The 144,179-nt window shown below is 41.9% G+C and overlaps 2 protein-coding genes across 6 annotated transcripts; both read left to right on the top strand.

Annotated features, from left to right (window-relative positions):
• Positions 1-32,565: 32,565 nt before the first annotated feature.
• On the top strand, positions 32,566-98,566 carry CPEB4 (cytoplasmic polyadenylation element binding protein 4). 5 transcript variants are annotated; one of them, XM_081297809.1, is made up of 10 exons: positions 32,566-35,099; positions 53,471-53,552; positions 72,905-72,955; positions 82,255-82,278; positions 84,012-84,185; positions 88,474-88,563; positions 88,924-89,042; positions 90,431-90,545; positions 91,639-91,820; positions 94,147-98,566. In XM_081297809.1, the coding sequence occupies exons 1-10, from the start codon at positions 33,975-33,977 to the stop codon at positions 94,372-94,374; spliced, it is 2,190 nt and encodes a 729-aa protein (XP_081153935.1). In that variant the 5' UTR covers positions 32,566-33,974; the 3' UTR covers positions 94,375-98,566. The 5 variants fall into 5 exon arrangements, with proteins under 5 accessions (XP_081153935.1, XP_081153936.1, XP_081153937.1 ...); XM_081297812.1 differs by lacking the exon at positions 32,566-35,099 and adding an exon at positions 35,974-36,170; XM_081297810.1 differs by lacking the exon at positions 82,255-82,278.
• An 18,446-nt stretch (positions 98,567-117,012) lies between these two features.
• LOC308650254 (uncharacterized protein C5orf47) lies at positions 117,013-128,297 on the top strand (the record flags this gene model as incomplete). Its single annotated transcript, XM_081296260.1, has 4 exons — positions 117,013-117,329; positions 121,790-121,875; positions 123,191-123,290; positions 128,233-128,297. Exons 1-4 carry the CDS (start codon positions 117,038-117,040, stop codon positions 128,295-128,297), a joined length of 543 nt encoding a protein of 180 aa, XP_081152386.1. The 5' UTR covers positions 117,013-117,037.
• Between the last annotated feature and the right edge of the window lie 15,882 nt (positions 128,298-144,179).

Here is a 144,179-nt window from a genome sequence, read left to right as displayed (position 1 = left end):
TAATTAGCTGAGATGAGGTCATCCAGGAGCAGGAAGGGCCCTTAATCCAATATGACCAGTGTATCAGAAGAGAGAAGAAACGCAGACCCTTGGACACTCCAGGGAGACTGCCCTGGAACAGCAGAGGCAGAGACTGGACTGTTCTATTTGCTGGCCAAGGGATGCCGGAAGACGGCCAGCCATTGTGAGAAGCCAGCAGGAGGCTAGAGAGCACTTTACCCAAGTTCTGGACAGCCCTGCTGGCCACTGACTGGGCCCTCTGACCTCTGATGCTATGAGGGACCTGGATGATCCCGTTCTCAGCCACCCAGTTTGTGTTCTCTCTCAGGCGCGCGGAGGGACACAGCTTCGTCTTTGAATCTGCAGCTGGCCGAGTCTTTCCAAAGGAAGCAGGTGATTGGTTTCAGCTGGGTGAGGGTGACGGGGACTTTAGAAGCACGCACATGCTCTCAGTGGATTCGAAATGAAGAGTCATTTTGAAGTTAGAACACAGCTCCTCTTTTCTATCCCCAAATAAGTAAATAATAAGTTCTCGGGATAATAGGGGTGGGAAAGATGTCGCCTGTGAGTATCCTGGGCCCCCTCCACTTAGTCCCTGGGTAGCCTTGCCCCGGGTGTCAGTTAGGCTCCTGGAGGAAGTACTGCTCATGCGATGCTCCAGAGGAAGGCCCTGCAGGGAGGGACCACGGCTGGAGGTGCCGGGAGGGTTAGGGAACAAACCAGGATGGTGGAGTTGGCCCGGAGGGCTCAGTGGGCAGAAGGTACCACTCTAGGGCTGAGGGACAAAGGAAATGGTACTACTGGAGTCCCTGAGGAATCAAGGCATTGAGGGATGCAGAGCTGGGCAGCCAGGTGGCATCCAGCCAGGCAGGGTGGGGAGGAGAGAGAAGTCTCTCCTCCCACGGGTGCTTCCCATTGGCTGGTCCCAGCAGGAAGCCCAGAGGGAAAGGGAGCCCAGGAGCAAAGACAGAGGACAGAGGGCAGAGAGAGAAAGACTCTGGGGATTTAAATGGAGAATAACCAGTCCAGCCAGTTAGTCTCCATTCTGATCTTAGTATTTCCCTCTGCTGAATGGGCTTGAGAATACTGACCTGAAAGGCCCGCGAGTCATTAACCGGGGAATGAGTTATTAGGCACTTAGCGCAGTAATTGGCCCAGAAGTCCATTCCCGATAAACATCTGGTGATTAAACAATCGACTGAATTCTTTGATAAGGCATGCACATTAATTTTGTTTTTCTAAAAAAATAAAAATAAAAACCTCCCATGATAGACTTGGATAAATTATGCCTCAATTCTGTGCCATAGAAGGTACAAAGGGAATTGTGCAGCATATTAGAGATAACAAACCCCAAGTTGAATCCGGGATTCCAGAATTCAGGAAGGAGGCTTCGAGTCAATCTTAACCTAAAGAAGCACCAAGGTGTAGGCACAAGGGGAGACTGGAAGCCAGTTGATCCAAGACATTTGGTTCCTTGTAGGATGGGGGCGGTCACATGGAGGCACAGGTGTCGGTGACTGAAACAGCAAGCACCGTCAGTGGTAGATTGGCCAGAGCACACGGGGGCCCACGTCGAGTGGTCCAAAATGGTGCCCATTTCCACGGACTGTTGACTTAAAGGTTACATGGAGGATGGGGCTTTGTTGGGGCAGGTGGGCTTTGAAGGGGAGGTGAGACGGGAGTCATTTTTATCCTTAGGAGCTGTTTGAATCCTCCCCCAGATGCAGGAAGAAAGGGAAGGAATGGATTGAGTACCTCTGATTGGGGGCTGATGGGCTAGAAAGTTCCTGGATGTTGCTTCAGTGAATCCTCATAGCAACCTGCGGGGACAGCCAGGAAAACATGCCCAGGGGTGCACCTTCCCACATGCTCTCTGAACTGGGTGGTCCAAGAGGAACTCAAACCTAGCATGTGATTTTTCCCCTCCCACCATATGAGGCAAACCCATTGGCCACGCTCCCAAGGTATGGTCTTAACAAATGCTACAGAGACCTTAATCACCATACTGGGAGAAAAAAGAAATCAACATGGGAACAGGAAAGGAGGCCTAGATTTGAACTCCAGCCTGCCTCTGCCCCGGGAGTTGGTGCCACCACATACCAGTGACTGATCCATGGTCCCAACAATGGCTTCCCCTCCACACACACACACATTTTAATGTCTCAAGAATCAGAATAGGTTTACAATCGATGGCATGTTAAAGTTTAGTGGATAGTAGTTCTTCTTCCTGAGGGATACATAAAATAAGGGGAGCCCCATCATTGTTGGTGCCTTATGTTTATCGAATACAGTGGATTCTATATCCAAGCGCATCTGTGGCTCCAACCAACTGCACATAGAATATACTTGGGGAAAAAAGAATCACATCTTTCCTGAACATGTACAGACGTTTCTGTCATTACTTCCTAAACAATACAGTGTAACAACTATTTATATATTATTAGATATTATAAATACGTTATTTAAAGTGTAAAGGAAGATGCATTCATTCATTTGTAGGTTATATGCAAAAACTATGCCATTTTATAAAAGAAACTTGAGGACCCACGGATTTGGGGATCTACGGGGGTCCTGGAACTAAGACCTGCAGACACCAAGGAGTGACTGTATATCATTGCTGTTTTTGTTTCTCACAGATGAGTAATTTTGCCTGTTTACAAGCAAGTCCGGGGGACCCTGACCTTGCCTGTCCTGGGACATCTTGTTCTGTCTTCATTCGCCATCTCGTCCCTCCTCTAGGGTCCAGCTTGGTCCATTTGTACTGGCTACTGTTGGATGCTTGGATTCCCTCTCCCTCGCCCTCGTGGCCCACAGAGCCCTGATTGGATAGACATTTCCACCAGCCAGGAGAGGCTCTCCACCCCTATCCCAGTCAGATACCGCCACAGGCGTCGGGGGATGGCATTCCCACCCCTTGGGGTCAGTTGGGGGCTGGACTTGTGAGCCAGTTCCACTGTGAAGGAAAGGGTGCTGGGGACACCAAGAGAAAGCCAGTGTCCCCAGCTTTTAAAGAGGACATGAGAGATTTTCTTCTGTCCCCTTGACACGGTCAGGTCTTGATGTGCCTGGCACTGCAGGGACCTCGAGGGGTACTGGGTTTGGCAGGGGAGTAACATGGAAGGAGCCCGGCTCTGGTGATATGGCTGAGCAGAGCTGCCTCCCCTCTTCCCACCCTTCTGCGGGAGCACTCCCTGCTCCGCGAGATTAAAAGGTGACCTTATCATAGAAGCCACCTTGGGTTTGGCTTCTCTGTCACGTTCAGCTGAAGGCGCCCTTTTCCACACAGCGTGGGTGCTTTCCCTCTATGCTGGCTGGCTCCACTTCGTCCCTCAGGTCCAGCTCAGAGTCACTCCCTGTCACCTCCTTCAGGCCCGTCACTCCTTCATCCCATCCTGCTGCTTCCTGCAGAGCCCCCGGGACTCATTAAATGTCCCTTATTTAGAGAGCAGCCTCCTCCCCACGCTGGAACATAGGCCCCAAGGGAGCAGGGACGAGTCGGTCTTACGCTTTCCCTGTCTCCAGGACTTAGCCTGGTGTCTGGCACGTAGTAGGCTCTCACTGGGTCATTTCTGCAGGAATGAGAAGTGGACAGCTGGCCCATGTTGGCCTTCTTAGCCAGGGCTTCTGTCTTGTTGGACACTTTTAGGATTCTTCATCTGTCTCCTCTTGGATTCAGGCTTCTGGTTTCCCTCACAGCGCCAGCTTCTGAGCTCAGGACGCCGCTTCCAGTGGATGACCAGTGGCTTCCCCTGACCACCAGCAGTCTCCTTTTGCAGATGAACTTTTAGACAACAGACAAGCATTGCGTAGGCATCTTCCGGTCTGCAGTTCCCTTCTATGCTCAGGAATGGATGATGCCATTCTCTAGACACGACCCTGGCACAGAGTTTGGACTTAGCATCCCTCTGGTCACCCCCTGCCTTCTCTGCCAGTAGCCCCACCTCATCTGCTGTTGCAGGAAATGTTATGGTGGAGATCACGTCAGGGACCCCCAAATTCCTCAGAAGATGAATTGAGGCTCGGACAGGAAAGGAATCTGGCACTAGGCAGTGGGCACAAGTCATGGGAAGATCCCAGTTCCTCTCTCTCCACATTCCATGTTCTTTCCAATAACCGGCTACTTCTCTTAGATGGACACAGAGAAAACTGGGATCGAATCCTAAAGTGTTATTAACTCCAGGGTGACCTAGAGCCCATCATTTCAATTCCACGAGCCTCAATCATCCCACCTGCAGATCGGGGTGTTTAGTGAGTTTCCTTCTGGTGTGTGTGTGTGTGTGTGTGTGTGTGCGCACGCACGTGTGTAGTCCTTAGAAGATTGTATTGGTTGATATAAGGATAATAAAACACTAAACAGCTTTTACTCTAAGTCTGTTTTGAAGGCCTACCTACACTGGGATTTTAAGGTTGGACCTTTAGGAATGTGCATTTGCTGCCTTGCCCCCAGCAAGAGGCTTGGTGTGAAGTGGGCACCCTCTGCTTGCCTCCTGCCTGGCCCATTGACCTTCCCCAGCCCCTGGACATCTGGTGCCTGCACTGATCCATTAGCTGCCTTGTCTGCCCCTAGAGAAGAGCAATTCAGGCCACCATGAAATATTTAAGCATCCCTGACAGCCGATCACTTACTGCAACTGGGTTCTGTTAGGATCTTGGGTTGGGTTACAGATGAGAGGCCTGAGGAGCAAAGGCAGAGAAGTCAAAGGCCCTGTACAGGGCTGCCCGCAGAACAGGACGGGGACACTGGAAGACAATGGTAGCTGAGGATGCCGCTTTGTAAAGAAATGCAAACTTGTCAGGCTCACTGCCTTGCAGGTTTCTAAAGAAAAGCCAAGGCCTGGGATTCTGTTCCAGATGGCAGATAATTGCAGGCTTTAGAGTTTGAAAGGTCTGGGTTCCGATCCAGCCTGACCATTCTCCATCTATATGATCTGGCAAGTCACTAAATTGTGCTGAGACTCAGCTTCTCTGTGCAAGGTGGAGAACACCTACCCTGTCGCCCAGATCACAATGAGATTTAAGTGCAATCAGGTGTTTGGAGGTGCCTGGAATATGTCCCCCTTCCACCCTACTGGGGACGTCGTATCTGATTTGGCTTTAGGAGTGAGTCAGGTGTCTCTTGGTACCTGTAGGATGACTGTGCTCAGGGTCACCTGCATGGGAGCTAAGTTCCCTTCATCCAGCCAGGTAAAACATACTCCAGACTCTTAGAATTTCTGTTCTGCTTCTTTCACTCCCCACCCCCACAAAAGGATCTGAGGCTACAGAGCACATTTAACTTTCATTACTGTTATATAAAAAGAGCAGGAGCAATGTTTACTGTTTACTCTATAAACATCATGAGCTCATGTTTATAGAGAGCTCACTACACGCCAGGCCTAGGGTGAGTGCTTTCAAAGATAAGCACAGTGCCCGTCCCAGCAAGCAGCAGAAGCAGAGCTGCTAAGCATCGATGGCCCTGTCTGGCTCTAAAGCCAGAGAAACCCTGACTTCTAGGTCATGGTTCTAAAATAAATGGTTTCAATGGGATCGGAAGAAAGATGGGGGAGGATTGTCCTGGAGAGCTTTAGAGTTACAATAGCAACAATGATTTTTCCTGCAGAAATGTCAAACACTAAAGGTGCTTTTATAGCTGGGGGTTTGTGGCCATAAAACCGAAAACCTAAATGCCGTCAGCTTCTGCTGGTGTTGGATCACATGGCACCTGCCTTATCACTGACAGCTCTGACACAGGTGCAAAGCATCCACCTATTTCCTTATCCTTTATGATCTTTTTCAACCTGAATCATGATAAAGTCTCTACAATCTAGCAAATGTTATAACTTCAAGTCTTTTGGCCTATTGCCCTTGTGGTTGGGGGGTGGGTAACTGTAAATTCAACTGTGTGCCATAAACAATCCATGGAGTTATGTCCAGTTTGCATGATGGACACCCAAAAGCTGATGGCCAAGTGCCCATGGCCTCCGAGCTCCCTGGCAGCCCTTGCCCAAAGACAACCAAGTGGAGTCCGAGCCAGACCTCCCTCACTCCAAGGAGACGGCAGATACTCCAACTGGTTACCTTGGCTTGGTTGCTTGAAGGTGGGGTGCCGTCCTCCTAGGCTTGTGGTGGGACGATTGCCTCTGGCTGTGGTTTCTATAAATGAAACAGGGACTCTGTCTGCCCTATTAGGTGCAAGTCAATGGGATTTGGGGGATCTGGGTTCCCTTCCCCTCACCCCCAGAATATTCCAAACTCCACCCTCATGTCTTCACAGAATCTTGACAGTTCTCTTTTAAGGTGGGCTGTCCACTCCCCATTTGACAGATAAGGAGAAGGAGGCTCAGAGAGGTAAGATGAGCTGTCCAAGGTCACACAGCCAGGAAATGGCAGGGTCTGAACCAGAGCCCAGATCTCCTTCTGAGAGGTACAACAATGTGCCCAACCACACACAGAGAGCAGGAATCCACAGGGGACCAAGCCCAGCACCTACTCCGGTCTATCCCACAGCCTCCTGCAACCATCGAGCTAGTTAAAAAGTATCTGCTACACACCTGCCAGGAGCCAGGGACTACCAGGGGGCTCTTACGCTATGACTGTGAGCAAGATGGGATTTGTGTCCCCAAGGGGCTCATCTTGTAGTGGGAGAGAAGATGACAAATGAGAGAGCTGGTAGGTTGACAGAACCATTCTTCTTGGGACTGGTGTCCATGGCAGAAATATTCAGGACTCTGGCAGGGAAGAAAGGCAGAGGTGTGAAGGCATGTCCAGCAGGGAGATCCAGGGAGGGCTCCCTGGAGAAGGGAACTTTACCTGAGAGCTACGTGACAGACAGGAACCGCCATGGCAGGGAGAACAGGAGGGGCAGGGCCCGAGGTTAGAAGAGCTCCCCTGGGACAGAGGTGGAGACCAGAGTGTGGCCCGGAGGTCATGAATGAAGACCAGAAGGCTCTGGATGCAGCTGGACAGAGGTGGCCCCAGGGTTTGAGCAGGCAGGGGAGGGATGGGCACCCCCAAGAGCAACGCCTGACATGAAGAGCTCATGCAAGAGGTAAGACCACCAGAGGTGCATTTTAGAAAAACGAGTGTGTGTGTGTGTGTGTGTGTGTGTGTGTGTGTGTGTGTATTGGAAAGGGGGTGTGGGGGAGAGGTATACGGGGAGAGGTATATGGGAAGTTAGAGAGATGCTGCTGTAGATGCCCAGGCATGGCCAGATGAGGTTGGTGGTAATGAGATTTGGGACATGTTTAAAAACAGCATCATCTGTATTTGATGCTTTGGGGACGAGCAGCAAGCCCAGGGCTGGGGGCTGTTCAGAATGACTGGCAGGCTCCTGGCTCCGGCACAGCAGGTGAGAAGCAGAGCTCTTCTGAGGGCATTGCAGCAGGATCTAGGGGCAGAGCTGAAGAGCCCCTGATGTGAGGCCACCAAAACCCTCCACCCACAGCACAAAGATAACAATCACCCCTCTGCCCAGAGCCTTCCGGGAACCCTGGCCAGACAGGCCCCGCTGCAGCCAGATTGGGTTCTGTGCTCTCTAGATTGGGTTCCTGGAAGAGCTGTTCCATTATTGATAAGGAGCCCTCCTGACATCATTGCAAGATGATGAGGCGCTCCCCTGGCTGCCCTGCAGATCTGGGTCCTCCAGCTCAGCGGCCAGAATATGAGGGGGAGGGGACAACGCTGAAATGCAGCCAGAAGAAAGCATTCAGCACAGAGAAAAAAGATGTTTTTGTAAGAACTCACACCTCCCAGCCTTTGCTGTGTCAGGCATGCTCTTCCAAGGGAGAGGAGGCCCTATAATTATTCCCACTTCACAGAAGAGAAAACTAGGCAAAGGGAGGTTAAGTAAATTGTCCCAGGTCACCCATCTTGCAAGGGGAAAAGCCAGTTTTAAACCCCCAAATCTGGCTCCAGACTATGGACTATGGATTCCCCATTATTCTGAGTGCAGGTGCTCTTGTGGGGAACTGGAGCTAGAAGCTGAGGAAGCCACTCTGCTTTCCCTTACTTAAAATGAGTGAGTTGGGGCTGGGGGTGTGGCCCAGTAGTAGAGAACTTGCCTATTATGCGTGAGACCCTGTGTTCACCGCAGCATTGCAAACAAACAACAGATGAATTAGCTGGAAGGCCACAGGAAAACATTTAACTAAGCCCCTGTCTGGTGTTTATATAAATCTCTTAGCTTGATTTGCTAATCTCCTTCGAAGGGGGAATCTTGTCATCCCATCCTACAAGATGAGAAAACTAAGGCTGGGCAGCTAGGAAATGATAGACTTGGTAACCCAAGGGGCAATGGCTGCTCCCACCTCACTGCATATGTATGTGAATAACATGTTCACACACCGTGCAAGCTCATTGCCAAGAACATGACTGTTTCCAAAGGAGCACACCTGCTGCATAGTGTGCAACTGCCATCTCAGGGTCTCCATCCCCACCAAAGCCCAGTGGAAGGCCCCTTCATTCTGCGGCTCGGCTCCCACTGCTGCTGTGTTTCTTTCCTCTGATGGCAGACGCCTGCCTTACTTTTGTGATCTGAAGAGAGGAAGTGAGATCCCAGACCCATTTCTCTAATCTTCCACTGATTTACTGCTTGGAAATATTTAATTGCTTCTTTTCATTTTGCTGTCTTAGGAAATGTTTCCCTCTCCCTCTTCCTTCTCCTTCTGTCCTTCCTTTTCTGTTCACCCAACCAAATGTTCCTGAGCAGGGTGCTGTTGCAGAGAGCCCAGAGGACCAAGCAAACAGCCTGTCCCAGTTCTGCCCCTCACCACCTTGTGGCCACGAGCAAGTTCTTCCGTGCCTCACAGTCTCAGCATTACCGTCCACAAAACAGGCTACCCCTGCCACCCGTGACACATGGGTTGCCACAGAGAGGAAACAGCAGCAGCCGAGAAATTCTCCCATGGGACACTTCATACCCAGTGGTGCTCAGTAAATATGTGCGGGGCACCACGACTTCAGTGTGGAAGGAGACAACAGGAACACTTTCCCGTCCCGCCCCACCTGCTCTTGTCAGGAAGATGTTTTTCTAGGCCACATCCAAAGCTGCCCTGAATGCTTAGGAAAACAGGGCAGACAGCGGAGAGATGGAACTAAGGTGATTCTGCCCATGATTGAGGCTGCTGGCTTAGAATCAGCAGAAAGCACCCTAGGGCTGGTCCAATCCTTGAAAGAGGCAACATGCAGGTCTGCCCCAGGTCCTGGCTCTGCCAAACCACAGCTCTGTGACTTAGGGACAAAAGTCCCATCACCCCAGAACCTCGTGATCATTTTCCATAAAGTATCCTCAGATCTGTTATGAAGATAATGCAAGAACTGTGTGCAAGATCAGGGCATATGGAATATGGATAGAAGGATCTTAACTTTTGTTCTTTTTTTGCTAAGTGGGCATGGTGGAGGTGGGACGCTTGTCTAAGACAGATTTTATTGGCCAGTTAGAATTTTGGCAGCTCCTTGAGAGCACCTAAAGGGTGGGCACTTGACAATTTCATAGTCTCACTATTCAACAGAAGAAACTATCAGAAATACGCGTGTTCTGTCAATGGGAGCAAAGGTAAGTATGGCCGAGCCACGTTTCTTGCATCCAGTTTGGAGCTAGCTTCAGGGACAGCAGCCACCTGACTGTGTCTCCTGCTCCCATGGCAGAGTGGGCTCCAGGTAGGCCTTTTGGGGAGACTATGATTACTCCAGTTGTCAGCAACCATCGAAGTGAGACGAGTGGGTGATGCATGGTTAGGTAGAAGGAGTAAATTCCAGGGTTCTACAGCACAGGGAGGTGACTTGTACCTCACAATAGCCTAGTATATGTTTTAATAGTAAGTAGAAGAGAGCAGCTCAAAGGCTCCAAACAGGAAATAATGGGGAGGAAATGGAGATATTAATTCCCTGAATCCATCAGTACACACTCTATCCATGCATTGAAATATCACACTGTATACCCCATAAGTATGTACAACTGTTAATATGTTAAGGAGAACATTTTTAAATGTTAAACAAACAAAAAAAAAGTGGGACAAGCACTGTGAGCAGACCCGCACCCTCCATGATAGGTTCTGAGCTTCACAAAGCACACACAGAGCTTACTGGGACCATTCATGCAGTCAGCTCATGCATATGCATGAAGGCGCTGTTCAGTGACCAATCCAGGGGCAGCTTCTCAGCAAAAAAAGGAAAGGGCATTAGACCAGGGAAGCGGAACTCTATTCAAATCTATGTTTTTGCTTCTTTCTTCTCTCTGAGCCTCAGTTTCCTCATTTGTACAAATGAGGACAATCTAACCAGGGCAGTGGGGAATTTGTAAGAGAAAATTGATATGAGAATTACCAAATGCAGTGATTGGAAATAGTAGGGGCTTAACAAATGCCAGTTAAATGAAAATCTGCTGGGGACTACAGAGTTGTTATGGCTTCATGTATATTTCTTGGTATCCCAGGATATGTCAGCTTGGTGTCAGGCTCTGGGCATATGGAGATGAATAAAACATGCCATTGTGGGGGCTTTGTATTCACGAGGTCCCTACATCTACAGAGTCAACCCAATATCAAAATATTTTTTAAAAAATTTTCCCTTAAACTGAATGTGCACAGACCCCACCCCCTGGCCATCATTATTCCCCAAATAATACAGAAACTATTTACATAGAACTATATTCTATTAGGTATCACAAGTCATCCCGAAATGATTTAAAGTGGGCAGGAAGATGCGCATATGTTATATGCAAGTACTAGGCCATTTTATATACAGGACTCGAGCATGGGTAGGTCTCCTGGGAGCTTGGCATGTATAATTCAAATTAATCCTGAGAACCACTATATATGCTAGATGGCTAGGTCCCAGAGGTTCATGTGAATTGTGTCCACACAGGTCTCCGGGGTTCCTGTTCTCAGATTAGACCTACAAACCATCTTTCCTGAGAACTCTTTTCCTAAGATGGGGGGTGGAGAAGGGGCAGTTTCTGGAACCACCCCCTGCAGATAGCAAAAGATGGCTGTACTTTATTACTTGTGTGTGTGAAACAAACACACACACACACACACACACACACACACAATATCAGGGAAGACTCCACAGAGGTGAATTTTAAACCAGGTTTGGAGAGCATGAAGTACCTGCAATCAAAGTCACTCCTGAGCTTATCAAGTTTTCCAGGTCATTTCTTGCATTCATGAAAATGGCCACAGAGAAAACTTAGGTTCCACACACAATTCAATTTCAATGGGTTGAGCGACCCCACCCCAGTACAGCAGGACAGAAGGCAATGTTCCACTTCCAGCTGGGCTTGCTCCAGTCCAGTCGTGCCTCAGCCACTGTGTGCCACAATTCCATAGACAGTCACTATCGCAGGGTCCCAAATACGACTGTGCCTGCAAATCATCAGCTGCAGGGAAACGATGGCCTCTTTGTCACTCGGGTAGTTCCAAAATCTCCCTTTCGCCTGTGTAGCTCCCCACTTCACTCTCTGCCACCCTGCTTTGTACTCCTAAGGGCTGATCTGGGCTCACAGAATCAATGGTGCCCTTTACCCACGGTACCTGGTTGGGCTCCAACAATGGGGATCCCAGGCCAGAGACTGGGGAATCAGGCAGGAAAATGAAGCAGGGCTTTTCAAATATCTGCTTCTGCCTTGCTGTGTCACCGTGGGTTGGGTGAACCCCTCAATCAAAGACCATAGCTCCTGCTGGGTACCCTCCACATGGTGCTCTCTGTGTCCTATCTCCTCAAACCCAGGAGCAATGAGAACACTGGCTATTACCAATCCCGGGGAAATGTGGAACTGTATCTCGTAGGTCCCCCTCACCTTCGTAAACAGCTCCTTCATTAAACTCTCCTCCAGTCGCCTCATTTGAGCATGCCATCTGTTTCCTCCCAGCCCCCGACTGACACCTCCAGGTTCCTAGACTGCAGCCTGCTTTGCTCCGTGCATGTATTTTTCTGGACCAGTGGAAACTAAGGCTGGAAACTTGGCTGTGACGAGGTTGTCCTTTCAGATCCTCACACACCCTGTGTGCTATTCAGCTGGGGCCCTAAGAGTCACTTTGCCTCCCAGTTAGGAAAAGAGGTTTTCAGGTCTCACATGAAAAAAGGAACCTCAAAGATCTGTGTGGAAAGAATCCACATGGACCATTCATCTACCACACATGGTGGTTCTCAGGATTGATTTAAATTATACATGCCCACCCCCCAGGAGAACATCTGATCTGTCAACCCTGTTTCATCAGACCTGTGGCTTGTCTTTATTCCCTAGTGATTCCCACAGACATTGCTCCAAACATACACTCTGCTCTGTGATTTTGTTCATTATGTGTAGAAAGGTAAGACATATTGTTTTCAAACCCTAGTTTTTACCAGGAACTGCAGACCATACAATAAATGGTAGCCATTGGTGCAGGAAATAGATGACTTATTCCACCTGCTTCCTGCTTTATCCACTTATTGGCTTGTAGCTCCAAACAGTTACTTAACACCCTGCTAACATCTCAGATTCCCCCCATATAAAATGCATATAATAATATCACCTCCCTTTTAGAATTTCTGAGAGGACTAAAGAAGTAACATCTATAAAGCTCTTATATAGGTGGCTTCTGATCACATCCATTATCCATCTAATCCACATAACATAGGTGTATGTGATTGTCTTAACTTTCCAGGCCTGTTTGACTTCTAAGCCTGCACACTGTCACTATGGCCACAGAGAGTATGGCTGGCTGACAGAATTTGAAAGGGGTGTAACAAATATATTAACAATGGCCACTATGTATCAGGTCATTAAAGCACTAGGAACCAGGATAAACGTTTTACACACATTATCCTGATTTCAACTTACAGTGATGCAGTGAGGAACCACCATCAACCTCATTTTCCACGAGAAACTGGGGCACCATCTTAACCAGGGTTAAGTTATGTGCACATGGTCATGCACACCAAGTGGCACCTGTGGGACTGAACCCTGTTCCTTCCACCCTCCTAACCACCAGGAAAAGACAGAGTGTCACACCTGTCAGCCAACAGAACTCAGGCATCTCCAAGAAACCTGTCTGCAGTGTAACTCATCCTAATATAGACCAGGATGGCATCGTGTGCTGCAGAAGCCAGCGGAGCTTCGCGCGGGAGCTGGCTAACGCAGCATCTGATGTCATCTATTCCATTACCCAGTGCGCAGAAGCTCATGTTTAAAAAAAAAAAAAAAAAGTGCTGAAGAAACAGAAGGCAGGAAGGCCCAGAGCCCAGACAACTGAAAAGCAGCAGCTGGCATTACCAACGCTGATCACAGTGGCCACCAAACAGGAAGTGCCAGAGGACCCTAAATACCCAAGTGATCCCTGGTCCCACTCATACAGCAAGGAAGAATGAGGGCGCTCTGACAAGACCGTCCAGCCAGGCTGCCAGAGTCAGGGCAGCCGCACCGAGCAGGATCACTACCCCAGCAGAACCCATATGGGGGACAACAGCTCTAGTACAGTCCACCCTCTGTGCGCTCTGCCATCCCCTGGTGAGACCTCAGCTGGTTGCCCAGTCGCGGCAGAACACTTCCCCATTTCCCCCTCAAACAGGTTCACCGAGGACAAAGGGAAGGACAAAGAGCAGTGGGGAAAACAAGATGTGGCCTCATCCAACACAAGGACAAAGGGTGGGACAAAGGACAATCATGTGTCCAACCCAGGAAGAAAGACACTGGGGACAAAGCTAATGAGTAGGAGCCTCCTGAGAGAGAACGTGACTCGACCCTGCAGGCCCAGGCTGCCGCCATGGTGGAGGCCACCCCTCCAGCTCGGGGTAGCTTGGGGACCACTCTGCATAGGCCCAGCACCGCCTCCAGCCTGCGGGCTCCACGCTGTGGGCGGTCCCCTGGCAACGATGATTGGGCCAGGGGAAGGGTCAGCTGACCCAGATAGGCCAATCAGAATGCCACCGGAAGGGCCTCCCACAAGGGCGGGGCTTTTCCTCTCCCCTTTTGTGCTCCAAGTGCCCAAGGTAAAGGTTCTCTGCATTTGGCCGCCTCTTTCTCTAAACGGCCGAGTCTGACTCAGCCAGTTGGTCTCCTGGGAGCAGGAACAACCAAGGTCCCTTCCAGGTGGAGCTGGGACAGTCCTGTTCTGCAGACTGGAATGAGGAATGCTTAAGAGGGCGGAGACGGAGGATGAGTAAGGGAAGGACAGAGGCAGACCGAGCAGAATAGGCTTCCAGAACAAACACACCCCGGCTGGCTTTCGGTGTTGAAAACCAAGTCATTGCTAATCCGAACAGCAGTCTCCCTGAAATACTGCCCCTAAGGTGGAGGTCCCCGTGAACTCTTGAGGTGTTTTTAGCTGAGTGCACTTGGAAGCACAAGGGGCAGACTACTTTAGTCCTTCCCCAGACACCTCTTAGGATCTTCCTTCTGAAGCAGGAAAGAGGAAGGGGCTGCTCCAGGCCTGGAGCTGACAGCCTGGTTCTCAGTGCTGGCTTCAGGTGGCCCTGCAGCCCGGGGCAGGTGACCTCACCTTGCTGAACTTCAGATTCCTCCTTTGCAAAGTGGTTATTAGGATTGCACCCACCTTCAGGGGTCATTAAAAAAAAATGAAGCACAAGATACTTTGCACATGGTTAGAGGTGGATAAATAGTAACAATGTGTCTGATACATTGAACAAGCAGGACTCTTAGAAGCAACTTTATTTTTGTCTACCATTTCCCTTCAAGAATATTGTGTCATCTGACCCTTGCTCCTGAATGAGAGGATGGACAGATCCATAGGTTTTCTAATCTCTGTTGGCTCACAAAAGGTCCTGTGGTCACTTTAAGATAGAGACAACGAAGGGATTCATCCCTTGTGTCTCCTCCTCCTGCTCGGGCCTGTTGCCAGCAGGAGCCGGTGGATCTGGCTTTTCTGCTCTTTCTCTAGCTTGCTAACCTAGTTTCTGGTCCATCCAAGAATCATGTCAGGATAAGAAAGGCAGGTAAGGAGGACAGGAAAGCTCTTCATTGGTTGGGCCTCTCCAAGGCTGGCTGTGCCCTTACCCCCTCTGGCAGGTGCTTCCAGTTCACAGTGCCCCTCCTGGTGCCCTGTAGATTTTCTGGAGACAGCCTTGCTGTGCCACCTGTGATTCCAGGTACCTGTGCAAACAGAATTTTCATTTGGATCATCCTTCCCCATCACCCCTTTGGCCTCCCCTTCCAGGGCCTTCCTTCTGGACAGGGTCCCTTTCACGATGACCCAAGGCTAAGATTCTTACTATTGTTGTAAAGGTGGCCCCTGCCCTCCTTCGCTCTTACCTCTGACCTGACATTGAAGGTCATGTGCCCACTTTGTCTCAGTTCTCACTGTCTGTTACAGTATTTGTGAGCATGAGCTAAACCCAGGCCCACCACATTGCCCAGTTGCAGGGCACATGAAGCTCCTTCTGAGTGTCTTAGTGGACCAGGACTGAGAGGGACAGCACCAGCACCTTTCCAGAAGAAGTCTCCAGGAACTCTTCCCTGCATGTGAGTGACCTGGTCCTTTCCTACCTCCAGAAGTGAAGGGCTTTGAGGAGCATGCCACGTATGCACTTCATCTTTCGGTTCACAGAAAGTGACCATGTGCATTGTCTCACTTATTCCTCACAGCTACTCTGTTTAGGTAGTAGTTCTGCTGTCTCCATCGTTCAGATGAGGAAACTGAGACACAAGCTAGTCCAAGATCCCACCCTGGGAACTGAAGAGTCAGATTTGCACACACATCTGACTCCTTTCCACTACCACAGACAGCTAAGCTCCCCAAGGAGAGGACATGTCGGAGCTCTGCGACCTTGATCTCTGTGGCCTGGCACTTGACCCTGGATCCAGGGCACTCTGGATCCAGGGGATGTCCCCAAGACCTGCGTGGAGAGGCAGCAGATGCCTCAATACAGAGCCAACACACAGAAGGGAGGCTTTCTTGATGTGGGTAGAGGCGGCCAGTCCTGTGACTGGCAGCTGGGTACAGAGAACTGGCCAAAAAAAAGCCTCGCTTCCTTTGCACATAAAGCCTCCATTCTCAGCTGCACACACTGGCACAGGCACTCAGATCAGAGCTACAGAGGTCAGACAATGACACAGATGCAGGCGAGAGCTAGTTTGCTTTCTCAATGCAAAACCCAGACAACACTTGAGACACATAAGACACACACACACACACACACACACACACACACGCACGTTTCATACGAACTGGCAATTTTATAGGGAAAGCTGAGATTTCTTGTGCCATAATTTGGGGGTCAGATGGCAGGGAGAAGTCTCTATGAAGACAGCTCTATAACCTGTGTCCCAACTGAAAATACAGCCCACTCCCCGCCACAATTTGCATCTGTCCAGCGTCTATTCCTTCTCCACCTCTCCAGTGTTGACACCTTCTAGTGGCCATCCTGGGTCAGCTACTGATGAGAGATAGTCAGAACCCCTCTCCAAGGACTCAGAGTCAGGTAGAGAAGCAAGGAGAGAAAGCCAACAAGAAAATACGGGACCACAGAGGTAAAGTGGAAATGCAGTCCTGGGCCATCTGATGATGCTTCAGTCAACCACAGGTTATGCATACGACAGTGGTCTCAGAAGATGATACTAACACGGAAAAACTCCCAGCTCCTAGAGACGCCAATGTTGTAATGTCTCAGCGCAGCGCATCCCTGGTCATTTAAAGGCATAGCATGTGTGATCATATGCAGTGCCTGGCTCTTGACAATGGTGATAAATGACTGTGGTTCTAATTTATGAACTCACTATACTATGCTTTTTATCACTATTTGAGAGTGTACACCTTCTGCTTACAAAAAGAAAGTTTACTACAAAGCAGCGTGTCGTGCTCACTGGTCGCAGCTTAGATTCACTGCCTCTCTTGGTTGCGTGGAGAGGCTGCATGGAGGACTGACGAGACCGTCTAGGTTTACGTGAGTGCATCTGATGTTCCAATAACAAAACCTCCTGGAGATGCGCTTCTCAAAACCCTGAGGCCGCGCATAAGGCCACAAAGCGGGATGAGATGGGTGGGACTTGTGGTGACTTTCCAGATATTAATGACAATGGAGGGGGAAAGCAAATTGCTGGAACATGGGCCACACCTCTCATCATAATCCTCATGGGCCATGGAGTCCACGTGGGACCGAATCTGATTCCGTGGTGGTGCCCTCAGTGCTCTCTGTTCCCGTGGGCCTCTTGTGGCCAAAGTGTCCAGGTGTAAATGTGATTTCCATCAGGCAAGATTCCTATGCAAACCTAATACTTCATTTGTGGCTCAGTCAAAGCAATAGTGATCTAACTAGTCCAACAACAACGGAAACTGAGCAATCTTACTACACCACGCCCGGTGATAGGCAAGGTAAGACTATTGCCAAGGAAATTTTGACAATGCAGTTTAAGTCATCTTCAGAATGTAATGACCCCAGATAGGTGCCATTGGGCTGAGCACAGTTTCCCATGTTAGGAAAGATCTTTGGTGTGCAGATTAGAGGCCTTGGCTAAGTAGCCATCTTTGGGCCCTTTGTCCTTGGAGTACCTGGGGTCTCCTGATTCTCAGTGACCAAAGCACCCCGATTCTATCCAAAACCCAATATTGGGTTTCCCAGCTATGAAAACAGTAACAATGGAGTAGTCCCCACTCTGTCTGTGGATGTACCTGCAGGTTCTCCCCCATGCTGTTTCTTTAATTAACCTTCCTACCCCAGAAATAAATACTCCAAATCAGAGCTGGGAAGTTCTCTTCAAGACAAGGAGCATCTGAGCTGAGACCTTTCCCTTGACAATCTGAACATCAAAACTCAATCGAGCGTTCATAGTCATTGCTTAGATCCCTATTTCCAAAGTGATCTAGCCCAACAAGCCACTAAAGTCACATCCAAATATTATCTTGCAAAGCAAGCAAGAAAGAAATATAAAAATCAGGCTACTTCATCATTTGTCTCTCATGAACACATTTTATGAATATTTTCTTTAAAAGATTACTCTGCTGAGGACTTGGAAAAAAAACGTATTTGTGTGCATTCATTAAGCCTTCAACTTTGAAGCACATTCTGGGACTAATTATTTTTTAACAAACTAATCAGCATGTTTCATTCATAAATTGGGATTTTTCAGTATAGCACATGAAAGGAGAGAACATATTATTATTTTAATTTGGTTAATATACAAAAATGCGCTGTGTTCCTAATGACCTGCTTTCGCTAAATAGAGGCAGGCTGCAAATAGTAGCGGCTTTTGTTAATGAGGGTGCTGGCTCCCAGCCCCAGCTGCTGCACTAAACACTGGGTTTGCACCCTGACCTATTAGAACATGTGCTCCTCCCTCAAAAACTAAAGGCCTCCTGTTTGTTTTGCCGATAGAGCCAGTGACGCCTGCTTTGTCAGTGTGAGGAGGAGGCCTCCAGGCTGGGCTGGGGGCGCTGTGATCAGGGCTATTCACTTTTGCTGGTTATAATCCACTCACACACTCCCTGAAGCTTGGCAGGCAGAAGACCCTGGGTCTTGTCCCCAACACCAAAAGGAAAAAAAAAAAAAAAAAAGAGTAAGGCCCTGCTTCACAACTGTGAGATGCCACTCTAAGACCCGGTCTTTTCCCGCCCTGGAGTGCCTGCTGTCCAGTGTGCAGCTTGTCTGCCTTGCCCAGAAGTTTCCGACTCTGAGGTCCTCTGATAAAGGGATTTCTTTATCAGCCCAACCCAATTATCCCACTTGCTCCTGTGTCTCCTCCTTGCTTCTGGGCTGCTCCTATACACTTGGATTTAGAGCCACTGAACCAGGAACACAGGGTCACACAGTCTATCAAGGAGCCTGGATTATGTCCTTAGCCCCTCCAAACTTGGAGGCCAGTTTGGAACTGGAATCTTCTGGCCCCCTCTGGCCTACAGAACTGCTCTGGCCTCACCTAAAGTGCAGCTGAGGAGGGGTGGGGGCAGGAATCACCGCTGGCCTTTCTATGACACACTGGAGCAGGGTCCAGTCGCATTCTTTCTGTCCAGCCCTGGAGCCAGCCTGCCGAGGTCTCCACCCGGGACATCCTGATGTGGCACATTCTACAGCCAGGCGGTGCTGTGTGTGTGTGTGTGTGTGTGTGTGTGTGTGCTTTTGTGTGTTTTAAAAGAGAACATTTCCTCTTCTGGTTTCTTTTTTTTTTTTTTTAATTTTCTCTGGAGAAGCTATTTTTAAATTATGAAAGAAATACACATGCTCAATGGAGAAAATTTAGAAAGAGCAGAAAACTGTCCATTAGAAGTTGATCTGCAAGAGACAGCCAGCAGGCAGGACATTTGGAGTGCTGCCCGCCAGCCCCTGCGCCTGTGGCGGAACAGGTGGGCTCAGGCAGGGGGAGCAGCTGGGGCTTCCCCCTAAAGCTCTGGGTGGATCTGAACCAATTCTAAAGCAAGAGGAAAAAATGGTGCTATATTTTAAATGTGTAATACAACAATCAGTCACATGATAAATGGCAAGAGTGCATCTATGATTGTGCATAACTGAATTTAAAATATCTCTCTGCTCTTTGCATAACTGCATTTAGAGATCATGTCAAAAATGTAAATCAATGGACACAAGGCCGGGTCAAATGGCTTTCCCGAATCCCTGCTCTCCCCAGGGTCTTTCATATACACATCACGTTTCTATCATATATCTGAGATTATATCACCTTTGCATTTTTATACTCCTTCTTAATATTATTTTCCTAGCCTTTTCCAAATCTGTAAAAATTCTTCTACAAGATTCAATGGGACCCCAGCATTTCACTTGGTAGACTTACCATGTAGTCTTCACCCGTTAGTAAACTGTTTATATTGTTCTTGCTTTTTTTCCCTTGCCATTATGAATAATACCACATCCAACATATTTCTATGAAAATCATGGTGACTAACTGGGGTTGTTTCCTCTGGATGGATTCCTAAAAGGAAAATTACTAGGTCAAGGGTAGGAACATTTTCATGTTGCTCAATTTGTTCCCAAACAGGTGGCACTGATTTACCCTGAAAGTTAGACACTTTCTTTATTTTAATTAATCTTTAATTGCACAAGAGATTCATAGAGTACATTCTTCTTGAGAAGGAAGGAAGGCCCATGTCTCTTTTCTGTCATTTCTTCCAGTCTCTGAATCCCTTGGAGGTAGCTACGGTTTTCAGTCTGATGGAAGACGCTGGCAAGGCTTTACCTAGTTACCTGAGTTCTTACTTGAAATTATGCAGCTATGAACTAATAAAAACCTACATCTCTCTTAATGATAGAAAACCTGAATTTTTCACACAGGTGGCATCATTGCATATGTACTCTATAACTTTGTTCTTTTAATACGTTTGTCTTAGAGATTGTGTCCTAAATTTCCATACATTTCCACAGGATAGACACAGACCACTCTACCTAGCCATTTCTTCGTGCATACAGATTGGGGTTCATGCCAAATCTTTTCATTTTTACAAAGAGTGCTGCCAAGTCTACCCTTTTACATGAACAAATTATTTGGACAAGTTAAAAAAAAACAAATAAACAAACAAACACTTGTCTCCTTTTCTACTTAAGCTTGTTTTGTTCCACTTCTTCTTCCTTACTTAAAACTAAATAGTTGACTTTCTGGGTCTTGGGCTGTGCACACTAATCTTCATCAATATTGCCAAATTGTGCAGAATGCTTTCCGTTACTTTTGTAGGGATTAGAATGCTTTGGATTTAGGCTTAATTATCAAGGATGTAATCTTGAAGGGTTTTGTCATGTCGGATGTCCCCCAAAGGTCTCTGCATACTTTCATCCATTACTCCACCCATCTCCAACACTGTGGGCCCCCGTGTGGCCTCTGACCTGTGGCACACAGCCAGCTGGGTGGATGTGACACTCTCCCCTTCACCAGCCCCATCCTCTTGAGCCCCGATCAGACACCTGATTCCCTTCGGCACCTGCCAAGCCCCTGCTCATCTTTCCAGATAGCACTCGAGTGTCCCTCCTTGGAAGCCCTCCCTGGAGACCAGGCAGAGCAAGGCAGCCTCATGCCAGTGTCCCCATGGCACCTGTGTTTATTGGCTTTGATACTTGTTGCAGTAGCAATGTAGCCATCCCTCTCCTGTTCGAATGGGTGATCTGGGCCTCTCCATGGGGCACGGCATTTGGCCATGTTGTGAACCTTGGCAATGACAAGCACATTCTTATGGCTGTCTGTCAGCCTTCGAGGGAAAGGGACCCAGCTTATGCAGGTCTCTCCGTAGACGGCTTAACACAGAAAGGCCGTAAGCAAGCAAAAAACAAGAAACATTAGGTGACTAATTATTGGATCTCCATGGTGAGGAGCTTGATAAAAACTAATGAATAATTGGTAACAGATTCCTGTGCTCAAAAATAAGAACCCTTTCCACGTCTCTGGGAAGTATCTATAACATTCCTCACTTCAATATTTCTTCATGAAGTCTACAGGCTTTTTATGCAACTTATCTTTTTTAATGCATCACAGGAAACGATAAACTGAAAAACCTCTTCAAACAGTTGGAATGTGGTATCTTTATTGTCATAAATCTCTGAGTAGGATCTCAACTATGAAAAGAAATGTATGAAAAAAGACTGGAAATAAGTCTATCAAAACTAGAGAAGTCAGGCTAGGAGTGAATTTCTCTTCTTCTTTTTACATTTTTTACATTTTCAGACTCTTTTGCCGTGTATATGAATTTATTTTTAGTCATAGAAACAGAAATAAGGTTTTTCAGTCATTTAATCAGGTTTCTAAGGAGAAAATTGTAAGTGCTCTGTGATGTGCATGCATATGTGACAAGAGAAAATAATTCCAAGAGAACTAACCAAAAATTTCAACCTTCATATTAGATAGTCACTCATTCAGTACCAACCAGGTTCCTAGGATGAGCTGGGGATTATACTGGGGCAGAGTGTATGGTGGTAAATAGTCAGATACAATCCTTGACTGCACAAAGCTTCCAGTCTAGAAAGAGCCAAGAGGGACTGGGGTTGTGGTTCAGCCATAGATCGCTTGCCTTGCACGTGCGAGACCCTGGGTTCCATCCTCAGCACCACATTAAAAAAAAATAAATGAATAAAATAAGATGTTGTGTCCAACTACAACTAAAAAGTAAATATTTAAAAAAAAAAGAAAGAGAGAGAAAGAAAGAGCCAAGAAATACAATACCAAGGTGGCCAGGCATAAAGGAGAAAGGAGTCCAATCCACTAGCAGGCCACCTCACGATTCCCAGAACACCCAAAGACACAGGGAAAGACTACAAATGGGTGCCCACTCTGGTATGTCCAAACACATAGGAAATGGTTCCAAAAAGGGGTTGGATGCTGAAATCTAAGGATGCCCAGAAGTCCCTTTAGTAAATTAGCATACTAATTGTGTAAAACCTATCTCCCTCCTCTCCCTACTTTAAATCAGCTCTAAATGACTTATGATACATAATACAGTGCAGGTACCATGTGAATAGTTGGCATTGTTTACAGATCATGACAAGAAAAAGTCTGTATGTGTTCACTCCAGACACAATTTGTTTTCCAAATATTTTTGATCCATGGTGGGTTAAACCCAGGGATACAGAGGGCCAAGAAATACAATAAGTTTCTATGCTCTATCTATGGTTGTGTGACCTTTGGGGAAGGAAAGAATATTAGTCGTCTATTTACGTGTTGTTTGATCACTGGTTTTGAAAATGATATTCTCTAGTTCTTTAATGTCACTTGATCCCATAAATAAATGATGATAGGGCTCCATGGCTGCATGTATGTTTGAGTTTCATGAGTCCTCTGCTCTCCAGCAGAAATCTAGTTTACGTGGCATCTTCTAGGACTGGGCATGTCCCCATGAGCAGGCGTTTCCACCCTGCTTCTCTGGCCGCCATCTACCTGAGGCAGGTGCTCTCCCTGCACTGTGGGAATGCTGCTGCCCCCAGCTCTGGATGAGCTGCCACTTCCAGAATCTTCTCCATATCCACAGGGCCTACCAGAGTCCATTGTACGCAGACACCTAGTGCACTTTGTTTGTTCTGAACTGAGTTCACTGGCGTTTGGCTCTCTCTGCTCACCTATGTCTCCCTAGTCAAAAATTAATTATGGTAGCTGACATTTCTTGGGCTTAGCCTTCGCACTCTGCTGAGAGCTCTCAGGATCTGACCTCACCTAATCCCCCAACAAGCCGCTCAACCACTTTCATTCTCATTTTCCAGGTGTAGAAACTGAGGCTCAGAGAGTAAAAAGTCCTTGTCATAAGTTACCAGGCTGGCAAGTGGCAGAGGTGGGACTGAATCCATCTTGCCTGAATGGAAAGGTCTCTGAGTACTTTCCTGAATGTCCTCGAGCCAAGAGTACACAGGGGACATCTCTTATGGTGATTACTGGACATCTGTTGGAGCCACTCTGCTTTTATTTCAGAGTGTATTTGGAAAAAAGTAATGATGCATTAACTTTCTGGCATGTCACATTGATTTTTCTATTTATATCAGAGAAACAAAATATTCCTTTTAACTTATTTACTGAAATTCTAAAACACTGAGTCCATTTATAAATAGCGTTCAGTGGATACCAACCAAGATAATACAATAACACAACACAAATTATTTATTTGAATATATAAAAATGACTAGATTCTGAAAAACACTGACTCAGAATGGCATATGGATTTGAAAGAAATATGTGAGCACACAGGCACACAATGAAACTAACTTTTAAATTCTCGCCATGGGCTTTTTTCTTTTTTTAAAGAGAGAGAGAGAGAGAGAGAGAGAGGGAGGGAGGGAGGGAGAGTGTTTTAATATTTATTTTTTAGTTTTTGGCGGACACAACATCTTTGTTTGTATGTGGTGCTGAGGATCCAACCCGGGCCGCACACATGCCAGGCGAGCATGCTACCACTTGAGCCACATCCCCAGCCCCACGCCATGGGCGTATGAATGTGCAGAATGTTGATTTAAAAATCGCATGCCAGGCTGGGCACAGCAAATCCCAGCTGCTCCGGAGGCTGAGGCAGGAGGATCTCAAATTTGAGGCCAGTCTGGGCAACTGTCTCACAATCAAAAAATAAAAAGGGGGTGGGGATTTAGCTCTGCCTTCATTCCCCAGTACCAAATAAATGAATAAAATAAAATGACATCTCAGACCCCACCTAATGAAGACTCTCAGCAGGCTCTACACTTCTAAATTTGAAGCATGTTTATTTCTTTTTCCCCCTCTCTATTTTTGGAACTTAAATAGCTGAATGGATTTTTAAAAAATTGCCTCTAAATAAAAAATGAGCTAGGGGCCTGGAGCTTCCTCTGCCTCATTTCAACTCGGAGCAAATGGTGAATTACAGCACCCCTGGACATAGTGGTTTCTAACTACCAAGCTGCCAGGCTTTTAAATAACAGCAGCACAGAGAAGTGTGGCCATAATGCTACCTATTTCCCTTGCTAAATTATTTATGCATTTATTATATTTTACATGGGCCATTGAACGTGAAGGTACCTCTGTGGGGACTAGGTCATTTCAAGAAGCCCATTACTGAGAATCAACTCAACTATATTAGAAACCGGCACATCCACTTGTACGTGGTAATGCTCATTAATATTAGATAATTACTGCCTCTGCAGTAGTTTTGGGGTGGTGGTAACTTTATGTGTATGTATGTGCACGCAGGCACTATCCAATGACTCCAAGGCAATCCATTTCATTAAGGAGCTGTTTAACATGGAGGGTACATCAATAAAGACGAGCTTAATGCAGTCCTCAAATGTACCTAGGACAGCTCGGCCAAATGAAGCTATTACCCTGCATAATGTGTTTTATGCAAGATTGAAATGGTTTACTGTTTATAAAAATCACTCCAGAATTTACAGTGTCTAGCCTCCCGTAAGAGTCTCCATGTGTAAAAGTTTTATGTCAACGGGAACTTCACACCTGCTATCGGGAAGTTGCTGTGTTCTCCCGAAACACACATAACAACAATCAAATTGAGAGTCCTATTTGTAAAATGGCCCAAAATGTGCTTGTTTCTAAATTCAACCTGATAGGTATTACTATGGACTTACTTGTGACTTGTCTAGAAGAAAGAAAACAAATAATTCAACTTGAAGAAAGTGAACGCTCAGTGAAGGCCTACTGTGTGCGGGGCACAATGCCAGGGACAGGGCACTGAAGGGAGAAAAGAAGAGTCCCCGAGCAGCAGGAGCCTCTCCAGAGGGTGGCATCTAAGAGCCTGGAACGTCATGAAGCTGAGGGTCAACACCAGCTGCAGGGAAGGTACCGCCTCTGCATGGTGGTCACAGCCCCTCAGGGGAAGGACATTTGAAAAGCAGAAAGGCCCACCGTCCTTGAGAGGCCAGCAGGGGAGGCTCTGCTGACCCCTCAAGTGCTCTCCCCTCTCCTTGCTAGAGTATGTGATTCCGTCCATGTTTCAGGTAGGGATCTTTAGGAAGGTGGGCCTGGGTCTGGTCTAGATCAAAACTCATAGCCCAGTCCTGAGCAAGAAGTGTGTGCTGGTGGGCCTTAGGGAAAGACCTGCCCTCCCTGATCAGGACAAGGCTCATGACTAGAAACCCTAGGCTCTTTGTAGTCCTCTGTCCCTCACTTCTGAAGGCCACTGTACAGTGACTAGGATTGGGGCAGCCTGTAAGACCAAGAGCCCCAGAGATTCCCACCAGCTGCCTCTTGCCTTCTTTTCAGGGGCTCTTATCAATGGGATAGATCCCCAGCCCTTTTAATTTTTTTTTATTTTGAGACTTTCTAAGTTGTTTAGGGCCTTGCTAAGCTGCTGAGACTGGCCTTGAACTTGCCATCCTCTGCTGGGATTACAGGAGTGTGCCCTTTCGAGTGCTCTCAATGTGTAAGAGAAACAACCTCAGACAGCGCCCGGTACTGGGGCTCATGCCTTCTGTTATCTGCAGCTAAAGCACCTAGGACTGGCTGGGAGGGGGTTGTGGAAATAAGTTTTCCAGGGTGCTTGGAGCCACGCTCTGGAGACGGCAGAGATGGTGTTGAAATGTCAGGTAGGTGCCAGGTTGACCAGGGCCCAAGGCCATGGCAGAAGAGTCTGGCAATGATTTCCAAACAACAGGTGCTCTCCCAGTGGGGGACATGACCGAGATGACTTCTGGGGCACAGACCAAGCAGTGCATGAGGCTGAAGCACACGGTGGGAAATGCAGTTCCTCCTCGTTCTTAGTCCTTCTCGTCACATGCAGGAGACTTTTCAGATTGGGGCTAGAACATCTTTAATGCTCCTTTCTAAACTCATTAATCTTTCCTTTCAAAAAAAGAGGAAGAAGGTCCCAGATTCAGGGACTTGGTGTAGGTGGAGGGCAACAGCAGTGTTTTGTTTTCATGTTTATGTCTATGTTTGGTTATGAAAAGTGATACTGGATTTTGATTTGGGGTGGGGAATCAAGTTTCTTTGAATGTATGCCTATTCTAAAATGTTTTAAAGAGCAAGCCGGCTTTCAGAAAAAAATGTCAAGTGGCAGGGTAGAAGCTACACCAATGTGACAAGACCTGTAATGCTGAAGTGAAAATCATGAAGTCTGAAGAGCATAATTGAGTCCATCAGGGAGCTACCAGAAGCACTGTTTTCAATGGAGTCATGTAATTAGCCTCCCTGTTAAAAAGACTCAGTGAGCAAGGCCAGGCCTCGCTCAAAGGTGAGTCTTTTTAACAGGGAGGTTAAAAAGGTGGTGTTTGCAAAAAAAAACAAACAAACAAACAAACAAACAAACAAACAAACAAAAACAGATGAGAAACAATTAAACTGGAATCAAGGCAGGAGATGGGGAGGAAAAGGAGAGACTTGGGGACCAACTGTAAGAGGACAGAGAAAGAGAGAAGGTGGAGTTTGGGACAACTCCTAAATTTGGCTTGGGTGATCAAGAGGATGAATCATGGCACCTTTAAATGAGCCGCAGCAGACAGGAGGACTATGGCTGGGAGGGAGGGAGGGAGGGAGGGACAGGGGTGCAGCTGGCCAGGTAGAGCTGATGCACTTTGTTGACCATGGCTCTCGGAGTGCGTTCACCAAATCAGCTGCACCTGGAAACTTGCTCTCAATGCATATTCTTGGTTTGTCCATAGCCTTTTGTTACAGTTTGGATCTTAGTGTCTCCCAAAGGCCCAGGTGCCAAGGGCTTGGTTACCAATTTGTCACACTATTGGGAGTTGTGGGACCTTTAAGAGGTGGAGCCTAGTGGGAGGAGGTTAGGTGACCTGATGGGATATTAAGGGCTTGGCCCCCTTCCTTTGCTTTTTACTTCCCAGCTACCATGAGGTGAGCAGCTCCCCTGCCATATTCTCTCACCCCACATCCTGTGTCACCATAGGCCCAAAGCAACAGGACTAAGCAACCGTGGACTGAATCTTTTGAAACCATGAGTCAAAATAAACCTTTCCATCTTATAAGTTAATTTTCTCAGGTATCTTGTCACAATGATGGAAAGCTGACAACAGTTTAGTGAATCAGAAATTCTAGTCTAGTTTAACTAGTTCTCCAGGTGACTCAGACACATGCTAAGATTCAAGGGTCACTGGACAGGACAAAGAGTTCTGAGGCAAGATATCCAGCCAAACCAGCTGCATTATTTCACACAAGGTCTTTCTCTGGGCCTCAGTTTCCTCAACTGCAAAATGAGGGTGTTGACTTGGCTCTGAGACTCCCTGTAAATCTTTCTGGGTTTCAGTGCCCCATCCCCAAGCATCCATCACCTCCTCCTTTGTTAGTATTAGAATCCCAACTTAGCAGTTGTGAGCCCAGAATAAAGACCAATATCTCATGCCACTAGGTGTAATGGACGTGTGGCCTTTCGTGCAAGGAACATTTTTGTTTTAACCATTCCTATTCCAGTTTTTCTGTGCTACATTTTCATGAGAAACCCTTTTGAGCCTTATAATTTTATGAAACCATACTATGAGAAAAATGCAAAATACCCTCTATCTTGGGGGACAGGGCCTAGGAATCTGAATTTGATGAGTTTCCCTGGGTATAAGGCTCCCTAAAGATTGAGGTTGAGCAGTTAGAAATCACTTCTTCCCATCGTTTCCTAGTAACATACATATTCCAAGAACACAGAGCAAGAGATTTGGACATAAAAGGGAAGAATCATTTTTAGTGGGTTTCTTTTCTTTTTAAAAACATAGAGATGATTTTTTTTTTTTTTTTTTTTTTTTTTTTTTTTTGCTTAATGATTCAAGATGGAAACTTTTTTAGCAGAAACTCTGGCCGTAAGGAAGTCATCCCACAAACGAGCGCCTGTGAGTTCCTAGCTTTGTTGGGGCTACAGTTTTGATCTCCAACCCCCAGCTCTCTGGCCTCTGGACCTGACACCTTCCCTCCATTCTTGGGAAAGCTATTCTTTTCCCATCATTGCAGGTGAAAATCCTCCAGCACAGCTTCAGGGTGTGAGATGGCAGCTGCTTGGTGGCATGGCTGTGGCTTTGATAGAGGAAGTGAAGTGCATCCAGTCAAAACAGCAAAAGGGGTAACCCAGGTCAGCAGCCTGCTCACTTAGGGGGCCGGAGCCGCGGAATGCTCCAAGTCATTCTGTGTGATGCACGTCACAGTTTGGAAGGTCAACCCCCTGGGCCAGCTCACCTAAATCTTTGCCAGGACACAGCCATTTCAAGTGAAGCATGTTCGTGTCCTGGACCTTTCCAAACCAGTTATTCAGTAAAGATGCCTTGGAGGACTGGCTTCACCACTCCCCAGCAAAAGAGCTTGTTAACTTCGGAGTCTATGCAAATGGTAATACCTCAAGTGGGAGGGCAGGAGGAAAACAGTGGTTAAAAGGCAGAGGGCTTGCGCAGGTTGCAAAACAACAAAAGCAGAAAACACAGCCTACAATTAGTTGTTTAAAAAAGGGGTGCTTCCTAAACCCACATGCACACTTTCCAATATTGGAATGGGGTGAAGATGGGAGGTGCAATTTCATAAAACCTGCTTTTAGAACTTGGTTTTGTTTCTGTCCAGCTTGCAGTAATTATGGCAGTAATATTCCAGCTACTCTTGGAAAAGAGTATCTTCCAAAAGTAATTCCATCCTTCTCTCTTCCCCTGCCTTCATGGATCTGCCTTTGAATCTGATGTTTTAGAGTCTACCACTACACCAGAATGCTCATTAATGCTGTTAGGCAAAGTAACTGCTGGGTATTAATCTCTTGGAGACTGGACCATTTACCTGTCTGGATCTGTCTTCTCCCTACAGCTCACTAGCTGAAACCAATACCAAGGACACTGTGTCCTTCAATTCAATTACAGAAAGCTCTGGGCCATAATGCTGAAAGGATCCACTGCTTGAAACATTTCTGCATGCAATGCACATGGGCTCACGCTATTGTGGTGTCTCTTTGTGTCGGGATGCAATGTTTCCTTGTGTCCCTGGGTCATGGAAATGAACCGCAGCAGGGTCGATGCATCGCCTAGCTCCCATGGGCCACATTCGCAGACCAGTCCTTGTGCCTTAGGGAGCTTCACCGTGCATGGCATGGGCAGCCCAGGGTTGTGGCTCAGATTGCCATAGTCATCAGCTAGGCCCTCGTAGCTGGGTGTGGGCCCTTGGGAGAAGGCTGATAGTGTGTGTTCAAGGGCAGTGGAGAGGACATTAGAGCAGAGGTGGAGCAGAGTTCATCCTGTGTGATTACAGGGTGAGGTTTATGTCCTCCACCAGACTTTAAAAGGTCTGGTGGAGAAGGCACTGAGGCTCTGCTTCCGGGGAGGCTCCAGGTTTGGGGCGTGGTTGACCTCAAATCCCAGAGGGGCTGGGAGGCAGCCTACAGGTACAGGCATTTGCCAGCCTACAACTTCTCTGAAGGTGTATTTGTGTACTGGACAGGGAGGGTTTTGTTTTGTTATCTGGTAGCACCCTTAATGTTTGGGCAGAGCTTGCTTTCCCCGTAACCTGAAAGCTTTCTGGTGAGCATGCTCTATGGGAAGGGCTCTCTTCTCCCTGTAGAGTATTCCAGCCAGCACTCATCTGCAACTGGAGATCCCTTTGGAGATCCTAAATGGAGCACTGAATTGTTGTCATGGTTACCATGGGACAGTTTCTGAGGCCAGATAATTTTTCCAAGGAGGGCAGTCCTGGGCTGTGTATCCTGGGTTTCTGAGTGGGCGACAAACCTAAGAGAATTGAATCCCTCTTCCTTCTCTCCTGCCTCCAGTACCAAACAAGGAAACTGACTAATGTTTACAGTGATCTTCCTAGCTGCAGCCTGGCCCTGCCCGAACCTACTGCCTGCTGGATTTAGTCCTAGAAGATCAGGCTGACCTGGAAGCACCTGACTGTGGCTCAGGGTGTGGTTCCTCCTCCTACAGATCAAAGACAGGCTCCCAGATTCTGTAGTGCATGTAACTGCTTCTGTGTGAAAATGCTTGTGAAATAATTCTCTGCACTTAATATGCTGATAGGGAATTGACTTTTTTGAATACCTCGGATCAGCCCAGTACTTCTGTGCCTCTCATATCATTTACAAACCTAGTGAGAGTGGTGGTGGTGGACACACTATCCATGCTTTATGAGGAAGGAAGGTTTGTAGAAGTGATTCCCAGGGCTGCACAATGAGGAAGTAGCAAACCCGAGGTTCAAATTCATGGCTGTTTGGTTCTAAGGTAGTCCCTTTTCCTTTTAAGTCATAGCTGCCACTGTAGCTACTGAGAAGAATTGGTACCTTCAAGAGACCCTCTGCCATCTACTGGGAATCCATCCATTCATTCAATAAACATGTCCGGAGTCTCTCTGTGCCTGATCCACTCCTGGTCACTGGGGCATAAGGACAACTCAGACATAACCTATGCCCTCAAGAAACTAACCTACTGACAACCATCAGTAATATAATTAAAAAAAAAAAAAAGAATCTACAAGATGCTAGAGGGAGGGAAGGAGGGGAAATCATTCTGGAGGAAACACCACCTGGCTGAACCAAGTAGGTCTCAAGGCATGTCCAGTGGTTTTTATTTAAACCAAACCAAACCAAACAAACAAACAAACAAACAAAAAACACCAGAGTAATATCCAATCTCTGTGCTCTAGTAACTCATAGAATTACAAAGACAAGACTCATACTTATGGTACAATGACAGAGAATCTCTGATTAAGGGCCCACACAGGTGAGCTGCATATAGGTGTTGGAGAAATGAAAGACTGAGGCACATAAATTGGGGCCATTGCAGGAAGGATACAGAAATGACAATGAAGGCACTTTTGCTTATAGGATTCTTTTTAAACCGCTATGTCTTTTCCTCATTAATTTTTCCATAGTCATTTCTACGCTGATTCCCCCCCCTCCCCCCTTCCCGCTTTGTTTCTTTTTCATTTCCTGCTAAAGGAAAACAATTCTTCAACATTAAGGCTTGTGCCAAGAGCAGAACTATCTCAGGCCCTGATGGTGACCATATAATGCTGGGAATGTACAAGATGAAAATGACTCTCAGAACTGAGCAGCAAACAACCTACATGATAGAAATTTGAGATGTGAGCCCCAAGTCAAATGGTATAAGGAATGAAATTAATTCAGATTCGAAAATAGAAGCTGTCACTTAGGAAAGACTCCATTGTCGCTGTCCGTCCATTCATGTCTTCAGGATTCATTCACTAATGCCTCCTATCTATAATGCCTAGTCCTCCAAGATCTCATAGTCCAGCACAGGTCTGGGAGACATAGACTATTACTATATAGTGTGATAAGCAAGACTGAGATGTGCATAGGCCTGTGGACACGCAAGAGAGAGAATTTAGAAAGCAGAGTTGGTGGCTTTCGAACTGACCTCTAAAACCAGGAGTTTGGCAAGCAGAGATAAGAGTAAAGGACACATAGAAAGGCACTTAAGAGTATACTCAGAGGGAGATGAGGCATTAAAGATATGCCGCCCACAAGGTGAAAAGGAACCAGACCTAGTCTGGCCTTTATCCTGAGTTAATGTGCAGACATAGAAGAGATATGAGCAGAGGATCATGATTAAATTTTCCTTTAGGAAATGTCCCTCCGCAATGCGTTAGGCTAGACCAGGACCAGCGAGATGACGGCAGCCACGCTGCTTACCGCAGCTACACCTCTAAGACAGCATGGGAGAGTTGGGGGTGGGGGGTGGGAGATGGTGGTGAGGGGAGAATCCATCACAAGGTCCACATTCTGGGCAAGGACCTACGCAGAGCCAGGCACCACACAGCTGCTGGGAAGACGCGCTTCCTTATCGTGATCCCTCTGGGGCGGAGCTCGGGCCAGAGCACGTGACGCCTGGGGCACCACCTTTACTAAGGGCAGTCCTCTCGTTCATCGGCCGTTTGGTAGATCTACACTTCGCTCCCCAACACCTTGACTTTATGCCACAAAATGCGAGAAGCCCATTCTCTCTCAAGTGTCCCTGGATAATCCTCCTTCGGAGCCTGTTTCGGGAAGATAAACATCGAAGGGGCCCTTTGCCCACATAAAAGATGGCGGCTTGCTGCGCCGTCTCTGGGTTGGGGGACAGGTTCTAGGCGCCCGGCCTCACAGGGCGAGGCGCAAACGGAAGGGGCGTCTCTCCAGGCAACTTTTTGACCTTCCTGGGAGGGTCTCCGCGCCCAGGAGGCGGGGCTGGGTCTGCTCGCTAGCAGCGCATTGGTCTTCCGGAAGGTGGGCGGGGCTTAAGCGGCGCCCCACCCCTCCCTCCTCGAACCGGAAGTGTCTCTTGGTCTTTCCAGCTGGTTGTCATTTCACTCGGCTCGGTCCTGAGGAGAAGGACTCAGCCGCGGCTGCTGGACCCGGGCACCGGGAGGCGGCGGCGGCGACAGCAGGGAGGAAGAGGAGGAAGAAGGAAAGAAAAAGAAGAGCCAGGCGGAGTCCGCAACGACGACAGCTGGGACTGCGGGACCGGGGTAGAGCGGCGGCGGCGGCGGCGGCGACAACGACGGCCCAACAACCGTGAGGAGAAACAAAAGCCTTCTAAATTATAGTTTAAAAAAACCCGGGGGAGCCGAGAGAGCGCCGGGGGGGGAGGCCTTTCTCTGTAGTCTACCTGCCGTAGTGGGGTTTTCCTTCCTCCCCGCCCCCCCACCCCTGCGGAGAATCGAACTAGGAGAACTGAACAAACCGCCCCTGGGTCCCATGAGGGAGAAAAACCCCGGAGCCGCAGAGAGGGGAAGAGGCAGCAACCGCAGGACCTGCCCGCTCGCCCCCGTGGTCCGCGCACCCCCGGGCCGCCCGCTCGCCCTGTCCCGCTAACCCCTCCCGATCGCAACCCGAGAGGGGCAGACGCGGGTTTCCAGCCCCTTTCATGGGGGAGAGGAGGCCGGGGGGAGCCCGAGAACAGCGACCGCAGCAAGATCTGCACCCGGAGCCCCGGGAACAGCCCCGGAGGCCAGAACTGCGCCCAGCGAAGGAGCAGAGACAGGACCAGGAACAGCAGAAACCTCCCTGCAATCGTCTTTCCATTAGTCAACGCTGATTTCCTCTCCCGCAACCAAGAATTCACCTCCCGCCCCAGATAACCTAATATAATCTATATATATATAAATATATAATATATAATGTTCTTAAATTATTCCTGATTTTTTTAACCAAGCTGCCAAGAAGAGAAGAACGTATTCTCCCCCTTAGCACTATTCTAATTTTTATGTGAGTGAATCTAAACTGCTGAGGAAGACCATATGTGATTGTTAAATTATATATATATATATACATATATATATACATATATATATTTTTACTCCGAGCAATGCTTATTCTTCTACATCCATAGATGCTTGAGAAGCTGTGTTTTTGTCATTCATGTGTATTTTCCTTTGGAAAAAGAAAGCGCCTATTTTACTAACCAAAGACTTGATTTTTACCCTCTTCGTTTTTATTCCCTCATAGAAATCAGCCCAATTGGATTCATGTCAATATTATAAGAGATTTTTTTTTTTAGTTGCTTTTTTTCTTCTTTCAGAGAGAGACCAGAATTCCAAATCAGAGCTACTTAGGGTGATAAGCTACGATCTTTGAGCTAGCTATAAATAAGATATTTCAAGCAAACAAACAAGCAACTTAAATTGGAGTAGAGGAACAAAAACGGTGTGAGACATCAGGTTGTGTTTTTTTTTTTTTGTGAGATTCTGATCCTAAAAATAATAAATGGGGGATTACGGGTTTGGAGTGCTAGTGCAAAGCAATACTGGGAACAAATCTGCTTTTCCAGTCCGATTCCATCCACATCTGCAACCTCCACACCATCACCAGAATGCCACCCCCAACCCTGCTGCTTTTATAAATAATAACACAGCTGCCAATGGCAGCAGTGCTGGGTCAGCTTGGCTCTTTCCTGCTCCAGCTACCCATAACATTCAGGATGAGATCTTGGGGTCAGAAAAAGCCAAAAGTCAGCAACAGGAACAGCAAGACCCTTTAGAGAAGCAGCAGCTCTCCCCGAGTCCAGGTCAGGAAGCTGGAATACTGCCTGAAACGGAGAAGGCAAAGTCTGAAGAAAACCAAGGGGACAGTTCTTCAGAAAACAGCAATGGGAAGGAGAAAATACGAATTGAATCACCAGTTTTGACAGGGTTTGATTATCAAGAAGCCACAGGGCTAGGTACTTCGACCCAACCCTTGACATCGAGTGCATCCTCTCTTACTGGTTTCAGTAACTGGTCAGCAGCCATAGCGCCTTCTTCATCTACAATAATCAATGAGGATGCAAGTTTCTTTCACCAGGGAGGGGTCCCTGCTGCTTCAGCTAATAACGGTGCTCTGTTGTTTCAAAATTTCCCCCATCATGTCAGCCCTGGCTTTGGAGGCAGCTTCTCCCCTCAGATCGGGCCTCTCTCACAGCACCACCCTCACCATCCTCATTTCCAGCATCATCACAGCCAGCATCAACAGCAGAGGAGGTCTCCTGCCAGCCCCCACCCGCCTCCCTTCACACACAGGAGTGCTCCTTTTAACCAGCTGCCTCATTTGGCGAATAATCTTAACAAACCCCCCTCTCCGTGGAGCAGCTACCAGAGTCCCTCTCCAACCCCGTCATCTTCCTGGAGCCCAGGAGGTGGTGGATACGGAGGCTGGGGAGGCTCCCAGGGCCGAGATCACCGCAGAGGGCTGAATGGTGGAATAACACCCCTGAACTCCATCTCACCTTTGAAGAAAAATTTTGCAAGCAATCACATTCAGCTCCAGAAGTATGCTCGTCCCACCTCTGCCTTTGCTCCAAAATCCTGGATGGAAGATAGCTTGAACAGGGCTGACAATATTTTTCCTTTTCCGGTAAGATTATGTTCCATTAATAGATTAAGATGAATAAGGAAATAGCATGGTGTAATATCTCTGGAACTAAAGAGTTCGAATTGTCCATATTCACCTCAGAGCTCTTCTTAGAAAATGAAGCCGTTTCCAGACTTTATCAGAAGAGTGTAATTTGGAACAAAATGTTCAGCTGATTCTTTGGCAATTTTCTAATTATAGCCTTAATTTTTCCATAGATAATTATGCATACCAGGTAGCTAGTGATGTCATGATTATTAACTATAGTATCTTTCTTGCCTGACAAGAGAAATCAGGGTCAGTTTTCCCTGCTTAGTTAGGTGAGAACAAACAATATATAAATGTAAATGTATTTCATTTTAGAAGCCAATGAATATTTTCTGTCCATATGAAGTAACTGTGTAACTTTAAAAAAAAATTTCTTTTGACACTGTTAAGATAGTGATTCACTGAAAATTGACTATTGAATTCCAGTTTTCTCACTAGGTTGTATTTTAAACCTGGACAGTCTTATTCAGTCAATACGTAATTCCTCTCAGACCTGTGCAAATTCTGGCCTGCCTTGTGTCAGTAAGGACTACTCGTGAGAGAGGTGATCTAAAGTGTAATTTGATCACCATTTTTGTTTTATTTTTTGTGGTGCTGGGGATTGAACCCGGGTCCTTCTCCTCCATCAGGCTAATAATTTCTTTTGAATACTATGAAACTGTTAATCTCATGGTGACTTTTTTTTTTTTTTTTTGATGACGCCTTTCACCCATTTGTTTACTTTCCAGTGTTAACACTAGGGGTGTAGATAATTAAACCATTCCTAAAAATAGATGCAGGCAAAGATCACTTGTCTTTCTTGCTACCAGTATATCCTGTCTCTGGCAAGAGTCACATTGTTGGACGTTTTGAACTAATGAGCAGCCAGTTTAGTTGATAGAAACAAGATAAAGGGAATTTCATCATTAGTTGAGTATCACATGCCTCATTAAATTTTTATACTTTGGGAGTATGATCATTTATGTATGTTTAGAAAAGTTAGGTGGTAAGATAACATTGAGTCAGTCATCACAACAGCCCTACAAGGTAAGTTCTATTATTATCCCCATTTTACAGATAAGGAAATTATAGCTGCTATGGGTATGAATTCTAGGTTAAAAAACAAGGATTAAAAATATGTGACCGTGTGTGTAATACAGACACGCATGTTGCAACTGGAGGGTTATTTAGAGCTCTTTCTGTAAGGGACAAAACAGTACAAAATAGTTGTAGTGTTCTCAAATTCCATGTTAGCATAAGCCTAAATATGTTTTTATTAGTAATTATTTAGTGGGACGGGAAGTTTGCCAAGAGAATCCTGTTATTCTGTGGAATTAAATATCTGTTTCTACCCTAAGAATTCAGGTGCAATGTAGCTTAAAATATTTAGTTAAATTTAGTTTTAGATTTTAAAAAATGCTTGTGTTGCCTGTTGAGCAGCTGTTGACATTTGCTTTTAGACACCATTTTTACTCAAAATAAAGAGGAATTATGTTTTAGTGGTCAGATAAATGGCTGTGTAAGACATTGACAGTCCTATAAGGTCTATTTATAAAAAGTTGCTCTTGATATTCCTTTGAACATAAATTTAAAGGAAATGGAAAGGTAACATCTATGAATTATTTATGTATTGCTAATTTTACAAATCCAAGGTGGCATTCTATAGCTTTTAACTGAATTAAAATTTGGCTCAGAATTAAACATAATTTTCATTCTTAATTTGCTATTATACGATGACAGAATGAAATTTATGCAAACTCATGATTGTTTTCTCTCATTCTCAGCTTCTTGACTTATGATAAAGATTTGCTTTGGGAAAAATAAAAAGTTCAGAGAATGAATTAAATATGCACATGTGGGGCTGGGGATGTGGCTCAAGCGGTAGGGCGCTCGCCTGGCATGCGTGCGGCCCGGGTTCGAGCCTCAGCACCACATACCAACAAAGATGTTGTGTCCGCCGAGAACTAAAAAAAAATAAATATTAAAAATTCTCTCTCTCTCTCTCTCCACTCTCTCTTAAAAAAAATAAATATGCATATGTGTACATTAATATTTTTCTGTGCGGGGTTAATGGAATGTATTTAATGTGAGATCTTTTTGATCAATTTCTTTGGAGATTAAGCCGATTTATAAAATAATAGGCTAATACTAAAAGATATTCTTAGAAACTAACCCTTCCCTTGTCTATTTTGTTGAGAATGGAAAAAGGTCAAAGTACATGGCTCAAATATGGTAGGATAGATTTAGAAAAGTAAACTGCTCATTTCTGCTCTCTTTCATCACCAGTTTTAGGAGTGTGTGTGTGTGGGGGGGGGGGTGTGGCTGGGAGAGACAACAAACCGTGGGGTGATTTGAAAGTCACAAGAGAAATAAGTAATATGAGAAAAAATCTCTATAACAAACAACTCCTATTTGAAATTTGAAAAAAGTTCATAAGAAGTAAATAAACTTAGGACTGTGGTGCTTGCTTAAATGAATGCAGTTCGTGTGTGTGTGTGTGTGTGTGTGTGTGTGTGTGTGTGTATGTGTTTTAAACAATAATTCTTTTGAACTACTTTTTGCCAAAAAGTGCTCTGGGTTGATATAAATTGCGTGGTTAAATTTGATCTGAAAAGACTGGAAGGAACATTTCTTTGACTGGACCCAGGAGACCTAGGTTGAAATCGTGGCTCTATCAGTAGCAGCATTGTGAGGCCTCAGTTTCTTCATGAAGTGTGGAGGTGACCCAGGTGATCCCTAAAGTTCCTTATGATTCTAAAGCAGCCTACTGTGAAACCTCAACTGGGTGACTGTAATTCATAATCTTTTTTTCTAAACATTCCTGGCTTATTTAAATTTATAATTTGAGCACTAATAATTTTAGGAAAGAAAGTTTATAGATATTAGTCATTAAATTTCAATTGCTGCTGAAAAGAATTCCTAAGATGTTATGGAGAAATCTTGAAATATATTACAGAAATTATAGGCTAGAGTTTAACATGGTTACATTATAATATTGATATTCAACCAGAGGTTAGCATGGAATTGTTATATTAAAGGGAATTATGTCCCTGAAATGTAACTGTTACTGGGCAATGTTTATTTTAATTTGAAAAGAACCAGAATTATTTCTATCTTTGTTTACTGCAGGCTTGGGTACACATAGAGAATTAAAATTAATGATGACATTTTTAATTAGTTTTTTGTCTAATCTCAACATTTCCTTTTATCCATGGTTATAAAGCATGAGACGATTCCAAATATATGAATAATGCTCCCTCCAATAACTTATATGGAAAGGCATTGCATTTTAGATTTTTTTTGTATTAAAATTTATTTATAGGCTATTTTTGCTTAGCCTAAAATTTCATTGTACGAATTCAGATGCATGCCTCAAATCCTATTTTCCGGCATATTAAAGTAGTATGCATCTAATGAGAGCTAAGGTGCCTGTTCGGTTCTAAGTGTTTGACACATATTAACACATTTAATTCATTCAACAGTCCTGAGGTAGAAATTATTATTACTCACACATAAGAATCAACTCTTAACCACTGTGCTAAAGCATTGTGTACCCTCAAGTCATTATAACATAGGCAAGTTTGGGGATGAGGAGAGAAGGTCTCCAAGAAGTGTGGAAGATGGAAGAAAAACTTTTACAACCTTTACAAGTGTTGAACAAAGCTGATTGTAGGGCTGTAGGTCCTCTGGAGGCCTGAGGTGGAGGGCCACTTGAGCCTAGAGTTTCAGATCAGCCTGTGCAATATCGACAGACCCTCTCTCTTAAAACAAACAAACAAACATAAAAGCTGATTGCAGGGTTTTGAGAGTGAAAAATAATAGGTTATATTTGTTTATCAACTTTAAATGTTAAACTAATGTTCAAGTCAGTACTTTTGTTTTTAATTTTGAGTGGTTGCTATATACCAGGTACTGGGCTAGGTGCTTTCATATTTATTATTTTACTTCATGTGTAGAATGTATCAACACTGTGACTTTTGGTTTTATTGCCTGATTCCAAAAGGAAAAAAAAAAACAGGGCCCATATTCTTGTGAGTACAGGAATGATTTGATCCTTACATTAAGGGGGGGAAAATCCTGTCTTGCCAAACTGATTCTGGAATTCTGGTGACCAAATCAAATAGTGAATTAGGACAACTGCCAACAATGATGTTTGAATATAGCACCACTTTAGTGGGATGCTTAGGTCCCTTGTCTTTTCAGGAAAGTAGAGGAGAGTTGCCTAGTTTGTATGCTGACACTCTGTTATCTACTGCTTAATTGTGCTCTTGCTTCTATTAGCTAAGAACTGGGAAGTCACACACAGTCTCTTAAAAAGACTAACCTAAAACTGAATGGTAGGAAATACTTTAGGACTTAGAACCAGCCCCATTTGCCCTTACTTTAGACCCAGGTACCACAGATTTGTCAAGTTGTCTTAACTAGGCAAGTAATTCTCATCACTTTAATTTAAACTCTCCTCATGTTGTCAGTTTATTGATGCTTAAATTCTGTACCACATCTTCTATTTGCAAACAAAGTCGCAGCAGTGTTTCAGTTCTGACACTCATGGTGAATTGTTGGAACCAACTCAACATGCAATCTCATTCCATTTTATTTTTCTTAATATAATCCCAAAAGGAATTTTTGCATAGGAAACATTTTCTTTGACTTAGAAAGGGGAGAAACTAACTTTCTGACTTGCAAATATGGGTTGGATGGTTCTAGCTTTAATAGAATTGAGATTCTGAAGAAACTTTGGGAAAAGCCTCCACATAAGATTTCCTCCCTCTTTGTAGATTTATTTGTTTTTCTGATGGAGTGGGAATGATATTAGGATAGATTTTTTTTGTATTCTATTTTGTCTTTGGAGAAACTGTAGAATATGGTCAACACATTGTTCCAACACCTTTCAGGAAAAACCTGTTTATTACCATCTTGGTGAAGGTGATGATTGCTAGTGGCAAATAGAAAGATGCTTCTTAGTCATGAGGTTAAGATTTGGGAGTAATCCTTATTGGTGTTTGTGAAAAGAAATGGGAAAGGTGCCCTTAACTTGTGCCTAGATTTGAATTTTCCTGTCTAAATTCATTTCCTGTGTGATTTTTCTCTTCAGATAGTAGGAAAATAATCTTGGAAGCTCTATTACCACATTATTTTTAGCAATGTGTTATACTTGGGTTTTTTGGTCTCATCACAGATAAGATAATGTGAATAAGGTGTTTTTCTTTAAGTCAGAGAGCTTAGATTGTGAGTATCCATTTTAATTTTGTGGCAAATGCATTATTTCATTTTAATTGAGTAAAGGTGTCTATCAGAAATTAAAAGTATGTTTTTGCCATGATAAATTTTCAAATATGTATATATGTATACACACACACACACACACACACACACACACACACACATATATATTCAAATTTAGTGTAGATTCTCATCAAAATTTTTCTGTCACATATTATTGAAACAGAGTGAATTACATTTTTCAAGTTCTCAGGAAATGCTTAAGATTATAAAATGATAAAATGTATGTCTTATTTTATGAAATCAGTTTTGTGAGGCCAAATACATGGCATGGGCTGTGGATCCAAACAAACTGAAGTTTGACCCTGAATTCTAATTTGCATCATGGCCTTGAGTAAATCCCTTAAATTTGGAGGACAGTTCCTCATCAAGATAATAGTACCTAACAATGAAGGGTGAGGTACTTTAAGTATGTGGCCATATTAGGCAGCTTAAATTTTTTTAAATTTAAAATATGGCTTCCAAATATTGAATAAAATCATAAAATAATTACAAGTATAGCTTGGGTTCCTTTAAAAGATTTTGAACAATTCTTGCTTTATTTCTCAAAGTACTCCTTTTGAATCAGTTATAGATGTGACCCAGGACAGGTAAATTGTTAGAAGAATTATCAGTTTTCTTGAAGGGAAGTATTATAAATAAATAAACAAATAAATAAATAAATACACGCACACGCACACACTTATTTATTGATTTGCAGCCTGTATTTTTTAGTATTTTGAAAGAGTTTGTCTATAGTTGTTTTATTAAGAACTTTAGAACATGTATTGCTTTTATATACACTAAAGAAGACAACATTTTAATAGAAAAATTGTGACTTTTTGGTAAGAAGTAGCAGATGATACTATAGATTTGAATTGGGTATAATTTTATTTTTATCCTGGAATTAGGTTTTGTTTTCTTATATCTTAATTTTTAGCATACATTTTTGAACACCTCCTATGTTATGGACTAGGCGTAGAACTCTCAAAATTGATTTTATAGTGTATTCTGACCTGTGATAATCTTAAATTATACTGAACATGAATTTTTCATCTTAAACATGATGAATAAATTATCAGCTAGCCTAATGATGTCATTTTAATCTATGATTAAACTTTAAGGCAAACTAACAGGCTCACCTTTAGGTAGGATAAAAACTATGTATAAATGTAACCATTAATGAAATGTGTGGAAACTTCCAAAAATATCTGGGCATTTGCAAATATACACTTGTGTAAGTTACCTTGAATACTTATAACGTGCTGATTTACATTCTATGACAAAATAGTACTACAAAAGGCAGACTGTAACCTATGAATAACAGAATTCAATCCCATTGATATGTCAAGGAACAACTCTATCAGCTGTCTATAGGTCCTGTCTCATGTTTTCAGACTTGATTATTAAAGTTTAGAGCCATAAGCTCTGCATGTCATTTCCTTATTGTAGGATATTTATTAGGTTGGACAGTTTCTTTTTGCCAAATATTTATCAAATATATCCCAGTCATTTTTATCGTCCAAAATTATTATAATTAATCCCTAGGTTTTATACATTTTAAGACCATATTTATACTTAAAACATCATGTAACCTTTTTAATAATAGTTCTTTCAAGTATTCTTGAGGATTGCATCTAGTCGGTAGGTTCATGGTGCTAGTCAGTAAAATAGCTCTTGTCAGTTTATTGTCTGAGACTTAAAAAGGACAGACACCTCAATATAAGAACATTACTACTAGAAAAATATCCTAATTATAGTAACGAGAGTTGAATCTGGATTTCATATATGGCTCTGACACTTCCTAGCTATGTGACCCAGGGCAAGCTACTCCAACCTTCCTGATCCTTCATTTTCTCATTTATTTTGTCTGTTTTTTTTTTTCTTTTTTTTGCTTGTGTGATTTTTGAGATTGAAAAATATGTCTGATATTTGGCTTTCAGAAGATTCTGTTGTTAAACAAAAACAAGTCTTCCAATAGAAATATTAATTCAATCTTATGAATAGCAGTTTCTTTAGTTTTAAAAATAAAATGACTATACTTAGGTAATGGTGGATTGGGCTAGATAATGTTTGTTTTCTTGAACCCACTGATTCCTACCTCTACCCCCACTTTTTATAAGTTTCTTCCACAGTGTTTTTAACTTTTTTTTTTTTTTAAGTTTTAGATGGACACAACATCTTTGTTTTATTTATTTATTTATTTATTTTGTGGTGCTGCAGATTGAATGCAGTGCCTCACGCATGTGAGGCAAATGCTCAACCACTGCACTACCCCAGCCCCGCTCTTTTACATATTTTATCATGGAAAAATGTAAACATATACAATAGTAGGCAGAAGAGTCTAGCGAACTGCCATGTACTTGTCACCTGGCTTCATGAGCTGAGCTGTCTGCTCCTGGTGGCCGCTCCTGGCCGACCTTTCTTCTATAGTGCTAACACTCTCTCTCCTTTTACGTTATCTTAAAGTACTTCCCAGATAGAGTATCATTTCATCTGAAAATGGCTCAGGTATCTCTAAAAGATAAAGGAGTCTTTAAGAAACAAAACACAACAAAATATAGCTTTTAAGTTTTTTGTTTTTAAAGAAAAAGAGTGAGAAACTGAGGCAAAGCCGCATTTCCGAGACCGCCAGCCTGTTCCACTGCTCAGCCTCCTCTTAATCACTACAGATGACACTAATGGCCTCATCTCCTTCTCAGCCACCAAAACAAATAAAAAGAAAAGGTCCAGCCAAAATATCAGAACATCAGTTGGTGACCAGAAATTTGGGAGTTTTTTTTTCCATCTTAGTCTTTCTCTGGGTCCTGGTTTCTGGACACTAGTGGTGGACCTCTGGAAGTAAGAATAATGAGACAGAGAACAGGAAAGGACTGAGTCTTTTGGGTTATATTTTTGTCTTTTAAGAGGAATGTAGAAGTAGCAGGCGTGGAGGCCCATGCCTGTCGCCTCAGCTACTCTGTAGTCTGAGGCAGGATCAAAAGTTCGAGGCCAGCCTTAGCAACTAAGTGAGACCCTGTCTCAAGATAAAATATTAAAGGGTTGAGTGCCCCTGGGTTCCATTCCCAAGAACTAACATCCATGTGCGCTGCCCTTGGAAGGAATGTGGAGGCTTGGGTCTTCTGCAGGTCTTGGCTCCACCAGCACTTCTCATTCCGTTCTCTTTCAGTGCACAGACGTTTGATGCTTCTGATGGGCTGGGAATAATTAACCCAGGCTAAGGGCATCCTTCTTATGAAGAGTACAGTGTGGTGGCCTGTTTCATGCTTCAGGGTGGAGGAGGGACTTCTGCCCAGGAGACTCTGGAGATCTAAGGATGTGGCAAAAGACTTGTGAGGACCCTAAAGGTAGAGGCTTCCTGAGGATTGTTCTCCAAGCTCACAAAAAGAAGAGATGTTGGTAGTTCTGGGACAGAAGCGTCAGTTTAGGAGTAAGGATTGCGCGTTTTGGGGCGCATTCCCCTGCTGACTCTAGGCTCTGCTCGGGCCTACCAGACATGAGGAAGAAGAACCCCGATGGCCACTCAGGGTCTTCGTGGGTCTTTGTGACTTCACCTCTCTGGGCTGAGTTTTAGTAGTATTTGCTTTCCTTAAACCATTGGTCCTTTGTTCTGAATGGCTTATTAGGTAACAGAAACCTTCTGGGATACTTGTGGGTTCAGAGATTTAGGTATGTGATTATCTCTATGAAAACAGGCTATAGGAAATAACAGAACAGCTGAATTGTCTTGCTGTAGTCAGTACCTAATTTAACATGTGAGTTTCAGGCTCTTTCCCACTGTCCCACAGAGAGAAGGGGCAGAGGAAGTGTTTATTCTGTTGACTGCCAGGCCATGGGCACCTGCTGTCGCATATCTCATACTCCTTACCGTAGTTTCATAAAGGGAGCATTATTATCTTCATTTCGAGGAAGAAATCAGTGTTCAATGTTGCTGCTGTATCAGCATTACTTGCCTACTAAGTGATGATTTTTTTTAAAACATTTTTTTAAGTTATACATGGGCACAATATCTTTGTTTATTTATTTTTATGTGGTGCTGAGGATTGAACCCAGCGCTTCAGATACGCATGGCAAGCCTTCTGTCACTGAGCCACAACCCCAGCCCATAAGTGATGATTTGAATGCAGGTCTTATGATAGATTCCAATGTTTTCTTTCTGCCAGGCAAGGTAAGAATGAGGAAGAAGGGTCTGATGGTCCAAGAACTGACTAATGGAGCCTTGAATGCCAGTTCAATTTTTTTTAGTACAAATAAGTGATGATACCAAGTGTTTACCACATTAAAGATTTCTGATGCTTTCAAAATGACTGTAGTTAGTTTAGTGAAGGAGGAATTAAAGAAAATGTTCTCAAAGGCTTTCTGGAGGGATCTTCTGATTCATTGGTTTAGGTGGGAAGCAGATGCAGCTGTTGATCCAGTCAGAGTGAAACACTGAAAACATTTCATCCCTTTATATGTAGTTTGTAATTCTGTTAGGGAACATTTGGTAACATAAGAGCTCTCTGCCTCCTTTTAGAGATCATGATGAGAAAGTACTGATGGAAAAGGGAACTTGCTAAGAAATATGAGATGCTTCCTCCTAGGTCACACAACTACCTCTTTGACTTCAACCTTCGACACTTGTCTGCATTCAGATCATGTAAATAGAATGAAGGATTTCAAGCCTTGCGGATGTCAGCAGTGAAAATTCTAATTCATGACAAGATTCATTTAAATGAACTGCCACTCACTGTGTGACTACAAAGGCAGTTAGTTAAACTCTCATAGCTTCATTTGCCTAAGATGGGACTAATAACAGTAGTGACTTCATATGGTGAGAAATTAATGAAGGCAAATGATAAATCACACAAGATGCATAACAGAGGCAGGAGGAACATATCAGTCCCTTCTCTGTTGGTGGGGATGAATTTACAGCACACTCTACACGTGCTGTGTAACATGTGGGTGTGAAAGTGAGAGAAGCTCATGATTCAGCAGGGAAGTAGTCCTATCTGAGCCTCTCGACATCCTGTACAATGCCCGAGTGCAGAGGCGAACTTCTGCCTGCACTGGGATGTGAGTGAGGTTCATTTGGAAGTGGGACTCTAAACGTGGAATGTATCATCAACTTTTGATGATCTGTGGAGTTAAATATCATTTGATCCAAAAAGAATATTTACATTTTGAAAAATCTTGGATTAAACTCCCATATTACCTCTGATTAATTATGGGCCCTACTGGCATCTCATACTTCCTATTTATTTTGGCAGCTGACATACTGGCATAGACTTTCTTTTTAAACCAAAATATTTTCTTTCCCTTCTTCACCAGGGAACGTTTAAGCCAAAAAGAGAAGCTTCCATAGCCTGATAGAGATTCATAGCAGGTCTGAAAAGCAATCACAGTAACAGATATTTTACAGAAAGAGAATGAGTAAAGAGGATAGCTGATTTGGCTTTGGCTTTTAATAATTTGATTATATTCAACTAATTACATTTTGTTTTAGACCTGGTCCAGGAATGCCAAAACATACTAACTCAAGTTTATAAACAATTGAGTGGAGGTGGGGACAGTGGTGGGTAGATGGGGTATATTTAGATGAGAAAATTGAGGCTGAGGACAGCTACTACGTCTGAGCAAAAAACTTAGCTATCAATATCCCAACATCCTGCTCCAAAAATGGAACTTGAAGGGTTACATACCTCTCATTCTCCAACGGAAGTAAGCTTTCTTTTACGTAAGAGTGAAACCTTTCAGAAAAATTTGCCTTGTGGGTTTCAAACCACGGCGTATTGGCAGACATAATGACTTTTTCCCTTGATAACATCCATAAATGTTTAGCAAATGATAGATACTACTGTTTTCTACTTATTAAAATCTGAGATCATACTGTTAAGCCACAGTTCTATCAAGGCAAGCCAAGGGGGACTGGCATATCCTAGGCAGTTGTCTGGTGATGTGACTTGATTAAAAAAAAAAAAAAACTCAATAAATCAGTAATGAGCAGAGAACATTTGACTAATATTTTTGATAGAGGAGAGACACAAAATTAGTAAGCCAGACGGCAGATGTTCTGTCATTGGGTGAAAATAGAACCCTATACCTAAGGTACCAGATATATAAATGCCAGAGATAATATTTTAGAGTGAAAATGTAAGTTCCAGATTTGTATTGTGTTTGTTCTTAATGGTGAGCCATTTACCTCGCCAGGCTTTTTCTCAGGGAGCAACTCCCTAGTTGTTGAAATTGGACTTGATTATAATCTTTTCCCGAGGTATGTATCTTAGAGGTGGAGAAGAGAGCTTTGTTTCAGGTTTTGAAAACAAAGGCCTTCTCTTCCTATGAAAACCTTAAAATGATTCTTGTGGAGTATTTTAGGCTGGACTATACACAGCTGACCAGTCAGAGTATAAGCTACAAATCTAGTGAAGCTAACCTGTTGAATGGAATTGCTTACCTCTGGTTCTCAAAGTGTGTTTCCTGGCGTCACTTGAAAACTCAAAGGAATGTGGCTTCTTGGGCTCCACCCAGACCTACTGATGAGAGACTCTGGAGGTTGACTCGGTAATCCTCGTTTTAACAAGACCTCCAGGTGATTCTGATGTTTTTTCAAGTATAAGACACATTGGCTTAGATCATCATCTGGATGTTAAAAGAAGTTGCCATGGCTAGGTATGATGGCACACACCTGGAATCCCAGCCACAGGGAGACTGAGCTGGGAGGTTCTCAGGTTTGAGGCAGCCAGGGCAATTTAGTGAGGCCTGGTCTCAAAATAAGTTGCCACAGAGGATGATGATTTTGGCCTGTGGCGTGATCACAGTTAAGTTGTTCTTCCTGACAGTGATGGACCGACAGGTTCCTGTGCTTCTTGTGGCTACTTCTGGAATGTTATGAGAAGCCCTGTGGGTAGCTGTGTGCTGACATAGGTCTTCCTATTATGCCACAGCCGGCAGCATTTTTCAGGGGCGTATGAAAGGTGGAGTCTTGCCCTTTGAAATGCTCACTTTGTTTTTTAAGAAGGTCATTTTTATTAACTTTGATTTTCATAGTGGTATTGTATAGTTTTTTTCTTTAGAAATAGTCCTGTGAAAGAGAGATGACAGAAACTTAACCAGCCAGTTTCTGACATGCAGCTCAGCATATTAAATATAAGAATTAAGACTACAAAACAAAATGAGGGCTAAATACTGTAATAAAGTGTACTTTGCTGAGCCTTGAAGATAATTGTTGCTCTTTTATTTTTGGGCATGATTATTAAGCTCACGTGTTCTAAGATCAGAAGGCCTGGGTTCAAGTTCTGCCTCCTCTACGTACATGGCGATGATAAACTTGTTTAGTCACTGTAAGCTTCAGTTTCTTCATCTGTGAAATGGGGTAATAACTGAACATCCCCAATTGCCTAGGGTTTGTGTGAGGAATAAATGAAGCTGTATGTAAGGCGTAATGCTAGCTGCTGCTGACATTAGTACTGCTGTCTTTTCTCCTGTGGTAACTTAGAAATAATTTGTGTGCTGCACCTGTCTGTCATCCCATGGGGAGAAGAAAGGTAAGGCTTCTCTTTTCATATGGTTTTCAGAACTCTGATATCATCTTTTGTCATCCTTCTGGGTTTTGGTCATTCTTTCCTTTGTTATGTAATTTGTGGTTGCCTATTTTCCAGGTACTGGCCAGCATGTTCCTGCCCTCAAAGCAGAGGGCCACCTTTATTCAAATGTGTGTCTGAAGTACCCAGTCATGACTGCCATGACCTTTCCCTTACCTGAGGACATGTCAGCCACTTTGGTAGGAGACCTGGGCTGGAATCCTGACTGCTGAACTCTGCAGCACAGTATGGGCAGTAAACTGTATTTTCCCACCCCAGTGTTTATTATTAAATGGAATAAGATGGCCTAACTTAGGAGTCTTGAGGATTAAATAAGACAGTATTAAGAAGGTGCTGAGAAGAGGCACCTAATAGGTGCTGAATAAAGGCGGGTTCTGCTGATTCACCTCTTCCCCCTTTAAGCTGCCAGGAGAAACTGGCAAAAGTGAGTCGAAGCAAATAAAGTTGTTGGTGTTTTTTGTTTTTAAGAGATTCTTTAATCTTTTATCTGAAATCAGGACGCTTTACTTCCTTTTCTCCCAACAAATTGTTTCAGTAATTTCTTTTTAAAGAAACTTGTTATTTTGCATTGTGTATAGTGTAATGAAAGTGAATTGACTGTTAAGACTCTAAGGGGGTCTGGGAGTATACCTCAGTGGTTAGAACATGTACTGAACACCTGCGAATTCCTGGGTTTGATCCCCAAAACTAAGGAAACAAAACTCTAGAGGTTTATTTTCTTACTGACCTACCTTTGGCCCTTTGCTTTTTCATGGACAAAATGTGGTGAACTTGAATTCGTCGTTTTATCCAGATTTCTGGTTCCTGCCATATTTTCATTACAATTTATAAAATGTACATTTTGGAAGAGTCCATTTTGGAAAACTAAAATACAAAGACGGGCAGGGGTGTGGCTCCACGGTGGAGCACTTGTGCAGCCTCCATAGAGCCCTGGGTTCCACCCCAGCACTGCCCAAACTGAAACAAAACCAAAAACCAAAACCAAAAAGACGTTGGAGCTGGGAAGGAGAAATTAGAGAGCTAATCAAACCATTTCCTTTCATGGGCCAGGAAGGAGCTCTGGAGGATGGACATGCCCCCGCAGTGCTGAGCTTTCCTGTGTTCGATACTCTTTACATGGATTTATGCTGATCTTCATATTTTGCTCATCAGCTCAAGTTCAGTGAAGAAGAGCTGTCACTTAAGAAAAATTTTTTTTGACAGTTTACTTTTTGGGAAATGGATCCTAGAAAATAGGTCAGTAATTATGTTTGGTTCAGTTAGTAATCAGAAGGGGCAAAATTGAGGATGGAGTTAGGAACTGAAAGCACTCTTACTCCCTTGATTGAACCTGGCTGTTGGGCAGGAAAGCTGGCATTGTTTTGCTGTGCTTATATGTTGGGTTTCTGTGTGTTTCTCTTCCTCTGCCAGCTTCCTAATGGCACAGACACTTCCAGTTTAATTTTTAAAAATTATTGTATTTAAAAATTGGAGAAAATCAGCCGAGTAGCATAAGAATGATAAACTTTGGACCCTCTCTGAGAGCAAAATATTTACTTGAAATAGTGTGTGGTTTTTGAACTTTAAATTACCAAAGCATCATATGAAGTAAAATTTCGTTGGCATGGTGGTGCTGGCCTGTAATCCGGGCTACTTGGGAGGCTGAGGCAGGAGGATTTCAAGTTGGATCCCAAGTTGAAGTTGTAGCAACTTAGTGAGACCCTGTCTCAAAATAAACATTTTTTAAAAGGGGCTTGGGAGGTAGCTCAGTGTCAGTGGTAGAATGCTTGCTTAACATGGGAGGCCTTAGGTTTTATTCCTGGTATTGCCAAAAAAAAAAAAAAAAAAAGAAAAAAGTAATGCTATTACTATTCAAATGTAGTTTATAATAAGTATAATTCCTAATATGGTTGGGTTGTGGAGAAGAATACATATTAGACTAGGATTGGCAAGAATGTGGTGCTTGTTCCACTGGGCTTTATACTTTGCGTTTAATATAATCACCAGCAATCTGTTGAGGCGCAGTGTCCTTCCAAGTTCCCATAGAGTCTGAGAATCCTTCTTGATGCATTGCAATTGATCAAAGTTTGTATAATGTTATTTACTTGTCACCCCTCAACTAAATCATAAAATTTAAAGGAAAAGGGGTAAAGGATTTGTTTTTTTCAATCACACAAAATACTACTGAAATTTAAACTTTTCATTAGAATTTTAGCTCTAAAGTACTCTACCATTTAGAAATGATCAGTTATTAAGTTTAGCAAAAATTTATGTTCCAGGCAGTGTACTTGGGGCAGAGGATGCTGTGAAATTATTTGCTAAGTTCTAGTACTCCATGTAGAAACTCACAGGGCTTCTTGACTTAATGAGAAGAGCTCTTATGAAAGAAACTAAGCAAAAACCTCTCTGTGTTCTATTCTTTTTCAACTGCTTCTCTTTGGCGTTCTTCATCAGTGATTGTCAGAATGCAAGTTCCGGAAATTCACAAGGTCGCTTACTGCTTTATTTGCCTGAAAAAGAATAATAGGCCGAGTTCTTCCTCCTACTCCATTATTTATTTTGGCAAAAGAAAACATACAGCTCTATAGTGGGAAAGGGGAAATCTACAAACAAACCTTAAGATAAGGAAGTAGGAAAGAAGAAATATTTAAACATTAAAAATGACTTGAAGGAATTCATCCATTCCTTGATGTTGCAACATTTGTGCACTAATAGAATGTGCTTGGGACATGGTGGTACAGAATGTGGGACAGCGCTTCTTCACCTGTTTTGTGCCATGGAACACATAGACAAAAGTTGTTCTCCAGGGAGCTCCTCATCTCAGACCCCTGCCAGTACCAGGGACTGACGGGATGACTGTCTTGGCATATAGGCGCCCATTTGAGGCGGACTCCCTGGGTACATTTGAAGTAGGATGCAGCTGCTGCCTTTGGGAACCTTCGCAGTCAGAGGACAGTCAGGTGAACAGTAACCCAGAAGTCTGGCCTTCAGTATGGGCCTGTGGGGGAGATGGGTTGTAGGGAAGGCCCAGTTATGACCTGGTTCTAGACTGCTATGAGGAGGGCCAGTCCAGCTACGGCCAGACGGCTGGTGGAGCTTCGTGACCTTCTTATGCACTTCTCTGCTCAGAGAACATACAGTGATTTAGTGCTTGACATGCAGTACGAATACTCTTAGGAATACTGACCTTCAGAAGTTCTGATTCTGGCCACGTCCTCCTGCTGCTCTGTGAATCTTGCTGAGGAGAAGCTGGTGAGAAAAGAGGAGAAGTGGGGAGGAGTTCTGGGCTGTGGCCACCACTCTCAGAGCAGAGCCCTGTGTTAAGACCCCGGTCTCTCCCCCACAGAGGAACCTGCATCATTCTCATCTAATATTGTTTATATCTGAATAGAATTGTGTTCAGATGCCTCAAATCACAGGGATGAACAGTTTGCATTACAGAGCAGTCCATCTGGTAAACACTGCTGAGTGAGTGTCTGTCTACATGGTGGGGCAGGGTGAGGAGTGGCCCTGCTTCAGGGAAGCATGATAATCCTACAGGACGTGGTATTAGAGCAGCACAAGGGAGAAATGTCAGCTTGATCAAAAATGCTCTCCTGTGAAGGATAGTTGCTATCAGTTAGAGATTCTAGAAGTTAGCTCGGAAAATAGAAAAGGGAGATCCCAACAATTAAGCAAACAAACAATAAAATTATGAGGTGATTTTTGTTTTTTAATATTTTTTTAGTTGTAGATGGACACACAGTATCTTTATTTATTTTTATGTGGTGCTGAGGATCGAACCCAGGGCCTCACCTATGCTAGGCAAGTGCTTTACCACTGAGCTACAGCCACAGCCCTGGAGGTGAATTTTTTAAGAAGCTAAAGTTTTGAGTTATAAAGTAATATTGGGCTGGGAGGCTGTGGCAGGAGGATTGCAAGTTTGAGGCCAGACTTGGTCTCAGAATAAAAAAATTAAAAGGGCTGATGATATAGCTCAGTGGTAAAGTGACCTTGAGTTCAATCTCCAGTAACAAAAAAGAAAAAAAAAAAGGAAGGAAGGAAGGAAGGAAGGAAGGAAGGAAGGAAGGAAGGAAGGAAGGAAGGAAGAGAAAAAATAATATTGGGACTGTAGCTCAGTACTAGAGTGTGTGCTTAGAATACCCAAGTCCCTGGGTTCACTCCCTAGCGCCAAAAATAAAGAAAGAAAAGAAATAAGCAAGAAAAGTAATGGAAGAGAGTAATGGCAGAAGTGAAGAGAGAGTTTTATGGAACCTGCCTGTCTGTCTGCTTTGAAAGCCCCATTAATATTCTGTGTGTAGGGGGTGGATCAGAAGCATGGATCGCTGTTTCCTCTCAGAGTTTAATATGAAAAGGTTTCCTCTCCTGCATTTAACTTACCAAGCCAGACTTTAATTTGAGTTATCTGTAGTTGTTTTCATCCTGAGGACTCCCAGAGCAGTAGGATATTTGCTATATATTTAGGAGTCCCCACCCATTCTTAAAATGTACCTGGTTGAGCCAGGGTTTCAGAGAACAACGTACCCTACACCTTTCTTCCAAGTTGACATGGTAAATAAGATTGGGATGGCCTTTGGTTTTCTCATCCAGATGCTGACTCTGATCTGTGTCTTTTATTCTTTACTTATCAGGGTAAGGGCTGGATATTTGGGGGTCCTCCTACCTTGTGCCTAGGGGGCAGGGAGAGATGGAACCTGCTTCCACAGCTCCTCATGGTTTCCTCTTTGGAGGAAGCTTTGTGAAAGTAATGAGAGCTGTCCCTGTGACCCATCATTCCAGATTGAGTTTTATATTGGGGGAGGGGTGATTATATCCTTTTTTAAAATGTATTTTGTGTGTGTGTGTGTGTGTGTGTGTGTGTGTGTGTGTGTATTTGGGGATATTGTCTATATTCTGAATGAGTTAGTTTTAAAAAAATCTTTAGAGAATGTAAATCATTAGAATTCAAGGACAGCCTTGGTAACATAGAAAGAGATAAATCAAGTATTTTTCTTTTCTTTCATTGAGGGTATAATGTCTTTTTCATGATTAACCAGTAATATTGTTTTGGAATATTATCTAACAGATATTTGATGACTATTAGCAAACCTTGGCTTATAAGAAAATATATCTATTCTGAGAGCACTCAGAGATGCCAGTTTAGAAGTAAGTCTTGAAACAAGTTAGAAAGCTTTGCCACATTTTACAGTCTCAAGTGGTGGAAAAGATAGATTTATTTATATTTTATTTAATGTTCTTAACTGATATGGAGATTAGTTTTAATGGTTTATGCTTTATTAATAAAAATGGTGCTTTGTTGGAATACATTGTTAAAAACAAAATTACTTTCTACTGAGCTCTATGTACTTTGTGGTTTTTGATGTTTTGAAAGGATAAGTAATAACATGAAGTAATAACGTACCTGATATGGAAAGGGAGTACTTTTGCTGTTTTTTGATCTCTGTCCCATGAAGTGCAACTTGTTTTCCTCTTTTACATGTAAATGCTGTTTTAAAAAGTGGTTTGTGGTGTTTGGACTTACAGGACCGCCCCAGGACATTCGATATGCACTCCCTGGAGAGTTCACTCATTGACATAATGAGAGCTGAGAATGATTCCATTAAAGGTAAGTTGAGTTGGCAGATGCCCTTCAATAGATGAATGGATAAAAAAATGTGGCATTTATACACCATGGAGTATTACGCAGCACTAAAAAATTACAAAATCATGGAATTTGCAGGGAAATGGATGGCACTAGAGCAGGTTATGCTTAGTGAAGCTAGCCAATCCCTAAAAAACAAATACCAAATGTCTTCTTTGATATAATGAGAGCAACTAAGAACAGAGCAGGGAGGAAGAGCAGGAAGAAAAGATTAACATTAAACAGAGACATGAGATGGGAGGGAAAGGGAGAGAAAAGGGAAATTGCGTGGAAATGAAGGGAGACCCTCATTGCTATACAAAATTACATATAAGAGGTTGTGAGGGGAATGGGAAAATAAACAGGGAGAGAAATGAATTACAGTAGATGGGATAGAGAGAGAAGATGGGAGGCGGGGGGGAAGGGGGGATAGTAGAGGATAGGAAAGGTAGCAGAATACAACAGTTACTAATAGAGCATTATGTAAAATTGTGGATGTGTAACCCACGTGATTCTGCAATCTGCATTTGGGGTAAAAATTGGGAGTTCATAACCCACTTGAATCTAATGTATGAAATATGATATGTCAAGAGCTTTGTAATGTTGTGAACAACCAATAAAAAAATAAAAAAAAGGTAAGTTGAGAAATATACTATTCTATTTTAGCAGATAGTCAGAACGTATATTATCTATTTAATCTGATGAGCATATAGCCAATATTATAAAGTCATATTTTGTATCAAGTAAGTGCTCTCAATTTTGTACATGAACTTTTTGTTAAAAAATCAAACATATTTGATGAGCATCTATAATAGACCCATTGTGATACCAAATTAAGTCCTGCAAGAGGACAAATTGGTAGGAGTGGGCAGTTAGCTCAAAGCATGATCTGTACTCTTATTTATTTTTAATGTATCAGGCAAAAATCTTCTCAGGGCCCTAAATGTATATGTCTACCCACTTATGCTAGTGACTGTAAACCAGCAAGAGTCAAGTCTTGATAGGTGTTTTTTTTTTTTTAATTCTGCCTAGTTGTAAATTTTTAAAAGATGGCCAACAGTTTTTACAATTAAAATAAGTTTTATTATTATTATTATTATTATTATTATTATTATTATTATTATTATTTTTACGTATTATGTTTAAAAAGTAGCAAAATTCTTGCTTCGCTTCTGGTCTCAATTCTGGTACTGACCAGAAAAAACATTTTTGAAAAAAACATTCAGCTTGACCAGACCTATTTCTTCACCTTTATGCTATAGGTCCTTTTATCACCTGGGAGTTTCAGCAATAAAAAGCAGATGCCAGCCCCACCCCAAATGTGGGATAGGACGTGGTGGGTTCTTTTTATTGTCAGATGCAGCATGCACCTTTGTTGGGATTTACCAGACTACATGTTCTATAAAGGCCCTTCTTCTGATTCTGTGAAAACTACTCCACAAAATAAAATAAAACATTTTTCACAAAAATCGCAGTTTACTAAAAAGTGAGAACCAAGATTTTTTGTTTGTTTTTGGTAGTACTGGGGTTGGAGCTCTGGGGCACTCTACCACCAAGCTATCCCTCCAGCACTTTTATTATCTTATTTTGAGACAGGTCTGGCTAGGTTGCCCCGGCTGGCCTTGAACTTGCAATCCCCCCATCTCAGCCTCCCAGGTCACTAGGATTACAGGCATGTGCCACTGCACCCCCAGCTGCAAATTATTTTTTTTTCCTCCCAAAGAAATTTGGAGTGTTTAGTATATTGGTAACCCCACTTATTAGTTAGTTCGTTCATTCATTCATTCATTCATTCACATGGCCTTTAAGAGCCTGCTTTGTGCCAGATGTAGAGCTTTGTACTAAAGACAAAGGTGGCAAGTGGTGACAAGCCAGTTAGTTTTCCTTTGAGTTTAGTTTATCATATTACTGCTGCAGTAATATGTTTAAATATTTTAAAAAGACCAGTAGGGGTCCTTTTTTTTTAAAAAAAAAATAAGGAATGCTTTGGGGCTTCTGGAGAGATGAAAAATAATGTGTACAAAAATATGCATCCATTTCACGAGATAACTTTGAAATATTAGAACTGTTTCAAGGGTCTTTAATAATATTTTGAAGGTTCTTACTGAATGCCTCGTGGGATTCTGGAAAATGGTTCTGATCCAGATGCATGCTCTATCTCTTAAGAAAGATGCCTTTTTCAAACTTGGTTTTGTTCGCTGCTTTCCAGCACTCTGACTTGGGCAGTCCTTCCTCCTCTCCACTCTCGTATTCTCATCATGAAAGGTGAAGAGGGTCTGAGGCCATTTCTAGCACCAGGAAAACTGCACTTAGAAGAGTAAACTCTAGGAGGAATCTGGGTGAGGTCTGGGGTTATATGATGTCAGTGTCCTGGTTTTGTACCATGGTGATGTGAGATGTTACCATTTGGGGACACAAGATAAAGGGCACGTGAGAATCTCTCTGTAGTACTTTTTTGTAACTTGGTGAGAATCTATAATTACTTCAGAATTAAAAGTTAAGTACAAAAAAAGTAGCTGAAGGACATTCATATTATTTATTTGTTACTGGGTATTGCACCCAGGGTTGCACTACCCTTGATCTACATCTCTAGTCTTTTTAATCTTTTTTTATTTTGAGACAGGGTCTCTCTAAGTTGCTAAGGCTGGCCTTGCGCTTACCATCCTTCTGCCTCAGCCTCTGAGTTGCTGAGATTACAGGCACGCACTGCTGTGCTAGGCTCTTTTATTCCTAATGTATTTAATTTTTTTTTAGCCATTTTATTTTAAAGCCTCCTACATACCAGATCCTAGGAATGATAGGTAGTCAAATCATTTTTCATGGTAAGTGCCTATGGTTTTTATCAGAGAAAACACAGGCTACAAACAACAGTAGATATAATTTGTTATGTGACTTTTTTAAGAAGCAAACCTCTAACTGGTACTGAAATAAATACGAAGAATTTGCACACATTATTATAGGATTAACTGTAGAATTTCCTTGGTCTATCAGTTTTAGCCAGGATATCTCAGTTTTATGTCCATCTTCTAGTTTGCTAAATGGATTATTATATAAAGTTCACTTTTATTCTGTATTCCTTTTCTAAACATATTCTTAATCAATTTTCCCTTAATTCTTTTTAGCTGATTCTGTAGGGAGGAAGAATCAAAAGTTAAATGATAGAAAAAATTATGTGTGATTTATCTAGTCTGGGAACCTTAAGATTTTGTGAAATTGTGATTTATAAGAAGCAGCATGGCAGGTAGAAAAACCAGGGGTTTTGGCATCAGGTCTGGATTTAAACTACCACTCTGCCACTACATTCATTGGTGCTCATGAGGTTAAATGATATGATGTATCTGTAAAATCCAGCATGCGCCTAGTTATAGAAGACACTCAAGAAACAATATGGCATGGCGTGTTACTAAATATCTACTAAGTCTTTTTTCATGTACATCAAATGAGAAAACCAGCTTCAGTTTAAGTTTAGGTATTAAGTGTGTTTTTTTCCTTCAAAGAGCAGTAAAGAATTCATAAGCAAGGGCAGTCTTACAAAGCTAGTTTATAATTTTTAAAACCAAGATCATGAACTTGATATCATTGTAGTCTGTTACTACCAAAATGTAGTGTTGTTCAGGGAAATAGTTTATTCTTATCAAACTCTGTTCCAGGTTAGATAGTTTAAGAAATATCATGCTTGTTCTTAACAGTGATTCTCTTGTGAGATTTGGTTTAAAGGTAATAAGAAAATTTGAATACCTTAACAAAATAACACTGTCTTTTTAGAATAGGTATCTAAAATCTGCCAATCCATTTTGAAAGTAAATAAATAAAATATCTCTCCCAGTGCTCTGCTTCCACTGGAACAGAAATAGAAATTGGCATTAATTCTATGAGACTAGTAGACAGCAATATATCTCTCAGAATAAAAAAATGTAGAAATTGAATTAGAAGGATCATTGAGGAATTTTTTAAAACATGAAGGCAGATTTTATATTCGAGTTCATTTTATATTAGTAATTTTACAAAGCATATCATGGATAATCCCATTTATTTTTAGCTTTTATTGCAGTGCTCATAGATATGTGGTTTGTGTTTGTATTTAAATAATGAAACCTAAAATGGCTACAAAACTAAAAGTTGAATTTCTTGTTGCAGCTTAATTAATTTACATGAACAAAAATCCAGAAAATTGAATTTATGTTTTCCATTTTGGGAAAAAAAATCTCTCTTGATATGGTGTTTAATTTTTTTATTTTAGTCATCCACAGATAAGATACTTGATATGCCTAGAGAACTTCCAATATTGTTTTTGATTTTGTTTTTGAATGTGTTGTTGATTCCAGCTGGCTTCCTGGAAAACTTTTATCTTTTTTTTCCCCAACAAATGTTCAGGAGGACTTTGTCTTCATTTCATAATTTATATCAATTTCTTTTAAAAAATAACTTATTCTTTAACTAATTTTCTAAGAATTTTAAAGCCACTGTCATCTTCTCACAGGGGCTTCGCTCCCTGGGGAGGAACGGGGTCCGCCCTCTCTCTTATCGCTGAGTCCTTTCTCTGGTCAGCTGGCAGGTCTCTGTGTTATTTTTATCCTGGAAATTGTGCCTTGCCTTCTCCATAACCAGCGCCAGCGACAGTCCACAGAAGCTTGTCCCCAGAGACTGATGTCGTTTTCTTTGCTGCACACCCAGTCTCATAAGCCCAGAGCCTGAGCTACAGGCTGATTCTGAATTCTGATCACCTGCACAGCGGCTTGCACATTGCCGCAGTATTACTGGACTTATCAAGAATTTTTTCCTTGGATAGAAAAATATTTTACTATCATAGATGCCCAGATGCTTATTTTGGGCTTATTTTATCTTACTGAATTTGTGGGTTTTTCTTGCCTGTGAAATGGTAGTTATTATTTAGAAATAGAGCAGCATGGAATAGATTAAAACCACATGTGAGTACATCTGTTTTTGGCCATCTGAAGCATAGGTTGGGCACGGTGAAATAAAGATTCATAAAGCAGTTGTATTCAGTTTATCCTATAAGACAGACCTACCCCCCATGTGAAGGGAATAAAAGGATTTAGGAATAAACCAAGAAGCAGTAGCTATGGAATGGAGGCAGAAGGAGATGTACTGGATAAAGAGACAAAAAACAGTACTTGAAAATTATCAGATGTCAGCAGAATGTACAATTCACAATTTCAAAGAGTGGCTGAGTGTTTAAAATTTGATATATGAAAACAATTCAACATCCAGTTTGCTTCATTTTAGTAGAATGTCAGAATGAGACAGCAAGAACAAAGGCAATTGTCAAAACATTATAGTTGTTTTTCAGATATTAACTGAATTATGAATCAGAATATCATCCTAATTTTCCTTTGAATATGGTAAAAATGGAGTCTTTTTTCCTCGTATTGTTTGAGAATGTATCTTGCTTTCAATTTTTGGAAGAGGGGGACTTGGCATACCCACCATATTTCCTGTGAGTTTCAGGCATTTCAGATATTTAGTTTGAATGCAGGCAATAAGGGATCACATTCAGCAATGCAGGGCAATTAGAGACTGTCTTGTCCAGATGCCTGTGTGCTTAGAAAACCGATGGCGTATGCAGAGTAGAAGTGGTGCTTGTTACGCAGCTCAACATGCCACTGCCTCACTTGCTTCATGCATTCATTTAATACACATTTATTTTAAACGTTGTCCATCTACTCCAAAAACGCTTCATGTTTAATTCCTGATTGCCGAAGATGTTGTGACCTTTCATTTTAACACAGTCTTGATGTTTTTTTCTTTCTTTGCACATTATATTTAGGGGCCCTCTCCCACTACTTTTCATTGCTGTAAAATTTGTTTGGAACAAATGCTCAAATGAGTGGGCAAAGATTCCATCTGTGCCTCTTTTCTTTGTTGCTAAGCAAAAGAATTTATAATATTCTTCTTGAAGGAAATCATGAAACTCAGTTGCAAGTTTAGTACAAAAGCTTGTTTCATTAATTTCATATAAGATTTTTTTATGTCACTATAAAAGAGTGACTGTTGGGATAATTATTTAAATTTTATATCTTTATTGTGGGGAGAGAATGAATTTAGTGCTGCTGTCTAAGAAGCAATATCTGAGAAACCTTAACTTTTTTTTGATACTCGCTTCTCTCAATATTCTTGTATTCCAAATTGCCCTCACTCAGTTCTCTGTGTTGGAGAAGAGACATTTATACTAATAAACAGATGTCTTAGAACAGATTTTATATGGATATGTACTTTATGTAGACTGAGAGCTCTAGAAACTTACTGAGAGTTACAATGTATAGGATTAAATTCTTTCATTTATTTAAATTATATGTTATAAACTTGAAATAATCTGGGCATAAATAAAAATGTTAAAAATTAGAGGATCTCCTACGGAAATAGGTTCTGTTGCTTTAATATTAGAAGGATTTATTTCAAGAAGGAATGGTGTAGGGGAGCAGTATCATTCTTACAGTGTTTAAACTTTCTCTGTTTAAATGGATTTGCTGTGGCAAATTGAGAACAGATAACTCAGTACCCCAGCCACCCCCAACCTTTTTACAGGGTTAGATGGCCATTTTCCTTTAGAGACATCTATGGAAGAAATGGGCAGTGCAAACCAGCCAATTTTCTTGGGATTCATAATCAGATTTCTCCTTCCAGATAAATTGCTGTTATATGGTATCAAATGTCTTCTGGCAAATCCAGGGATCTTTATATGTTAGGAGTGTTCAGGATCCAGGCTCAGCCCTCTAGCTGCTTTGCATGCCTGCCCAGATCCTTCCTGAACTGCTGCTCTTTCTTGCTCTCTTTGGGTGATACCAAGTAATTCAAAGCAGTAGAGTAGGGGAGTGGCTGAGATCTCCAGAGAGTGGAAAATTGCCTTCCTTCTAAAAGCCTCCTGGGTCATGGGGAGGGGTACATACCTAAGTGTACAATTTAAACTGGGCTATAGTTAACATGGTGTGTGGCTGTTTAGACATGAAGTGGTTTCCTTTCCTTCTGAACCTCCCTTTCCTGACCAGGGACATGGAACATCCTACACAGTCTCCTTTGCCTTTACTTGTGCAAGTAGGATGGGACCTGGGCTTTCTCCTGTTGAGGTAACTGTCCTGAGGAAGAAGAGGGCATGCTTGTGGGGCAAGATGCTTTGTGTCGATGCTGGTACAGGGCCTTTCCCTAACTTGAACAGCTGCCTGCTTTCTCGTTGACTTTTGATCAGGATTTATTGGATTCCTCAGGGCCCTGTGTGGGCAGAGTTTACGAGGTGTGGACTTTGAACAGCGTGTTGTGCTTTTCCAGATTTGGGGTTGCTATTGTTTCCCTCCCCCCCTCCTCTCTTTAAGGGGAGGAGGGAAAGGGAATGCCTGGGAGAGAAAAAAATGTGATGTGTGAACGTTGATTTGCTCATCGAATTGGACTGGGATCTTCCTTGCTGTGCCTCTGAACTGAAACCAGCTCAGTTCGTGCTGAGCACATCTTGTACTCTGGCCAAACCCTCATGGGCCCTGGTCCTTGCGTAACATGCCCTGAAAGTCGAAAGTAGTGATCTTCTGCCATCTGCCCTCCTCACATTTGTGATATTTGACCCTTGTTTTTATTTGTTCTGAAAATTAAACAGGCAATTGTCATATTCATGATGTGAGTCCACAATTACTTAGGCAGTCCCTTACTTTCATCTTGAATATTGAGCAGAGGAATCCTATTTTGAATTGGTGAAGCAACTCTGATTCTTACCTGGGTGAGGAGGTGAGGGTGGAGAGGAGCTGGGGGAAACAGTGTGCTATGATTGAATTTAGTTTGATACACATTCAGGGTAGGGACTGGTAAAGTAATAAAGTAGATGTGGTAACTAAACACTTCAGAGATAACAAATCAGAAAGCAAGTAATAATCAGGTAGCAAATTAATAGATACGTTTCTTTAATGACTTGCATTGTTGCATTACGTATTGTGTATGTATGGGTGGATTTTACCAGATGGACAGACAAAAATAGTAATAGTCTCCATTTAGAAGTGAAATCTGAATAAAATTTAAGGAATAAGACTTTCAGACTTCCAGCAGTTTATCTAAGAGAAAACGGGTCCACATTTCTAGATATCCATGTTGCTTGTGCTACACACCTGATTAATTTTGAGCATAGTGTACCTTTTGATAGTGTCACTTATCTTTTTTTCTTAATGTATTTCTGTTAAATTTTTATAAAACCATGTAGAGAGGTAATTCTTGCTTTCTCAATTGCTGGTAGCTATTGAAACAGCCCCATATACTAATATCTGCTTAATAAGTCCTTTGTCATGGTGAAGGTCTTGAGGCCTTCCTTGATCCTGTTATGTAATCCCGGACTGTGTCATTGGGTGACTTTGGGGGAGGGAAAGCTGTCATAAAAATATCCAAGGTTCTCATCACATGCAGTTTAGCAACAGGAAGAGGGAATAGTTCACACTTGTGCCTCAAAAATTATTGCTTCCTGATGATATGCATGGAATTTTTACCTGAATGCTGTATGCACTTGATTAATTTATCAGCTATCTGTGCCTGGCTGTGAATTTCTTTTTTTCCTCATGTTGCCTCTGTTCTCCCTCTAACAGTTTAAAAGGAGAGGAAGGGGGGAGGGGAGCCAAAACCTCAGAATAAACCCACATTGAACTTGTTGCTGCTCAGCAGTAAAGTTTGTGTAAATCAGACTTTTTAACTAATTTTAAACTAGTTACTACTCTTTGAAAAAGCTGTTGTAGTGCCCATCCTCTGCTACCTCTGGCTTCATTGTTTTGTCTAATTGGCTGGTTCTGAATTCATTCCCACACCAGTGCATTCAGATCCAAAAGCAAGGCTTTGTTTTATCCCTGGTTTTACCTGGAAACCAGTCAATTAAGAACATTAGTGGAACTCTGAAGGAAAAGCAGTTCCATAATCTCTTTGGAATCCAGTTGGGCAGATGCCAGTTGCTATACATTGGGAAAGAGAAGGAGGAGTTAGCCAATTAGAGGGCCCTTTTTAGTGCTTGGGAACCCAACAATACAGCACAAGTCTTAGTTTGAAGATCAGCCATGATTAATTGAAGTATAAAGAACTTAAATCTAACTTCTACTGGCTGTAATATTCCAAATAATAAATATCTACCATAGTTGCCTAAATAGAGATATTTAAATCAGCCAGCTTGATCCCTTTATTGTAATGATCAGAAGTTGTTAACATATAATATACTTCTTAAAGTATTAAGAAACCAAAAGAGAAACATTTGGGATTGGGTTCAAATCTGACTATGCCATCACCAGCTGTGTGGCCTGAGGTTGGTCACTTTTCTTTTCTCACCTGTAATCAGAGGGGTTGATCTCAATGAATTTTAAATTACTGTAGGCAGTTCTATATAGTCTTACATTACAAAATTCAATGTTTTTACAGTTTCATGACAGAGTAGCACATGTTATCATGCAAGTCTGCGTGTGGCAGTGTTTGATATTGAGTAGCTTGTGGAAAGCGTTTGTTTAAACACAAACCAGCCAACTGAATCAGTTGAATGAAGGCTTTGCTTCTAGACTACATCTTTTCTTTTTGAGATAGGCCTAAAAACTGTTTAGGAAACAGTTATTTTCTGCTTGGCCTCTTGAAACATTTCTATTCTCCATTTGTGGACCATGAGTCTCTTCAGCTGTAGAAATTGTTTGATGGAGCCTGTGAACCCATTAGTGACTGAGCATTCTAGTTAGATAATTGGTATGTCACTTATGTATGTGTGATTATCTTCTAAGAGCACGAGGATGCTGATGTAATGCAGGCAGAATACATTTAAATGCGTTGTGAATTCATATTGTTCCTAAGGTTATTTCGTTAACGTTTGAGTTGTTTTGTGTTTATTTGCTGGATTGGGGATGAGGGTAGAGGTCTTCCATTGTTATCCTGGAGGGAGCCTCTATGAAATGTTGTTGTTCAACGTAGGTCTTAATAGTTACAAAGGTTACAAAATACTGTTCTAGAGATCTTCTTCGACCATTCTACTTTATACTCCTGTCGTTAGAATGGTCCTCAATATCAAAAAGAACATAGCATAAAAAAGGAATTTAATGGAGGAATGTTGAGGAAGTCACTCACCCTATCCTACATTGTCATCTTCCCCAAAGAACATGTTGGAGTATCATTTTTGATATCTGAGCCATCTTTTTGCCCTTTAAGGCAGAGCTATGTGTGTAGGGATATCCTGGAATTATGTAACAAGGCTGTTCCTAGTGGGGAAGACAGGGACCACTAAAACCTTCTTTAAGCCATTTGACTGAAAATATCTTACCTTATAGCCTCTTCTTATAATCCAGCTCCACAAACATTGGAGCATATTCTGTGTACCAGGTAGGTTGAAGGACACTTTAGCATTTTCGATTTTGAGGTAGACCTCCCATATGGACGGTGGTGTTAACAACCAGTGCAAGTTTCAGGGCACTTTAGGTACCATTTTGCTGATTTTTACTGAGTGTCCTTTGAGAATGATCCCTAACCTGAATCTGTACAGTAACTTTTAATTTAAGTTTTATTTTATAGTTGAAAACCATCAAAGCTCAGTGAGATGAAACAGGATCTATAAAGTCCTTCCCCTTTCCAGTACCTAGAGGTTGGGACAGGTACACAGGGCCTCTTGTTCCTGATTCAGTGGCTCAGGCATTGATTATTGTAGCCTTTAAGGGGGAAACAAACTTTAGAAAACTTAAACACTTCAGGCTTGTTTACTTTGACAGGGAAGACATTAACACTTCCTAATTTCAATTTAGGAGTCTAAGGACTGAATTTATGTATTTTATCATGATGATCTGTAATAAAAGATTTGGATCTCATATTTGATGGCTTTATATATTGAAGAGAGGAGGTCAGTATAGACTCACTGAGGCAACTTTTCCAAGCTAGCTTACTCTCTGCCCTGATTCTGATTCACTGGGTCTGTCATGGGACTTAAGCATGTGTCTTCCCTGAGTGATTCAGATACACTGCTCTCCCTCCCAACCCCCAAACCCCATTCCACTTTGGGAATATCTACAAAGTTCAAGGCTGGCGGAGGCCATTCATACAACAAATATACATCAAGCATCTGCTCTGTTCCAGGGAGTATGTTGGGCTGTTGATGTCAAGCAGGCACTAAAAACAGGTTCCCGGCCTCGTGCAGCTTATTCTCCAAATAATTAGCAGAGATATTTGAATAGCTTGTTATTTAATTTTGAAGGCTAAGAATGAAGACTCAGACCCTGAGTGTGTATAAGAAAAATAGAGACTGAGCCTTCAGAGAGAGAGAGAGCAAAGAGAGTTCTTGGATTAGATAAGAAATTTAAGTACAATCTTCATTAAGTTTCAAAAAGCCTTTAGACCTTATATGAAATACATGATTAGATTGATGATAGGTCTGTGTGCAGAGCCAGCTAATGACTTGGTCAATTATTTTCAGGGATTTGGATTTCATTGACCAGTTTTTTTTATATTTATTTTTTAGTCATAGTTGGACATAATACTTTTATTTTATTTATTTATATCTGGTGCTGAGGATCGAGCCTAGGGCCTTGCGCATACTAGGCAAGCACTTTACCGCTGAGCCACAACCCCAGCCCCTCATTGACCAGTTTTATGGGTATCTGCTTGTCAATGCAGGGGTAGTGGTCTATTTTATAAAATAATGATTATAAATAAGAAAAGCACTCTTACTTTTTTTCTTTAGTATCTGTGGTCAGTCAGAACAATGTTAATTAGATTTCTTTTAATCTGTTCTCTCTCATCTCCAAAGGTTTCAATCACAGCCACCTAGCCAGGGGTCCAAGGGCTATCATAAGTTTGTCGTTTTTAAGTGTTCATGTCAGTAGGGAGAGCCGTTTTTGGAAAATCTTTTTTACCTTAGAGGCAGTTCTACAATTCTTTATTCAGTGGATCTTTTAAAATGTGCTTCTGAAAACACATGTGTCAGTGTTTTTGCAACCTAACTTAGAAGAACTTTAACTTATTGCATTGACTTTTTTTCCCCTGGATTATTTACAAATTTTGTGCTATCCATTGGTTGTATTTCTACTTTTCTTTTTCACTATATTATCCATTTTTTTTTTTAAAGCTGGCTTTGGCTAGTTTTGTTTGGACCAAAATTATGCCTAGTTTTGTAGAGCTTTAAAAATTGCCATTAATCACTGGTATCATAACATCCTCTTAAGGCAAGTTATCTTGTAGCTCTGTCCTCTAAATGTGGCAGCCGAGTCAGAAGGCTCTGGCAAGGATAAAAATAGCCTCCTGCCTGCTTCTCCGCTGTTGGCTTTCCTGGCAGTAGGAAATCTTTTGAATTCCTTAATTGGGTCAGTTCCTTGCTGGCTTCTCTAGAGACATTCCCTTCTGCCTGAAATTCTGAGATGCTTTTAGATCTTACAACTTTGCACCTGTCCTGAGTTGTTGTCAATCTTTCCTTTACATGAAAACTTCCTTACTCTATAGAAATTTATTCCATCCACTTTTAATTGTAGATCACTATATATTTTTTGCCACTATTACAGTCTGTTTTTCACTGTCCTATTACAATTTAAAAATTAAATTTGAGTTCTTAGTGCAAAAATGAAACCCTCCTTGATTTAATTAATAGGAAAAAATTTAAGTTGAATTGTCAAAATTCTCCTTTCCTAAAAATTCTCTGGCTACTTGCTAGTTTGGCTATGATAAAAGTAAGGAGTTAGGTTTTTCTTCCTTTTTTTTTTTTTTTTTTAATTTCCTGGAGAAGAATTGTATCCCTGTTTGTAACCAAGGACACTAGCAAACTTTTCATTTCTCTGGAACTGAAAGATTCCCATATTTTCCTTTCCTTCGCCAAGGTTCCAGTTTGGGACTGACTAGCCAAGAGGAACCCTCCATCTCCTTTCTCTCACAAATGGAAAGTTATTGATTTTCTCTGGATCATAGTTAGGGAGGGGAAAGAAATTAATATTATTTAGGCACCTATTGTATCCTGGAAACTTTTCTTGCTATTCTGCAAAAAATTATCTCAGGATTGTTTCACAACAGCTATGTGAAGTAAATAGAAATATGAACCTCTGTTTTCCTGAGATTCAATAAAGCTAAGTATTTGACACAGGTGACAAGATGAGATAGGTTTGATTCTGCCTTTCCCACTGTGTCTTTCAAGGCAGAGAGACCACCAGTTGCTGACTTTGTTTCATTCACTCATATATTCATTAATTCATTTGACAATATTTTATTGAGCACTTTTCTCTTTTCTTGCTCAGGATGCAAAACTCAAAATCCATCCTCAAAGATTTTGTTGCCTTAGAGCAAGAGGTAGCTTAAAATGGATAACTTAGGTACAGTATGAAAAGTGTCAGGATTCTTCATGGAGCACTGGGGCTTATCTGAGCCGGAGCATGGGGTGGCTTGGGGCAGGGAGGACTTCCCATAGGATGTGAACCTAAGGAATTGTCTGGACAAGAGGCTTGGGTTGACACATTGGAGGCAGGCAGAGGAGGGTGCTGAAGAGAGAGAGTAACCTACAAGTAGAAGTTATGAACCAGGAGTTCTGAATGGCTGGATGCCTGATGTGAGAGGGGAAATGGCAGTGTGCAGAGACAGGAAAGGGCATGAATTCAAGGATTTTTATAAGCTCTGGCTTTGAAACTGAAAGCCAGATTCATGTCAGAGAGGGCTTTTGTTTGGCCTAAACTGTGTGTGTGTGTGCGTTTAATGAATTTTAAATGGCTCTTTGGGAAGAAACAAGACTCTCCAGTTGGTGTCAGTCCCAACCAGTTCTGCCTTTGTAATTTTGCATAGAAATGCCTTTATGGGAAGTTGGTTGGAGCACAGACAGATCAGGGATACAATAAACTTGCGATTTTGATTTGGGAAATTATTTTTACATTGATAGAGTAAATTACTAAAAATTATCTTCATAGCATGAAGTTACAAAACATATTGAATAAGTTTTGTTAGTTCCTATTAATATTGGTTCTGCATTTATGTAAAGTTGGTGTTTGCATCCAGTGATCTGTCATGTGTTGTCCAGATCCCCACAGCGCCATCTTGCTGCAAATGTCAGGCAGTGTGGGTAAAAACCGCAGATGTAGAAGAGGTAGGTGGAGTGTTTTCTTTAAAAAAACATGTGTGTCTGGGTGTGATGGTACACACCTGTAATCCTAGCGACTCAGGAGGTTGAGGCATGAGGATTGCCAAGTTTGAGGGCCGCCTCAGCAAATTGGTGAAACCCTAAGCAACTTAGTGAGACCCTGACCTAAAATTAAAAATAAGGGGCTGGGGTTGTGGCTCAGTGGTAGAGTGCTTGCCCAGCATGCGTAAGGCACTGGGTTCGATTATCAGCACCACATAATGATAAATAAATAAAATAAAGATATTGTGTCCAGCTACAACTAAAAATATTTTTTTTTAAATGAGATAAAATGGGCTGGAGATGTGGCTCAGTGGTACAGTGCCTCTGCGTTCAATCCCAGCACCTGACCCCCGCAAAAACAAACAAACATTTGTGCCAGCATAACTTTGATTTACTTAGATGTGAACTAAATAAAATTAGCAATAACAGAGGCAGGAGTAGCACCTCTAGTTAAACAATTGCTACAGATGTTTGTATGTGAATATATATGTGTGTAGTTAAAAGTCCTTAATGGTGTTCTCTGAAAACTCCTCCCCTCCTTTTTCTTTGAACTAAATTTTTATAGCTTGAGGCAATCAAAAAAAAAATAACTTAGGATTCCATGCTCCTTGTCAGTCTATGAGACTAAAGGTATGTTTTGGACAGCCTTGCAGAGTCATTCCTTATTATGGTTCTTTGGTTGGTGCCGTGTCACCAACAATGCTGGCATGCCTCTGACAAAGAGAAGATCATAGCATGACACCTAGTAGCCCTGAGGAACACTTAAGTGTTTTTCAGCTCTTGTTTGAAATGGAAGTATTTATTTTATCTTTCCCTCATGAATCCTTACTAGCAATAATATGTGTTCCTCTTTAGGAAATAGGTTTTACCTAATTAGAAAGTAATGCATACATACATTGCTCACATAATCAAGTAATTGCTTCTAGTCTGTCCTTCTTTCATCTCTTTGATGAGGTTGCTGGGAGTCTTAAAAGAATATGATAGTACATACTGTTCTTGTGAGCACTCCTCACCCCACCTGTTCTCTGTCAGTCTGTTTAGTAAATATTGGTTCTTTCCAACTCACAGACGCTCATCGATGCCTACTGTAGAATTGTCTAGTTGGTGTATGGGTCTTTTCTAGGCTGTAGAATTTGGTGGTGTGGTTCCTCAGAGTCACATGATCAGTTGCCTGTATTGGGCTGGGTTGAGTCATGTCACCAAATATAGCCTACGCCTTCTGCATGATGTATGCAAGGCATCTGGCTCCAAATGCCACAGCTGGCCTCCAGAGACTACTACTTTTCTTGTCATAATAGCCCTTAAGAGAAGTAGTGCTGATCAGGCAGTGTTTTTTTATATTTGTAACACAATCAATACCAAGAGCCTTTGAAGGTTGAGTTTTACTCATCAAATAGAGTTAAGAGTCACTTGCAAATCCTAGTGCCTTCTTTCTCCCTTCAAAATTAAATTACAAATGTACTCAAACCTGGGTTCTGTTTGTAGATAGGTGAGTTATCACAAACTAGCCAAATGAAACCACAGGCACTAGGTTCTGTTCACATTCAGGTATCTCAGTTATTTTTGTTTTCCTTGTGCGATTCTGGTGTTTAGGGTTCAGTGGAATGAGCTAGCCTGGGGCTTGTGCAGAAGGCTCAGGTTGCTGAATTTGAAGAGCTCTAGTTCCTAAGGGCTGGGAGAGGGATGGTGATTATGTAAAAGAGATGAGAGGCAGCCAGATGCCGAAATGATTGCCTACAATTTGGCAAGTTAATTTAAAAAGAGGCTTCGTTTTGGGAAGGGTCTTCTAAAGAAGGTAAATCTGAAGCAAAAATCAAAAAAACTCTTCAGAAAACTATCTCAGAACCCTGCACATTGATGTTTATGGCAGCTTATTTATAATTGCTAAAACTTGGAAGCAACTGAGAATCCTTCAGTAGGTGAATGGATAAATAAACTATGGTCCATACAGACAATCGAATACTTGTTACTCAGCGCTAAAAAGAAATGAGCTATCAAGCCCCCAAAAGACAGAGAGGAAATTTAAATGCTTGCTACTCAGTGAAAGGCTTTTATTCTGTGATTTCAACTCCGTGACATTCTGGAAAGGGCAAAACTGTGGATCCAGCCAAAAGATCTAGGGAAGAATGATTAAGTGGCTGGCGTCCTGAGAACTTCTAGGGCCGTGAAGCTGCTTCGCGGGGTGACTGATGCTGGACATGTGGCACTGTACGCCGATCAGACCTGCGGACTGCACAGTGCCAACATGGACCTCGTGTCAACTGTGACCTCCGGGATAGCCAAGTGGAGGTTCATGGTGTGACAATGTGCCACTCTGGTGTGCGATGTCTATCATTGGGAGGCTCTGCACGCGGGAGGCAGCGGGTGTAGGAAATCTGTGTACCTTCCTCATAGTTTTGCTGTGAAACTAAAACTACTCTTAAAAAAATCAGGTCTTTAGATAGATGGACTAAAAGAAATATGCCTCAACCAGAGCCACCCCTTGGTGGGAAGGTAGCATGTGAAGCCCTGGGTGCTGTCACTGTGATGGCACTGGAAGGGCGGAGGGATATTAGAGCGGAAGTGAAACAGGCTGTGCAAGGAGTCCCCGGGGCACTCGCCAAGGCCGCCTTGGGGACTCCCAGGAGGGACGGGAGGAGCTCTATTCTTAACTGTAAGTGACTCTGGATAGTTTAGTTGTGGAAAGAATTTACAGAAGAGTAGGGCAGACAGGTTGGGGAAGCATTGTGAATGTTCCCCAGAAAATCTTCTAAATGTCACTGCTTGAATCTTAAAATCAAAGTAGAAAGAATAACTGGCTGTTTAAGGAAATGTCATGAGTGTACTTGCTACTTGGAGACCAAAATAGAATCTAGCTTGACAAGAATCATATTACAAGATCAGGTCAAAAAAATCAAAAGTATCTTTTTCTGAGTTCAGCAGAGTTCTGTCAGTGATTTTTTTTTTTTGTCTTTGTGTATGTGTGTGTGTGTGTGTGTGTGTGTGTGTGTGTGTCTAGGTGAGGGGTAGAATTACTATATTCAGAAAGGCTAAGAGCAGAAAAGGTGTCCAAGGTCACCTATGCTTGGAGTGAGGGTCTGTGTCTTTAGGAACTGTGCAGTGCGGCAAACTCTCTACTGAGTTAAGGGCATCTTCTAAGTAAAAGATACCCCAAAAGATGAGTTTCTGATGAGGTAGAACTTCCTTGGTTCAACTGGGCCAGCCAGTTTGGTAATTTGTCTTTTGCATTCTCATTGTTATTGTTTTTCTCCTTCTTTAGTATCAAATAAGAAACATTTGGTTCATATAGAACAGCCATGACTTCAATTGTACTGAAAGCATTAAAAAAGTTAGAACATCTCCTTAGAATAATAATCTAAGGATTATATTAATCCTCAATTTCAATTAATATACTTAAATATTTTTATTTCTGTATTGAATAAATCATCTTTTAAGCATGTTTTATAACACATGAAGGTGGTCTGTGATAGCTCCTTGTTAGTGCGTTTACTGGAGTATTCTACAGCTACCCTGGTCATACATGCATTCCATCCCAGCTGGTTGGCTGCTACTTGGAGTTAGGTGATTCAGAAACTGGGCTTCGCCCCCTGAAGTTTTTAACAGTTCAAGTCATGTTCCTGTGCTTAGCATCTGAAGTATATACTTTAAAAAATATATATTTGTGACAAGTAACAAGATCCAGGCTAGTTAAAACAATTGTAATGGAGTTTACTAGATTTGGATACTTGACTGTACGTTACCATTAATGAATGAAGCCAGTTTGTAGAAACAAATTGAAATGTAGAAATTAATTTTTACCTTCTTTGCTCTTATCTCCATACCTGCTGTCACTCCCCAAGTAGGAATAAGCTGAAATTTTAAGTGGAACAATTTAACTTTAGAATGCCATTTTATTTGGTTTAAACTGAGTTCTGATTTTTCATTATAGACTCCAGGCTTTGGGTTTGGATTGATTAAAGCTGCTGGCTGTAAAGAACAGTTTTCTCTTCTCATGGCAGGAGTTCATTAACGGGGAGACCGTTTCAGAGACACGGGATTCTAAAACAGGGAAGGTCTAAAGTTCCTTCCAGAAAAACTATTATTATGTGGCTGCACACTTGCTCGGGTCCTGAGTATTCAGCAAGCTAGGAAAAGTCTCACTCCAGGCTCAGGGCTTGAGACAACCTCTTTATCCACTTTTCAGAGCCTTGAAAGTCACAGTTCTGAGAGGTCTGAGAGGTCAGTACTAAAGGAGTGTTGGTAGTTCTGAGTCAATTTTAAATTTGCACACTATTCCTGATTCATAGAGTGCTGGACCATGGCAGAGAGTGACCCACCAAGGTTTTCTGTCCATTTCCTAGCAAGTCTTGCTGAGGGCTCATCACCCTTCTTCTAAATGGGTGTGGGTGGGCATGTGGGCTATGGAAACTTAAAATATACCATAGTGATTTTATTTTATATCTTCTAGTGTATGTAGTATGCACTCTTGAGAAGCTGTGGTCTAGGTTCTTCAAGTTACATGTAAAAGCTCTTCCAAAACATAAATGTCATTCCTTCAGGATAGAAAAGATCCATTGCCTTTCCCCCATTTATTATGGCTATGATTTTTGAAGACAGCTTATCCAACATTTTTAGTATGTCTATAAATTCATTAAGGAGGGGCACCTTGGATGATCATTTTAGGTTAAACATTTTTGAACTACTGCAAAATTCAGAGGAATGTCAGGATTTAGTAAGAGCCTATTATTCTTGGGTATAATGTTAGGGACTTTCGTTATTTCTTACTATGTGTAAGTGCCATTAGACAGTCTTTAGTATGTATTGACCAAAGTCTGAATTTAAGCTTGTCTGTACATTCAGGCATCAGCAAGCACTTTTGTTATGGGCCACATAGGAAAATATTATTGCTAATTAGATATTTGTAAAAAGTAACAAAAAACTGCACAAATGAAAAAATGTGAAGATTGCTATTATAAGTTGGAGTTACAACACAATGGTATAAAGAAAATTACTTTGGGTGGGGATTTGGAAATTGGAATGACTTAGTTGTTAAACATGAGGGATATTGTATTTTGTCTCCTCCAAACTTTCTCTTTTTGAATTTTGGGGAACATGTTGATTCATTGTTTTCTGTAGCACCACAAAGTTTGGTCTTGTAATACAGATTTTTAAATACTTTGCCTATTAAAAGCAATCAGTTCAGCTCTGTTATTGAATGAGTTTAAACCATCAATGAAAAAAAATAAATTTAGTAACGGCCTTCTTTTACCTTCAGGTCGTCTAAACTATTCATACCCAGGATCCGATAGCTCTCTGCTTATTAATGGTAAGTGATAATTGATTTACCACAGTGAAGTTCACAAAGCAGAAGTCAGTACTAGGGGAGAAAATACAATTAATAAAGAAATTGTACTTCGATTAATAGAGAAAATGACATTAATTGTTCTGCAATGATAGTTGAAAGTTGCTACTAATAAGCTATTTTAAAATAATTCTTTCCCCTCAAAATTGGGCAGGATTTTTTTTTTTTTAAGAAAACTTGGGTGCTGATTCCCTGTCTTGAAATTGCTAACAGTAAATGAGAATTCCACATGATAGATAAAGACCAGCTTTATTGAACATTACCTTCTGAAGAGTGACCTTTGAAATGTCAACATAAAAGCCATTTCTGTGTCAATGGAAAACTGTGCCAGAAAAAAGAGGATAATCAGAGATCTAAAACCAGATAGAGGCAGCCCGAGACCACAGTGCTTGACATTGGGAAAGACAAGGTCATTCACTGCTGCCAAAGGAGATCAGGGAAAATGAAGTTTGTTGGCTTTTACAGTACCTTCTGTAGATTCTCTCATTACCTGTTCTAAATTTTACTTCTGTGCTAATGAGTACGTGTGTAGAAGCAAGTTGAGCTTTACAGAGAAGGGCATCTCCTCACAGAATTAAAGAATTGCAAAGTGTCTGTTTTTTAGTGTTTAGAATAGCTGAGTAGAATGCACAGGTCTTGCTGATTTCTTTTCTTCTCATTTACTGTTGCTGTGTTGATAATCTCTCCTTCTTGGCCAAAGTTCATTTTAAGTCCTACAGTTTCTAAGAAGTATTCTCGACCAAATAGCTGTGTTCTCATTATTTCCCAATCAACAACCAGAAAACAAAACAAAACAAATCAAAACAACAACAACAACAAAACCTTGTCTATGGTATGTGGTGAATTGAAAATTAGTTTTGTGAGTGCATCTCCTTTTGGTTAGTGTGTAAAGTCTGTGTGCTGTGAGTTATAGGCTTGTCGAGCCAGAAAATGTTGGAAGGAGATTTGATTGATGAGAGTTTGGTCTCAGACTTTGGTCTCTTCATGCTATAGTGCGAGAAATAATATCATCATAATAATAGTTACAACAGAAAGCAATGCCTTAGGATTCCAGCATAAATAAAGATAATAGTAATATATAATAATAATCCCATGGTATAATATTCTAGCATAAAAGTGTATAGTCCCAAATCCAAACCCAGGGGTGACAGTATCATCAGGATAAAGAGGATGTACCTGCCCTGAAGCAGGTTTAGCTTTTCCTGGGAACTAGTTCCTGCTCAGGTCCAGGTTCTGGGAAGTTCAGGGACCCACCATGTGGCGTGTGTTCTCAGGCAACGGGATCAAAGCTTCTGTGTCCCATTCCCCTCAGGAGGTTATTCAGTTGGATCAGTTGCCTTCAGGCTGCATCTTTGTTGAGGTGATAAGAACTCTCTAGTGGGTTTTTCTTTAAAGCAAAATTCATTTAATTAAAAAAATCCTCTATGATTATGAAGTTGCCTCTCCTTTTTTCTCCATTAATAGCCTTTCTTTATGAATAGGTTAGTTTTAATGACCCTTATTTGGCAAAGGAAACCACCCCTCCAACATTTATGTTTTGAAATTTTACTGCTTCATAAACTCTAGAATGGTTGGTTTTTACTGCTGCTTATATGGAAGTTTTGGTTATTATAAAGGTGTGTTGGCTGAGGTTAGCATTGACTCAAACCAAGAGACATGAAATAAAAGAAGAACCAAAAGAGATGTCAACAAGGGGAACCTTCCTGGCTCCTCAAGCCAGGAGCAGCAGTGCAAGGTCTTGCCTTGACCTCTGGCCTTGATTGTAACAAATGTGATCAAGTGTTAGGTTTTAGTGACCAGCCAGCTAGGATCAGCTGCCAGTATATTCATTTATAAGGAAGAAAAACATTCCAGGTAGGTTGGATGCTGGTAATAGACCCATTCTCTCTACAGTAGAAAAGTCCAGATTATAGCAGAATATTGCTTAAAAATCATGAAATTGGACAGATGAGGTGGTGCATGCCTGTAATCCCAGTGGCTCGGGAGGCCGAGACAGGAGAATAGAGAGTTCAAAGCCAGCCTCAGTAATGGTGAGGCACTAAGCAACTCAGTGAGACCCTGTCTCTAAATAAAATATAAAATAGAGCTGGGGATGTGGCTCAGTGGTTGATGCCCTGATTTCAGTCCCCAGTTAAAAAAAAAAAAATCATGAAATTGAATCTAGGCTGGGAAGGAGGCATTGAGACCAGCCCTTATTCACCTTCATTTAGATGTGGGCATTGTCTGTTCTCTACTCAAATTCATAAAACATCCTCTAGAGCAGATCACTTATAGAAATCATCTATAAAGGTAATTTCATTTCATTCCTGTATATTTCTTACTAGCTTTGTTCTTGCTGTATCTCAGGTTTTGGGTAGCTATATTAAAAATCTCATGTCATGAATTGTGCTTAATGAAGATAAACTCAAGAATTACAGATACCTGCCACCTCCTGAGGTTGTGGTGACAATTATAAATGCATATAATCATTTCACATGACACCTGGCACACAGTAATCAAACTAAAATAATTATAGTGATTTTTTTGGTCATAAATTTTAGTGCTAAATATTTAGAAAAGGAAAAATTACAAAACAATGCATTAAGAGGATTTTTTAAAAAACTGTCCACTATTAAACATGCTTTCTGTGTCTACTACTGAAATGGATGACCTAAAACTTGGTTCGACGTCCCAATGCAGTCCCTCCATATCTTATGGCCATGGAACCTTTTATTAGAGCTGAAAATAAATGCTTAATACATGGTGTCAAATTGCAGTTATAGAAGGGAACTCTAGGGACCTGTCTGTCCTTGTCTGCTGTAGCCAGTCTGTTCGGGCTGTAAGAGGCCTGTAGAGGTGGTGGCCTGGCCTCTGTACTGTTCAGCTGTGACTTTCAGAGCTCTCTTTCCAGGTATCTGAGCCTAGAGGCATTTCTTGTTTGGTTTGGATGAAAGTAGTTAGAGCTGTTGTTAGCTTCTTTTTCAGGTGAACATTGTAACACAAACATTTGAATTTCCACTATGATTTTATTATCCAACTTGTTTTGAAATTTTCAAGCAATCTCAAAGCTTTTGAGGAAGAAATGGGGTTTAAGTTCTAAATAAATAAAGGAGAAAAAAGAGCCTTCCACAAGTTTTGGCAGTTTATATTGGAATAACCTTGACATTTGCCTGTACACAGATAAAAGGAGCTTACTCATCCACGGATCAAATTACTTCTTATTATTTGGCCCTGCTCCTCATCAGCTTTCATGCTACCCGGTGACCTTCATATGTCACTTATGACTTTTAAGAATCATTGCCAATATAATTCAACAAATAATGATTTAAAAAAAAAAACTCTGCTAAGAATATTGCAGAGTTCATTTCAGAAAATTATTCAACTTGTTGCTGTGTGAGATTAGTTATAGAGTTTTTTTTTTTTTTTTTTTTTTTCAGGGAGGTCAGGGGATCTTGGGGGAAAATTCTTAGATTTCGAATGTATTTTAAAAAACTCAACTTTGTTTCCACTTTTTGGATACTGTTTTATTTTGCTAGAGCTGCCACAACAAGTACTGCAGTGTGGTGTGCCTTAGAGAACAGATTTCCCTCATCCTGGAGGCTGGGTGTATTCTCAGGGTGATTTCTTCTGAACAGCTCTCCCTGGCTTTTAGGCTGTGTGTTCACGTGCTCTTCCCTCTGTGCTTGTCTGTGTCCGTCTCTTCTTAGAAGAGATATTGATATTGGATTAGGGCCCACCCCAATGACCTCATTTAACTTCAGCCCTTAAATACCCTATCTCCAAGTGCAGTCACGTCCTGAGGCCCTGGAGGCTAGGACTTCAACTTTGAATTTTGTGAGTGGGTCGGGGGACAGAATTCAGCCCATTAGCTGATGCCTTTGACAGTACATTTTATGTCATAGGAATGCAGTGAGCATATCCATTTTCTCATGGCACAGCTTGGTTAAGCTCTGCGGTAGATGTTAGGTGAAAGATTAATTTTTTTTTAAACTTAAGGAGACTATGCAGTTGTCACCACCTCTGTATAAAAGTGCTGTGCATTGCTCTCTTTTTAAAATGCTTATTTTTCCCATCTCCTGTTTCACTTCTTCAGCCCTTAGGATTAGCTTCTTCAAAAATGAACCTATGGCCCCCCAAAATTATAGAACAACAGGAAAATGTTAGTTTTTTAACAGATTTATCTATATATTCCTTTCTTCTAAGGCTGTCTGTTCATTTAGAAGCATCAACTAAATATTTGTTTGTTCCAGTGAAGGAGATTAGTAAGACAGTTTTTAAAGGCCAGCATAGAACAACATCTCCTTAGCTATAGTTGTTTGGAATGGAAGGAGGGAAGATGTCTGCTTGGGGTAGGGGCAGAAATCTATTAAAAAGGAGGGTATCATTTACCCAGGAGCACTGTGGATGATAGTCACTGAAATGTCTGATATGGTTCTGGTGGCTAGAATACGGGGCCTGGTTAACTATCCTTTCATGAAAAAGGTGATGTGGGAACATTGTAAACTCATGTCCTCTACAGTTGTTCGTTTAGAATAGTAATGAAAAGCCCAGAGGAACTCTTGAAGATTAAACTAAGAATGACACATTTGAGTTGTTTTTGAAAAAGGGGGAGATTACTTACTAAGCATGTGACTGTCCATCACATAAGCATGTGATATCTTCCCCTGGTCTCTCATTTGTTCCTTTTTCTTTCTAATAAACTGAGAATTAGAGGTATGCAGAAACTAGAGTTGCCCTTCTCTTGGGCAACTCTTTACAAATTAATAATGCATATCTTTACCATAGCTTATGAATGTTCTTTGAATGTTGTTGTACCTACAAGCTAATAAAAGCTCAAGTCAGCTTGACATTGGGAATTGTAACTAGTAAGCAAATATGTGGATTAAAAATTAGTGAGTCTGATAAATTTGAGGTTGATTAAAAAGGTAATTTGAATGACTATTGGCCTCTTTGTGTCATTCTTGAGCCATCCTCCTGCCTCCTGCAGCGATGGGGTCAAGCTTTCTGGTTCCACCATCTTTATTCTTTTGTTCCCAGATTTGCAACTTTTAGTTTGAGCCTGTAATTTTAAGATTTACTGATTTGGCTAATTTTCCCCAGTTTTTTTTTTTTTTTTTTTTTGAGTCAAGTTTTCTTTGTGTTGCTCACTCCTGGGTTCAATTGAGTCTCCTACTTCAGTCCTGAGTAGCTGGGACTACAGAAGCTCCTCACCATGTCCGGTTCCCCCACATTTTCCTGCAGAAAAGTCAGTTCTTTCCATCTGAGCCACCACCCTTTTTATTTTCCCCCAGTAGAGTGCCTGCTTCCTTCTCAGCAAGAGGGAAGCCACAGGGGAAGCAGTGGGAAGCCTGAGGTAGACCAGGAGCCTGAAGAGGCTCCGCTCTGCACTGCCTGCTGAAACTTACTAATATTTTATCTTTCCTGGCCTAAGTCTTCTTCCTTCCAGAATTATGGCTGTCATGTAGGAAAGGGAGTGTTTCTTTAGTAACATTTGTTTGTCTTTAATGCGGATACTAACTACCAAGAAGAAAACCAGAAATGGCCCATCAGCCAATAGAGCAATGCCACATACACAGTAGTCATGAATTCAGGTAGTACAGAAGTAGATGGAACAAGAAGCAAAGGCCTTCTTTCTTTTCCTATTCTAGTTTTTCTCTTTTTCAGGATCTTGTGGTTGTTTTGGAAAAAAAGGCTAATACATATTTTAACATCTCTCTATATTTTTACTTTTAAGTTTACACAAGGATCATATAATACACACTTAGACACTGCATGCAAACTAGATCTTAGCTTCCGCATCAGCCCATGAGCATGTGCCACATTTTAATATGGTTGCATACTAGATGCTTTCTCTTTATGAATGTATCATATTATGGACACTTATCCATTGTTACAGCAAATGAGAAAAAGATACTTTTGAAGAGATACATAATATTTTATTTTTACAATGAAATATGTATATATGTGGAGGGAGAAGGAAAAGTCCTGGACAGTCTTTCTGTACCTTCTTGGCAAATCAAGCACTGTAGATTAATGGAATATTTTAGTAAGGGGAATTTCATGATGAGCACAGGGCTAATAAGAAGAAAAACATGTATAAGCAGTCCTGTAAAGACATTATAGAAATAAAATATTTACTAATACATCTAATAACATGCAACTGGAAATTAAAAAAAAATTATCACCATAATGCTTAAAACCCATTTTAACATTCTGGACTCCTATTAATTCTGAATGTAAATTATTGAGGACTTTATAAATCAAAGCTAAGTAATAAAAATAAAGGTAGCTACACATATGTATAGCATTCATTTTAACTCAGATGGGGAATGGGAGATTTTTATTTAGTGGTGTTTACACGTGCATTTTTCAAATCTTTAAATAGTTTATTCTTAAATAGTTAAAGGAAAATTCTGAGCAGAGTTTATTTCAGCTAAGTTTAGAACTTTCCTAAAACAGATTTCTTTGAACATAATTAAAGCCATTTTGTTCCTTGCTACTTCCTCAGATGCTTGCAAAACATCAGATAGCAAGCAACACTTTATGGTCATGAGCTTAGACATCTTCCTGACATTTTTCTCAGGAAAGTGATGGGAATCTGTTTCAGTGTATTTCACCAAAAAGTTTGCTTCAAATATAATTTGAAATAAATAAGAAGAGGGTACTTAGTACATCTTTTATACATGGAGTAAATTGGCACCATTTAGCATTCTGTTCTGGGTATATAGATGTGTTCACTTCATGGAAGAGTCACTGAATTTATGGTTTTCCTTTATTGTATGTCAAAATAATTTATAAACTATTATAATAACTGGAAATAAAAATTTACACATTCTTATTTTGTGTGTTCCAGAATGTCATTCCCTCCCCCAGCTTTATTAATTAATTCATCTATTTGACTGGGCAGTTTTTGTAGTTTGCAAGGATGTACACCTGTAGTTGATTTTTCCTGTTATATAGGACAGTGTCTGCATAGTTTTCAGATATTTGGTCTTAGAATCTAACCATGAATTCCTCTATATTAATCAGCTTAATTTTGTATAACATTATCGAATTTTGAAAGTATACATTTGAAGATTTTGAGATGTTTTATTTTTAACTGTTCCTGAAATGACATTAGTAAATAGAAGCTATGAGCATTTTCACGTTAGTTTTGTAGCTTTTAAAATCCTACTCTTTTCAAGTATCTCTGTCTCAGAAATCCAAGCAGCATGAATCTTCTTTTTAAGATAGACAGAACCAACCAAGATCTTCAAATCATTGTTTTCCCAAGTTCCCTTGTCTTCAAAACAGTTGTGTAAATGGAGGCTCTTAAGCAGGCATCTGCTTTTGTGATACTATTTGTCTTTCCAACCTCTGTCTGGTAAGTTGGAAAATACCTATTCCTCTTAAACTTAAAACCTATGAAGTTTTCCTCAAGGAAGGCTTTATTTTGTTTTTAGTCTGCTTAGTCAGGTACTTTGGTAAAATCCTGTTTTATCTAGTAATGGTAGAAGTGTATTTTGATATGAGATGTAATTTCATTTTGGAAAATAACTCCTGTAATGCTTCTAAGTTATACATACTTAGAACTTATACTTACTTAGAAGGCGAAGAATGAAGACCCTGACCATTTTGTAATGTGACTTCTAAAAGGTGCTATACCTTCTAACTCAAAAACCTATCCCACCGTCCTGTTAAACCTCGTCCCTATCCCTAGCCAAGCCATAGGCTTCTGTTCTGGTTTACTATCCCTGAACTTTACAGCAACCCGCCTATGGCCCTGCCAGGCCTCAGGTGCTATTCCTCTGATTTTTTTTTTCCTGAAGGACTAATCAGATGCCAGCTAATCAGATTTGTCGCTTCTCTTCTGTCCTGTCACTCCTACCATATAACTAGGAGAGTTAACTAAGGACTGTGTTCCAAGACCCCGTAGATGACTGAAGCCAAGGATAGTATTGAACCCTACATATACTAAGGTTAAATACATAAATATACATATTTAGAGAGATGTATATATACACACACAAATATATGATAAAATTTAATGTACAGATTGAGCATAGTTAAGAGATTAGCAATAACCAATAATAAAAGCAGAGCTGCTATAACATATACTGTAATAAATGTTTTGTGAATGTGATCTCTGTCTCTGAAAATACATCTCAAAAGTGACAAACAGGCAGGTAGCATGAACAGCTTGAATTCTCTGGGTGAAGGGACGATTCACATCCCAGGCGGGATGGATGGGAAGGTTCCATATTTCATCATGGTACTCAGATGGTGCAATTTAAAACTTATGAGTTGTTTATTTCTGGAATTTCCTGTTTAGTATTTTTGGACTGAAGTGGACACCTGATAACCAAAGCTTAGGACAGAAACCAGGGATGAGGGGAGAACTGTGTAGCAGCAGGCATGGTACATTATCCTTGTGTTGGCTTATGTGGCCTGTGACACATAAAGTCGCCAGTCCTTTGAGGACAGGCCCTTGTGCTGTTATCCATAGTGCTAGCAAGATAGGACATTTACAAAAAGTTTGTTGTACAGAATTGAGGCCTTTGACTGTCAGGGCTTTAAGTGCCAATTTGTTTGTTTCTCCAAAATTTCCTGATTTAAGGTTTGTGCTCTTGTTTCCTGGATATTCAATGATTCCCTTTTCCTTTCCCCTTGGCTATAGCCTACCTGGTGATATAATGCCCAGCCTTTTACTTTTCAGCATTTGGGTTTGGTAGAAGATTTGATTAGGGTCACAAAAAATTGTTGGTTAAAAAGAAGCTTTAAATTGCCTAAATATTCATTTGTTATGATTTTTTTATTAGGAATGAACTGAGAAATACTGTAAAAATGTTGTTTATCCTGCAGTGGTGAAAAGATATGAATTAAATACCAGTATATCTACTAAATTGCTAGTGAACAGGAAAATCTGAAAAAATATGATTAATATACTAGTTGGTTTAAATCTTGTTACATGCTGTTTCAGTTTTATAATGGTTTGGACTTTGGGTGACAACTACAGCCAAAAGTTTCCCTTAAAACAAGTAAGATTCAGTAAAGATTTACAATGTCTTTGAAGAACTTTTAAAAAATGCATTCAGTTGACTTCTCACCATTCAGTTCCTTGTTTTGGAAACATTAACCAGGACATGAAGAATATAGCCAAATTTTGTTTCAAAAGCTGATAGATGAAATCTCAGTTGATTCTTTTGACAATGTTTGAAAGGTTGTTTTTTTGTTTTTTTGTTTTGTTTTGTTTTGTTTGTTTTTTGTTTTGTTTTGTTTTGTTTTTCTTCTCATTTGACATGCAGCAAGGACATATGGGCGAAGGAGAGGTAACATTATTGTTTCTAACTTTTGAATGTATTGGTTGTGTTTGGAGAGGACTCAAGCTTGCACTTTCTATAGCCTTTGAGGGGAAGGAAGGGGTAAGGGAAGGCAAAGCACAGAAACACAGCTTTGATCCTCCATGGCCTCTGTGTCCTAGTTGGCATTCCAGACATTGTGTTTTGAAGGAGTTAATGAGCTCTAGTCAAATTGCCTGAATTCTGGGATTTTGATTTAAATTCATGTGACTTCCCTATATTACATTAGATATTCAACTTACTTATATCTAAAGATCCCCTCCCCCTTTCTTTTTGAGGGAATTTCTTGGGAGAAAAAAAAATTTAAAAAAAATTTAAAAGCAATAATGTAGACTAGTCTCAAAATACCTCATTATCTTTGAGGCTCAATTTCACTTAAAGTAATTTGGGTCAGCTGATTTTACCAAGTAAGCATAAAACATTTGATTTAAAATAGGCTGAGCTAAATAAATGACTTCCTATATATTTCAAATACTGGGGGGGGGGGGAGGGAAGCTCTAGAAGTGTTAGGGAATCTTAAAGACTCATTTCCTAGAGGTGCCTGAATAAACCTTATTTTTGCTGTCTGTAATAGTTTTGCCATTTTCCAAGCAAGAAGACAGTTAAATAGCTAAGATGTAAAATCTAAGTGATTTTTGAAGATCATTCAGAAAACAATATCTAATTTTATAATTACTTTTTGTCTTCATTTGACATGGTATTTAGGATAAATGTGCAATAAAGATTCTGTTATTGTTTGTGTTTAGTAATGAAAATTAAAGACAAGGGTGGCCGCAAAAGGGTATTGGGATGTTCTGATAAGGGAAGAGCACTTGAAATACGTTTTAGAGGACCCATTAGCAAGTTCCTTTTGTAGAACTTAGAAGTAAATTGGCATCTGAACAGTGACAAAAAGCAGTGGTTGAGAGATTTTGCAGTTATTTGTAGCTCTGTGTTTTGTTGATGGTGTACAAGTTCCTATTTTCTGTCAGGTAAACATGGGAAGACTGTCCACACAGAGGCATCTCTGGTCTTTTCTCCTTTTCTGGCAATATCATTTTCAAACAACAAATTTAGTGACTAGTTTTTAGAAATAGACAACATCCTTGGTGAGCTAATAATTACTCAGCTAATAACAAATGTGTCTTTAGCATGCCTGTGGGTCTTATATTCAGACAGTGAACTTGGGTAACAATAGAATAGTAGGTGGGTTTTGGTTGTATCCCCTTAGTAAAGGTAAACAAAATGAGCGTTCACTTAAAAATTGACTTGTTCATTTTAAACCCATTCTTAGAGGAAATTGGGCAGGCTGTGCTATTTGATCTGTTGAAGAAATTTAAGGGCTTAGCATCTTACAGTCAGATCCCATACTTAGTGTCCATATCTAGTGTGCCGGCGGCCCTGGGGCCCTGCCAAGGCAGTGCAGTCTGCTGCCAACTGCTTTCAAAGGAGTGCTCTCTCCTGCTGGACTTCCCTTTCACCTCGCTGAGGCTTCTGGGTCCCAGTGGGATACTCGAGCAGCCCTCTATTTAACCATGTACTTTCTCTGACTCAGTTGGGACTTAAAGGTGATGGGGACTAAAGAGCATATCTAAGTGATCCTATTATTCAGTGAGAAAAATAAAAGCAGTTTTATTGGATCTGCTGCTTTCCTTGTTCTTATGCATAGTAATCAGTGACAAGCAGCATTTCCTGTCAGCTTTCTGTCCTGCTTTCTATTTCAGGTCAGTCTTCATTGTTCCCAATGGAAGATGGGTTCCTGGATGATGGTCGTGGGGATCAGCCTCTTCATGGCGGCCTTGGCTCCCCTCACTGCTTCACTCACCAGAACGGGGAACGGGTCGAGCGGTATTCTCGCAAGGTGTTCGTGGGCGGATTGCCTCCTGACATTGATGAAGGTATATTTAGAAAAAACTGTCTACAGTAGGGTGCCTGTGGTGGCACATAGTAGGTCTCTTGTCTTTATAGCTGTGGTGCCATCTGACTCCGGAATTCGGGCTCCATGGCATTGTTGTCTCCTGCCTTCCTGTCCTACAGAGCCTAGGTGCAGCGGTGAGGAAGGCAGGCTGTGGGGACCTGCTGAAGCAAGGGGCGCATTCAGTGAGAAAGAGCGCGGGTCGCTGGAAAACGGGCAGCCATTCTGTTGTCATGAGCACACGTGGTGCTGCTCATCCTGCCTTGGCCAACTCAGTTATGTGTCTCCATCTTTCTTTCCCACCTTTTATAAGTGCTTCATAAATGTGCAGTTCATTGTTTCAGACTTTTAAATCTTAGGTTAATAGTGAACTTTTGATAAATGTAGCCTACAATTGTAGCACAAGAAAAGGAATCTTAAAAGTTATTCATTCAGCAAATATTTACTTGCTTTCTAAATGCTGTGCACCACCCTCAGGCTTGTTTACAACAGTAAACAAGATGGAATGTCCCTGCTTGCATAGAGTTGATATTCTGGTTAGGGAAGGCCCATTAAAAATATGTACACATGCAAGAAAATACCAGAGTAAGTATTAAAAAGCAAACATGGTGACCTGAGCTAGTGATGCAAGTGGTGAAGGAAAGCCTCTTTGTGGAGGTGAAATGTGAACTGAGACTTTAGTCAGGAGCCAGCCATGCCAAGGGTTAGTGGGACCAGTTATCTAGGAATCCGCAATTCATCTCTGGATCTAAGTAACTCTAAGTAAAATTCAAAGTAGACATACAGTGATCATATATCTTGGTTGCTTTCTTCTAAACTTCTTTGGTCTTGGTTTCCTGAATGGAAATGGAAGTAAACTAATTCATATTTTAAGAATAGAGCAGGTTTCTCTAAAAATCTGTTGTGTCCAATAATAATATTTAATAACTCACCATTTAGACTGGAATTAAAACTTATCAAGCCACTTCATTTTCTACAAGATGATCAGTCTTTTGGAAGGCTGAGACAGTAAGGGTTCTGAAAAGTCAAAGATTGAAATAAACACAAGGTTTGGTTTGTCCCCCCCACACACACACACACACAATGAAATGTCTTGGGGAAATTTCAATTTAGTCTGAAACCATCTCTATCCTTTCCTTAGAGAGCATATCTTGAAGAGTATTGTGTTCTATAGAATTATGTTCTAAAAATTTCAGGATTTATGAGGAATATAGAGGCAGAACATTTAAAACCAAGTGAATCTGTACCTGCGACATGAACAAAAAGAGAATTAACCACTGGACATGTCACAGACATGGATGTTATGATGGCCGTGGGGATCAGCCTCTTCATAGGACCAGCGCTACAGGGTTGTGAGGACTCAACGCAGCATGTGTTCTGGGTAGAACTCCAGATCAAAAATTGAAGGAAGAAGCTCAGCATGGCAGGGGCAGCCTCGGGGAGTACTAAATATGTCCCAAATCACTAGGGCAGTGTGAGAAGAGGCAGAGGGAACCGGGCCTCTGGACCTGAGGACGTGCAAGTGGTCAGATGTCCTTCAGGGTTGGAGATGCACCTGTGGTGAGAGAGCCCTGGTGGTCCTCATTCCAGTGTGCTTAGAGCAGAGTGGGGCTTACACGCGCATCTCTGGAGCCCAGGCTTTTGTCTTTTCTGATGGCTGTCATTCTCTTTTCCATGTTCGGCTGACGTCATTCTCCTATTTACCAGTCTCACGTGAGTCCCCTGTAATATAGAAACAGGCGTAGCAGAACAGACTGTCCTGCTTCACAGTCTGGGGGAAATGAAAACAGTTCCTCCAGGATGGAATTTGAACGTAGTCCCCATCTCAATTTTTTGTTCTTCCTGACTTTCATCAGGTTTCCTTTACAATGCTTAACCAATTTTTTGCAGAAGCTTTTTGGAAATATATTTTCCTAGAATTTACCTGCTAGTTATCCAAATATATGATGAGGCACAAATAATATCATTAAATTAATGGTTAAGTATGATCAAGTCTTCACTTTTCTCTCTTTCTCTCTCTCTCTCTCTCTCTCTCTCTCTCTCTCTCTCTCTCTCTCTCTCTCTCTTTTTGCTATCTTTCCCTTTTTTCCTTCTCCCTTCCTGCCTGACTTAGGTTTCTTGCTGTCCAAGGAGGTGGGCTGATAAGAGGAGCAATGACAAAGTCAAGGGGTGTGTTTTCCTGTATGTGCACAGGGCCCAGGAGCCTTGGCAGCAGCAGGCATGGTGTGTACAGGAGTCAGGGCCAACCCAAGCCAGAGCACCAAGCTAGGAGGCAGAGGAGTCTAGCAGGGGCTGGAAGATTGGTTATACTGAACAAGTAATAAGGGTGTTGCAGACTAGAGGAGCTAAGTTTCTCACCATGAGAAGGGAACTTACAAATATGGAGGGAAGGCTAGAAAAAACTGAGAATTTAGAGTAGAACTGGGAATACTAATGTAAGATCATAGGTTTTTATAATACACAGATATAGAAATAGCCATCAACATGCGTGTACTTGTGCATATTTCATTTGTTTTCTAGCTTTGTCCACTGGGTAGACTTGGAAATAATGAAAACTCACTAGTAATGAACCTGTGGCACATCCAAATTTTAGTTTTTTAAGTATCTTTTGCCACCAAAAGGAACCAGGACTTCATAAAAAAAAAAAAATAGTTGATTCTAGAGCTTGAGCAATGGAAGGTCAGGATGAGTCTCAAGTATCTTCTTGTGCCACAAATTATGGAAGTGTTTAAAAAAATGGTAGGGACACGGCAGAGGACAAGGAAGTTCCTATGGGCAAAATCAGGGATAATATTTTTGGACAAAGTGAGCATCAAAATAAATAAGGAGATAATTGGATTATATGACTTATAAAAAAGTAGGCCTAGGGCTGGGGTGTAGCTCAGTGGCAGAATGCCTGCTTGGCATCCTTGAGGCCCTGGGTTCAATCTCCAACATCTCAGAAAATAAATTTTTAAAAATCTTTGTTGATATAAATAAATGAATAAAAGGGAAAGAAGTATTACTATTTAATCCTAACTAGTAAATGTAGAAGGAATGATGAAAATTGGTAATTATCATTTGGCGATCATCATTGAGGTAGTGGATAGAAGCAGGACTCTTCAGGATGCCAAGGCTAATGAGGAAATGGGATATTGGTGACTACACAATATTTCTTTGTAATACACTTATCAGATAAAAAGGGGGAAATGATCTCCTTGAGATGGAGAACCCAGGCAGATACCAACTTGACCAGTGATCAAGCTTAACATGTCCAGTGTAGTAGGATAGGACAGCAGACTGTCATCATGGTGGTATTTGTATTCAAATGTGTAGCATGAATCTGGTCATTAGTATTAGTAAACAGAGTACAGACTCACATCAAGGGTCCTTGACTTATCACAAATTACCAAAGACTGAATAGCTTATTAACAACAGAAATTTCCCACAGTTCTGTAGGCTGAGAAGTTCAAGATCCAGGCCATAGCAGGCTCAGTGTCTGATAAGGGCTGGTTCCTCATAGCAGCTATCTTTTCATTGTAAGCACACATGGAAGAAGGGATAAAGGCTGTCTCTGAGGCCTCTCTTACAAGGGCATTGATCACATTGATGAGGACCCTGCCCCCAAGACTCAATCATCTACTGAAGGCCACATTTCCAAATACCTCACGCTGGAGGTTAGGTTTCAACATGTGAATCTGGGCAGGGGTGGGGAAGGGACACAAATATTCAGAGCATAGCAGCATCCTGTAGAATGAATGTGAAAAATGGAAGAATGGGGAGCGGTTCCTAACTAAAAAGGACCAGCGCTGCAAGGTTGTGAGGGCTCAATGCAGCGTATGTTCTAGGTAGAACTCCGGATCAAAAGGGGAAACAGGGACATTGTTGGGATAGTTTGAAATGTAAATGGAGTCTGTGAATTGGGTGGTAGTGTTGTACCCATGTTTATTTCCTGATTGTGAATACTCTATATATTGGTATATAAGGAGGTGACCTTGCTCTGAGCAGATACCAACTGTCGTGTTTTGGGGTTACAAAGTATCTTGTCAGAAAAAGATGGTGTGTGGGTGGATTGCTAGATTGGTTCATGCATGTGCAGATGGAGGGGGGGAAGGGGAAGAGAGAAGGAAGAGGGTGAAGGCAAATGTGCCCAACATTGATAGCTGGTGAATCTGGCTGAAAGGAGTTCTGTGAACTGTTCTCGGAGATGGCAGATTTAAAGCTTTTGTTAATAAAACTACTACTTTAAAAGAGTAACCCTAAAATATTTGAATTTTTTTCTTGTTCATTAGATGAGATCACAGCTAGTTTTCGTCGCTTCGGCCCTTTGATTGTGGACTGGCCTCATAAAGCAGAGAGCAAATCTTATTTTCCTCCTAAAGGTAATTCCCAAGATTCAGTATACAAGTACAGTTTAACCTTATATTGTTCAGCGTTCAGCCTTTTCATAAATGTTTACCTTCATTGCAACATTTCCTATTTTTCAGCTTATATTTTTCTAAGTGGTCTTTAAAATTTCTATATAACTTACTTTTAATTCAAATTCAATTCTTCTCTATTTTACTACAAAAGTGAATTATGCATTGATATTATCAGATTTTTGGTGTGAATATTGAGTTTTAAATTTTTTTATATTTTTCTATTCCTTTTCCTTTCCTTGGTATTAATTTACACTTTCTATCTCTTGAAGAATCACAAAGAAGATAGGAAAAAGTATAAACCCTTTCTTCTTTTTTTCTCAGGCTATGCATTCCTGCTATTTCAAGATGAAAGCTCTGTTCAGGCTCTCATTGATGCATGCATTGAAGAAGATGGAAAGCTCTACCTGTGTGTATCAAGTCCCACCATCAAGGATAAGCCAGTAAGTGCAGTCTAGCGTAAAATAGCTGTTAGTTTTTGCCTCGATCCATCTGCTGTATTTGAAAAACATCTTGATGTGTCTGTTGTACTTAATCGACATGTTTGTAAGTAGAATCTAAATAAAAAGGTTTTGTTATTGTCAGGTTCCTAACATTGACATTCTGTATGTGCGTGCACATTATTTTGACATTGAATGTGTAGTTAGTTGAAATATTTGGTAAGTCTTCACTATTTAAAGTCTTCACTTGAAAAAAAAAAACATTTTACAAAGGTAAAGCAGCTGAATTTCTTCTGAAGAACAAAACTCAAATCACAAATATGTTCCATGTCTTTCTATCTCTATCTTCTCTTGGATCAAGATTTTACCCAAAGAGTCCTTAACTTTTTACCTGTGATGCTTTCCCAAAGTGGAATTGATTATGTGTATTCTCATAGAGGTATATTGGGTGCCATTTTTTCTTCCTGGAAGTTTTTCTTTATCATAGAATTTCGTCATTAGGGAGTGTAGTGATGAACTTGACCAGTCAGCAGTTCCTTCTCAGCCAGGTAGCAGTTAGTGAAGAGACACTTCTCTACCATCCAGATAAAGTGGTGCAGGAGCACAGCATGGGGTGCCCACTCAGGCAATGATTTGTGGAGCTTGTATTGGTGTCTTGGTCAGGAACATACTTTTGAGTTCCTGTGGCCTGGATTCTTTCTGCTTGACTTGTTTATGTTCCATGCCAATTCTTATAGGTGCTTGAATTGGGTACCTCTGGCTTCAGACATTATTGGTGTGCATATTTGGAAATACCTTACCTTTGGTGTGGGCACCTGTAGCAGTTAGTAAATGCAAACAAATTTAAATGAGGTACATGATTCTCGATTGATTGTGATTGACATACTGAGTCTTTATCACAAAATGGTTTATTACAGATATCAGTGATATTTTTACTTTGAAATGTTTTTTGAAATAATGCAACAGATTTATTAAAATCAGAAATAATTTGCATTTTCTGTACATATGTTGATTTGGACATTCAATCCTAGTTTATCACTATAAGCTGATCAGTGTCAGATACCATGCTAATTTTTAATTATGCAGATATTGAGGGGTTGGATAGAGTAGAAGACCCAATAAGCTGAAAAAGAGCTGATTAACTTACAAATAAATAAGGACCTGCTAAGTGATTTGGCTTATAGTAGACATTGAAATTGAACTTTCCACCTTGGTTTAGTTTGCTCTAACAGATGAAATGAAGGGTTAGGATATAGATTATTTTTAAGTCTTTGAGCTTTATACCTTTTTTGATTTGTCATGACATAGATTTTGACTTTTAAAGATACAATACTCTTCGATAATTTTAGACCTTTTGATAATGAGACACTTTTGGTTTCTGCACTCCCTAGGTACAGATTCGGCCCTGGAATCTCAGTGACAGTGACTTTGTGATGGATGGTTCACAGCCACTTGACCCAAGAAAAACTATATTTGTTGGGGGTGTTCCTCGACCATTACGAGCTGGTATGATCAAACATCCAAAAACACTCCCTGCCCTTTAAAATAAGAAATATAAAGATCATTAGGATGAACTCTTAATGAGTGTTTGATCTCATTGTCTAAGAGTGAGAGTTCTAGCAATCAGTTTTGTGAGGGTTTGAATTTACATGCTCTGCTCTGAGTGGCCTTGGACAAATGACATAATTTCTCTGATTTTCAATTTCCCCATCTGTCAAGACAGTGGAAAGTGCATGTGCTTTGTAGGGTTATTTTGGATCGAATGGGGTAACCGATGTGACGGGCTCACATTATCTTTCTCATCATTGTCTGAAGAAAAAAGAAGCCCTTGCAAAGTAGCTTATGTATTGAGCCACACAGTGCTGGTTTCCCATGTCCTCAGTTGCTCAGCAGCTATTTACTGAGCTCAGCTGTTTGCTGAGAGCTGTTTACTGGCTCTCAGCAGTGCATCATGTTTTTAGAGTAGTAATTACAGAAGAAATTACATTTCCACCATCTAGTAGCTTGGGGTTTAATAGCATGAATGAGGTAAAGAACATAAGATGAACAGAAATGCAGTTTCAGAATTGTAACAGTTCATGGAAAGGATGCTTTAATTATTTCAAATTTTATATGAGAAATAGATGAATAGCTAGACTATAGGAAAAGGTAACGGGTTTTGATGGAGAGAGGCTGCAAAGCCCCTCTTAATTAGTGTTTAATTAGTTATTTATAGTAAGAAAGACCTTGCTAACTGGTGACTATGCAGCAATAACATGGATAGGAAGCAAAACTGGTTGCCAAGCCCAGGACTGTCACTTAACAATCTGAGACTTTGGACAGATGGATCATCTTTGTGCCTCAATTTCCTTAGGAAATTCTTACCTATTTCCTAGAGTTGTTGTGAAGATTAGAAAAGAACATGTAAAACCACAGAGCCCCTGCCCACAATTAAAAAATTGATGATTAACCCACTGTACTACTGGTCATAGTAATGAGTTTAATTAATAATGACTGTAATAATGTGAGCTCGGAGGAAAATGAATTACTTTGAAGGAAACCGTCAATGAACCAGATGAATTTTCCTGATTTAAATGCCCCCTTTGCTCCCCTCATTCAGTGGAGCTGGCTATGATAATGGATCGGCTGTATGGAGGTGTGTGCTATGCTGGGATCGACACGGACCCTGAGCTGAAATACCCAAAAGGAGCTGGGCGAGTGGCATTCTCTAATCAACAGAGCTACATAGCTGCTATCAGTGCCCGCTTTGTCCAGCTGCAGCACGGAGAGATAGATAAACGGGTAAGTCCTAGGCTGCTGAATGGGGGATTTTTGTATTGCTGTAATTGACAGCTGGCAGTTATGCCTATAGAGTCAGTCACATGTGGGCTCTAAGAATTGCCTCTGAATTTCTTCTCTTTGATTTTTGGATAGCTGGACTAGGACACTGGACACCGTAACAACTTTACTTGAGTTAATTTAATCTTTCCTAGACTGTCACCCCATCCTTTCATTCATTCAATAAAAATTTACTGAATCCTGTTATGGAAACATGAATGCATATAATATCTCCTGATTTTTAAAAAAATCTTGGAACATCATGAATACCCCTGTAAGTCTATTTCTCAATGCACGGTGGTAACGTGTTATTGAATTAATTCACTTCTAGATCCACCTTGCTTAGAAATCTTTCATTGTAATAGATGAAATAGAAGGAATCATCTTTTTATTAGCAGTCTGTTTTTCCACCTAAAATTAGGTAGTATTACTTAGCATTATTTTCAACACTTTTTAAATTCCTCTTTGTTGGATTTACCCTCTGAATCACAAGACTGGGAAAGAAACCTTTTTCCAGTATATTATATCAGCGCTCTGTATTCTATTATGTCTTATTTTTTTTCCACAGATTTATTCCTTTTCTTTGTGTTTCATGCATTCCACAGATGTTTTAGTGCCTAGGATAAGAAGTTACCGTCCTCATGAGCCCACATTCTGATAGAACCATATTTTATGCCAGTATTACTGAATGTGTGGCCTGTGAGCCAAAGGCCAGGCCAGAAACTGTTAGTGGGTTGTGGTGAGATAGGAATTTACACCAGAATCTGAATCCACTGCATGACCAGGTGCAGTGCTGGGTTCAGCCGACAGTGGTTTTTGATGAGAAAGACCTTCCTCATGAGGGAGGCAGCGTGCTGAGGTACATTCTGGCGCAAGCCCTATTTTGTGGCAGACCAGCACTCTCATTAGCGCTGATGTTGATACCCAGCACTCGGGGGCCTTGTGCTAAAGTCTTTATTGATTGGTTTTCCCGTGCCATTCTCACTCCGAGGTGTGGAAGCTGGCAAGTCAGTAGTGGTGTACACACACCATTTATGTTTCACGTCATGTGTTTTCTGCTTCAGTGGCAGTAAACATTTTGAAATAATAGTGGTCATTTACAATACTGTGATTACGTTAAGCAGAAAGGTGTACATTATAAACTCTGGTAAAAGGGGCAGGACTCATTGCAGTGTATGTTAACATGCCTATTTGCTTTTTATTCACACTGAAAAATATCTGCACCTCACTGTAATATAAATTTCTACTGTAAGTTTCGGAGTGTGTTCATCAGAAATTCAGGCTCAATTTATGTCCTCTACAATGACATCCTGTGACATGTTCTTGCCACTCTGTAGATGACATTGAGTGGCCTAGAGGCCCGAGCCTCAGGGCCAGCTCTGTCTGCCCTTGGCATCTTCCATGTCACTCCTGTCCCTTCCTTCCTGGCTAACCTTTGTGAGGATTCCTTTCAGAACTGGATGGCCCCAGTGGTACCAATACTGTGATGTGAGGGAACCTCCACTACGGGTGTCTCCTGCACTAAGAATGACCAGCTGTCTTCTAGCTGGTGAGCTGAGAGCCATGTGACTTTTATTTGTCGAGAGGCTCCAATGACAGGTTGGCCTATTGAGTACTGAACAGCCCAGTTTTATAAATTCACCTCTGACTTTTAGACTCAAGTAAACCATTCTTACTGACAAAACTAAACAAGGTTTCAGATTGTGAGTGCCCTGGCCAGGTCCTGTTTCACCAGCATTCCAGGGTTGTGATTATGACCCTTGATGTGGATGCTGTAAATAGAAACTGTGAGCCCGCTCGGTGACAACTCAGATGACAACTCAATGCAGAAGTCAGGCCCCTTCCCACTGGTCACGGTCATGGAGTGCTGTTTTATGGAACCTGGGAGCTCTTCATAGGTTTTGTTTAAATTACAATTGCACCTATGACAAAAGTCCAGATCCACAAGTGAAAACAAGGGTTTGAAAATTCCCCATGAGTTTAATCTCATAGTGTGCTGTTCTGAACAGCTGGCTTCACTTTCTGATTTCTAGTGAGATCCTCTTTTCCCTCTGAAGGATATTTATTTAATAAGATGAAACCATAAAAGCAAAAGGTATAAAAGTCTTATAACCAAAGTTCTTAAAAGATGGTCCGTCTTCATTGCAGTAAAGGACTTGTTGGCCTTCCCTTTTGGGCATGTTGGCACAGATTCATCCAGATGGTGGAGGGAACCTCACTGTATTCCTGGTAAGAGGTGCCTGGTCCAGTCACAACAAATGTGAACTCCCTCTTTATTGTTTCGTTGCAGGTGGAAGTTAAGCCATATGTCTTGGATGATCAGCTGTGTGATGAATGTCAGGGAGCCCGTTGCGGGGGCAAATTCGCCCCATTTTTCTGTGCTAATGTTACCTGTCTGCAGTATTACTGTGAATATTGCTGGGCTGCTATTCATTCTCGTGCTGGCAGGGAATTCCACAAGCCCCTGGTGAAGGAAGGCGGCGACCGCCCTCGGCACATTTCATTCCGCTGGAACTAAAGGCTACCTAACTACAGTGCTCGTTTCCAGGCCTCAGAATAAGTGCACTCTTCGTCCTTCTGACCCTTCCTCAGCCTCTTCACGCTGGCATGTCCTTTTGTAGCAGTGTGTAACTTAACAATAGTATAACGAAAAGAGTGACCTATGGTATAGGTGTTTTGTAGATCCTTGTGTCACTGCAAACAACGTGTCTGAACTCCTTTTTGTATTGGCACCTGCTGCGTGGAAGTTCTGTTCTCTTGCTTTGCTGGAGACCAAGAGGGTCCCAACTTCCTGCAGCATTTTCTTAGAGGAGAGAGAGAAATATTAACAGAGAAATGAAACAATAGAGTATTTTGGGTTTTTAATTAAATTATTGTTAATAATATAACATATAAGAATACTTTTATTAAGATAACCATGCAACAAGAACACTATCGGTCTGTTCTGACACAGTTCCCCCCAGGGAAGTGCTTCTGCCTTTTCCTTCCTTTTCTTCCTTTCTTTTTTTTTTTCCTCTCTCTTTTTTCCATCCCCTTCTAATGCTTTTAACAGCAATGGAGGAAGTGAACAGTCACTACCAGGAAAGAGCGTGTCACAGCACACAGATGCCTGAGCAAGGGTGAGCAGCATTGTAATTCATATTAAGGGTCCTGAGGTTGAAGAGAACTCACTCTGCCTCAGCGTTATTAGGACATCAGAAAAAATAGTCAAGTAGGCAGAGCTAGGTTTACTTTCTTTCAAATATTTAAAAAATTTTAAAAATTCAGAATGTAAGAATTGGGTAAATTTACTACTGAGGGGAGTGCACTTATTTATTTAACTGACTTATTTGGTCACAGCCCCAGGAAACCTACCAAAGCTAGAATTCATGACAACTGGTGGGAAAACTAGCATTTCCTCTCCTGAAGAACAAATGTGTGCATTTTGTTTTTGATATTATATACAAACTCTATATCCTAATTCACTAACACTCATCAGGTGTCAGCCTTTGCTCTCCATTTTGACATTAAAAGCAACAGATGTAGAGATACCTCAAGGATTCCATTTTTAATTTTGTTCCAGAACACTCGTAGCCAAAACCCGGAGACAAAAAAACAATATACAAATTGGCTGCTGATTGGCTTACTTTTAGATTTAAACTTACTTTGGATATCCTGTAATTTAGTTGTAACATAGAAAACGGAAAAAAGTTTTAAAAAAAGTTAAGTAGTTGCAAAGTGTTTTGCACTGTTGAACTAAGTAACTGTGTAAATCTGTGCAAAGGTACGTATGTTTATCTTACTCTTCCTATAAAATAAAATAACCTTACAGTTTCAGAACTTAGCATGGGACATAGTCAGTGTTTGAAGTGCCAACTTCATCAAGTAATGCATGCTTTCTTATAAATAAAATTCTTGCTTCGAAAGGCGTTCTTATGTGTTGAACAGTATGCTTCAGGAGTAAATTTAAAATAGTCTCTTGAAGTCCTAGTCATGGAAGTAACTTTTATTTTAATTGACATTCTTTTATTAAATGCCCTATCAACAATTCAAAGGATTCTTATCAGTGTGCAAAACAGTAAACAACAACAACAACAACCTAATGGCAATCTTGCTAGTTGTGCTACCTAACAGTTACCATCTTGGATCCTTCAAAACCAAAGACTTGCCCAGCACTGCTGTGGAACCATCTGGCTGATGACCCCCACTGATTATCTTTAGGAAAAGCAGTCCTTTATTTTTGATACAGGCTTTAATGAACTATACCTGTTAAGTTCCAAAGGTCAAAATGGAGGCATTGCTGTCTAGGAGTCCAACACAGAGAGGGAGCTGCTTTTCAAGAACTCCCTGTGAACAGTAAAGCAGTCATGCGATGGAGGGTGCTCTCGCGTAGCTAGCTGGTCAGGGACTTTTGTTTTCCTTTTCTCCTGAACCACATGATTCTGATCAGAATGTTCATTTGCCTCTTTTGATTCTTTTCCATGCTTGTAGGTGGCTTGGGGTGTGCTATGTGCTGTTCCTACTCAGTAAACAGGTGTGGTGAGTTAACAAGAAACAACACTGTTTGAAAACTAGCTTTGGATAATAATTTTCCCCTTTGTACATGACCTGCTGAATTTCGGTACAGTGTTTTTGTAGCTAACTTATTTTGTCATGCACATAATGTATATTTGTTATGCACTACTTTTGTATATCTTGTTTTTCCAACAGTGAACATTTTTAGGCACACTTTTCACTGACGGGATATCTCTTTATGCAATACCTCAATTTTTCATATTGCAAAGAGTAGCTTTTTGTACTTTTATTACTGAGAGATCTTCATATACTTCATTTTTTTAATATAAATAATTTTAATAAATTTTATTTTCTTATATTCTGCTTTTTATACATTTCAGTGCTCTGCATACATTTTAAATTATGAATGTTGTGCACTGGCAATGCTATTTTAGAGTCTGCAGAGAAGAGAAAGCATGTTGCTTAAACATCCCTCCCCGGCACCAGCTCTTGGTGTGCCTGTAATTTAAGAAATAGTCTATGTAAAGTCACAAATTAATGAAAAAAAAAATTCGCATGAAAATGACAGATAACACTGTAGTTCCTAAAAGAAAAAAAAATTAAATGCATAAGCATAGGGTAGAAATTTAAAATAACAAAATTGTCTACAGCTTCTTACTAAGTTTTTTAAATTATTCATAAAATGCAGACATTTTTGGTGAATGTTTAGCCATTTTTAATCTTAATAAATTGATGTTAAGTGTTTGATTCAGAGATGTCTGCTCTTTTAAATTATATATAAGGAAAAAAAAATAGCCTGCCATGGGACAGGTGTGTAATGTTAGTATGCATGACTAATGTAAGAAATTGTTATTCTACTAATATTTACTTGTGATTGTGTGACAAGCGTGTTTACAGATTATTTGGTTACACTTCAATTTACAGGGCATAAACAATGATTATCTATTATTCTGAATTTTATTGATTACATGTCCTTCAGATTACATGGGATTGTAGTTGGGAGTTACCATGTAACTCAAACATAATTAACATGTAATTAGTTTACAGATTTTAGGGTCTCACTTCAATTTACCAAGCATGTAGTTCTAGCGCACTAGCATGGCACCAGCCATGTACTTACAATGTAGTTACAGAGTAATTACATGGTTATTTTTGCAATGTAAAATAAAGTGTTCCTGATTATTTTCTATGTAAAGGAACCCTCGCCCTCCCTTTTCCGGTCCCCACGCTTTGGTATAATATATATACTTCTCCATACACAGACCTCTGCAGAATGCAAAATAAAACTTGCAGTGAATGAATTTAGCATTTTATGAGAGTGCTGTTGGAAAGACTTGATAACTCACCCCTTTTGTTTTGAAGAGTTGAATCTTCTGTTAAAAGGTGATTTAAAACTTGAATGTGATGAATTGTGGCAAGTTAACTTCAAGTTATGTGCAATACTTATTTCAAACTTTTGAAAGATCTTTGCAGTGTAATTCTTTGTTTTTAATTGCAGACATTTAAAAATGTCATTTTCTACTGTTAAGAGTAATCCTCTTTCTTGCTGGTGTTTCTAAAGAAAAGAATCAGAAATCAACCTTTCTACTAATGTAAATTTGAGATTATTTTTAAAAATGGAATAAAAGAGGTTTTGGTCATTTGCTTTATTTTATTATCTTATTTTAAAGCTACTGTGATTGATAGCATTGTAAGAATTGGGACAATATTGTATTCAACTTTTATTTTTTATATTTTTAAAATTTAAAGTATAATTAGTTTTTATAATTTTCATCAGATTTTTGTTATATTTTTTGGAAGTGAAACTTTTAGCAAGTGGGTGTCTAGTTTTTACTAATCCCTAATTTTTTTCCCAGTGTATTGCTCATATTATCAGAAGGAAAAGTTATTTAAGTGTGTCAGTTAATTGTACTACTTGGCTGAATTTCCATATAGTTTTTACTGTGTATGGGGAGGTTGTAGTATTTATTATAGCATTTTAAATAAGGGTAATTCATTTTTTATTAAAGTCATTTTCACGTTAAGTTCCTATTTTTGTATGTTCTACTCTTAAGTTATATAACACAGTTCCTTTTTTAAAAGAGTTCATTTGTTGAAGTGCTAGTGGAAAATTAATGTTATTAAATAGTTTGCAAATGACTATTTATACCAGTATGCATATAATTTTTAAATATTTGTAATGTGAGATGTTGAATGAATAAAACTTTTAACTCAGATTTCTTTTAATATTTCTTTTCAACATAAGTACATTATGTTTCCGTGGTTGGGAAAATATCGCTTAAAAAAATATTAGGTATACCTTTGGACCAAGGCAGGGCAACCGACAAGGAAAATTGTTCAGTGGGGGTGCCCGTGGCGAGCGCCCCTTGCTGGCTTCAGCCTGGAAATGTGGGCAGCTTGCGATGTCCCTGAGCGGGCTGTTGGCTCACAGGCCCCAGAGTTCCTTTTATTTGTAGCCCTCCGCATGTGCGTTGGGGCCTCAGCCTGGATCTGAGTGTTCAGCAACCTGCCTAAGACCAAATGTCAAAAAAAAAAAAAAGTAAAAGAACAAATGTTAACGTAATGAAGTCCGCATCCAGGAGTTTCAGTTTGGGGTGTTTGTCAGGAAAGATTTCTGGCTCCTCTGCCAGAGGACTTAAAAACAAACTCTCTTTTTTTCCTTTTTTTTGGTGCTGGGGAATGGAACCACGGGCCTCACTCATGCTCAGCACATGCTCTGCCACTGAGCTACACTCCCAGTTCAAAAAGCAAGTCTCGTCTGACTTTGAAGGCCTAGTTTTCTCTAGACCCCAGGTGACAGGATATGGCCTCTGGGATCGTGGTCTCTGCATCATGTGAATCAGAAATATCACCTTTGAGTTGGTTCATGGGGGGTATAGACTACTGAGTGCTATAATGTGTTCGTATTTATATTTTTAGACTATACACTTCCAGGTTAAGGGTTGGTTGTGACAAAACGTGTGACCTGAGAATCTCCTGTTTTTGTCAGAGGTAACGTCTCCTCTTTTCTTCCCACTAGTGCAGCCTTCTCAGGTCTGGAGGCAGGTCTGACCCTGAGGCAGGCGGACTGCGGGATGGTTGGCTTCTAGACTGTCTTTCCCTGCATGCAGCTTTCCTGGTCACTGGGATATTTTTAAATATTTGTAATGTGAGATGTTGAATGAATAAAACTGGGGGTTAAGGTGGGGCCAGGGATTCTGACCTGCTGGCAGGGCTTTGACTTGGTCACAGTATCCCAGACTGCCCTTCAGATTTCAGGGAAGGCCCCTGAGGAAGCTCAGGGACATCAGAGATGGGGGTGGCATTTGGTTGCCACCTCCACGATCCTCTTAGGCCTTCTGGGATGGTTTCAGCATTTTAAGAGGAAAAAGAGAGGAAGGGAAACATGAGCATATTTAGTTTCTTTAATTTGGGAAATATTTATTTTAAGCACGTGAAACATCAGCTCTGCACAATGCGCTCAACTGTCTTGATGCAGGGTGGACATGGAGGAGCAGCGCCCCTGCTGTTGGCAGGCCCAGGGTGGTGAGCCCAGGACTCCCAGCTGCCTGCTGTACTGGCTGTTCACCCAAACCCACTGTGTTCTTAACCATCCAGTTATTTCATAACCTCATTGGGTAGTGGGTTTGTTTTCATGCTGCGTTCACAAAGAAAATAAACGAAATTTTAGATTTTTTCTTTAAGTTTGAGAAACTCTCTGAAAGTCTGATTTAAAAATTCCCAGGAAAAGTGTATTCCTGATTTTAAAAATTAAGGAGCAGTTACAGGTGTTGATGAGATGAGTGAAAACGTTTAAGGGTGTATTTTTCCCTGAAGTATGTGTGGGGTGACAGTAATACCCATGAAGAAATGCCAATATTTACTTCTCAAGTCGAGGACCAGGAGCACTGCTGTCAGACTCCGAGTCTGACAGGCTTTGGGACAGCTACCTGTTTGGGGGGGGTTTGATTTTTTTCTTCTTTGTTTATTCTGCATCAATCCAAAATTGAATGCACATCTCCTTGAAAATAATTTTATTAAAAAGAACAAAAAATTTTAAAAGCCACATCATTAACTAAACTTAGGAAATGAGGTCACCTGTTCCTTGAAAAAGTAGAACTGTGCCTTAGCTGCAGGCTTGACGCCCTCCAGTGAAGAGACCTATTTATTTTGTTGGAAGTGATCCTTCCCCCAATTTCTTAGAATATAAACTCTGTTTGCAGGTGGCCCAGGATCCGAAGGAACATACTTTGAAAAACATGATTGTGACATTTTAGTATTATTTACTAGTTTCAGAGAGCCTTAGAAACCCCACTTTTTTTTTTTTTTTTTGTATTGGGGATTGAACCAGGGCCTCACACGTTAGGCAAGGGCTCCACTGTACATCCCCAGCCCTTTTTATTTTATTTTGAGATGGGATCTTGGCAGGCTGCCCAGGCTGGCCTCTGATGTGGTCCTGCTGCAACCTCCTGGGTGGCTAGGATAATAGGTATGCACCACTGTACCCCCATAGAATCCCACTTAGCGACCTGCACAGGTGTTCTGTGAAGTTCTGCACAGGTACTTAGCCCCTAGTTAGTCACATCCAGAGCTGATTCCCATGTCCACATTTGTTTTACTGGGGTCCTATCCACCTATCTAGCTTCCAGCCCCTGTCCCATTTCTAATTCATCTCCTTAATTCCCACCCCATAAATAAATAAAGATAAAAATAGAAAAAGAAGTTACTCTGTGGATAAACCAGCATCTTGCAGAGCCCTGTCGGTCACACATTCCCTGACTTGGACTAGCCCTTTTTCTCAGAAGTACCACAAGCCCCGCTTCAAACAAACAACCTGTACTTAACATCTGCCATTCTGTGATATGAGAGCTTTCTGAGAATTCGTGTCATTTCCTCCTTCAAAAGTTTTCTTTGCAAACTTTCCCCAGCACACCTCCTCCAAGCACTGAGGATCCGAATCCTGGCTTTGAGTAAACTAAGAATTCCCAACTCTCACCTAGCAGTACTGATTTGGTGCCTTATTAGAGAACATTCTGTTCTGTCATGAGTTGAGTTTTCTCAGGATATTTTAAGTTCTAATCATTCTCTAGTCAAATTGGGTGTCACTGTTCGTCGCCTGGAAAAAGTAAGTGATTCAGCATGGTGACCAGAGTTGGAAAAGTACAGTTTGTCTCAAGGAAGTTAAAAATGAACAGCAGTGTCCAAATCCAGAATGTGAGCAAACTGCCAGTGTTTTGTACTGCATATAATCTGATTAAGTGTCATGAAAAACTGCTCGTGGGCAGATGGGGGCGGAGGGTGGTGGTGAATCAGCGAATACAAGATCAGGCAAAGCGTGATCTTCTTCCTTTTCTTTGGAGGTCTATTTCAGGAAGCAGAACTTCAATACCACAAAAATGTCAATGTGATCAAGCAAATGTCACCATTTTAAAGAGATTATTTTCAACTCTTCTTCCAACCCCTGCAACATCATAAGAGACAAAAAACAGATCTAGTCATGACTCCCAGAACCCTCTAAAGCCAATAGGGTTCAAAAGCATGATCTGAAATGAGTTCCTCTCCAGGAGAACCTGGAGGGCCATGGTAATCTAAATTTGTGAACCACCAAAAATGATTTTAGGTAGCATCCAGTGAGGACTCGGAGCCTCCTATCTGAGACAAGTGGTGTTGCCCTTGTGTCTATAATTGTGGGATATTTGATGGCAGTGACCTGCTGGGACAGGGTGGGCTGTGGTGGGAAAATGGAATGGCCTCCAACATCACAGGCCTCTCAGCGTCCCTGACTGCAGTGGCCGAAAGATTTGGTTCTGGAAGAGGAAACTACTCATTGCCGATCACTTGTTCTGTGTCAGGCACTTACACACATCAGCAAGGTTAATGGCCCCTTGAAAAGAACATGGGACTATCCCACAGAGAAGGTGAATGCTGCAGCAAGGCCACAGCTCAGGCCCCGTGAAGCCCAGATTCCTATTCTCATCTGTGCAGTCTCCATGGCTTCCCCGGAAGCCTCAGCCACTGGGTTAGCATTGTCAGGATCAGGAATTTTTTTGTTTTTAAAAAAGTTGTACTTTGTAAAACCAAATTACCATCCCTAACCCTAACCTGATTACAAGTGCTATATTCAAAAATATAAGCTATGAAACAAACGTTGTAAGAGGGAGTGTGAGTTCTGATGGTGAGTCCTCACGTGAGTTCACCTTCTCCCTAAGAACTGACCTCTAAGTCTACTAAGAGATGTGCTGCAGATCATGGATTGGCCAGTTGGGGGCGGTAAGGAGGCCACACTAATGTCCTTGAGTTCTATCAACCAGGTGGCCCCGCTGTCCCCCAGCAGGTCTGTCTGCCTTACTGGCCTCCTGTGAGCCCAAGCCTGTAGTCCTGTGGCCATTTTCAGGATTGGGGACAAAAGGTTCACATGCTATTTCTACTCACTGTGGGGAAGTAGAGATGGCTGAGTCCATGTCCTTTCTCTTTGATTCAACCACAATGGAAAGACACCCAGCAGTTGGGGTGGGAAACAAAGGAAAAGGACAGCCCTGTTCCCTAGTAGTGTGCACTGGATTTCCAGAAGTAAACATTTCTGGGAGTAAGAACGGCATCTCCTGGCCTCGGTGGAGTGCTTCCCAGGTGCCAGGTGTTGTGCCACAGAAGCCCTTTTCCCCACAACCCAGGGAGACAGGTACAGGAGTTCTACTCCATTTAAGGTGACCAAACCAGAAAGGTTAACCAACCTGTGAATCCGAGATTCGCATCCAGGGTCACAGATGGCAGGTCCTGCTTCACTTCACATCTCATAAATTTCTAAGCTGAGAAGGAGAAACTTCCTGAAAATTTCATTTCCCCTGCACTGATGGGGAGTCACCAAGAAGTCGTACTCATGGACACATACCATCCTACAAGCCCATCTATAAATCCTTTATCCTTCGCTGGCTTTGAGAAGGATGCCTGAGACCATAATGTGAGAGCTACTCTTTGTCCTAGTTACAGCATCCCCCAGATGGCCAGGGAACTAAGACAAGTGGCCCAAACCACCCAAATCACATGGGTGTCAAGCAAGGATAACTAGCTGGCTCAGTGGATGGCTGTGGTGGTTGGGTAGGTAAGTGGAAAAGTGACACACACAGATCCATCTATACACGTTATTATGATGTTTGCAGCACTGAGTATTGAACCTGGGGAGCTCTACCACCAAAATACACCCCCAGCCCTTTTTAAGACAGGGTCTCCTTAAATTGCCCAGGGTGGCCTTGATCTTGCCATCCTCCTGTCTCAGCCTCCTGAGTCACTGGGATCACAGGCGTGAGCTACCACCCGGCTGTATTTTTAGATATCAAGGAAAATCCCAGCAAGGAGGAAGGGTTTTACTTCCTCCTCTAAAACTCTATTAGCAGCACACTCTGCATAGAGAATCAAGCGCCTGTTATGCATCTTATCCTTCGATTCTCTGCATAGTCTCTGTGTTCTCACAAAAATAGTCCTGAAATCCAAAGGCGTGGAGGAAGGGCTTTGTCACTCATGTGTCCTTGTGAATTCTTAAACAGCACTTGAACATTTTGCTTCAGCACTGGGATGTTGGAAGCATCAAAATAGGTTTCTGCAGAGAATTTATATTCCAGATTTTGTATGTCTTTACAGAAGAGAGAAAATGCTTTCCATTTTTAGAGCACTAGCCCTCTGGAGCACACAGCTTTGATGTGCTGCAGCCTAAACAGCTGTTCTCAAACAGATGTGATGCTGCAGAGCCCGGAAGAAGATCTGAATCTTGATTTGCAGCAAAATGTCCTTCTGCAGGCGATGGTGTGTTCAGGCCACAGCTGAATGCAGTCATCAGCTACTTCCTTTTCCTTGGCCACCCCCAAAATTCAAATCCAACACAACTGAACATGAAATGCTAAAATTAGGATGCACGTGGGGTGAGATTTAGTCCCATAATGCCCTATTTAGGTCAGGATTGGCAGCCTTAGGGGTATGAGAGGTGGAGTGCAGGAGGGTGGGCTAAAGTGAATCCAGCAAACCCAGGAGGGAGGGTGTGGGGTGGGGCAGGAGGAGAAGGAAAGGGACTTCTCATCCGGAAGCCATGGGCCCCAGCTGTGCACACAGGCACCCATGACTAGGGATGTGTGGCTTCCACCTCCTGATCACATTCTCAGCTCTCGGAGGCCCAGGCAATTTTACAGCCACACAGCCGCCACTCAAATGGAGCAGACGGAGTCTGTCTGTCTTTCTTTTTTAATGTCTACTTTATAATTCAATGCTTTTTCTTTGAATTCCACATGGAGATCGGAGTATTGTGGTCTTTGGAGGTTGGGGGCTGGGGTCCAGGTCTTGGAGCCCTGGGGCCATGTCCTGCCATGAGGAAGCGCTCAGCGAGTGGGAAGCCTTACTGTGACCACGGCCATTCCAGTGCTGCTGTCTCCACTGTCTGCTCAAAGTGCAGGTGCCGGGCTGGCGGCCACAGGAGCCCTGGGATGCCCCTCTTCCATGCCAGGTTCCTGGCTGCCTTCTGGGCTCCCCACTCCCGCAGCCTACAGCAGTTGCCATGGTGACGAAGAAAGCTGAGACTCCTCGGCCGTGCTGCTGCAGCAGTGCCAGCTGTTGGCATCTCTCTCCATCTTGCAAACAGGAGACTCCTCCCACAGCAGAGGGTGTTGTGTGTGCCACCAAATGGACAGACTCCAGAAGGCTGTGTCCCCAGGTGTGGTTTTCTGGACCATTTGGGATGAGCCCCAGATCATTCTCTTTGGGAAAAGAAAGGGAGGGGATTGCAAAGTGGGCCTTGACCCCCAGTGGCAGCTCAGTGGCATTGCTTTAAGGACATGTGGATTTTAGTTTCTCTGATTGGTCCCCTTGCCCTGGAGGCTGCGAATGCAGGCGAAGGTGGCCGCAAGGCATCGCAGGCCAATGTGACGGACTTGGGCTTGACGGTCCGGCAAAGCTGGGCTCAAACCCCAAAGACAGAGATCCCTGTGTCTCTGCCATGCCTCTGCAGGAACACTGCTGGACTCTGCCCCTGCACCACCTCTGACTGGCCAGGTGCCCTCAGTAACTCTGAGAATCCATTTTCTCCTGGGTCAGGGAGGCAAATAATAGCCCATCATTTGGGGTCAGGATGAAATGAAGTAATAATGAAAAAGCACGTAAACCACACACACCGGTGGCTCCCACCACCGTAGGGTTATGGTTCACCTCGGGCCACCGGGGCAGAGAGGTCCCTTCCCCTCCCTGAGATGACCACCTGCACCATCCACCTGATGCAGATGAGTGGAACAGAAGCCCAGCTTTGTCGCAGCCTTGCGAGCCCTGTCCAGCAGTTTCCCATTGCCCTGGACATTAGATCCACGGGTCCCCGGTTCCCGGCTGGCAGGATCTGCCCTCGACCTCCACCCCAGCCTCCTCTTGATCATGGACTCCAAAGACACCAAGGGGCCTCCTTCCATAACTCTGGTGCGAGACCCTGTCCTGGTGCAAGTTCTTCTCACTGGCCACGTCCTCAGTATAAATGACCTTCCCGCCTCTCCGCCCCTTCCCTCACTCCAACCCAACCAACCCAGAGCTGGCTCCTCCCTCGTGCCCCAGAGAACCTCCTGGATGATGACGATGGTTTTGGTGCTGAGGAATGGACCCAGGAGTGCTCTACCACTGACCTGTATCCCTGGCCCTTTTTATTTTATTTTGAGGCAGGGTCTTGCTCCATTGCCATCCTCCTGCCTCAGCCTCCTGAGCAGCGGAGACTGCAGGCCTGCCCCACTAGGCCCAGCTGCCTGGGTCACTTTCTAAAGACCCCATCTTGTCCATTTCCGGTGCTGTCTCAGAACCCTCTGGACTGGGTGGATGATAACAGAAACCTAAAAGTCCACAAGCTGGGCCCTTGCCTCTGTCCAGGGCCTGGAGCTGGCAAGAGGGTCCAACTTCTCCAGATGTGGCGCCCACTGCCAGACACAGTACCGACCCGTGCCTGAGAGCCACGTACCCACAACCCAGTCACCTCCTGCGGGTCCCACCTCTCAGCACCGTTTCAGGGGTAGCAAACTTCAAGGAGAGTTTGGGAGGGGCCGTCAGGACCACAGCAACCCCTCCCCTTCGTCACCACTTGACTGTCATCAGAAGCCTCCTCTGACACACACTTACCACAGTGGGTAGCTGTCACAGCATCCCTATGCCTTCTTGGGGACGGGGGACAAGCACTGCTTTTCCCAGTGAGTGTGTCCTGGGGCCCATCATGTGGCTTGTTGCTGGTGAGTGAGGGACTCACAGGGTCAAGAGGTTCATTCTCTTTCCTAGACTGCTCTTAAAGTCAGCAGGGACAGGATTTCTGTGTCCCAAGAGGATGCTCACAGCCCCTGGGCTCCAAGGCTCAGCCTTTTCACAGGGAAAATGGAGGCCGGAGTGTCTGATGAAGAAGGCAAGGCAGCCCCTGGGGACAAAAGTGCAGAAAGCTCCCCAAAGACAGAGTCACAGTGAGGCTGAGGCCTGGGACCCCACACTGCTGGCCCAGAGGGAGGTGAGCCCCCGTGCTACGCCTTCTCAGGAGCGAGCAGGTCCTGAGAGGTATTCTTGACCCTTGGGAGTCACCACAAGTGAGGTGCTGGGAGCAGTGCTCTCTGTGGGCGGGATGCCCGGCCTCCTGAGCTGGAAGGCTCCTGGCCGCAGCTTTAGGCAGGGATGGGAGGCACAGAGGAAGAGCTGGCCTCTCCCCAGGCCTGACGGTGCCAGTTCCCCACTCACTCAGTCATTCGTCCATCCATTCCTTCAACAAGGATATTGGGCCAAGCCCCAAAGGCACCGTGGAGGAGGATGACAGGCAAAGGCCCTCTTGGCATGGCTTTCTTGGGACAAAGGCCTGTGTTCGAGCTCTTGGCGTGCCGGTGCGAGTGCATGTGGGCATGTGTTTCTTTCTCTGACTGATCTGGTGAGTCTTAGAGAACTCTGACTGTCCTCACCAGGACAGGGACCTGGGGGGCATCTAGGGAGATAAAGTCTTGCAAAAGCAAGGTGTGATAGTCGTCCTTTATAGCCCCCAAGGACCCCAAAATGCTAGGAGGCTCAAGCCCCTTATCTAACAGCAGAGTGTTTGCCTGCCACCTGCGTACACCCTCCTGTATATTTTAAACCACCTTTAGGTGACTTGTGACACCCAGGACAATGCAAACGCCAGGGAAACAGGTGCCATCCTGTTCTGCTTAGGGATGGGACGTCTGCACATGCTCAGTACAGATGAAGAATTTTTTCTGAGTATTTCTGATCCAAGGTTGGCTGAGTCTGTGGTTGGTTAAATCTGCAAAGGTGAAGTGCTGGGACCCCAAGGGCCCACTGTACATAAGGGCTAGTCTGAATACCGAACTTAACAGCTGCTAGCCAGAGTTGTCGATCTGCAAAGGAGAATTACCCAGGGAGTTTTCTTATTCACTTACTCATTCATCTAACAAGACTTTGTACTGTCCCAGTGTCTGGGGACATTGTGGAGGCAAAAGTAGCAAAGTCCCTATCCTCTTGGCATTTGCATTCTAGAAAGAAAACCCAGGCAATTAACACATAAACACATCCACAAACAAGAAAGTGTTAGTGTTTAGTGTTGTGAGGGGAATAAATTAGGATAGAGAGGTGGAGACCAGGAAGGAGCGGGGCTACTTGGCTGCAGAGATGGGATGGCAGGTAAAAATCTAAATAACAAGAAAAAACAAGCAGTGCTGCAATCTGGGGGGAAGTGTTCTGCAGAGGAAGCAACCTGTGCAAACGTCCTGGGGTAACACCAAGCTGGATAAACACGCCTGAAGGGCAGTGTGGCTGGACGCCTGGGCAAGGGGGTAGGCAGGGGCTGAGCTGAGAGGCCAAGGGGGACACCTCGTAGGGCCTCACCAGTTAGGTTGGAGACTCTGGTTTCTATTTTAGTTCTATTTTCATTTAGTTTTAAAGGAAGCTCTGCACTGTTTTCCGTAATGGCGGTGCTAATTCAATTGCACCAACCGGGGCAGGGGTTCCCTTTTCTCCATATCTTCCCAGCACCGGCTTCTTTTTTTCATAACTGCTGTCCTCACTGAAGTGAGACGTTATCTAGGTGTGGTTTTGATTTGCATTTCCCTGATGATCAGGGATGTGGAGCATCTTCTAGGTACCTCCTTGAATGTCTTCTGGGGAGAAATGTCTATTGGGGCCCTTTGCCCATTTTTAACTGGGTCGTCTGCTTTCTTGCTACTGAGATGCCGAGTTCCTTGAGTCCTCTAGTCATCAACAGCTTCTCAGATGTATATTATGCGAATATTCCCTCCCATTCTGTGGCTGTCTCTTCCCTCCACGGAGTGTTTCCTTCGCTGTGCAGAAGCTCTCCGTTTGATGTCAGCCAACTTGTCTATTCTTTGTTTGTGTTGACAGGGCCTTTGAGGTCTCATTCAAACCATCCTTGCCCAGTCTGAAGCCAGGAAGCATTTCTCCTGTGTTTTCTCCTAGAAGGTTCATAGTTTGGGCTTTTATATTTATTTTACATTTATTTTTACATTTTAAAAACTGTATGGTTAATTAGATTTAGGGAGAGCCACTGAAGACAGGTGTCAGGGAGGCTTCTGAGCCAATTCCTGCTCATCCTGGCAATTGGGAGACCTGGTATGGAGGAGCCAGGGTGGCAAAGCCTTCAGGAGGGGATGGCTGCTGTCCTGTGGGTGATGCAGGTCTAGTGGAGGGACCGCGGGCAGTGGGAAAGGCAGTGTGGACTCACTGGTTGTTGGCAAAATTCCACAGCCCACCATTTTATGGGAAAACATTGTTTACAGTGCATTGCTCGCCCTTCCCCAGCAGAGGCAAGACCTTTGTGAAATCTGCCTGACACCAAGGGACCCCTCCCTGTCCTCCAAAGTCTCCATGAGATTCTTGGCTTGTCTGAAAGGGCAGAAGGTTCCGTTTTAACAAGAAGGCAGGTGACACTGCGATGCATTGAACTGATCCTAATTCCGATTGTTACTCTAACTTATTCTGATCCTTGCCTGAGGCGGCTTATGCAAAATGATGTAGGAAACTTGATTAATTTAGACACCAAGTCCCCGGAAGCAGGAGCCAGGTGTGTGCTAGGTGACTTAGTGCAGGGGGGGAGGGCAGGCTCCACTTCCCTGATCCAGGCCTGGAGAACCATCTCTCAGCCCCCAGAGGGGTGGGGGCCGCCACTCACTGGGGACCAGCTCAGCTCAGCGTTGGGCTGGGTTCCCTGAAGCCGGTGGTCCTCTCACTGCCCAGGACTGAAAATGGAGGCGTTGACATTTGAGGGGGAACAACAGCCACGGGCTCCGCTGACTGCTCTGAGAACAAACTGGAGCCCTCAGGCACCTCTAAACTTGGGTCCCAAGATCCCACCCTGAAACCCAGTCTTAGAAACAAGAAGCCCCGGCCTCGTCCAGGAGGCTCTGAGCGCGCTGCCTGGCCTTCTGGAGGGTCGCAAAGCTCCTGTTTCCCTCCCCGTGGACTGGCCTCCCTCGCTCCGCGGCCTCGTGGACTGGCCTCCCTCCCTCCCTCCCTGCAGTCTCAGGTTCGCTTTTTGAAAGGCGAAGCTGCCTCAGGGCTTTCAGCCCCCACCTCCCACGTGGAGTCGGGAACGTTCTTGGGAACACAGTGGAAGCCGCCACAAGCCGGTGGCAGTGCCAGCGGAGGGTGACAACGCACTTCAGGTGCAGACCAGGTGGAAGGCCCTTCCCACAGTCCTGGACGCTGTCCCTTCGGAGGACCATGTGGAGCGCTCGCTGGAAGGAGCTGCTTCTGTTTCTCTGGGCTCCTGCAGCGGACAGAGGAGGTGGAGCAAAGCTTCTCTGACTTGGGCTGAAATTACCTTTCACCCTGGCCCCTGCGGCTGTGAGGATGCCCAAGGGCATCCCTGGCTCCACCTGCCCTGACCCACCTGGCAGGGGGGCGGGGGTGCGCACAGTGTTCGAAGATGGGGACTCTTTCTCTAAGTGCCATTTCCCAAAGTGCAGTCGGGAGTTGTGTTTTGAATTCAAGCTCACTTCTTGATAACAATAAAAATTGACACATTTCTATTTTTAAAGAGAGGGAGGGAGGGAGGGGGAGGAGGGAGCAGGCGTTCATCTGGGAGCTGTGACTGCCACCTGGTGGTTGACGGTAGCTGAGCAGCGGCAAAGGCGCCTGGCTGTCACAGTTAGACTCATTCATGTCTTCATGCTCCCCTCCATCATTTCTGTCTGGGAGCTGCTCAGTTGAGGAGAGAGACAGGTACTTCGCAGTGTGACAGATGTGGCGACAGGGACGTCTGGAGCAGGGGTTAAGGTTTGCCTGCTGGAGCCATGCTGCCTGGGTCTGATACGCTCTGTGATTCTGGGAATTTTTTTCCCTCTGCAACTTGATCTATGCCTTTTATTCCTTATCTGTAAAATGGGGCTAATGATCCTTATGACAGAATCATAGTAAAGTAATCCCCTCCTTATTCAAGGTTTCAGTTAGCCTTGGTCAACCTTGGTTTGCAAATATTAAATGGGTAATCCATAAGTTTAAATCGAATGTCATTCTGGGTAGCATGATGAAATCCCTGTCATCCTGCTCCATCCTGCCATGACATAAATCATCCTTTTGTCAGCGTATCCATGCTGTATATGCTACCCACCTGTGAGCTACTTAGTTTGTCTTAGTTATCAGATTGACCATGGTGGTATCACAGTGCTTATGTTCAAGTAACACTTATTGTACTTAATAACTGCCCCAAGGCACAAGAGTACTGATACTGGCAATTTGGATATGCCAAAGAGAAGCCATAAAGTGCTTTCTTCAAGTGAAAAGGTGCAAGTTTATCATAGGTATGTATGCATAGTGTTATGCTCGAATTCGGGACCCCCAAAGACCACCAGAGACCCAAGATCGATGCAAGCAGCAAAGAAATGTTTATTGCGAGCTAGCTCGGTCCTCCGCATGCACACACAGCAACTGGTGACGCTGAGAGGCCCCGAGCCCAGGGTTTGCAGCAGTTTTATACATTCTTTGGAGAAGGCAGGGACTTCACATACATCATAGCAAATCATCACACACCGCGGGAAAATGAAATAACAACTCTAAAACATGATTAGCACATTCACTGGCGGGAACAAGTTGGGTAGGGGTGATTGGTCGGTACAAAAGGGGTATTCATTTGAACTGATTGGTTTAAGCCAAGAGGGGTGTACGTGCTGAACTACATGGTTTCCAAACTTGTTATCAACCACCATAAACTGTGAGAGTCATCTGGAATCCCAGGTATTTCCCTGTCTCATGCTGATTGGTGGCTGCTAGGGGGTTGCTATGGATCTCCACCTAGCCTGACTGAGTTGGGGACACCTGGCGCAGCAGATCTCTCCTGTTATTTGTAGATAAACAACTTAGCAGGGTGGGAATGTGCCTAGGAGTGCTCTGTGGGTTTTTCCAAGGACAAAGGTGATGTCCCTTCCTTGGATAGGCTTTGCTCTGAGATAGAGGCTGGTTTTTCAATAGGAAACAATATAGAGAGGTGTCAGTATTATTCAAGGTTTTAGGCAACCACTGGGGGGTCTTGGAATGTGTCTCTCAGATAAGCAGGGGTGACTATACTTGTCTCATAGGGTGGGTATATGAATTAAATGACACACTCCAGGTACATGCTTGTCACAGGTCTGGCTCAACAAAGTGTTCAGTGAAAGTTGTATAAGGAAAAGGTGGGACTGTGTGGACCTATTGTGTGTCGAGTGCTCTGCTCCACATTGAAAATACAGTGGTGAACCAAGATGCTCCAGATCTCCTCCAGGTGGCTCTGGTGGAGAGAGGGTGTGAATGAGTCAGCGTGTGAATGGAGAATGGACCGGCGCTGAGGCCAGCTGGGTCTAGCTGGGCAGGTAGACCCCTTAACAGGTGATCACGATTTGTGATAAGCTTGTTCTGTGTGCTTCTCAGAGCCATAGGGAGCCAGGCACCTGGTGAAAAACGGCTCCTGAGCTGAGCTTTGAGGTGAGGGGAAGCCAGTGGACGCAGGGGAGGGTCCAGCAGGTGGAGCCCACTGAGTGCGGCTGAGGAGGTGGAGCAGTTTGGTGGGGCTGAGGCCAAGGGCACAGGTGGATGAGGCTGAAGGGGGAGGGGCCGGACCCTCTGAGGACTGAAACGGGGCTCTGAGGGGAGCAAGGCTAAGAAGGGAGAAGGCCCTTGAGTGTCAGAGGCTGGTGGAGCAGCCTACTCCAGGCTGAAGGCTGGCCCTTGGCTTGGGTGGGATGGGTCAGCAGTGGATGAACCCGAAGGTCCCCTAGCACCAAAGGAAGGCCGAGGAAGCTGATAGGGCAGGCTAGTGGCATTTCTCAGAGACAGATGATGTCAGGGTGTGTGTATTTGGAGTCCACCGAGAAGGATGGACGGGCTGGGAGAGGATTGCTCTTAAAGGCCTGAACCATGCTCACAGAAGAAACGAGGCACGTCTTCTCCACAGAGTGAGCCTGACACCCAGGAAACTCAGGCTCTTTCCTGAGTCTTTCCTAAGGAACTCGGTGTGATGGAGACCCAGCTGGGCCTGCCATGCTCACCTCACCCTCAGTCTTGGGCCTCAGGTCTGACACCTCCCTCTCTAGCAGCAAGGCCACACTGTCTGCCCGACACCAAAGGCACTGGTCAGGTCCCCGTGGAGTGGTGAAGCTTCCTGAGGGAAGAGGCGAGGTCTGGGCAGTGTGCACAGGGGACAGAGCGTGGGACCGTGGAGGAGCCAGGAAGGGAGGGAGGCAGGGGAGGGCTGGTCCTTCAGATTCCACCTCTCCTTCCCTCTGTGCGGGCTCTGTGATTTCTGACATCTGTCTGCTCATTTACACACAGATCCAGGTGGCACGCCTGCACGTCAGCGCTGTGGTCAGCACCTGGGCAGGTGCTGTGGGAACAGGACAGTCAAGGACCTTGCCTTCATGCAGCCACAGGGGTGGAGGGAGGGTGACTCTTTGTGAACAAGTAAACTACCACCAAGGAAGTCATTCAGACCACGGCAGAGATGGCACCTGGGAGGGGATCAGGGTGGCTGCCCTCAGGGGGCCCTGGGGCTGGGATCTGAGCAGGAAAAGGAGCTGGCTGTGTGGATTTTCCCTAAGAGGGGCTGGGCTCCTGTCCAGGGGCCATCCATGCCTACTGCTTGTGCAGTTCACAGAAGGCCCCAGGTAACAGGGACAGTGGGGTGGCTTGGTGACTGAGCACACAGGCAGGCAGAAATGGGTGCTTGAGGTGCAGCCTCAAGCCCCCTCCCCCCGTGTCTCCCCATCCCTGGTCTGGCTGTGGGAACTAGTGTGCCTCTGATTTGTTGTCCCTCCTACCCGGTGACAACACTGGATTCAAAAGGAAATAATTCTATGCAAAAGGAATGTCGAGCCACTGAGGTGGTGAGATGCAGAGGGGGCCACTAGGGAGCCACCATCGCAGGGAGAGGAAGGCTTGAGGTGACTGAGCAAGACCTACCCAGGCATCGTGGTTCTGGGAGCTGAAGCCACAGGCTAAGATGGCGAGCAGTGAGATGTGTGTTCAGAGCTTCTGCCCAGTTTCAAGTCAGGTTGGTCTTTGTGGAATTTTTTCGTGTTGGCTTTGCTAACTGAGTTGTCTGAGTTCCTTATACATTTTGGATATTGACCCTTTATCAGACGTGTGGTTTGCAGACCTCTTCCCCTATCCTGTAAGTAGGGTGTCCCTTCTGATTATCTCTTTTAGTCTGACATAATCTCTTGTCTATTTTTGCTTTTATTGCTGGCCTTTCTGAGGTCTTATCCAAAATACCTTTTCCAGATACTGTATATCAAAAATATGTACAATTATATGTCAATCAAAAATAAAATGAGCCAGGCTGTAGCGCACGCCTATAATCCAAATGGCTCAGGAGGCTGAGACCAGAGGATCATGAGTTCAAAGCCAACCTCAGCAACAGTGAGGCATTAAGCAACTCAGTGAGACCCTGTCTCTAAATAAAATATAAAACAGGGCTGGGGATGTGGCTCAGTGGTTGAGTGCCAATCCCTGTTACCCTTCCCCTACAAAAAAAGAAACTCAAAAAAATTTCAAGAAGAGTTCAGATGGTTTCATGGGGCTAGAGGGACAAAGCAAGTTCAAGGCTAGCCAAAGAGGGCCCTAGTAAACACTCTAGCACCTGAAGAGCTATGCTCTAAGTAAGGATAAAGACTAAACAAGATTCACACTCACTTCAGTAAAGACTGAACCCAGCAATAAATCACTTTGATTCCAGACAGGATTCAGGTAAATTCCCCTACATTAACTGCCTGCCAGAAACACATACATTCTCTGTGGAGTAAGACATTATCATATGAAGCCTCAAATAATCTCTATCATTTTTATGACTTAATATGGTGTTTGATAAAAAAAATTCCCCAGGAATTTAAAATCCAATGACCAAAAAAACCAAGAAAATATTTTCCCATCATCATAATGGTATTGAAAATAACTCTGATTGATATGTAGTAGAAAAAACTCTGAAGAAATTCTGGATAAAATTCACGAGAATGGAAATGGAAATTCTAGAAATGAAAAATACAGCTGGAATTAAGAATTTAATAAAGGGAGCTCATGTGGATCTGGCTTCTGTTACTGTTAAAACACCTGAAATCATCAACTTAGAAAGACAAGAGGGTTGTTTTGGTCCATAGTTTTAAAGGTTTCCATCCAAGGTCAGGGGTCACACTGCTTTTGGACCTGTGGTGGGGAAGAGTGGAGTAGAGTCACCCACCCTAGGCTGGGATGTGATGAAGAGAAAGGGGCTGGGCCCACCGTTCTTCCAGAACACACCCCCAATTACAGAAAACCCCGAACTGGCCACACCTTCCAGAGGTTCTGCCACCTCCCAAGGACATCTTACTGGGGACCAAGACTTTAACACTAGGGCCTTTCGGAAAGGTCCAGACCCAAACTCTAGCAGGGTTTAATAGCGATTAGATAGTTTTGAAGAAGAGACTAGTTAACTGGTGCACAACCAGTAGAAAATAACCAGACCCTATCGGTGAGTGGAACAAGCACAGATGCCTTGCAGAGGGGCGTGAGAGATACCCAAAGCAGAGTGTCAAGACCGAATGTGTGTAGCAGGACCTTAGAAGAGGAGAGAGCAAAGCAGCAATGGGTAACCAAGCAACGGCCTAGAACTGGGCAGCTCCAACAAAGGGCTTCCGAAGCACCATAAAGCCCAAGCAGAGCAATGCCAAGAAAACCTCTTCCAGCCCATCACAGTGACACCTCCAAAAGCAGAGGCACAAGGTTAATCTGCAAAAGAAGCAGAGAGAGAAAAAAGATGCCTGGCCTCAGGTAGTGCTGAGTCCTCAACAGAAACAGATGGTCCCCGACTGAACATTCTTCCATGTAGAATTCTTCAACTTTATAATGGTGCAAACTCAACAGATGGCCGGCGGAAACCACTCTGAATTCTGGTCTTCTCTTGCCCCAGCCGTGTGAGGTGTGGACCGCATGGTCAGGATGAACTGCCAGTGCTCCAGGGCACAGTGTGTTGCTGGGCCATGATGCCTGGTGGTCCAGATGAACAGGATTAAGTGCTTTTTTGACTTAAGATATTTTCAACATATAATGGGTTTAACGGGGTGTAAGGGTAACCCCATCATGAGTCAAGAGACATCTTTACCAGAAACCAGAAAATCGTAGCTTCAAGGTGTTGAAAGAAAATAATGGCTACCTTGGATTCAATGTGCAGCAAAACATTCTTTAAAAATTCAGTTAAAAATATGTATTAGATAAAATCTAAGCTAACTCATCACCAGTAGGATCATACTAAAGTGAAAACTAAGGTGGCGTTCGAGTCAGCTTTGGTCACAATGACAAATATCTGGGGTGAACAACTTAAAATGAAGAGTTTATTTTGGCTCCTGGGTACAGAGGTTTCAGTCTGTGGTCCCCGGACCATCGCTTTGGGGCCTGTGGTGAGGCAGAACATCACGTGGGGAGTCTGTGATGAAGCTGAGCTGCTCACCTCAGGTGTCCAGGAAGCAGAGACAGCAAGAGGAGTTAGGGTCCATTATCCTCTTCTATGGCACGCCCCTAGGACCAGACCGCCTTCCCTGAGGCCCCATTTCTTAAAGGCCCCACCCCCAACAGTGCCACTGGCTGGCAAGCAAGCCTTTAGTACAGAAGCCTTTGGGAGCATTAAGGTGGCTCTTCAGGCACAGGGAAAATGACCCCACTGGAAAGCGTGGACGGGTGAAAGGCAGTGGGAGGGATGAGAGGTCAGTGAACCCAGAAGAATGCTGGCCATATGAAGTGATACCCTTTCTGCCCCAGTCCCTCCTACCCCTGCAATGATCTTGCCCTGCTCGCCCAATGGTCCCGCCCCCCAGCATTGGCCCCGCCCACCCGTGCAGCGCTCTGCGCCCCAACACAGAGGAACCCCCTCTGCTTTCCACCCCCAGCTGTCCCGCCCCAGCCCTACAGCGGACCCACCCATTCCCCCTCACAGAGGAACCCCTTCTGCTTTCCACCCCCAGTGGCCCCGCCCCAGCCCTGCAGTGAACCCGCCCACCTGCGCAGCGTTCCGCCCCCCCCCCCCCCCCCCCGCAGAATCCCTTCGGCTTTCCAGCCCAGCAGTGGCCCCGCCCACCTGCGCAGCGCCCCGCCCTCCCACAGAGGAACCCAGTCTGCTTTTCACCCCTAGCGACCCCGCCCCAGCCGTGCAGTGACCCCGCCCACTCCCCCACAGAGGAACGCCCTCCCCTGCCTACCCCCACCCCCGGGCCGCGCGACGGAGTAAGATGGCGCCAGCTGGCCGCGGGGAGCGGCGGGCTCCAGCGCGCTTCGTCTACGTGACCCGCTTCGGCTCGCACCAGTGTGGCTGCGTGTTGCAGCTAGGTGGCCCTCGGGCTTCCGGCCGCGGATGGTCAAGGCCCGAGACCCGCGGCGGCCCAAAAGAGCCGCGGGAGGCGGCGGCGGGGTCCCTGAGCGGCGGCGAGTTGCCCGCGGGTCCCGGGCGCAGGGTCCCCGCGGGCCGGGCCGGAAGCTCCCGGCTTCGGGCGTCGAATGCGCCAGGCCGCCCCGGCCCTGCAGGTGGCTTGGCGGGCGGGCGGGCTCCTTGGCGCCGTCACGTGCCGTGGCGGTCGTTTCCTGTCAGCGCGGCGGTCACTTCCTGTCCCTGCTGTTGCGAGCCATTTTGCCAGGCAGCCGCCCCTCAGCCTCCTGCCAGTTCCCCTGTCCCCCGTCTTGTGGGTCCTTTGCCTCCCCGGCGGTCCTGCGGGCCGACTGCTCGCTCTGTCCACTCCCTTCCCCGCCGCGGTTCTGTCAGCCAGCGCGCAGTGACCCCCGCGTCGGCCCTCCTGGCAACCAGCCTTCCTGTGGCTTAGCTCTGCCGGTCACTCGTCCGTCAGCCAGCCCTCGCGGCAACCATCCCTCGGGTCCCCATCCCCGGGTGACTCAGTGGCTCGGTCGGTCTGGAACCCGCATGGCCGCCGGCAGGGGTCTGGGCCCGCGGTGCCGCCCTGCGCCCCAGGCGCGCCCCTGGCCCCTAGTTTTTGGAGATATGCTGTCCCCTCCTCTTGACGAGTTACCTCGTATTCAGTCTGTTTTAAAAAGCTACAATTTTGATTAACTGATAGATATTTTGTTTTTAGTCTCTTCATCATTAGTTTCAGCACACCTGTATTTCTTTTCCTGTTATTTCCTTAGGGTTTCTTTGTTCTTTTAATGGATTTTTTTTTAAGCAGGAGATTTCAGTGATAGTGAATTTTTAAAATCACTATTTAAATATTTCCCTTAGATTCTAATATATATTGTTTCCATTGTCACTTTTTAAAAGTATCCATTAAATACTTATACCTCACTCTCCGTGGGGAATAAAGATGAATTATTTATCCATCCAGTAGCATTGTTTTAGCATCTATCACACTGTGGTGGGCACTTGGCTAGTGACAAAGATGGGTCATATATTCTGCACTTGAAGGACTTATACGTGAATTATGAGGATTTATGCTAGTAGCTGTGAGTGCTGGCAGAGGGACCTCAACCAGGCTTTGATAATCAAGTTCAAAGAAAGAAGAGGCATAGAGGCAGAAAATCAAGGCAACTGAATAGAAAAGTTTCTAATGGGACAGTAGTAGAAATCCTCAGGCTTTGAAGTCAGAAGACAACCTTGGCCTTGTCTTTATTAGTAGGGTAATACTGGTTGTGTTTGTAACTACTCTGATCCACAATTTTTGTATCTGTAAAATGCAGTTAATATTTCCTACCTAAGTGAAATAATGCATGACAAATGCCTGGCACACAATAAATGCCCTGACTATGTGGACACATAGAGCAGAGAAAGGTAGAAGGCAACAGGTGACTAGTCCAGTGTCTAGTATATGGTAGGTACATACCTATATTTATTGCATAAATGAAAAATAAGTTTTGGATCAGATTGTGGAATTTTTGTCATTTTTATCATCATTAAAGATTTTTGCATGATGGAGTAAAGTTATCAGGGACAAATTTATTTCTGGAAGATAAATCTGTTAACTGTAAGATATACAGGAGTTCAGAGATCCAGGAACAGTGAGATCAGGCAATCTTCTAACCTTTCTTTCTTTTTTTTTTTTTTCTTTTCTGTTTTTGGAACCGGGAACTGAACCCAGGTGTAACCTCTGAGCTACACCCCAGCCCTTTTATAATTTATTTTTATTTTGAGGCAGGGTCTCATTAAATTGCTTTGGGCCTCACCAAGTTGTTATAGCTACCTTTGAACTTGTGATCCTCCTGCCATAGCCTCCCAAGTCACTGAGATTACAGGTGTGTGCCACGGCACCTGGCCTAACATTCCAGAGAAGATTAATAAATCAGGCTGGCTTCTTGTCTACACAGAGTTTGGGAGATATATCCATAAGTTATAAATAATAGAGGATTGAATTCTGTTGTGGAAGTGCTATACTATTTTGGAAGTGCTGAATAACTTGGGGGTGAGAGAATCAAGGACAGCTTCATGGTGGTGGAAGTTCCTTATGATATCCATGTGAAGCTGAGATAGGGGCAAAGGACACTTGGGAGGAAATGTGGACAAGTTATTGAATATGGATCAGCAATGGGCAGTAATTAGGTAAAACTTTAAATACAGTTTGGATGGAGTGTGTAGAAAGAGGAGTAGAGAAAAGTTTGATAGACAAGTTGGGGCAAAAATCCATGGTGTACACTGGAGTTAGCCTCAGTGTGGTACAAAAAAATAAGTGGAAGAAATATTTTTGCCTGTTTTGCACATTCTCTCTTTTGCTGTTTTTTGAGACAGGGTCTCAACTAAGTTGTTTCTTGGGGCCTCACTAAACTGCTGAGGCTGGTCTTGAACTTGCAATCCTTGTGGCTCAATCTCCTGAGCTGATGGGATCATAGGCATGTACGAACATGCCAGGCTACATTTCTTACTATACCTTAGATCTGCAAGTAATTACAGACAAACTTGATGGCTCCTATCCTAGCCTCAAGAAGTATAGGCATAGGCTGGATAACACTTAGACAGGAAATTTTGGAAATGATGCAAATATAATGTTCTAAATATTGAAGGCATTTAGAAGAAAGATTAAACATGGGAATGTAAAGAGCAGAGTTTCCCAAACTTAATTTTCTATGTCATATCTGTATTATCATCTATACTGTTACTTAATACGTTTATTTAAATAAGTACATGTTCCTTCTTAATTAAATTTGTTTTTAGAACATCTTACATGATCACCGCACTGGAAAACCTATACTATTTGCCATAAATAGAAATTTATTAAAAATAAATCTAATAAAGACCAAAAAAAGAATTCTAGCTAAGTAGGTTGTCTATGTTCATAAAGGGAAGTTTGCAAGACTTAGAGAAGTCTAAATGGCATGCTTGTGCCAAACTCGGACCTCCTCCTTGATATAATTAAGAGATTGAAAAGGAATTGGGAAGGGGATGTTTCTCACTGTGTGAATTATTGTCCTTTAGTACTGTGTCTGTGCCTCACCTATATCAATGACATGTACCTCACCAGTTGGAAAGTGTCATTTTAGAGCTTATTCTAGTTCATTCAACAAATGGAACAGAATTAGAAACAATCTCTAGGGAAGAATAAATATTCAAGTAAATAATGTGATAAATCCTGTGTAACTGAGCATTAGTGGCTTTGTAAGATCAGAGACTGGGTCCTGCAAAGCTAACTATGAAATGTGTAGAAAAGATTCAGGTGGAGTGATGGTGGGTCAGGATGGAAATGGGGAAGGCTAGGGGACGCTGTAGATAAGGAGAGCAAATGCAAAGGCTTTTAGGGAACACACATTGTCTATGATTTGTCTTTGGACACAAGTCCTTTGGTCTTCTGTTAACTTTGGGAAGGCCACAATGCTGGTTCAGTGAGTGGAGTCAGTAAGCTTATTCATTCTGTACAACCTCCCCCAACTTAGCCAATTTTTCAACTTTATGATACCTTGGTAGTTTATGATAACATGGTAGGTAGGACACTTGCAAGTGCTGCTGGACGGTAACAGGGAGCTATGGCTCTCAGTCAATCGTGGTAAACAGGTACCCTACCATGTACTGTATTGCCAGTGTTTTTGCATCCCATCCTGATAATGAAACATCCATCTCTGTGTGTACGTGAGATATCCAACATTGTATTACAAAGTGGGCTTTGCTTCAGGAGATTTTGCCGAACTGTGACCTAATGGAAGTGCAGAGCCTGTTTAAGGTGGGCCAGGCTAAGCTATGATATTATGTAGATTAAGTATAATAAATTCATTAGTGACTTGTATATTTTCTAATTATGATGGGTTTATCTGGATATAAGCCCCTCATAAGTCAAGGAGCCCTCTATAATATTACAGATGAAGAGATGAATAAGCCACACATGGCCACCACCCTCAGAGCCAGGACTTCCCAGAGGGAACAGATTGCAGAAACTTGATATAAAAGTGTGCTAAGCACAGTGCAGGAGGTCCGGGAGCCAGTGCTGTATGTGGGGCTGTGTCTTTGAAGGAAGGCTGTGGAGAGGAGGTGACATGTGAGTTGAGTGTCGAAGGATGGGCAGAATTCACCTGGGGTATGTGTGTGTGCACACATGCGTGCCTGGTAGGGAGGTATGTGCAGAAGCTGGGAGGGGTATGTGTGAGACACACTGGAGGAAGCACAGGGGATTGTGTGGTGGGAAGCACAAGCTGTGTCTGGAGGGCCTGGGAGAGGAGGAAGGCTGTGGAACAACAGCAAGGTGTGGTTTCTTGTTTTTGTTCTGTTGTTGGCCCTTTGGGGACTCACAAATCAGAAAGGGGAGAAGATGGAATAGGTGAATGATTTCCTAGGTTACTTACAGGGTTGTTCACTTCCAGGTTTCTTGTTTTTTTTTTTTTTCAGCATATTGTTAACTAAATGGTAAAGTAGTATTACTTAATGATCAGAAATATACCAACAAGTGTAAAAATTCTCCAAAAGACCTCAAGAGACATTTCTGAATTCTCTATGTTAAGGTTAGTGAATTATTGAAAATATGTACTGACTTTGATATGTTTTTACTCTCTTAAAAAATTAGGTGTCATTCAGAAGGATGCAGCTAAAAAGTTTGATTTTCCTATACCAGTGAATGAAGCCTCCAAAATAATGAAAAAAATGAAAAAGGTATATTATTGTAAAGGAGAGTGAGCAATAGTTTGAACTTTAGATTAAAGTTCAAAGTGTGTGAAGATATTCAAGTCAGTGAAAACAGTTCCATTTTTAAAATAATTTAATTTTATGAAATGAGAAAATAGAAGTAATTTGGCAGAAGTAAGCTTGGATATATTTATTAACCATGAAGAGTAGTACTTAGAGTATTTGAAGGTATAAAATGCCTTTTGATCAAAGTGTAAGCCTGGGAGATCTTTTGAAGCATAATCTGTGTTTCATGGAATATAACAAATTGATAGATAATTTGGTATAAAAATAAAATCATGGATTTCATATAAAAGGAAAATTATCTATATCAGTGTCACATAGCTGTTTTCAAAGACAAGGAGTACATGTTAGGCCTCTAGTGGAAAGCTGACAGGGATGAATCTTTACTGCTGCTCTGTTCTCCACCTAGTTGTCCAAATGTCATGGTGCCTTTAGTGTTCTAACTAAGTCAAGATCAGGTGCCTTTGATTGCCATTTTAGTTTAATTTAAAGAAATTATTAGTTGATCATGATAAAATTGTATTGTTTCTGATCTTTGAATTTGTTTGATATATAATCCATATGTATATATAAAATAGTATGCAGGGTAACTAACCCTTGCACCATATGTACTTTGAGAGAGCATCTAATCTTCCTACTGCACTAAGAAATATTTATTCCAAGAACAATTTCCTTTGGGGTAAGGAGAAAAGAGCAACTGCCAATATTTGCTTTGACTGTTGTATGTCAGACATGGAAATAAGTGCTTTACATACATATTTTTCATCAATCCTAATAATTGAGGATGTAAAGATATTTCTGATGAGGTTTCAACACTTACCAATTCCAGATTATGAGTCTAGATCTCATAGTACTCATTCTTATTCTAGTATATTCATGATGTCTAGTAATTTTGTTTTGCTATGTCCTTGAAAAAATATGTAATTCTTAACTAGAATTAAATACATTAAAAATCACATCACTGCCCAATGGTTTAGACATAGAAATAGAAATTTACTATTTTTTTTAATTGAATGTTTTTGGAACCATTTAGGTTCCAACTTGATGGTCATTGCCTTTGAAAGGAAACTTCATACAGAATAGTTTAAATACTACAGGGGGTGGAATTCTAGGAAGTTGGAAAAGGAGAACAGATAATTCAGTGATCACAGGAAACAATCATATTTAAATTTAGGTGCTAATGTTGCTTATAATGTTGATTGACATGTAATAGTGGGATCATTACCACTTGCATTCCTATATTCTGTTCAGCATTCCTTAATTGTGCTTATTTTTTAAGGTTTCAGTATGGAACAGTGTATACAAAGTCATTTCTAGAATGCTTGAAGAAAATGAAAAATATAGACTCAGGCTGAAATGCCAGAAGTTATCTAGTGAAAGTAAGTTAACACAATTTTTATTGTATTCAAGAAAACTGACTTCTATAAATGGTTTAGTTCACCTTGGAGCATGTTATACTAGTAGTTTTCCTAATTGTCACATTTAATGTATAGAACTATAGAAGTGAGCTTACTATGTTATCAGCATTCATCATAATTGAAAGCACATGATGTCTTCCAGGAGTGAGTGTAGAGCAGACTGCAGGCATAGGTATAGGAGTGGGTGGGTTGCAGAAAGTGTGTGTTGGCTGGAATTTATGGAGCAAAGGGAACACACTTGTCTGTTAAATGTGAATTTCAATACCAATCACAAAACTCATCCTTATTGATGAAGAAAAACATTTTAACTCTAGTATAAAATTATGCATTCTATTTATGTAGCTTCTTGTGGTCATTTCCTTTCCATGGATGTTGCAGTACAATTTAAGGCACTTAAAACATGCCTTGGAGTTATGGCCTTGATGTCAGTATTTCATTCCTGGAAAACAGCTCATGAATTAAACCATGTTCTAAAGCCACATCAATAATGAGTTGATATTGTGGTCAGGGAAAAATGTGATGTAATCTACTATGTTTATTATCATAATTGGAAGTTCTGGATTTTTAAAATGTCAAGTTGAAGAAAATATAATCAATGTCATATGAATTGGTAAATCAAAATAGTGAATTTATTTGCTGCACATGCATGCTATCATGATGAATGCTGCTATGGGTGCTCAGAATACATAGTCACTTGGTGACAATTTCTGTTTGACAGTCATTAAACTTGTATTTAATTTTGTGAAGAATATTTTAATAAGATAATAAAACAATACCATTTTGTAAGCAATATAAACACTGGAAACTTATTAATGTTCATATAATATTGCATCAATAATAGCATAAATTGTTTGCAATGGTGGCATATAAACCAATGTTCAGATTCATGATATTCTATTTCACGTATCTAGTTAAGGACAATAAAGAGGGAGAGGGATTAGGAGCAAGGAAAGTGGTCAGAGATTGTTTAAAAGAAAATGATGTTTGAATAGGCAGAAGAGTGTGCAGGAACACTGGGCATTGTTCAGAATGATAATCCAGGTGTATGACCTTGAACTTGGCAGGTACTTTTGTGCCTCAGCAAAAGGCCTTCTACTAAACATAAAGTAAGCTTGTAAAGATTATTTAACAACTTGTTTTGTTTTTCCGAAATAGTTTCTAATAAACAAAAAGGTATCCTTGTAATTTATTAGTTCACATTACAGTCTTAAACTAGATTACAAAATTTTTATAAAACCAATAATGTTTCAAAAATGTTACAACTTTATTCCTTAGTATGTATTTCTTAATGAGAAAATCAATGCTAAAGACAAACTTGAATTTTTGTGTTTTATATTGTTTCTAGACTCAGATTACACAAGATGAATCTTATGCTCATCTTTTGGTAAGAATCCATTTAGATAATAACTGTATAGATTTTTCCTTGCCTTTTAATATATATCCACTGCTAGTTCCAGCTTACTTATTTCCTTAATCCAGTATTTGTCACTCCTTAAGTATTTGTTGACATTTAAAACTTCATTTAGGTTCTTCTCATTAAACTATTGAAACCACTCCCCCAATGGTCCATTTTTTTCTTCCTCTTCCTTTTACTCATATTTCCAGTTATTTCTCTTTTTCTTTGAAAGTGCTGTCACATTTAATGCTATCTTTCTATTATAGCTCCTTCAACATTTTCTTTTCTCTTGTGTCCTGAAGACTGTCATGGTTCTCATTCTGCCTCTTTGACTGTATTTTCTGTGTATTTTTAATGTGCCCCTTTTGCTTTTCCAGGAATAACTGGCAGGCGGGTGCTCTCCTTACATTCACTTTCAGATAACATACTGATATTTATTTATAGCTCTCCAATTACTTCTTTTAGGAATATGACTTAAATCTCTATTCTATCTCTGACCTCTGATTTTCTTTAAGCTATTCCATAGTTACTTTTGATATCCCAGGTTTTAAACTGACCATCTGTTCTTTTTTATTTTTAACAATCATGTCCCTGGTTTCTTAATAATTTAGACTCATTAAGCTCCTAAGAGAGATTACATACAGTTTTATGGGAATTGAAAAATAATAGAAGAGGTAAGACAGGCCTTTGAAAATAAAAATTAGATTTTTATAAGTGGGACTGTGAAGAGGAGCATATACCTTAGATAGGAACATAACAAATTGATGGAGTCCAACAGAATGTTGAGTGTATTAGGCAGCTTTTTGTTGCTGTGAAAAACACCCGAGAAAAACAACTTGAGAAAAGTTTTCTTTTGGCCCATGGTTTCAGAGGTTTCTGTCTGTGGCTGACTGGCTTCTTTGCTTTGGTGAGACAGAATCCAATGGCAGAAAGGCATGGTGTGAGAACGCTGCTCACCTCAGGACAGCTGGGCACAGAGAGGGAGGGAGGAAAGGGCTGGGGAAGGCACACCCCCAGTAACCTACTTCCTTCATTAGGTTGCCCTTAAAGTTTCCACCTCCCAATGGTGCCACCAGCCTCTAAGCCAGTGCTACAGCCCTGGCGAGCCAGTTGCTTCTTAAGAGTCCCACTTCTGAACACTGCTGCATTGGGCACCAAGCCTTCAACATGTAAGCCTTTGGGCGTCATTCCAGGTCCAAACCACAGCATTTAGGAATGTACAGTTTTATTAAAGATTAGTTAAGATAGTATGATTAAAGAAAGATGTAAAAAACCCTAAGATTGTATTTCAAAGAATCTCACTTAGCTGCTAGTTAAGGATCTGTAGTCTGTTTAGCAGGTAATGAAGAAGCATGGACCACTTATTTTAAATGATTTCAAATGTTCAGGAAAGTTGCAAGAAGAAAGAACTCTATTATTTATCCAGATCCACCAATTTTAGCATCTTTCCACATTTGCTTTCCTATCCTTTCTCTGTGTATGAAACTATTACCCCTAATACTTTAATATGTATGCCCTAAAAAAGTGTATCTTTTGTATAACCACACTATAATTATGGAATTCAGGAAATATGACATTAATATAAAACCATTATATAATTTATATTCTGATTTTTTTCCATTGCCTCAAATGAGTCTAATGGTAGTTTTTTCTATGTACCAAGTCCAGTCCAGGATCATGTATTGTATTTAGTTGTCAAATATCTTCTTAAATCTGTAACAGTTCTTTAACTTTTCTTTTTACTTCATGATTGTGGGAGGCCAATCTAGCATGTGACCATGTTTGACTCCCCTGCTGAATGGTATGGCATCAGGCCATCACGCTGCTAGATAGCCCCAGTCTTCTAGGGTGCTATCAACTGTGTCTTAGTGCAAGGGGCATGTCTTTCCACATCCCTAGGGATCCAATCACCTCACTTGTCCTTGTAACCCTGCCCCCCTTGACCCTCATTGGACCGGGATTTCCTAAAAATTTAGATTCCCCTAATAAAAGCTCGCTCCAAAATGTGTTTGCTCTCTCGCCAGCCTCTCATGTAGTTCCTTGCTTTCCCATTTGGAGAGCTTGAGGCCAAGGGCAGAGGAGCCGTCCTGGAGCTTGGTTTAAAGGTAAATTGTGGGTCGTGTTTTATTTCTAATGCCTTGAGAATTTCCCCCAAGTGACCTTAAGTTAGCCATCTGTGCTGGACATGATATTGACTTTTTTGTTTTTTAAAGAGTAGACTAGTTAAGTTTCAGATTATTCTTCTGGACTTGCTGGTACTTTGTTATTATTTGATTTATGTTATGCATTTTGACTGGAACTTTATATTAGTAAAGTTACTTCTCAAAGTATCATATCTGGAGTCATGTGATCTTCATTGATCCTTTATTGACTTGGATCTCTAGGTTAAGTTGCCCATTTATGGTTACAATTTTTCTTTTTGTAATTAATGAATATTCCATGGAAAGATAATAAGAGAAGAATGCAAATATCTTATTCTTCATCAATATGTAGAACATTTTAAAACAGTGAAGCTATCAGATCTGCATTTTAGAAAGAATCTGTCATGTGAAAAGGTTTTCAATGGAGACCAATCAGGAGGTGAAAAAGAAAACTTGTGACTATCATGGCAATCCAAGTAAAAAGTGAAATGTTCTTGAAGGAAGGTGGAAGGGCAGGTAGAGCAGAGACATGATTAGATGTCAGGATCAGAAAGAAGGCACTGAGCTTTGAGAACAAGGAAATAAGAAAGAAGGAAGTGGGGAGAAAGAACTCTTTTGTCAATATATTGGCTTTTATTTTTGAATGTTGAATGTTAGGTGAAGTGAGGGGACCCAGGTAAAAATTGCATGCAAGCAATTGAAAGTGTTGAATTGGAGCCAGTGTGATCGATCTGTGCTGCATAAAGGTCATTTGTAGCTCTCACAATAGGGGCAAAGGAAAGCCTGGTTGTGAGATGGAGAGAGGAGACTGCACACCAGGTGGGTTGAGGAGGAAGGGGAGTTTTTAGTTTCAAAGTTAGGGATTCTAGGGGCTTACTTGGCAGTAAAGAGAGAGCTGACTGAGGGTCAGTGAGAGAAGCACAATGGAGTCTGCAGGAGGTCAAGGGACTGTGCTCATTGAGAGTGAGGGGCATGGACAGTAGGAGGAAGGGAACATGTCAGCTAGGAACTCTAAGTCTTCTAGCACCCAGAAGCAAAGCACAAGTGATGGCAGGTCTGGGAAGTGGGCTTGCGGTGAGTGCCTGCAGTGGCCTGTGACACATGTTTCTGGGACATAGTTCCTGTCCATGGAGCTGATGAAGTCACCAAGGGTATTAGCAGGAGTTGAGTGGAGAAGGAAAGTATGGGCTGTACCTGGAGTCCACCAGAGGCCATGGCTGACCAGAGCAAGCATGTCATTAACACAGTAAGTGCAGGAGTATCCTGCTGGTCTCTACAGTCTAGAATGTCAGAAATGTCAATGAATACTGACTGACATGATGTTTTATTTTATTAATAAAATTAAATTTTGTTACCTTTCATTTAGGATTAACCTATCTTTGGATTTATTTACCAGTGAAGATAATGAAGAGTTTAAAGATGGAATGTTAAATGGAATCACAATTATTTGTTAACTTTGGTGTGATTTTGGAATTAGCAATTTAATAGTTCAATGGAAAAACTAGCCTCTTTATAAATTAATAGAATTTTTTTTGCAAGCCAATACAATTTTTAAACATTGTTACCATATGCATGCAAGTATTATTTTCAGAATTAATACTTTTAAATTAATCTTAAACATAAAATTTAATTAGCATATCAACACAATTATGTTTATAATTGGTAACTTTTACCTTTCATTAGTAAGTCTGCAACTGCTACTTATACATCTCTTCTTTTAAGTGTAACTTTTAAATTAAACTTGTATTAATTTAAATTATTTTTGGCTTCCTCCCTTTGTTTAAAATTGTGAAGAGCAATAATTATTTTGGGTGTTAAAACTAAACTAATTATTACTTAAGCCGTGCTTTCATCCTAAGGATAATTAGCCTGTGTATATGTTTATGATATGCATATATTACAATTGACTCTATAATGATATGGAGTATTTAAGGAACATTTTTGAGCAAAGATCAGAGGAGATGCCCTTCTCCATGGCCAGACTCCTAATTAAAAGATACATTATTTTTAAATCATTGAGGGAGAACTTTAGAACTCTGAAACAATTATTTAGAAGTGTTTCCCAGTTTAGTTCCTTTATTTTCCACCTAATATTAAGTAGTAAGTAATGTTACATTAAGCAGTGTTCTTGGTTTTTTTGCTGGCTTGGGAATTTGGGAGGGAAAGACAGAAGAGGGTTTTCAAATCTTTTGTACACTACTTGCTTCTTTCCCTTGAGGTGGTAGGTCTTTTCCTTTAATAATCCACATGGGAACACGGATTACATCAATTCCTCGTGGAAGCATTGAGAGGTTGAGCTTCCTCAATTTTCTTATACTGGTGATGCAAAATGGGAACATACAAAATTATCATTAAACAATAAAAGATGTAAGCACTGTAAAATAATTCACAGTGTTGTTTCTTCCTCTACTTATAACTTACTTGCTTCATAGAAGTCCAATGGCCTAGGATTTGAAGCAGCATGTCTTCTGGTGATTGTTTACCAATCCACTTGTTTTTAGTTGAAGGACATATTGCCTGGGCACATGGCCTAGGTCCTGCCTGTCACATGAGGTCCACAGTTCCCCTGCACACAGAAACATCTAACTTCTTTAAAGTGTGCTGAATAAATTATTAGTATGCTAAATCCTTGAGTGAAGTTTCAAATTTTAGCATGTACAACTTAAATGCATTGCAAAATGAGACATGTTTCTATTGTAATTTATGCTGCATAAAGTTTTGTGGTGAAGTTTTAGGTTGCTTCAGTGTAGTTCTTATTTATGTGACTTGTGCAACTTGACATAGTAATATAGTCTGTTTTATCAGGTGTGCTAGTATTCATTAGATTTACAGTATGAATCTAATGCTGGGTACAAACTTAGTTTGTCTCACTGTTCTAGAACCATGGAATAATGAACACTCTCACTGAAATGAATGCTTTAAATATTTTTTTAAATTTTATTCTTTTTTTATTGGTTGTTCACAACATTACAAAGCTCTTGACATATCATATTTCATACATTAGATTGAAGTGGGTTATGAACCCCCAATTTTACCCCAAATGCAGATTGCAGAATCACGTCGGTTACACATCCACAATTTTACATAATGCCCTATTAGTAATTGTTGTATTCTGCTACCTTTCCTATCCCCTACTATCCCCCCTCCCCTCCCCTCCCATCTTCTCTCTCTACCCCATCTACTGTAATTCATTTCTCTCCTTGTTTATTTTCCCATTCCCCTCACAACCTCTTATATGTAATTTTGTATAGCAATGAGGGTCTCCCTTCATTTCCATGCAATTTTCCTTTTCTCTCCCTTTCCCTCCCATCTCATGTCTCTGTTTAATGTTAATCTTTTCTTCCTACTCTTCCTCCCTGCTCTGTTCATAGTTGCTCTCATTATATCAAAGAAGACATTTGGTATTTGTTTTTAGGGATTGGCTAGCTTCACTAAGCATAATCTGCTCTAGTGCCATCCATTTCCCTGCAAATTCTATGATTTTGTCATTTTTTATTGCTGCATAGTACTCCATTGTGTATAGATGCCACATTTTTTTTTATCCATTCATCTATTGAAGGGCATCTGGGTTGGTTCCACAGTCTAGCTATTGTGAATTGTGCTGCTATGAACATCGATGTGGCAATATCCCTGTAGCATGCTCTTTTAAGGTCTTCAGGGAATAGTCCGAGAAGGGCAATAGCAGGGTCAAATGGTGGTTCCATTCCCAGCTTTCCCAGGAATCTCCAAACTGCTTTCCAAATTGGCCGCACCAATTTGCAGTCCCACCAGCAATGTACAAGTGTACCCTTTTCTCCACATCCTCACCAGCACTTGTTGTTGTTTGACTTCATAGTGGCTGCCAATCTTACTGGAGTGAGATGGTATCTTAGGGTGGTTTTGATTTGCATTTCTCTGACGGCTAGAGATGGTGAGCATTTTTTCATGTACTTGTTGATTGATTGTATATCCTCCTCTGAGAAGTGTCTGTTCAGGTCGTTGGCCCATTTGTTGATTGGGTGATTTGTTATCTTATTGTCTAATTTTTTGAGTTCTTTGTATACTCTGGATATTAGGGCTCTATCTGAAGTGTGAGGAGTAAAAATTTGTTCCCAGGATGTAGGCTCCCTATTTACCTCTATTATTGTTTCTCTTGCTGAGAAAAAACTTTTTAGTTTAATTAAGTCCCATTTGTTGATTCTTGTTATTAACTCTTGTGCTATGGGTGTCCTATTAAGGAATTTGGATCCCGACCCCACAATCTGTAGATCGGAGCCAACTTTTTCTTCTATCAGACGCAGAGTTTCTGATTTGATATCAAGCTCCTTGATCCATTTTGAGTTAACTTTTGTGCATGGCGAGAAAAAGGGATTCAGTTTCATTTTGTTGCATATGGATTTCCAGTTTTCTCAACACCATTTGTTGAAGATGCTATCCTTCCTCCATTGCAAGCTTTTAGCCCCTTTATCAAATATAAGATAGTTATAACTTTGTGGATTAGTCTCTGTGTCCTCTATTCTATACCATTGGTCCACCCGCCTGTTTTGGTACCAGTACCATGCTGTTTTTGTTACTATTGCTCTGTAATATAGTTTGAAATCTGGTATCGCTATACCGCCTGATTCACACTTCCTGCTTAGAATTGCTTTTGCTATTCTGGGTCTTTTATTTTTCCATATGAATTTCATGCTTGCTTTATCTATTTCTACAAGAAATGCCATTGGGATTTTGATTGGCATTGCATTAAACCTATAGAGAACTTTTGGTAATATCGCCATTTTGATGATGTTAGTTCTGCCTATCCATGAACAGGGTATATTTTTCCATCTTCTAAGATCTTCTTCTACTTCTCTCTTTAGGGTTCTGTAGTTTTCATTGTATAAGTCTTTCACCTCTTTTGTTAGGTTGATTCCCAAGTATTTTATTTTTTTTGAGGATATTGTGAATGGAGTGTTTTTCCTCATTTCCGTTTCAGAAGTTTTGTCGCTGATATACAGAAATGCCTTTGATTTATGCGTGTTGATTTTATATCCTGCCACTTTGCTGAATTCATTTATTAGTTCTAGTAGTTTCTTTGTAGACCCTTTTGGGTTTTCTAGGTATAGAATCATGTCATCTGCAAATAGTGATAATTTAAGTTCTTCTTTTCCTATTTTTATGCCTTTAATTTCTTTCGTCTGTCTAATTGCTCTGGCCAGTGTTTCGAGAACTATATTGAATAGAAGTGGTGATAGGGGGCATCCCTGTCTTGTTCCAGATTTTAGAGGGAATGCCTTTAACTTTTGTCCATTCAGAATGATGCTAGCCTGAGGCTTAGCATAGATAGCTTTTACAATGTCAAGGTAAGTTCCTGTTATCCCTAGTTTTTCTAATGTTTTGAACATAAAGGGATGCTGTACTTTGTCGAATACTTTCTCTGCATCTATCGAGATGATCATATGGTTCTTATCTTTAAGTCTATTGATGTGGTGAATAACATTTATTGATTTCCGTATATTGAACCATCCTTGCATCCCAGGGATGAATCCTACTTGATCCTGGTGCACAATTTTTTTGATGTGTTTTTGTATTCGATTCGTCAGAATTTTATTGAGGATTTTTGCATCTAGGTTCATTAGAGATATTGGTCTGTAGTTTTCTTTCTTTGAGGTGTCTTTGTCTGGTTTCGGAATCAGGGTGATGTTGGCCTCATAGAATGAATTTGGAAGAGCTCCCTCTTTTTCTATTTCCTGAAATAACTTGAAAAGTATTGGTATTAATTCTTCTTTAAAGGTTTTGTAAAACTCCGCTGTATACCCGTCCGGTCCTGGGCTTTTCTTGGTTGTTAGTCTTTTGATGGCTTCTTCAATTTCATCCATTGATATTGGTCTGTTCAAATTGTGTGTATCCTCCTGACTCAGTCTGGGCAAATCATATGACTTAAGAAATTTATCGATGTCTTCACTATCTTCTATTTTATTGGAATATAGGTTTTCAAAATAATTTCTAATTGTCTTCTGTATTTCTGTAGCATCTGTTGTGATATTACCTTTTTCATCCCGTATGTTAGTAATTTGCGTTCTCTCTCTTCTTCTCTTTGTTAGCATGGCTGACGGTCTGTCGATCTTATTTATTTTTTCGAAGAACCAACTTTTAGTTTGGTTAATCTTTTCAATAGTTTCTTTTGTTTCAATTTCATTGATTTCCGCTCTGATTTTAATTATTTCTTGCCTTCTGCTACATTTGCTGTTGTTTTGCTCTTCCTTTTCTAGGGCTTTGAGATGAAGTGTGAGCTCATTTATTTGTTGGTTTTTTCTTTTTTTGAGGAATGACCACCAGGCGATGAATTTTCCTCTTAAAACTGCTTTCATTGTGTCCCATAGATTCTGATATGTTGTGTCTGTATTTTCATTTATCTCTAAGAATTTTTTGATTTTCTCCTTTATGTCTTCTGTAACCCATTGATCATTCAGTAACATATTGTTCATTTTCCATGTGATGTAGGATTTTTCCTTCCTTCTTTTATCATTGATTTCCAGTTTCATTCCATTATGATCAGATAAAATGCAAGGTATTATCTCCACCCCTTTATATTTACTGAGGGTTGCCCTATGGCATAATATATGGTCTATTTTTGAGAAGGATCCATGTGCTGCTGAGAAAAAAGTATATCTGATGATGGTTGATATATTCTATATATGTCAGTCAAATCTAGGTTACTGATTGTGATATTGAGTTCTATAGTTTCTTTATTCAACTTTTGTTTGGAGGATCTGTCCAATGGTGAGAGAGGTGTGTTGAAGTCACCTATAATTATTGTGTTGTGGTCTATTTGATTCTTGAACTTGAGGAGAATTTGTTTTATGAATGTCGCAGCACCATTATTTGGTGCATAAATATTGATAATTGTTATGTCTTGTTGGTGAATGGTTCCTTTTAACAGTATATAATGACCTTCTTTATCCCTTTTGATTAACTTAGTCTTGAAGTCGATTTTATTCGATATGAGGATGGCCACCCCTGCTTGCTTACGAGGACCGTGTGCATGGTATATTTTTTCCCATCCTTTCACCTTCAGCCTGTGTATGTCTTTTCCAATCAGATGTGTCTCCTGGAGGCAGCATATTGTTGGATTTATTTTTTTAATCCATGATACCAGCCGATGTCGCTTTATTGGAGAGTTTAAGCCATTAATATTAAGAGTTACTATTGATATATGGTTTGTACTTCCATCCATGTTTGATTATTTATCCTTTTTTAAAAAAAATTTAGTTTGTTTCTCCATGATTATCTTTCCCCTCGCCCTCTGTCTTTACCGAGGCACTTCCTACTGATGGTTTTGGTTATTGTTTTTCATTTCTTCCTCGCGTAGTGTTTTGCTCAAAATGCTTTGCAATGCTGGTTTTCTGGCTGCAAATTCTTTTAACTTTTGTTTATCATGAAAGATTTTTATTTCGTTGTCATACCTGAAGCTTAATTTTGCTGGATACTGAATTCTTGGTTGGCATCCATTGTCTTTCAGTGTTTGAAATACATTGTTCCATGACCTTCTTGCTTTCAGCGTCTGTGATGAAAAATCCATTGTTAACCTTATTGGTTTACCCCTGAATGTAATCTGTCTCCTTTCTCTTGTAGCTTTTAATATTTTCTCTTTGTTCTGTATATTGGATATCTTCATAACAATGTGTCTTGGCGTTGGTCTACTGTGATTTTGTGTGCTCGGTGTCCTGTATGCATCTTCAATTTGTATATCTGTTTCCTTTTTTATTTCTGGAAAGTTTTCTGTAATTATTTCATTCAGCAGGTTACTCATTCCCTTGGTTTGAATCTCTGTACCTTCTTCTATCCTGATGACTCGTAAGTTTGGTTTTTTTATGTTATCCCATAACTCTTGGATGTTTTTCTCATGATTTTTTACCAGCCTTTCTGAGTTGGCTAGACTCTTTTCAAGATGATATATTTTGTCTTCATTATCTGACGTTCTGGCTTCTACTTGCTCCACTCTGTTAGTGATACTCTCAATTGAGTTTTTAATTTGGCTTATCGTTTCCTTCATTTCTAGAATTATTGTTTGATTATTTTTTATAATCTCTATCTCCTGATAAAGATGCTTAACTTCTTCTTTTATCTGTTTATGTAATTCATTCTCAATGTGTTCTTTCGCTGCTTGAATTTGCTGTCTTATATCCTCTTTAAGGTTCCATTCCACCTGTCTAAGGTGTTCCTTGAGTTCTTTATATGACCATTTTTCTGATGACTCTAGGTCCTCCTGAATATTTAGGCTGTTTTGCATTGTTTGTACTCCTTTTCTTCCTTGCTTTTTGAAGCTGCTCTTGTTACTTCTTGTTCTGTTTGACTGCTGAGTTACTGTTTACTCCTATAAATTTATTAGATGCTTGGGAGGAAAGGTATTAGAAGGGAAGGGAAGAAGTCACTAAAGAGAATGAGAGTAAGCAGGTAGAATTCAAGGAAGGGGGGATAAGATAATTGAAAAGAAATGAAAAGAGAAAAGAAGAAAAAAATAGGAAATAAAAAAAGAAAAAAATTTAAAAAAAATAATAAAAAAATTAAAATTAAAATTAGAAGAAAAAAAATTTAAAAACATTTGTAAAAAAAATTAAAAAAACAAGAAAGAAAAATGAAAATGAAAGAAAAACCCAAATCAAAAAAAAAGAGAAAAGAAAAAAAGAAAAAAAAGAAAAAAAAAACTAATAAATGCAGTCTTAGAGTTTGATTAACTTCTCTTCCAGTAGGTGGCGCTGTGCCCACCAGGCCAAGTTTCTCCTGTCAATACGCGGGAACCAATCACTGTGCAGCAGCTCCTCCCAGACTGGGCGAGTCTCCAATCCTGAGTGCCTAGGGCCTCCTCTTGTGTCTAGTCACTTCCCCACTTTTCCTCTAGCCAGGCCCCTCTCACGGGTGCCGCTCACCACAATACTGGCCACATGCCAGGTCTGCTGCTCCCAGGAGCCCTGCTTTCATGAACAACTGGGCACACTCTTCCAGTTTGCCATTCCCTCAGACCCTAAGTTTGTAGAGCTTGGGGCTGAGAATCCTCAGCGAATTTTACTTGCCCTCCGATAGCCACGCCCCCTGTAGCTGGTGCAAGAGACCTCAGCTGTCAGCACTGGTGGGAGCGGTAGTTCCGCGCTGCGGGTCCCGTGCCACCTCAGATTCCCTCGGTCTGGCTATCGTGCTCACGGGAGAGCTGGGAGGGGCCCTTACGGGAGAGCTGGGAGGGGCCCTTAAGGTTTCCCCGATGTGTGGAGGGGGAAGGCTAGGGAATTACACACCTGTGGCCGCAGGTTTCAATGAAGTTATCTCCTCTGCCACAGTCTGATGACGTCAGTTCTCTGCCATGGTGGTATCTCTTGCAAATGGCGACAGTTCGTTTCCCTTTGCCGGGCGACCAATGCAACGGGTGGGTCCTTACTGTCTCTCCCAAGCCCCGTTTCAAACCTGTGGCCACTACCTGTGAAGGCTCGGTAGGCATTTACCTCCGTAGGATGAGAAGGGCTGACCAGTTGTTTCAGCCGGATGGATTAGTGCTGAGTCACAGCTGTTTGTCTGCGGGAAGCAGGCGAACGGGAACTTGAATTCAGCCGATCCGGGCTCAGTGTGTGTTCTGAGAGGCCCAGACTGTTCGCCCCAGATCCACGTCAGCTCAGCATTGTCTAGTGATCCTCCAAGTTTCAGACGCTCCCCGTACAGACCACCAAATGCCAATGTCTTGGCTGGGCACAGAATCACGAGCCACCACACAGCTTTGTAGATTCAAACAGCAATTATTTATGCCCGAACTCACACGGGCCTCTACACACACGTTCTGGGGAAATCTGCTTTAAATATTTTAATTTTTGTTAAATAATTCCTGGTGAAAATGTATTGAAGTCTCTGTTTTCTTAAATATAATAGGGCTTCTTTGATGACATGTTCATTGTATACTGTTGTTTATTTATGATTCTATAATTCTAGCAAGGTTGATGACTCTGATACATTAAAACCTCAGACTACTATATAGTCTTGGTTTCTCTTCATCTGTATTCCAGACTCTCTTTTCTGTGGCCTCCATGGATAGGAATGTCCACTCATTAAATCCATACATAATTCTTTATTTCCTCTTAGACTAAAGGCAGCTTATTTTAGCCCAGTAGTCTGGTCCTGTAGCCCTACATTCTTATAAAGGCATCATTAAACATCAGAGAGTCTGCATACACAAGCTTAGGTAGCTTGAGTCGGTTATCAACTTGTCCTCTTGATGCAACCAGGAGATGCAGTAAACACAAGATGTGTGAGGTTGCTACTGGCATAACAGTAGACTTGTATACTTTAAAACAACAACAAAGCATGGTATAGTAAATATATGCATAACAGTAGACTTGTATACTTTAAAACAACAACAAAGCATGGTATAGTAAATATATAAACCATTAAAGTTTGTAAAGTGCATAATGTATGTGCTATACTTTACTATATTTTTTCTTTTGCAATGCTGGGGATCAAACCTAGGGCCATATGCATGCCTGCATGCACTCTACCACTGAGCTACATCCCCAGCCCTGTGCTGATTTTTATATGATTGGTAGAACAATAGGTTTGTTTATACCAGCATCATCACAAACACTTGAAGAATGCATTGTGTTAGCATGTCTGTGATGTCACTGTTGTGTATAAAATTTGTTGTTGGCCAAGATATCATTATGTGATGTATGATTTTATTTTCATGTTCTGTTTTTGACTCTGTTGTAGATGTTTTATGCTTAGATGTGCAGGGCAGGAAGAGGAGGAAATGAAAGATTTTAGTGAGTACAGAATACAGAAGAAATATGTCAATATTTCCAATAATCGTTCAGCCATTTATTTCAGATAACTCAGATGATTTCAAATGAACTTTGGAATTATGAGGAAATATCAGTGGGATCTTCTAACACAGAAGTAACGGAAGGTTTTTTTTTTTCCATCTAATGCAACATGAAGAAAGGCTAACGTTTTAGAAAAGTCTTGAGTAATCTAGGACTCTTCAGGAAACAGGTTTATAAAACAGTAAAAGAATAGTTTAGAACAAGGGAACAGGCTTAAGGGAACAGGGAGGCTGAAAACTCTGGGAGTGGATGGGGTAGTAACACTGCACAGCCTTTTACTATGGGGGAACACTTGATGAGGCAGAGGTATGCCACTGGAGTAGTATCTACGTTTCTAAGTGGGGATCATAGCTATGTGCTGGTAGTATACAGAAGGATTCACCCGAATCCTCAGAGTTTGCAAAGGTGGTCTATTCTTAGCTTGTGTTGGAAGGTGGTGCAGGAGCCCCACCTTTAAGGCAAGAGATGTCCTTCTCGGGAACTGCCTCACCTCTCTATCTAACTAGGATTAAGTCCTAGTGTAACCCAACTGGAAAAGTGCTGGGCCAGATAAAGGAAGAAGGAGAGAAGACATAGAAAGCTCTTTAAGAATTAGTTAGCATGTATTGTCATGAACAAGGGACATATCTGGGATGGATGCTGAGACTGCATGATCAAAGAGGCTAGAATTCAAGCCTATAGATAATCAGTGATCCACGTACTTTGGGACACTTTTTTAGATGCTTGGGAAAAGAAGAATACTTAGGAATATTGATCAAAGGTTCTGAGTTGACATTGATACTTGGAACTGCAAAGCATCTTTTAGGCACCCCTATTAGAATGGAATCTTCTAGGAATGAAGTAATAAATGGAATCCTGACTAAAGTCTGGTGCACAATGCACCCACTGCGTTTATAAACCTACCCAGTAGTCACTTCCCCATTTCCCAGGTATGTGACAGGAGTTGAAGTACCTGGTGGTTGAAGTAACCCCCACATTGGATACTTGTCCTGTGCAGTAAGAGTTATAGTGGGAAAAGATGAGTGGAAATATCTAAAATTGTCCCACTGCTCCTAGATAAGATATTAAATCAAGAGCAAAATGATGTTTTACAGGTGTAGGAGGATGGCAAAGATTATAGCTACAATGAAAATGTGAAAGACTGTAGACTACTACAGACTTCGTTGAAGAGTAGCCCTGATCACAGCCTCTGTGTTAGACAGACATCATTGGTAGAGTAGAAACATGGTATTGATGTGGTAAATGCATTCCTTTCTATCCTAATCAGAGAAGGACAGTTTTTAAATGATACATTTCTCACCTAAGAACATTGATTATATCGGCCCATATATTAGGTGACATGGAAATTTGTCAACTTAAGTGGAAACCAGTGCAGAAAAGAGCTCTGTAGCAGGTCTGGGCTGTGGTGTAAGTAATCCTGCTGCTTGGGTCATATTATCTGGCAGATCTTATGGTGTTGAAGATGTCAGTACTGGAAAAAGATGTAATGTGTTGCTTATGGAAAATCTTAGACAGGCCCTATAATGGGATTATGGATCAAAATCATGCTGCCCACAGCACAAAATTAAATGCCTTTTGAAAAACAGCTTCCGATATGTTTCTGGACTCTGGTAGAGACGAATTGCCTAGCTAGGACGCACCAAGTATGTATGCACCTGGAACTTTGTGAATAGGATTCTTTTGGAACCCGTCAAGTCAAAAGCAACAGCCTTGGGTTGTTGGGGCACATCAGTATGGCCTCAGGAGGGGAGAAGTCTGGGGTCCTGATTCAGCCTTTAATGATGTGGGTATGGTGGGGGCCCCAGTTTCTTCCGTGGCACTTGGCTATAGTGCAGTGGTTATTTCCTTACATTTTGTCTTGCTAGGCTATCCCTTTCTTGGTTTTCTGGGGGGCAGGGGTGGATTGTTAGGGTCCGTAAACAAGTCAAGATGGCGCCTGGCATTTTGTCAGAGGGAGTGGTTTGTGAAGTAACGCCAGTGAGCCATTAAGATGATAGAGATTCCTTAATGACTGACTGCTGTGTCTAGATTATGTCAACTAAGTTAAGCTGTGTGTAATCATTAAGATGATGATTCCTTAGTGGTTGACTGCTGTACCTAGTTTATGTTAATTAAGATAAGCTGTGTGTAATTAGTTATGTATATATACCCCTACTGTCCTACAATAAACGGCTCCCACTCCTGCTGTATTAACCTTCACAAGTTGCTCGTCAACCCCCCCCCCCCCCCCCCCCGTTAGTTTGCTCCAGCCAGACTTCGGTAGTGGCTATTGATTGAAAGCAGGCTTCCAATGGGCCATTTTTGTCCATGCCTGGTGGCATTTTCAAGTGTCCAGTTTCTTCAGCTTCAAGTCTGGAATATATGAAACAAAAAGAAAATCTAGGGAACTCACCGTGATGGTGTTTCATGAGTCATGAGGTCTTGATCCAGTCTTTCTCCTTCCTTTCCTCTCCGCCTTATGTTTGTTTTGTATATAACGTCCAAAATTTTTAGTCTTAACACTTTCTAGAAGGAATAGGAAAACATATGTCTACTCCATTTCCCTGGAAGCATAGTCTCAACTGATATTTTATGAGGTAATGAAACATTTAATTCAATGAAGAAAGGGTTATTTTTTCAATAAATGGTGCTGGAACAATTGAGTATCATGTGCAAAAAAAAAAAAAAAGAATCTACCTAAACTTCATATCTTATATAAATAAATAATTCAAAATGGATCATAGATATAAATGTAAAACCATAAAATATTTAGAAGACACAGAAAAAAGTCTTTACAACATAGAATTAGGCAGAGAGTTCTTAGATATGCAACAACAAAAACATCCATAAAAAGCTAGAAAACTGGCTTCATTAAATTTAAATCTTTAATTCTGCAAAAGTCAATAAGAAAATTGGAAGCTATAGAATGGGAGAAAATATTTGAAACACCACAGATTTGATAAAGACTAGAATCTAATATATATAAAGAGCTAAACTCAATAGTAAGAAAATCAATAATTAAAAAATTAACAAAAATTTGAACTTAGTCTTCACTGGAGAAGATATACAGAGGCAATAAGCCCATCAAGGAATGTTCAGCATTGTTGGTTTTTAGGGAAATGCAAATTAAAACCATGATGAGATAACACTATTAGAGTGGGTAAATAAAAATTTATGACTCTATCAAAGGCTTGGAAAGGGTACAAAGCATCTTAGATGGTCATATATTGCTGATGAGAATATAAAATAGTGTAGTCACTTTGAAAAATATTTTAGCAATTTCCTTAAAAAACTACACAAACCCAGCAATTGTACTCCTGGGCATTCATCCCAGAGAGATGAATTTTTGTTCACACAAAAGCAGAAACCTGTATATGAATATTTATAGCTGTTTTATGAGTAATAGCTGAGAGCAGTAAGTGACCCAAATGTCTTTCAATGGAGAATTAAATGAGGTGCCTTCATACCATGGAATACTCATCAATGAAAAGAAATAAGCCATTGTGCAACAGCAACCTGGACGAGTCTCCAGAGAATCATGCTGAGTGTAAAAGGCCAATCTCAAAAGTGATGTGTTATCTTATCCAATCTGCATTACATTCTTGAAATGATAAGATTATTAAATAGAGAAGAGATTGGAGGTTTCCAGGGTTTACGGAGGGCATTAAGGCTGGCGCCTGTGGCTATGGAAGGGCATCCTGAAGGAAGCTTGTGGTGATGGACACGTTCTGTATCTCAACTCTGTCAACGCCAGTGTTCTGCATGGGATTTTTCACTGTACTTTGTGAGATGTCATCATTGGGGGAGCATGAGACCTCCTAAAATTGTTTGTGACTGTGCAAATTCTCTCAAATAGAAAAGTTAATTTATAACACTGCATAATAATCCTTATGATAAATCATTATTTATAATAATATAAACAAAATTTTCCTTAAAAATATCAGTTGACCATGTTTGTGATTATTTCTGGATGCTCTATTCTCTTCTGTGGATCTGTGTCTCTACTCTTTCTCCAAAAGCACACTGTCTTGAAGCTACAGTAAATGTGGTTAGTTTTTCCTACAACTAGCTATAGTATTTTTAAAAGTTATGTAGTGAATGCCCAATTATTTTGACTCTTCTAGTCATTTGTCTTTTCATATAAATTTGAGAATCAGCTTGTTGGTGTAGATAAGAAACACTATTGGGATTTTATTGAGCTGTATATAGGTGTTTGGTGAAAATTCTCATAATGATATTAATATTCTAATTTGGGAATGTGGTGTATATCTTCACTTATTTTGGTCTTTTCGCTTTTTTTGGGTTTTGAATGCAGATCTTCCATGTAAGATGTAGACATAAGTATTTTGTGATTTTTGGTTTTACTCTTAGTAGTACTTTTTTTTTGTCCATTGTTCATATATATTTTTTGTGTGATTTCAAAGACAATTATTTTGTTTTTGAGTAGAGATTTAATTTTCCCTTTCAATCTATATATGCCCTTTTCTTATTATTTGAAAATTTATTGCACAGGCTAAGACTTACAGAATATCAGCTGTCGTGTTGGTTTTTCAAGGATCCTAATGTGTCCTCATTGGATTTCATTATGATGGCACTTGATTGATGCTCAGAGAACATTTCAAACAACTAGAACAGGCCTAGTTTGACTGTGGGTCACCCCATTAGTCTCAGTAGTTAGCATCTGTCATATTAGGACTATTTCCTCTCTGAGCCAAACCATTTCTTTCTTTCTTTTTTTTTTTTTTTTTAATCATCATGAAAAGGAATCTTCTGGGTATCAAAAGGCACAGATCAAATGAGAACTGAAATTATCCCAACAAAAGATAATGCCAAGTGGCTGCCAATTATGTACTACCCACTCCTGCCTGAAGGTGGGAGTCTTCAGTTATGTAATGGTCTAGGGCAGAGCTTATGGAGGAGCCGTGACCTCTGTACAGGAGTCTCCTACCTTATGTGAGTCCGGTTCAAGTAAGACATGCATACATACATGCATTCATGTTTCATATATGTTGAGTCAATTTCATGTACCAGATTCTTTTCTAAGCTCTGGGGAAACAAATGTGAGCAAAATATATAAAAATCCCTATCTTTGGGGGAAGACAGATGTTTAAATAAATATTAACTATGTTTTTTAAAAAAAAGTGCTAAGGAGATGGGCACAGTGGCGCACGCACCCAGCCGCTCAGGGGACTGAGACAGGTAAATTGTGATTTCAAAGCCAGCCTCAGCAATGGTGAGGTGCTTAGCAACTCACTAAGACCCTGTCTCTAAATAAAATACAAAATTTTATTGGAGATTTAGGGCTGGGGATGTGGCTCAATGGTCAATTGCCCCTGAGTATAATCCCCAGTATCAAAATAAACAAACAAACAAATAAATAAATATGCTAAGGAGAAAAATAAAGCAATAAATGAGGGAAGCATATGAGAATGTCTCAGGGGTGCAATATTAAATAGGTTGGTGAAGGAAAGGCCTCCCATAGAAAGTGTGACTTAGATAAACCAGAACTGAGGGAGCCAGACAGGCACTTCTATGGGAGGAAAGTGTAAGAGGCACCCTGGGTGAAGCCCTAGAGTCCCAAGGCTGGAGAAATGGGGGCACCCTAACCCCAAACAAAACAACACAAAATAAGATGAGGTCTGGTGGCATGAATAAGAGGAGAGGAAAAAACGAGCAAGAGACACCAGATTATGTTGGGCTGCTTAGAGGACTGAAGAGCTCCGAGCAGAGGATTGATGTGAGCCGACTAACTTTAACAGAACTGCCTTGGCAGCCATTTTGAGGAAGGACTACAAGGAGGCGAGGGACTTTGTACCTTATAATGTCGGTGAGGGATGATCCTCTACTCCTGTATTTTAATCTATACAAAAAGATCAAGCAAGTAGACCTTCTCTACGAAGACTTTTTGTAAGAAATTTGCAGATACTACATGTTTTCTTTAAAGGAAATGTATAGCGCACCTTCTGGGAGAGAGCACTTACATCCCCACTGCACTTCGTTTAAGGGTAATAGATGTTTACAAACTGCTCAGCTTTTCTGATAAATCAAAAGGTTTCAGGTCTGTAGAAGCAATTTTCCACAAGGTCTTGTGTAATACCCAGTGAACTTACCCTCAATTATTTGATTTTATCACATTGGCTTAATAGTCTTTGATAAATCCACAATTAATTTTCTTATTTACATTTTGTAGGACTGAGTGGATATTTTTCCTCTGATATAAATTTTTCATATTTTTCTTATTGGTATAAAATAAGTAATATATTTTTGGAGAGACAATAAGCAAACAAATCAAAACAATAAAACAAAACCTGAAAATAAAAATCACCGACCTGGAGAGGGTATGAGAGAGGACTTGAATATCTAGATCCTTGAGGAAGACTTCTCTGAGGGTAATATCTAGATGGCTCTGAAGAATCATAGGAAATTAATTAACGAAGTGGGCAGAGTGCTCCCCACAGAGCAAGCATCAGAGGAAACCTCACATGGAAGGTCTCTGGGTGAGGAGTGTGTTTGG

This window comes from Spermophilus citellus (genome assembly GCF_964194105.1).
Source record: "Spermophilus citellus genome assembly, chromosome: 1".
Classification (NCBI taxonomy): Eukaryota; Metazoa; Chordata; class Mammalia; order Rodentia; family Sciuridae; genus Spermophilus; species Spermophilus citellus.
The sequence above is the reverse complement of the archived record's forward strand: the minus strand, read 5'-3'. Positions and strand labels throughout refer to the sequence as shown.

What these genes read in the sequence shown, in the direction of transcription:
- CPEB4 (XM_081297809.1), top strand. Translation starts at nt 33,975, where the DNA reads ATGGGGGATTACGGGTTTGGAGTGCTAGTGCAAAGCAATACTGGGAAC. An exon ending in CCACCATCAAGGATAAGCCA is followed by an intron (nt 89,043 to 90,430) that starts GTAAGTGCAGTC and finishes TGCACTCCCTAG; the next exon opens with GTACAGATTCGGCCCTGGAA. An exon ending in ACGGAGAGATAGATAAACGG is followed by an intron (nt 91,821 to 94,146) that starts GTAAGTCCTAGG and finishes GTTTCGTTGCAG; the next exon opens with GTGGAAGTTAAGCCATATGT.